The following is a 143,312-nucleotide window of genomic DNA, read 5'->3' on the forward strand; positions in this document are numbered from 1 at the left end:
CGAAGACAAAGAGCGGGGAGAATTTTAGATCAGACAGAGAGAAAGGACGGATTAGCAACTGGTGGGTGGAGGGGGGGAACGATAAGATCCTGTCCGCTGACCTCCCGGCAAGAAAAGTGGAAAATGTCTTAAAATACTGAGAGAAAGCAATGATGCCTTGTAATTACCGCACAGCTAAAACTCCCATTTCAAAACCAGGATGAAATAAAGACATTTGCAGAAAAGCTAAAATTGAGACATTTACTACCACTGGGCCCACTCAAGGAAGTTCCCAAAGGTTTGTTTCGAGGAGAATGAGCCCAGGGTGGGGTCCTAAGATGAAACAGGGCCGAGGACCCCAGAAGCTGCAGATGCAGGGAAATCCAGGCAAATGGGAACTCACTGAAAATAGCAACAGTGACTTTGGGGGTAAAAACGAGAAAGACGGCTTCCCTGGCGGCGCAGTGGTTGGGAGTCCGCCTGCCGATGCAGGGGACGCGGGTTCGTGCCCCGGTCCGGGAGGATCCCACATGCTGCGGAGCGGCTGGTCCCGTGAGCCATGGCCGCTGAGCCTGCGCGTCCGGAGCGTGTGCTCCGCAACGGGAGAGGCCACAACAGTGAGAGGCTGCGTACCGCAAAAAAAAAAAAAAAAAAAAAAAAAAAAAAAATATATATATATACATATATATAAATAAAGACACAGATCAGTTAAAAGGAAGGAAAAATTATACACTAGGCAAGAAAAGTAATATGTAGCTGTATTAACATTAGATTCGATTTAGAGCAAAAAGCAGCTCACCCAGAAAACAACTGTAAATTCCTAGGCCCCAAGCAATAGAAAACAAAAATGGACAGAACTTCAAGGAGAAACGGACAATGCCAACTTTGTGCGGAATTTTAATATCCTTCTCCTCCTGATAGATTATCAGGTAGAAATGAGCAAGGATATAGAAAATTGCAAAAATGAAAGTAGCGCGCTTGATTTAAGGGACACACGTAAGACTCTACAGCCCAGAGCGGGTGGCCGGTACTTCCGAACAAGAGGTGTGCACCATCTGTACGGAAAAATCATAAAACTTTATTGTAAGACGTGAAAGAGGATTATATGAGAGGAGGAACAGAATGTTCACACACGGGAAGAATTGATGCTGGAAACGGCCGTCCTCCCGAGTTCATCGAGCCTCGTGCCAGTGAAAGTTCCAACAGGTTTCGTGGGTTTTTAAATAGTACTGAGGAGCTGATTCTAAAATCTGCGTGGAAGAATAAAGGTTGTTGAATAACCAAGAAAAATTTGAAGAATACAAAACAAGGGCTTGCCTTACCAGATGCCTGGACCACTTGTGACGCCACAGCCTTCAGAAACGCGGGGCCGGTGGGCCAACCGCACGAGATAAGGGCCCAGAAGCAGACCCCGCACGTCACGTCAGGAGGCCTGCGGTGACCCTGGGGGCCCTGCGGACCAGTGGGGAAGGGCAGGATCTTCAAATGGTCCTGGGGTGACCTGTTCCCCAGGCAGAAAACGTAAAATAAAATAGGATACTTCCTTCTTTCTTTTTTTTTTTTTTTTTTTGCAGTACTCTCAACCACTGCGCCACCAGGGAAGCCCTAGGGTACTTACTTCTATTTGCCATCCCCCAGATTCAGTTCCAGGTGGATTTCGGTTCAAAGCTAAACATTACAATTTTCAAAATAGAGTGTGAGAGAATCAGTTATGACTTCAGGAAGGGAACGGATTTCTTAGCAAGGCACACAGTGTCCCAAACCACAAAGGAAATGATGAATACATTCAGTTCCATTCAATGACAAAAATTCTGTGCATCAAAAGACACAAAAATAAAGGGAAAAAACGAACAGAAATGAGAAGACTTTGGTAATGAATAACACCACCAAAAAAATGAGTGCCGCCGACTTATATAAAGAAAGTCCAGGAATCAATAAACAGAAGGCCAGCAACAAATTCGAAAAGGGAGGGAAGTTACAACACTTCTGCAGAGGAAGCTCCCGCGGCTAACACGCATGTGCTGGGGCTGGACCCCCCCCCCCCCAGTGGTCAGGGAGGCGTAGGCTGAACCACACGGGACCCCTCGCACCCCTGAAGGGCAGCACTTACACTCGCCGTGGACCTGTGACCGCACACCCATGGGTGGGGGTTGGGAACAAAGGGAAGATCTGGGAAAGCAGGGCCTCCTTCCTCCTCGATGTAGCCGTTCCAGCCCCAAACATACGCCCGAGGGTCTCGCACCAGAACCAGAGCGCAGAGAAACGTGGACGGAAGATTCACTGCAGCCAGAAATGGTGCACCTGTGAGTCCAACAGGAAAATGGACTCTGACGTGTTCGCACAAAGAAGCATATGATACGGCAGCAACGCTGGACCATGGCTCCTGCGCGAGTCCCCCCAGCAACGCTGGACGAGGACAGCAAAATGCAGGGTGACCCCTCAGTGCGACCCCCTTCCGCTCACCTGGGTGACGTCCTGAGAGCCATCCCGTGGAAGGCAGGGGCTGCAGGCCCGGGATACCACAGCCCGGCCCCTCTAGCTCTGCCACCTACTGCGGCAGTGTTTCCTCCTGGTTTGATGTGACATTTGAGTTGCCACATGTGAAGCGCCCAGAACACGGCCTGGCCCACGGATATCACCACGATGGGCCCCCGGCGAGGATGCGCAGGACGCCCGAGGCTGCACGGTTTAGGGACGGGCACGTGGGCCTTCTTTTCACTCTTCTGTCCATCTTTCTGTCTGTTTCAAGCGGTTGATTGCATGGTTGCTTTGCTGGGGGCGCCTCGTTTTCACTTCAGCTCTTTTTCCTTCCCAAAGTTCATCTTGGGGCTTCCTTTCCAAACCACGCCCCCACCCCGAGCTCCAGGCCTTTAGGGCGACTCAGCACGGCCCTGGGAGAGTGAGCGCACGGGCCACGCGTGCTGCGGGGGACCTCCCCTGTAGTGCAGCGATGCCCCTTGGAAATTCCCCGCCTTCCCACTCTGCTGTGACCTTCCCAAGTTCCCTCTGGCAGCTTCTGTGCAGGTTGGCTTCCCTTTGCTCTCTAGCTCCGGTGACCCCGCATCAGGGGCTCCGTGCCCCTATGGGCCACGCCAGGGGACAGCTAGCAGGACGGCCCTTGTCCCCCAGCTCCTTCCGCAGGGTGGTGAGAACTGCAGACTCTGGGACCAAGGGCTCTGTCCAAACCCCACAGTGAGCCTGACCCTGCTCTGCTGGCCCCTGCCTGTTCCAGCCCCGCCTGGCGATAGGCGGGGGCCCCCCAGAGCCCCTCTCAGGGCGGTTTCTCTAGCCGGCTTGTGATTACAAATCCTCCGCCCTTCACCTTCAGACGTAAACCTCCCTGCCCTGCGCCGTTGCCCTGAGGACCAGGGAGCAAACGCTCAGGGCGCCCCACGCTCTCCCCTTCCCGTCCCGTCCCGTCCTGTCCCGGGGGAGGTCAGGGCCTACCCTCCGGGCCCCTCGCTCCAGGCGCAACAAGGCCTCCTGTCCGCAGGGTGCCTCGGACACGTCCAGTTAGCTCGCCCAGGTGGCCTGGCCTCACGGCCCCAGCCCTGCCCTGCGCCCTTCCTTTGGGGCGCCCAGCCTTCCGGAGCCTCCTGCCTTGGCGTGGGGGGCAGGGCTCGGGTCTCCCTGGCTCTCCCCCTCCCGCAGCAGCTGTCGCGGAAGAAGACCTGCCTTGGCCGCCTTTGAGTGATGACCGGCTACCACCGTGTCCGGGAGCGGCCCCCCTATTAACCCCTCCTGACTGGGCGGGCGGGTCTCTGTCTGTCTCCTGCTGGGACGGAGCCGACAGCACAGGCCTCTCCAGGCACGCCCGGCACGAGGCCAGCTCTCCTGCTTCTCTGGGTGCTGCAGGCCTGAGGCACCCGGGAGCCATTTGTTGGCTGAGACCCAAGGTCCGTCTCCCAGCCCCCTGCTTCCCCCAACCCTGGAGACCCGGATGTCCTGGCCGAGAGGCATCCGCTCTGCTGGCTGCTGCCGTGTCCTGGGGGAGGGCGGCCTTCGACCTCCAGACTATAGTCCAGCGCCCGCCTGGGGTGGGGTAGCAGCCCTTTCTGGGACGAGCAGGAAGAACGCCCAACGATGCCGCGCCGGTCACTTACATCCTACAAGTGCGAGGAGCCTTCTGGAGGTCTCCCCGGGAGATTCCACGCGCTGATCTGTTAACACGTGGTGGTGACAGAGGGCGGAATTCACTCGCGCTAAGGACACTGGAAAAGGAACTGCAAAAGGTCTAAGTGGGGGGGCTTCCCTGGCGGTCCAGTGGTTAGGACTCTGCGCTCTCGCTGCCGAGGGCGTGGGTTCAGTCCCTGGTCGGGGAACTAAGATCCCACGCGGTGCAGCCAAAAAACAAATCTAAGTGGGAACAGCGTTCAGGACAGTAGAATGAGGTTCCCTCCTTGGGGACAGGGCGTGGGAACAACTGAAGGGTCAGCCCCACTCCGGATGGCCCTGCGCAGGGCTGGACTCTGCGGCGCGCCTGCCGTGCGGGCTGGCAGGCACGGCACGTCTGTGCTTTCCCCTCCACCCCCAGCAGCTCTGCGGGTCATCGGGTCCCGGAGAGTGTGCAGCAAACTGAGCCGCCACGAAGAAACGCTTCTCCTTACGCTTGTCCTGACTCAGCGCCGTTGGGGCGCCAAGGACACTGGCGATGTGCGGGGTGTCCCAGGGGAACAGCGGGGCTGAGGAGGGGCGTCTGGACTACGTGTCTCCCACGCCCAAGGGCGGGCGCCTCTCCAAACTCGGAGTCCTGCGTGACCCCAGGGGCAGCCCCATGCCGGACGCACCCCCCCAAACCCTGAGCCTCCCCGGGGCCCGTAGCGCCCACCTCCTTCTGCACCAAACCTTTCCCTGGAGAAGGAGCCGATGCAGGCTGGCCCCAAACCCCATTTTCTGTTTGGAGCCGCAGAAAACGGGGTTGAGGGGGAGGGGTGGCCGACAGCGCCTACCTGCCCGGCTGACTCCGGGCACTGAAGGTCCGTCCTGAGCCCAGGAGCACAGCTCCGTGTTGTGTCCGGATGGCACAGTCCCAGGGGCGCAGCCACCGCCCTGCCTTCCAAGGCCTTGGGCTGGCCCAGTGGGTCAGCCTTCTTACAAAGTCCTGGGCAGGTGGGACCGACCGTTTCGTCAGACATCAGCGGAATCCTCCACCAGTAAGTGGAGATGTTTTAGCACCGTCTGCGGGGCAACTATGTCCCAGAGGTCTTCTGGTCCTGAGCCATGACTGAGGAGCTTGGGGTGGGGGGAGCGGAGGACCCCTGGGGCAGGCGAGCAGCGCCTTCTCAGACAGCGCACCCCTGCCCCGCAGCCCCCGGCCTCACAGTACTTGGAGTCCCTCGGCGTCTCTGACCCCTGGCAGGATGTCGGGGCTCCTGTAGGTGGACTATCCCCACCACCTGGTGGATCTGGAGCCCAGAGCACGCAACATCGCCCCCTTCCTCTGAGCTGTCACAGGACAATTCCATCTCCCCACTGTGGGTTCAGCCTTTGGGGAGCACTTTCAGACCCGCTGCTGGGCGGCCACTTGGACCAGGCTGTGCTCTCAGGCTCCACGCTGGGAGAAGACACGGGAGGCGAGCCCCCAGCGCAGGCCTGGGGTGTCATCCCATTTCCTAGTGGGGCTGTTCCTGTATGACCACCCCAAGCTCTCCCCTTGCTGTCTGGGGTGTGTATGTGTGCGTGCGTGTGTGCCAATACACGTGTGTATGGGGGGGGGCGCCTGTAGGCATGTGCTGGTACTCGCATGCTCTGAATTCAGGATATATTTTTAAAGCTACATCGTGGGTAGACGTGTGTGCGCCAGGAGCGCCGGTCCCAGCCCGGCTTTCCCAGGTCTCAGGGCGGACGTGGGCCCATCCCCACTGCCGGCACCGGCCCCAGAGCAGAAAAGCACATACTCAGGGGCCGTTCCCAGAGTAGAAGTGACACCATGGTTCTTTCAGCTCGATTTATTTTCACAAGACAGACAAATCAGACCCTGGAATAGCTCTTGGTTCTGACAAGAGTTCTTTTCTTTATAAAGAAAAAGCGTTCCTGGGTTTTCTCCACAGAATGCATTTGTTTTTACAAAAAAATAGTTTTTGATATATACATGCCTACTTTGGAAACCTTGAGTCCTGGATGGCTTTTAAGACCCGTTTTTAGGCAGAGGGTCGCTTAGCATGCTTTACGCACCAACAGACTTTTCTCCCTTGTTTCCGCCTGACGGTTGCTCTCCTTCTCGATTTCCCTTCCGAAAGCAACTGACATGAAATGGAAAGGCTCAGAAAGTGTCCTCACGACAGCCTCGGGAGGGTCTGTTCAGGCGAGGATCCCGCGGGCCAGGATGTGCCTGGAGGGCCTTTCCTTCCCTGGGAAAACCCTCCGCAGACCAGAAGCAAAGGGACAGAAGGAGGCAGTCAGTCACTTTTTCTTGTAGCGGGGTTATTTTATCCCCCTCTTTCACAGCAGCAATTTTAATCAACGAGTATGATGCCCACAGCATTTTATCTAGAAAATACTGCCACTCAGGCAGGCTCAAGCACGCCTGCGTACAAAGTGACCTTCGCAAGCGCACGGCAAATGCAGCCAGTTTTACGGGATACAGGCTTTTAGAGTCGAAGTTATAGCTCCCCCCACTCCCTCCCCCACAAGCTCCCACAGACCAAAAATACCGCTCTCCTCAACTACACAAAGCTGTAGCAAATTTGTAAAAATGAAGTGTACAAAAGGAAGCGTCCGTATAATACATTTGCACCCTGCATACAATGTCTCACCCTTCGAAGCTGGCCAACGGTCAGGTACGGCAGAGGGTCGACAATAGAAAAAGAACCCCGACATCTGTCCCACACATTTGAGTCGATGGTTGGTGTGATTTTCCAAAGAGAGATATTTTCATTTACAGCTACAGTACTTGCTGACGACCCTTATGATTAAGAAGCCAGGTGAATTTCCCGGCGTTTAGGCAAGTATTATTTGATTGTCACCACGTACAATTCTGAGACAATAAATACAAGTAGATCAGATGCATTTCTTCATGGTATCAAGTAACTCCAGTTTAATACAATTTAGTGCATTTCAGCATCTCGTTCACAGTTCAACTTCTGTCCAAAATACTTTTGCAACAAAAAGTTAAGAAACGGAAAAGTTTATGGGAAAAGAAAACTCCAAGTGAACTTGTCATCGCAAAGCTTAAAACTTTAAAGTGATTCAATTGTCTTTGAAAAGAACACGCGGCTGCTGCCAGGTGTCAGCCACCCTGTGATTTCCTGGGCTCCCCGAAGCGCTCTTATGTCCAGAGCGTTTTGTGGGAAACGCCACCATTGCCAACGAGTTAGCTAGTGGCTGAGGCCTGCGGTGAACTTAATTCACGTGTGTCCACCCCTTCCGTCAAGCAGAGTGCAGTGTGACATCTCCTACCCAAAACACGCCCTGCATTTTCGTGTCCTGGCCCTGATACGCAAGGATGCAGAACCCGCAGGAACATCTGCACACACCCGGCAGCACCTCGTGGGACCAAGGCAGGGCCGTGGCCGGGGTGTGGCCGGCGCCATGGGCCACGCCCAGGTGCTGGGGAGAGGCTTGCCTTTGCTTTGGGAGCTAACTTGCTAGAGAGAGGGGCAGACACGTGGGCCGGGGACATGCTGCCTCCAGACGGAAGGCAGGTAGGCACGTCAGGCCCATGGTTTAACCCTAAGCCCGGTTACACTGCAGAGGGTTGAAAGCCACGCGGCACCACTGCCCGCTGTGTCGCATGCCGGGGCTGCATGCAGCTGTGGGTGAGAAATTTGCAGCACGAATTCACACACAGGGTCGGACAATTCAGCTGAGAATCAGTTGGGCTGAGAAGATTCTATCTGGCTTGTCTACAGGTGTCTTGGGCAGAGACAAAGCAACATGCAGAGAGATACTTATTCTTCACCCCAAATCTGACACAAATGGGGGTCCCATGGGCACGGACAGCTTGGAGACGGCTCTTGGCCTACACGTGACTGCACGCACCGCTTTCTCCCCAGATCGATTTCGGTGCTCAGTAACTAGTATGACAAAGAGCGTGTACCACGGTGCACACGGGGGGGACGGGGCAAACGGGGTGGAGATTCCAAACTGACTGGCGATCATGCCTGCACTGCCTTTGCAAGAAAGTTCTGTTCACGCCGCTCATTTGTGTCATTGCTGAGTGGTTTGTGTAGAGACCACTCTTCAGCCTGACTCTGTGCTTCTCAGGCAGGGGCTGTGGACAGACAGGGCCATGCATCCCGTACGCCGTCACCAAAGACCGGATGACCGGCATCACTTCTTTCTTTGGGGTTAAAACTCTTGTCAGTGGTCTCCCCGACCAGGTAAGCCTTTCCCCAGCGTCTGCTCACCTGCAGGAGTGAAGCCATCTCTGCTCAGTGCTGTCACAAAGACCCCGAGAGGGGCCAGAAAGTCCCCAGGTGCTGGTAGCTGTCAGAAGGTTACCATGAAATGCCACAGGCACCCTAGAAGCCCCCTGGAACTTCCCAGAGGGGACTGCTGGACACACGGGGAGGGCCCAGAAGCCAAACTCTACTCGCCAGGCTGCACCAGGATACGTGTGCAGGTGACAAAAGACATGGCACCGGGACCTGAGCTGAGAAACACGCCGGCCAGCAGCACCCCGGCTCAGAATCAGCCTGTCGGGCACTTGTGGGAGGGGCCCAAGGCCTGGGGCCCCGCCCTTTGTATATCTCCAGTGGGAGGGGGGCTGGCCCTGGAGGCTGCCCCTGCAGAGAGGTCAGCAAACACCACAGAAATTCCTTGCCCCGCCCAACCCAGGGCCTAGCATGTAGGCTGCCAACGACTTCAATCTAGAGCACACCCTCCCGGACTATGACAAGCACGACTGTCCCAACATCCAGCCTGAATTTGGACAATGGTAACATCAGAAACAAAAGGGGGTAAAGGAAAAGAAATAAGAAAAACACTGTTCTGAGATTTATTAATTTAAAAAATGAAAGGAGCCTCCCCTTCCCTTCCGAAGTGCAGGAAAAGCAAAATCCACCCTCCAAAAGAAAAAAAAAAAAAAAAAACCCAAACATTCATGGTGTAGTTTTTATTGCTCTCAGAGGGCTTGGTATTCAAATGCACAAGCTAATCTTTGTTAAATCAGAAGGAAGTCACTGAGATTTAAAACCTACACGTGGTCTCAATCTCCATTCATCTAGGAGTCTTCACAGCTCCTCACTGACTCAATATAGAATTTACACATTGTGTACTAATTTCAAGGGGAGGGAACGTAGCTGGGAAGCAAGAACTATTAATTCAATGGTAAAAGACCTAAATTTGCATTTTCCAGGTAATATGCCTTCACGGTAGTACCCTTCAACTTTTTCCTTTAAGATTTTTAGGGATTAGTGAATTAGCAAATGACATAAACACACAGAGACAGATGAGCAGCATACTGTGTGAGGAAAAGTAAGATCGAAGGCAGCCGCTCACCGCAGCCCCCCTGCTCGGTTGGGCTCCAAGGGAAGGGGGAGACGTGCTTTGTGGCAGAGGGACGCTCTCTTCTGAGAAAGCACTTCGAAGCCGTCTTTCAACCTCACGAGGACTGGTGTGCACCCACTACCACTCACGAGCGAGCCCAGAACTGTGATTCGCTTCCCTGTGACCTTGGTCCCTTCACCAAGGTCACCATGCACAATTCAGTAGTGTCATTATGAAGGGTATATGCTGTTTCCATAAGTCTCCCAGAATGCATACTTAGGGCCAATGCATTGTTCCAGTTTAGTTTATACTGTTTTCCATGCCTCTTGCTTCCATCTTTTCCCCTAGAAAATTCAACCTGCCTCTATCCTGAACGCTGGTTACAGTATTATCAGAGATAACACCCATTATTTCTCTTTCCCTTGCTAAAAAAGATGAGGGGAATGTGACTTAAAAAAACCAAGTTGAACGTTTAAGACGAAAGTCCGATGCAGGCAGGGTGACGGTGGAATGGCCTGGCGGAGTGCGGGGCTCCAGCGGGAGCGGGGAGGGCGTCCCAGTCCCCCCACTCTGCCCAGCAGCCCGGCCAGGCCATTGGCCAAACGCGCACGAAATACCTCCCTCTGAGGAAGAAACGGCTCCCACCAGGGCAGCAGGCTGAAGGGGACGAGGTCAGGGCACTCCGGTCACCCTCCCCCAGGACAAGTGCATCTGCTCGGAAGCGGGGTGGCAGCGGAGGGGAAGGCTCACCACCTCTAGCTTCCATCAGGAAGTTGAGCGCCATCAACAGATCAACTGTGAAAATAAAATCTCTAAAAGCTCCGTGTTAACAGTCTCCTTTAGAAGACAGGGTGATGGTGACACTGCCTTTTCAAAAATCCAACAGTCCTGCGGGCTGCGGGCGGACGTCTCCCCGGCTCCGGCCGGCTGGGGAGGGGGCCGCCCTGCACCCGGCGGGGTGACCGGGTGGGACAGAGGAGCTGAGCTCCAGGCACGGGAAGGACTCGACGTCTCACCGCGTTCTCGGGCTCCACTCGCTTTAAAACCGATTTAAGGTGTGTCAGGCAGGCTTAGGTGGGAAGCGCGAGGACGCTCCGGAAACGACCAGAGGGCGTGTCCCGCCGCCAGCCCCGCCCAGTGTGCTCATCGCCGAGGGGACGTCCCCAGGCCCCGCCCCCATCGCCTGGAATCGAGGTGCCAGCAGGTCGGGACCGGCGGGTGCTCTGGGGACGCCGGAACCCGCGCACACCGTCCCGGGGGCGACGGGGGAAGAGAGTTTGCAGGGAGAACAGGGGAGGAGGCGAGGGGCAGGGGGAAACTCCCGAGATAACGGATAAAAACCAAAAACTGGATCTAAGTGTGAGAAGAGAAAGCATCCAAAAGTTCCCTGTCAGGCAGAGCTCTAGAGAGACGGCAGCGGCGACACCCGTTGTCCCGGGAGCAGCGGCGACACCCGTTGTCCCGGGAGCGGGTCCCCCGGGCCGCTCTGCCGGCAGCGGACGCGCAGGTGCGAGGCTGGCGTCTGTCTCCGTCTGCAGGCCTTCCGACTGCTTTGCTCTTGGCTCAAGTTTTATTGGTCAGTATTAGTCACCAGTTAATAAGAAAAATAGTTTCTAAGTGTCTTTTTTTCCCACCCCCCGCTCTGTGTGTGTTGTTGTTTTTAATTGAGTTAATTGGATACCACGGTCAGGTGTGTGTGTGTTCAGTCACAGCCGTTCATTATTCCTTTTTCTTAAATTCTTGGTTTCCATAGCTGGAGCCTTTCTCTATCTCAGTCACTCCTATCAGTCGGCGGACTCCAAAGGAAGCTTTAAAATAGGAAACAGGTGAGGTTAGACCGATTGCTGGCAAGCTGGAAACATCGTCATGGGGGCGGGCGGACCTTCGCCTCAGACTTCCCTGGGGGGGGGGCAGGCCGGCCTTCTCCCCTCCTCCACCCCCCCTGCCCTGCCCACTCAGCCTGTCCCGGGAGGCGGCCAGCTCTGCTCCCCCACCAGCCCGGGGGAGTGTGCGCCCGCTGCGGGGTGCAGTTCTCAGCCAGGGCTGAGGGCCGTAGTGCCCAGCCAGGTGCCCGACAGACCGGGTGCCCAGCAGTGCACTCAGGGCTGCAGGGCCTCGAAAGCGTCCCGGGAACCTCAGCCCATCACACCAGCCCACGCCCCTAACTGCCCGAGCTCAAACCGGTGGCCCAGGCCCTCCCCACACAGCTCTTAGAAGGAGATGCCAGGCGGGCGGATGGCCGGCCAGCTTTCTGGACAGATGGCCCTGGAATCTGGCTGTGGCCTTCACGGCCCTGTGGCTCAGTGGCCAGAGCAGCTCTCTGAGGCCGGCAAGGCTCAGGTTGCATCCCGGCTCCCAGGTGACCATCTCCAGGCCTGGGCGCCGCAGCCGGCACATGGAAGGCTCCCAACCTCAAGCCGCGCCGTCACGCCCGTTCATTACCTGCCCCGACAAACCCCAGGAACGTCAGGATCAGAAGAGGAGACCCACTGGCAAAGACGCCTAAGACAAAACTGAAGAGAGGAGACAGGAGAAGTGTGGCCCAGAAGAGGAAGTTCAGGAGTGTCCACGGCCGCCGGGCGGGTTTGAACTGCTCCCCCGGAAACACGCCCTTCTGGTTATACATCTCCTGCAGCGCATCCTGAAACAGTCGACCGGCGAGCTGCTGTTACAACCCCACAGTGGAAAGGGACTCGGCCTGTCAATAAAGTGGGCGGGCCATGCAGGCTGCGGGTGGGGGATGCAGTTCGCGTGACCTTCGTGGAGAACCTCGGTGGCCTCTACCGAAAGCTTGAAACATACAAACCCTTCGACAGGGCAGCTTTCCTAGGAACATTATCAGCCGGTGCCTGGTGCGCGACACGCACCTTCAACACCCAGGACTGCGGTGTCGGCCGGCCCCTCACTGTCTCCTGTGACATCTCCAGGGCGAGGGTGGCGGCCACCACCTGCTGGGAGTCCAGCGGCCTGGCGTCACCCCCGGCTGGTTTTGTCACCCACAGAGAGCTATTTAACCTCTCCTCCCTCCGTGTCCTGGTGGCTAATGATGGGAGGACAGAGGACTGGGTGAGGACATGAGAGCACCCTCAACAGGGAAACGGGACACACGCTCAACACCGAGCACCAGCTGCCTGAGAAACTGCGACGCTGACATAGATTTCTCTGTGGCCACGACACGTCACATGCTAACAAGGAGATACACTCACGATAGTTTGTTTTCTGGAAGAAGTTAAGTGCCACGTGATTCCGCTCAAGTGGAAATATGTACGCCTACGTATTTGTCTAGGACGGAGTCTGGAAAGATGCACACCCACACGATCTGAGTTACCCGGGGAGTAAATCTCCCCTGTCCTCATTTTTTTTCTATTTTATTTTCTGCATTTAGCTTTCTACAGCTGTTGTGTATTACATAAAAACAGGGCAGGGGGATTAACAAACACCCAGCCCGCAGCCTCTTCCAGCTTGTGGTCAGGCACCAACTGTCCCTGCTGGTCGGCGGGGCACGGGGCAGGCGCCACAGGTGCTGTGCGGTCAGGAGCCACTGCGACCCTTATGCCCGTGTGTACCCTCCGGGCGACCACATGAGCCCCCACCAGAAGGCCCTCCCCCGTGCAGCCCCAGAACATCTTCAAGCCCGCTCGCTCGGCCAGCTCCGCTCTGGCCACCTGCCCCACACAGACGGGCCACGCCCTCCTTCTGCTCCCGGAGCACCTGTCAGTGGGCGGAGGGGGGGGCGGGGGAAGCAGGGGCGCCCTGGGGCTCTCGGCGAGCTCACGGGTCAGGTGAACAGGGCCCGGAGGCCACCCAGAGACAAGAAGGCAGGACCTAGCCCCGCAGGAGAGTCCACTGTGCTTACAGATTTGCACCAAGTTTGTGACAGACCTTTTGATCACCTGAATAAAACACACACACACACACACTCACTCTCCTGGGGAGGGACCTGCCACACACACTGCTGCTTGTGTCACTCAGACATCACGTCCTTTCTCCTAACCCTGACGCCTTGCTTCACCAATCTCCTCTTTCCTCTTTCTAACCTCTGTTGAACGTGCTTATTGTGGAACTTTAGAGAAACTGACCCCACCTAAACCATCAACACCTCCAGCCTCCCTTACCGTTTTCCAGTCCCTCCCTCGCCCCAGCCCTCGGGGGCTCCAGGCCCTCTGTCATTACAGGCCCCTTTCCTTCACCGACCCCGCCTGGTGAGCACAGCAAGCATGGGGGAGCATAGCGGGGGGGCAGAGGCCGGGAGACCTGGGGACAGTTCCACCCAGAGGATAGTCACCTCCTTCTCAGGACCTTAGTTCCCACATCTGCAAAATGGGGAAACTGTCTGGAATGACCTTCAAGGCCCTTTGGTGACACCGAGGTCTGTTTCCACGTTACGACCGGAGCTCACTGGTAAGTGACCAGAGGCGTCAGTGTCTCCGGAAACACGTGTGTTACAGCAGGACCAAAGCACCCAGTTTGGCTGCTTCAGGATCTGCGTATTCCCTGGCAGGGGGCAATGGGGCCGAAGGCGGTGCAGACCCCCTACTCACAAGACGGGGAGAAAGGGCTTCTCGCGCTCGGCTGGGGACATAACGGGCAGGCTCTTTGAAGCACAACTTAGAGACATTTCACAAGGGACCAGAGCCTCCTACCACCAGTCACAGCGTTAACATCTGGCAGAAACGCTCCCACACGTGCCCTGCCGCGTGGGGAACAGCAGAAAGTTCATAAATAGTTCATAAATGTTCACAGGTAGGAAGACGACTAGCCAAAACGGGGCGTCATCACATGGGAAACACACGCAGTGGAGCACAGCATCTAAAGGGGTGAATTAAAGCTACGTCAACGCTGAAAGATGTAACAGACAATGGTCACTAAAAACAGAACGGGAGAACGTGACACACAGTGCGGTCCCTGATGCAAATTACAATATAAGTGACATGAAAAGCGATAAAAAATGTATATGTTTCAATATTATGGAAAAACATAGCAAATAATAAAAAATACCCAAATAAATCAGTTATGTCAAAACCTGTCACTTGCTGTATTTGCATCAGGTTGTTTTAGAAAGTAACCCTTAGAGATGAAGACAAGGCCTGTGGTCCATCCCCGCCAGGAGTCATCACACTCAGCTGGTGGTCTCCATCCCCAGGAAGGGCTTACACCTGCAGCCCTGTGCGCAGGTACCTCTACGCTAATGCACGGTACTGCGCCTGCGCTGGGTGATTTTCTGAGAATAGCATCACATTATACGCCTGTTGCAATCTGCTTTCCTTTACACCTACTTTCTCAAGATTCATTTAGATTGATAATGTGCAGTTCATTCATTTTAACTGACTCACAGGTAAATGAATACACATGCATAATGTGTCTATTTCCTAATAATGCACTTCTGGGTTCTCATTTCCTGCTAAACAAATACTGTTGATTGCAAATGTCACTCTTTGTAAGAGTTTCAAACTTTTTTAAAAAAGTATTTATTTATCTGGCTGCGTTGGGTCTTAGCTGTGACACGTGGGATCTCTCGTAGCAGCGCACAGGCTTCTCTCTAGTTGTGGCGCATGTGCTCCAGAGCGCCGTGGGCTCAGTAGTTGCAGCACACGGGCTTAGTTGCCCCGCAGTATGTGGGATCTTAGTTCCCCGACCAGGGATCGAACCCACGTCCCCTGCATTGGAAGGTGGATTCTTAACCACTGGACCACCAGGGAGGTCCCTTCAAACTTTTAAAACTTGACCCTGATCCAGAGATGCGTTCTCTTCTGCAGCCTCGTGCACACAACGTCTTTCTGCGCATCCACCATGTGAAGCACACACACTCTATTCCTTTTTATTTAGGTTTCCTTTTCTTCTGGAGAGTTCTATTGTTCTTGGAAATCACACATCTCATCCAAGTTTTCAAATGTAGGAGCATAAAGTTGTCATACTGCTCATACCACTTTCACTCCTTGCTCTTTGGTTGTGTCACCGTTTTTGTTCCCATTAATGCCGGCACTCTTGTTTAATTGGTCAGTCTTGCCCAAGGCTTTCTATTTTATTAATATTTTTAAAGAAAAGCTTTTGGTGCAGTAGATTCACTCTTCTGTAGCTTTGCTTTGTGCTTCAGTAACTTACGCTATTTTTACTTCTTTGTTCTCTCTCTGGGTTTACTCTGTCTTGTGTATGTTTGTATAATGTATATGTGTACACACATATATGTGCACTGTATACATTCTTTGTATCTATCCTATTCCAGACTTGGGTTTCTTGAAGCTGACGATACCCATGTTCATCAATTCTAGAAGTTTCTTTTTTTTTTTGCGGTACGCGGGCCTCCCACTGTTGTGGCCTCTCCCGTTGCGGAGCACAGGCTCCGGACGCGCAGGCTCAGCGGCCACGGGTCACGGGCCCAGCCGCTCCGCGGCACGTGGGATCTTCCCGGACCGGGGCAGGAACCCGCGTCCCCTGCATCGGCAGGCGGACTCTCAACCACTGCGCCCCAGGGGAGCCCCAATTCTAGAAGTTTTATGGTCATCTCTGACAACTGCTCTTCACCATTCTTCCCACCTTCTCCTCTGGACTCCCTAGTTGTTACATTCTGGACCTCTGTTTATCCTCTAGATCTTTTAAACTTCCTTTTTACATTTTCGCCTCCTCTGCGCTGCATTCTGAGTGATGTCCTCAAAACCTGCCAGCTCGCTAATTCTCTCTTCAGCCGCATCTCATTTGCCGTCAGTTAGTAGATTTCTCATGCCTACACATTTCACCTGGTTTTTCTCAAAGCTGTCTCATGTTTTAATCGGTCTTGTTCTTCTGTTTTCAATCCCTTCTTTTTTGCTTAATCACTTCAAACATACTGATTTGAGTCTGCCTGGTAGTTCCATTAGCGGCAGTTTCGGGCGGGTCTAATCCTTCTGTTTGTCTGCTGTACTTGCCCATCGTGGGTTCTGGTTATGCGTGCATCTCCAGCAGAATTGTTCTGAAGAAATCTCGGGCAGCTTAGGTTTGGAGTCGTGTTCTTCTAGTCTTCCATGTGCTTTTCTCAGGGGCTCTAGAGAGATTCACCTAAAACCACTTTTTATGCGGATACTTTGAGCTATGCTGTTAGCATAACGTCAATCCCCACAGCTGTTTGAGGACAGTGTTGTGATTACGAATTACCAGGGAGACGCTTAGAGACCGGGGTGGCGGGGGGCGGGGGGGGAAGGCAACTTCAAAGTCACTTCCTGTGCTGGCAGTTACATTTTCCAGTTGAACCACCTGAGGGCAAAACTCCCAGAAGGTCCCAGCTTCATAAGGGTCTTCAGTTCCAACTTCCAGCCCCAAGTGAGGTCAAATCTTTGTTCTCTGCTTCCATGTAGGCATTAAAACTCAAGCCTTCAGGTTGGGTGGACCAGCAAACTCCTGGAGCTTCAGCTCACAGCCTTCCCACCTGGATTTCAGTCCCACCTCCTCTTTTGCTCCCTAGAGATTTCCCTTACTTTCTTCAGCACTTGTCAATGTGTCTAAAAGGATATGTGTTTTATACTAGTAGGACTTTCTGATTATCCAAGCCTCCCCTATTGCTGAAGATGATAACCTAGTGTCCTGTTCGTTTGTGTGTATAAAATAAACTTTATACACACAGTATAAAGGCGGGGGTGAGGCATGTTGGGGGGGATGGAGGAGGGACCGGGTGGGGTCATCATAAGAAGCCTGTCCCATCATCTATATTGTGCCTTACCTATTAAATCATATACATACACATACACACGTACATAATGTGTGTTATACGTCTAATTTCTTTACATGAAAAAATGAAACAAATGTGATAAAATGTTATTGCCAATGGTTATACAAGCATTATGATATCCATTACACTTTTCTCTAGTTTGTTAATTCCTCAAAAGTTAGGCAAAATGAAAGACGAAGAAGAGGATTGGAAAGAAGAAGTTGAGAGTGGCACGGCACTCCTGTCTCCAGAGGAAGCCAATGTGCTACCTGCCTGCCCTGTTAGCTGCCCCTCTGAAACCTCTTCGTGAGACCCCGAGAAGAGGGTGGGTGTGGGGAGAGCTGAGCGCCTTTACCTTCTCCTGGTAGAGTTTATGAAGCCACTGAGCCGCTTCCTTTTCATCCAGCGGGATCTCTTCCAGAGGAAATCTCCTGTTTTATTAAGAAGATGGAAAGCAAAGTGAATTACCAGATGACATCAAACTGAAAAGAGGAAAAATAAATCATTATACATCAGGGTTACTTGTCAGCCCTGCCTTTTCTATTCAGATCTGACTCTCAATTTCTAAAGACACACACACATCAAAGTAACTTCTCGGGCATTCCCCCGTGCCTGGTGGGACTGCAGGGAACCACGGAGGGGCCGGGAGGTGCTTCGTGTGCCCGGGAGCGCGGAAGCCTCGCCCGGGGACACCCAGAAGCACTGAGCTGAGCAGATTGCGCCCCCAGCTCCGTTGGGAACACTGACCGTTCATTAAGCAGTTTGGGTCTTTCTTAATCGTTTGCTCTTTGGGAGCGACCACAGCTGAGCGTCTGTCATGAGGCAAAGAAGAGTTTGTGTTTCACAAATGAAATCCATCTGCTTCAAGTATGAAAAGCAGTAGAGATTTCGAAACTTTAATCTCAATTAACAAACGGCTGGCGTCAATGATGACACTGACCTCTGTACAAGCCCTATCGCCAGCTGAATTACCAGCCCCACCAGGGGGGGCGTCTACCCGGTAACACAAGGAGGGCAAGGACCGCTTTCTACGGCAACTGTAGTACCTCGGGATCGCCAGAAGGGGCCGCTGAGCGCACGTGTGAGCAACAGTAATTTAACCAGGGACCGCGGTCATCCTGGGGGCTGGCTGCCCACCTCAGAGGGCCCAGGGTGAGAGCAGAGCCACGAGAAAAGTCCACGGCCAGAGGCAAATCTCCATGTTTTCAGGGATCTCAACGTTTTTGGTTTTTAAAATAAATTTATTTTTATTTATTTATGTTTGGCTGCGTTGGGTCTTCGTTGCTGCGCACGGGCTTTCTCTAGTTGCGGTGAGCGGGGGCTACTCTTCTGTGTGGTGCTTTTCATTCCGGTGGCTTCTCTTGTTGCGGAGCACGGGCTCTAGGCGCGCAGGCTTCAGTAGTTGTGGCCTGAGGGCTCTAGAGTGCAGGCTCAGTAGTTGTGGCACACGGGCTCAGTAGTTGTGGCTCGCGGGCTCTAGAGCACAGGCTCAGTAGTTGTGCAGCACAGGCTTAGTTGCTCTGCTGCATGTGGGATCTTCCCGGACCAGGGCTCGAATCCATGTCCCCTGCATTGGCAGGCGGATTCTTAACCACTGCGCCACAAGAAAGCCCAAAGACCTACCTTCTTGTCTCTAAAGGTTGAGAACTTTGGATTTTGTGGGTTATACCGATCCATCTTTACCATCCATCTTGTAAAACTTCCCAGTTTTACAAGCACACACACAACCAGACATCCGAGCGATGCTGGGCCACATGTCACGCAGCCTCTGGGAGACTCCGCTGTACGCTCAGAGGAGACAAGAAGACCTAGAACCTCCTAGTAAACAAAACGGTTTAACTCTGTGGACCCGAAAGGTGCTGGGGACCTCCAGGAGTACACGGTGAGAAGTAGCGCTTGAAGGGTTTGCCACAGGTGCCGTCTCAGGAAGGAAAGGAAGTTGGAAGGGGTCTGTCCACAGAGGGATGACGGCCCAAAGTGTCAAACTCACGTGACTGTTCTCCCCTGATTTCACATTACCACATACAGGTTCTGTTGTATGTCTGTTATATGCAGGACAAAATATATAAAATAAGAGTTTTAAATGATGAGATAAAACATGAATACAACTCTGGTTGACTCCGCTTTGAGGACGCTGGCCCCAGCTGCCAGCACGGACACAGGAGAGCCTCAAGCCACCATCCCCAAGGCCCCGGCCATGCCCAGTCTCAGGCCCCCGGGGAAATGAGGCGCAACTCCACCAGGTCACGGGAACCTTGTCTTCTTTGATCACAGGTATGTTTTGGACTCACTGGGATATTGCTTTCACTCAAGACACCCGTTTGGTAATACAAAACAATAAGTTGAAACTTTTAGAAATTCTAAGAATATATTTATTAAGATACGACTGGGTGAAATATAGCCTCACATTTTCTGCAACAAAGGGGAAAACGAGCAGATTAAAGCACCACTCCTCTCCAGCTGGAGCTGGGTGCCCACGGGGAGGGGCGCTATAGCCTGGAGGGTGGTGTGAGCATTGGCCTGCAGCTGGACCAGGCGGGCTCCCCCAGCTCTGCCACCTACCAGCTCTGATCGCGGACGGCCTTTAAGGCTGCCAGAGCCCTCCTAGCCAGGGACAAGAGCAGGGTCTGCCTCTGAGGGCTCCCGTGAGGATGACCGGGACCATCCAGGGCCCCAGAAAAATCACCCGTTCCCTGTTGGCCACCAGTGGTCAGCCCCCGGCCAGGGGTTCTAGAGAGCTAAGGGCAAGGGTCCTGGGCTCTCCCTTGATCCCGGGATGGAATAAGAGACCCTACAGCGACTTTGAGCTAGTCCTCTGTGAACGTCAGAGGGAAAAAGCCACCCAGCTTCCTGTTTATCTTCACAAAATTATTCCTGGAAACTTCCTACACTGGGGCAGCAGAACTGAGTGGTATTTTTTTTTTAAACTTGTCCTGGCTCAAGCTCTCAAGAAAGAGGGCCGGTCAGAGCCTCCTTGGGTCAGAGTAACCAGGATGGACACCAAGTCGGTGGCAGTCAGTGGCCGACACGGGGCCGACACAGGGACGGGGCTATGTGGTTTATACACACAGGAATGTCCTGCCTTTCTGGGCACATGTGAGTGAAACAGGAGACTGGCGAGTTCAAACAGGATGACCCAGACAACACGTGGACCCGGAAGGCCTGCCTGGAATTAGGCCTGGAGCTGGAATCAGGTCAGAGCACCACTTAACGAACAGAGCAGCCCCCGGGCTGTGCTTTACGGTAAAAAGACTTCTGGGTGGATCATCTTCTCTTCACCAGGCAGAAAAACATGGAGCATCGGAGCGGGGCGTGGCGGAGAGACACAGCGACCTCCGGCCACAGCCCTAGTCCCTGCCCTTGACCTTGTGTTACAGACATGGAGCCCGCTCTCCCCGTGGAGCCTCAGGCTCTGCCGGTGGCCCTGGACGTCTGGACGTTTCACAAAGACCACGAGTCACTCGGGATGGAACCCCAAAGGGATTCTGTTCGCCTCTGACCCTGAGATCCCTGCCCCTCTGGGCCAAAGCCACCAGTGCCAGCAAAAGTCACTCCATAAGCAGTGCAGCGTCAGGCCGTAATGTTCCTGGGGAGGGAGACCCTGCACTGATCAGCTCAGAGAGATGCGGGTTTCTATCAGGGGTGAAAGGTCAGCACCGTGGGGGGACGGGGAGGGGGCGGAGTCAGCCACAAGGGCTTCCCCGGAGGTGGGAGGACAGGGTGCAGGTGGCCTCTCCCATTGTGGCCCAACAAACTGGAGAGAAAGACGGTCACTTTGCCATTTCCCTTCCTCTGCTCCCGGAGTGGCGCCTGGAGCCCCGCCCGCCGAGCAGGTTTCTGCCTCCGCAGCAGTGAATCCTTTCAGCAGCTCCCTTCTCTCTGATCCCTCTACCCCCTTACTGTGCATACACGCGATAAATGCTCACCGCACAGACCAACGGGAACAGCTTCCGATAACCTGGGGACATTTTAAGGGCCATATGGGGCCCCTCCTCGGGCTGAGTTTCTCTTCCGGGGCATCCTCGGGTGTCCCACGGGGGCCATCCAGAGCTGCCCTGCGTTCACCAGATCAGTGCGGGCGGGGCTGCCTCTGAGCCAATGGGGTGGAGGCTGGCTGGGTGGAACCTCCCAGCTCAGACCAGGCAGCCAGGAGCCGGAAGCCCAGCATGTGGCCCTGACCCCACCTTCTCTCCCAGGTGGTCTGCGTGGCTGTACACCATGAAAAGGGGGACACGTGTGCCTCCCATTCAGACGGGGACAGCTTGTCCTTCTCCTATTAAAGTCCTACTTGCTGTCCAAGTTTTAGCTCAGAAGCCTCCTCCAAAAGGCCTCTGCTCCCTCCACCGGGAGGGGTCACGCCTCCCTCGGAGCTTCTGGAACATTCCTCGTGTAAGTCGCACCCGCTCCTTTGCTCTGTACTGTCCCCACCGTGTGCCCGCCCTGGAGGGTGGAATGCCGGCCACCTCTACATGGAGGCCGCCGGGAGGCAGCCAGGAGGTGGGAGGAGCTGGCCCCAGTCCCACCCACCTGCCGGCCCCGCCCCTGTGGGCACCTGTCTGCTCACCTCACACACATGTCCGCCTCGTACTTCTTCCCGTAGAGGATCCCCAGCAAAGACGGGTTCTTGTTTCCTCGGAAGTTCAGTGTGACGTCGTAGACAGCTGCGACTGCAGGGAGAGGGGCAGAGGGTGACAGGTGCCAGCTGACATCCTGCAGCAGGGCCACTGCGGCTCCTGACCTGGATTGCTCCATTTGCCACTTCTCCTCTCTTATTGGGGCATCTAGTTGAGTCATATCTACCGTACTTACGGGCACGTTCGTGTTTAAAGCGACCGTTTCCTATCCATCCTGTCCTTTGTCCCTTTCATCTTGCCTTCCTTTTGGATTAACTGGATATATATTTTTTCCTTGATAAGGTTTTCAGTTATATACCTTTTTAATTATCATTTTAGTTGTTTTCCACTAACTAGTACTTTATCACCTCAAAAAATGATACGAGAATCTTACAACATGTAAATCTGAGTACTCAGTTCTCCCTTTAACGCCACTGGCATCCTGTATTTTACACGGAACTCACTGATCTGGTTTTTGGCAAATCACTGACTTCACGTCTTGCTTCGCTTGGAGCCCGGGCTGGAGACAGTCCCAGCGGGTGGCTCTTACCTGTCCCACGGAGGCACTGGACCGCGGTGGTGAAGCCCTTGGTCCGAGGCAGCAGGTGGTACTTGAGGACGGGCAGCCCCTTGGAGGCGGCCACCTCCATGCTGACCCGATGCTTCTTCTCCGTGAAGCGCGTGCCCTCACAGTACAGGAGAAACTAAGACACAGACAGGGGACGGAGGTCAGTGCGGTGCTGGCGACCGGGACTGGAGCCCGAGAGGCTCCTTATCGCCCGTGTACGTGCCCCCGCCTGGCGGCAAAGTCTTGTGGAAATGTCGCCCCCCAGCGACCAGAGCGGGGCATGACCAGAGATGCCGCAATCACACGGTGCACACGACTCCTTCACAGACAGCAACAGCCCTGCACCTGTTCTCAGGGAATGAAAAGACACTTCCCGGAGAGAGTGAGACAAGGTAACCCTAGGCAGCAGCCTTCCGATGGCGAGTGGAAAACAAAGTCTTCTATCCCTTTGCCTTGGTGAGTTACAGACACCAAATAAGGAACTGCCGTCAGAGACCGGAACTGATATGCAAACCGATCGATACCGATCATTTCAGATGGCTGTCCATCAAACTCCATCCAGGGGCTCAGAAAGGACCACCAGAGCCCCGCCCCCCAGGGCCCTGCCCTGCCCTTGAAGGGTGGCTGATTTAAGTGCAGCGCAAACCTTCTAGCAACTGAAGTCCACGTCGACCCACAGAACCATAGCCCACGAGGGCTTGTCTGAGCCCCGACTCGGCGGCCCGCTAACGTCTCCAGGGAGCCCCGGCTCAGCCGCGCAGGCTCTGCTCTGAGTGGGGCTGGGTGTGAGGGGTGGCGGTGCCCCTGGCGTGGCGGGTCCCACCTGGGGCAGGTGGAAGCAGGTGGTCCAAGAGGGGTTCCCAAGCCTGCGGGCTCAGAGGGGCGGGGCCCCGCGCTCCTCAGACAGCTTCCTTGGTGCTCAGAGGCTCTTGCTGGCTCACCACTAAGAACTCAGGCTGCGCCCGAGACTCAAGACAACACGGTCCGTATGGCTTCACCCCTCACTCACCCACACGTATTCGGGGTAGTCAGCCAGGCGCCTCAGCCCTTTGATGACGGCATCCCGGTCCTCCTCCCATTTCCGTTTGCAGAACACGATCTCCAGGAAGTACCACGTCCAGCCGATGAGGGGCACGTACAGCAGCTCCCTTTTAGCCAGGACTTTGGAACTCTGGGGGGAGGGCAGAGCAGCTGGCGCATCAGGACCACAAGGTCCCCGAGGGCACGCCCCCGCAGGCCGCCCCCAGGACTGGCTGTCCTCGAGAGACCCTGCCTCTGAGTGTGACGCTCTAGGTAAGCATGGACCCAGAGTGCAGGCGCCACCAGATGGGGAAACCGCGGGCAGGTGGGCAGCACGGGAGCCAGGGACCTAGAGGTTGCCCTGGCCGCCAGGCCCGGGGCTCCCCAAGGAAGATGCCAGGGCCGCCACGCACTGCGCTTCCACCACAGGGGACCCCTCATCCTGTCTCATCTGAGGCAGCTGAGCCAACCGGGGGAGGAAGGAGTTGAGAGGAAACGCAGTAACACCTGGTCTCGTGAGCAAGCCCTGGGGCAGCTGGGGCAGCCTGTAGTCCCAGGTGCCCTGCGGTCAGCCATGCTGGGACTCCTAGCTTGCAGGGACCAGGGGCTAAACCAGAGGGAAGGCCAGACCCCAGGGAGCCATGCCAGCACCTCCCTGGGACCCCACGTCACTTACCCCACCCTCCTGCGACCCCCGCGTCTCGCAGCCCACTCCCTCCCGGGAACCCCACATCGCTCACCCCCAGCACGCCAAAGCGCTCACACATGGTCCACCCACAGAGGAAGTCGATTTCGAAGTTGTGGTTCAGGATGATGACCACATGCTCCTTCCCGAAGTGGCCCACCGTGGCCTGGTCGGTGAACAGGGTGCACTCCGTGCATGACCACCACTCCAGAAGCATGACCAGCTCTGAGGACACACAGGGAGGGACGTCGGCGAGGTGCAGACCACCGCACTCCGGGCCGGCCCCCCCCCCCCCCCGCTCCCTGACGTGGGCAGGGCTTGTACGGTATCAGCCCGACTGGCATTTTCGGCTAGAAATGAGTTTTGATGGTTTATGTTTATGTTTAAAATTAAGTTTTCTGAAATTCTAATTACGCCTCTCTAAGCAAAAGTCAGGGGAGAAGTCAAATGAACGCAGAAGAGATGGAGGAGGGAGCCCGTTTTAGGTGGAAGTTTTTCTGACCAACATATCTGAAGGACTTAATTTAAAACATTTTTTCTTAAAAATCAGATCTTCGCTTTTGTTAAAAATCAAATGTCCCATAGGATGGCACGGTGAGCAAAGCATGCGCTTATTAAGAGAATACACCATCAGCATTATATTACTATTATTATCAACAACTACAAGTCATTGAATACCAACAGGATACCACGTGCTCTGCTATGTAAATTACATACGTTATGTCATCTACTTCTCAGGCGACTTGAGTTAGTGCTATTATCATTCCCAAAGCACAGATAAAAAGTGGTGGAGTTCCAATCTCAGCCCAACACACTGAGCCCGGGGCTCTGTGGAAAGTTTCAGAGGAAGCTTAAAAACACAGAAATAGACAAATAAACTAGGGTCCTCGTCGGGCTACAAAGGGGTCCTCAGTTTATGTACGTTAAGCACTGTAACTCTTACCCACGTTACTCGTTACAAGAGTTTAGGTGGATACCTTTCTCGTCATGTCCGACTGCAGTTCTCACAGGTGCTGTGCACTGACGGGATAGCACACGTTCAGTCCCCAGCAGAGCAGGGAGGGGAGGCTGCAGGCGCACAGCCAGCCAGCATCACACCCACCACGGCCAGGCGCCCGAGGAGGGTGGCCTCAGACCAGGAAGTATGGCTCCCAGGCTCAGGACGCCCACCAGACAGCCTGTCCTTTGTTTGCTGGACACCAAGCCATCGGTTTTCCGGAGACTGGCCCTCAGGGAGGGAGGCCAGGGAAGGCTGATGGGGCAGGACAGCCCAGCGCTTAGACAGTGGGCTCTGAGCCTGACTGCCTGGGCCTCGGTTTCCCTGTTGACAGGAGACAATAGTGGCTTCCTCACAGGGCTGTGGGGGACTGGATGGGACTCGGCACGGGGCCTGGTTTCTCCTTCCACTTAGTGTCCCCACCAGCCCAGGTGGAAGTGGGGGGACACACAGCTCCACCCCACGTGCTGGCGTCTGAACTTCCTTTTCTACACAAGGCGGGGACTGGACGGAAGGCCGACTCTCAGGTAATACCTGAACACTCTCGAACCACAAACCGCGGTCCCTCCTACCCTCGGGGCAGTCAGAGGAGGGGTCATAAAGAGGTCAGCTCCAGGACATGCTCACCATAAGCTTCATCAAGGGACCAGAGAGGGCTCTGAGGGGACGCAGGCCAGGTCAACAGAGGCAAACTGCCCCCCGGGATGCACCTGTTAGCCTGGCGACTTCCAGCCAGCACTCAAGGCATGAAAAAAGACCCGAGGAATGGAAAGACAAGAGGCCCTGGACAGACGGTCTCCAAAGAGGAGTGACAGACGGCCGGCAAGCCCACGAGTAGATGCTCGGCACCACCAGTCGTCGGGAGAGTGCAGGCCAGAGCCACAGCGAGGCAACCACGTCACGCGCACCGGGACGCTGTCGTCTAACGGACAGACAGTAAATAGCAGGTGCTGGTGAGGAAAGGGTGCCTAGGACCCCTGACGCTGCTGGTGGGGACGCGAAAGGTGCAGCCACGCTGGAAAACTATGTTCCAGACGAGTGACCAGAGGCCCCAGCAGCTGCACCACTAGGTAGACGCCCAGGAGAAGTGAGGGCAGGTGTCTGTGCAAACACTTCACGGCAGCGTTATCCACAAAGCCGCAAAGGGGAAACGACCCAGATGTGCACCAACTGATGCGTGAACAGGCAGCGCATATCCACACAGGGTGACGTCTCTCAGGGACGCGGGAACGCGGGCCTCACACGCGCTACGGTGTGGACGAACCTTGGAAACGCTGAGCTCCGAGTGAAAGGAGTCAGACACGACCACACACCGCATGGTTCCATTTGCATGAAATGTGCAGAAGAGGCAAAGCCACCGAGACAGGAGGCAGAATAGTGACTGCCAGGGGCTGGGGAGGGGGCAGAATGGGGGGGGTGACCGCTTCTTTATGGGGTGAAAATGTTCTACGATTAGACTGTGCTGATGGGCCCATGACTCTATGAATACACTCAAACCGCCGGACTGCATGCTTTAAATGGGTGAATTTCACCCCGATAGCTGTTTAAGAATTCCAAAGCAGACGGAAACAGGGACTTTCCGGGTGCTCCGGCAGTTAAGGCTCCGCACTCCCCACGCAGGGGGCCCGGCTTCGATCCCTGGTCAGGGAACTAGATCCCACATGCTGCAACTGAGACCCAGCACAGCCTGATAAAGAAACATTAAAAGAAAAAGAAAAAAGAAATAAAGAGGCCCAAGGTTAGGCTGACCCGTCCATCTGGAAGCACAGGCAGCTGCTGGGGGCTTGGTGAACATGCCACCCAGGCGGCGGGGACCAGGGCTGAGACAGACCCGCGTGCAGCTTGGCGATGGCCTGTTCCTGTCCCTTTCTCGATGACGGAGGCCTGGGCAGACCTCCATGTGTCAGCTGGTCAGGTAAGAGCCTGTGGCTGAGACCACTGCTTCTGAAGCAATTTGCTTGGGAACAAGGAAGGGTTTATTCATTATCGTAGTCAGGACATTTATTTTATTGATTTATTTTTGGCTGCATTGGGTCTTCGTTGCTGCACGTGGGCTTTCTCTAGTTGAGGCGAGCTGTGGCTTCTCTTGTTGCGGAGCACGGGCTCTAGGCGCACGGGCTTCAGTAGTTGTGGCTCACAGGCTCAGTAGTTGTGGCTCGCGGGCTCTAGAGTGCAGGCCCAGTAGTTGTGACGCACGGGCTTAGTTGCTCCGAGGCATGTGGGATCTTCCCGGACCAGGGCTCGAACCTGTGTCCCCTGCGTTGGCAGGCGGATTCCTAACCACTGCGCCACCAGGGAAGCCTGTAGTGAGGACATTTAACTTGAGGCCTACCCTCCTCACAGATTCCGAGTGGACAGTACAGTACTGGTAACTGCGGTCCTCTAGAACTTACTCCCTGTGTGTAACTGACGCTGCACACCCCTCTGACAGCGCTCGCCCCTTCCCCTCCCCCAGCCCCGGCAGCCCCCATTCTCTCCTCTGCTTCCTTGAGTTCGATTACGTTAGGCCCCTCATGTAAGAAGGACAAGTGCAGTCTGTCCTTCTGTGACTGGCTCCTCCACATCTTGACTTCCAAGTTCACCCATGTTGTCACATACGGCAGGATTTCCTTTCTAAAGGCTGAATAATATTCTCTTGTACGTATAGACCACATTTTGCCCATCTGTTCATCCGTTGATGGACACTGACGTTGTTTCCACATCTTGGCTATTGTGAACGATGCTGCAGTGAACGCTGAGGTGTGGCCGTCTCTTTGATGGGGAAATCCTGCGATGCTTTCTCACCACAAGTCTGAGAGGAATCGATACAGCCTCAACCCACTGACGTAAAAATCACCCGGCAGGGAGGGTGGCGGCCTGGATGAGCTGCTCCGACCTGCGGGCCCCTCGTCCAAGGAGCAGGGACCTCAGCCGTCCTCTGGGGAGGATGCACAGCCCGCAGGGGGTGCTCAGGACCCCAGTGAACCCGGCTCTCCCGGCCGTCCCTGTGTGTGATGGAGGAAGCCCTGGACGAAGCGAGTAGGGGTGCGAGTCTACAACCACCCCAGACACAGAATTTTCTAAAAAAGCCACCTTTCAAAGTCATTTCTTCACTCAGGCCTGACAACACGTGCCTCACTCACGTGGGCACTGACGCCGCATCTAAAGGCTCCTTGTTTCCACGACCGCCTCCCAGGATGACCTGCAAATCACGCTGCTGGACACCACAGCGCCGGCTCAGAGCTGCCACCTGTGGGGGACGGACCACGTCCGCTGGCCACTCACAGGTGGAAAGGACGCCGGAGCTGCAACCCCGTGGCACCGTCCAGGCACACGAGGACCACTGCATGGGACTGTGCGCTCATCCCTGGGCAGCCTGCACGGGCACATGGCCTCCTCGCTACACGGCAGGCTTCTATGGGCGGGAGCTCTGGCCAGCAGCTAGGATGCAGGGGAGAAAGTGCTCATGGGGTGCGGGCGGGGTGCCTTCCCCTGGCCGCACACCCTCCCCTGGCAGCACTTGGGACCTGGGCATTTCTGGTCCAGCGCGAGAGGTCTGGCCCAGGTGGGGCTGGTGAGCAGGACTGAACTGAAGACAACACCGGCAGCCCCTGCAGGCATTTTACCCCCCCCCCCCCCATCCCCACCCCGGCCCTGCCCGGAGAGTGAGCCCAGCAGAGGGTTGCCTGCAGGCAAGCGGCGTGTCGAGGCAGCTCTGTTCCACCAGCTGCCAGCATGGCCCGGTGGGCTGCTCAGCGCATTTCCAGTCACATCCGTCTCTGGTAGATCGTAGATCGTAGATCGCTACACACGCGGCCAGGGCTGACGCCGCGAAGGTGCTCGCGGTCAATTTGGAGAATATTTTGAATGAGGACTTTTTTTGTGATTTCCTTCATTCAAACATATGCTTTTGCCCCAACACACGTGAGCAAGCCATGCTCTGCACATTCCAACGAATGAGTTTTTGAAAAATTCAACCTTGCCTACTAAGAGTAATCGTTGATTTAACAGCGCTGTACGCACATTCTACGCGCTAATTTAATCTTGATGGTCCAGCTGAGAGGCGCCGTCTCTGTTTCACAGACGAGAAGGGTGAGAGCCTTGGCTGAGGTCCGCAGGGAGCCAGGGCCCCAGCCAGGCTCTCTGGGTCCACATCTGTGCCCCTAACACAGCACGAAGACTCCTCGGGCCCGAGGACGACGAGTCACCCTGGGCTCGGGGGGCAGCAAAAGACACCTGGCATCACAGAAGGAACACAGGGATGCTCGCAGAGTTGAAAATAAAGCAGTGGTTCAGGGTCGCCTACACCAGGGGTTCCCAACCCCCGGGCCGCAAACCGGTACCGGTCCCCGGCCTGTTAGGAACCAGGCCACACAGCAGGAGGTGAGCGGCTGGCCCGCTAGCGAACCCCATCGCTTGCATCACCGCCCTCCGTCCGCGGAAAAACTGTCGTCCATGAAACCGGCCTCTGGTGCCAAAAAGGTTGGGGGGCCGCTGGTCCGCACATTGGTGTGACCCTCGCTCACCCCACATGCCCACGGGGTCGGGGAAAGCTTTCACCAGCGCAAATCCGGGAAGGACCCCTGCTCGTGTATTTAAGAAATGGACAAGTGGAGAAGCCCCCCCGACTCACCAGGTCCTGGGGGAAACTCTCACAGCATGTGGGTTCAGTGGGCACCTGTGTTCCTTCCAAATACTGGAGGATTTTACATAAATCTTAACTTCTACCTCAAGTTTTCTTATTTTTATGCTTTTTCATACTTTCTTGCCTTAAAAAATGAATTTGTCTTTGCTTTTTTAATCCATCTTTTTCAAATAGTTTAGAAGTTATGTTTGATTTCTGTTTTCTACCCTATACTTAGTGAACAAAGTCTTAAGGAAAGATCTCTGCTGTCTTCCTGACAAATACAAGACTGATGGAGTCCGAACTTTTGTCCCCACTCCTGACTGACAGACTGCCTGCCGCTGGTCCTGTCTGCTCTCAGCCACGTGGGTTGGGGCATCGCTATTATTTTATATGACTGTTCAGATTTACCTACTTACCAATTTCTCAGTCCACCAGTCTTCCTGGTAACTCAGACCCTACTTTCTCTGATGGCTTTTGTTCTCACTGAAGAATATTCTTTAAAAAAATTTCAGGTGACGATATACTCACTTTTTGGTCCCCGCAGGCTGTTTGATCTCATTCTCAGTCCTGAAAGGTCACTTTCCTGGATGTAGAGCTCTAGGCCGAGGCTGGAGACAGCCCACTGCCTCTGGCTCTGATGACACACGTTCTGCCGAGTCAGCTGGGAGTCTGTCAATCTGTGTAGGTGGTCTAGCTTTCTTTTCTGGGCGTTTTTAAGATCTTCTTTTTGTCTCTGGTGGTTTGTGGTTTCTCTGTGACGGGTCTAAGTGTGAACTTCTGTTTATATACCCTGCTTCCTATACATTTGCTTCCTAGAGTTACAGAATCTTGTTTTTCATCCGTTCGGGAAAATTCTCAGCCATCATTTCCTCCAATGGAGCTTCCGCTTATTCTTTCCTTGGGTACGGGAGTCCAAGACCTGTTTCATAGACTGTCACTCTCCCCTTACATCTTTTAACTCCTGTTTTGTATTTTTCATCTTGTCTTTCTACTGCAATCAGGATGATTTCTTCATAGTAATGTCCAGTTCGCTCACTCTCTCATTAGCTGTATCTAATCTGTACCTAATCTAAGCTGTAACATTCATTCACTAAGCTTTTACTTTTAAAAAATATTATAATTACAATTTTTATTCGCCAGAGTTTGGCTGTTTTGTAGCGTTTTAACTTCAGAATACTGCCGGAGGTGGAGTCTATGATTTTCATCTAGTTGGCATTTGCCCTTTAGGTATGTACTCATCTCCCACTGTATGTCCTATATGATAGGATTTCTAATTCTCCTTCTCACACACACACAAAGGTGGCCTTTTATTTAGGAAAAAACCGCCTGGGAACTGAAACTATCTCAGTTTATGCTATTTATTTATTGCAGTTTAGACTATTTACGGCTGGAAGCACAGGCGGGGCTGCCGCACCCTGCGGGGGCGGGGGGGGGGGTGCACACACCTGGGCGTGGACACTCCTATGGCCGCTTAGCTGCCATCTTCCTGCTCCTGCACTGGGAGGGGTCACAGGGACAGGCACACAGACTCACCTCTTCCCATAGGAAGTAACGTGTGTATTATTTTCTCTTCATTGTAAAAGAAACGCGTTCTTATGCTAAGAAGTGTAAACAGCACACAGTATGAAATAAACACGAGTCCCCGCCTTCCTCCACTCCCGGGGTGGTTACGTTTTCTGTTCACCCTTCAGCTTTCTCTAAGCAGGGGTGGCCACACACAACTGCAGACACATCACACACGTGTCTTAAAAGTAAATAAATGCAGAGCACCCTCTGTGCTTTGCTTTATCGCTTCCGTTTTCACTTAAAAATGTATCTTGAACTTGGCTCTCTATCAGGACAGAGAGATTCTCCCTGTTGTTCTTGGTGGCCGTGTGGGATTCCATCCGGTGGACACACCACAGTTAGCTTCCATTAATGGGCATTTGGGCTGCTCCGTTTTATATTAGTCTTGTGTTACTATAAAAGTGGTAACATGAGAATATCTGCACACGCATGTACCGCTGCAGGTATCTTTCTAGGTTACATTCTTATTTGGTGGAATATTTAGGTCAAAAAATAGAACCGTGTAAGTTGTCCATCGCTACCGGCAAACTGCCGTCCAAAGATGTGCCCCGTGACCCCAACCTGCAGGGCGAGCGGCCCCCACGCCCCCCGTCAGCAGCTTCTAAGTCTCTGTCCAGCTGATGGGTGAAGACCGATTCTGTTTGTACAAATGCACACACATCACAAGGGCGTATCGGTAACACCTGTACACGCCTAAACACATACATTTAATTAAGAGACGGGTGGGAGTCCTTGCCTCTTGCAGAGAGGTACCGCAACATTTACACGTGATGGCAGGCCGCCCCGAGGGCAGCTTCACTGTACTCTGGTGAGGGGGTGACTGGGGGTCTGGTGACCCAAGGCTGGCCATGTATCGGCGGCAGCTGTTAGGGCTTGGTCATGGTGAACTGACTTTATCATTGCTCGTTTCCAACTCCCCAGAGTACCGCGCGAGACCGCGTGGAACTGCCACCTCTGTGGGTCCAGAGGCTCAGGGATCGGGCCGTCACGTGGTTCAGCCCAGTGAAGAGCTCGGGCCAAACCCCGCCCCCGCTACAGCTACTGGCCAGGAGCACCCCCGGTTCCCGCCGGGGAGCGGGAGCCAGCCCACTGTGTCTCGTCTCACCACCACAGGCGTTCACCCCAGGGGCCCTGCACTGGTTTGTCCGGGACCATCCAGCAGAAAGGGCGTCGTCCTGACCGTCCGCGGCCCCCCGATCCCCGCCGTGCACACGCGGGGGGTACTCACGGCTCCAGAGCGAGTATGCAAGGCGGCAGTTGAGCCGGCGGTACAGCTGCTTGTTCACGGGCCAGAGGACGAGTGTGCAGAGCTGGATGGAGTTGATGATCAGCCCGCTCACCACGAAGACGAAGCCGATGAGGAGGTGCACGACGAACTGGGTCTTCAGGAAGGCAAGCAGGCCCATGGCCACAGCTCAGTAGCGAGTGCAGGGCCCTTCACTGAGAACAGCCGTCCTGCAAAGACGGGGCCGGCGGTCAGGCAGGGCGCCAGGGACCCCAGGGGTGAGGGGCTGCGGGCGGAGGAGGGGTCCGCGGTGCTCACGCCAGAGCCCAGATCTGCAGCCACCCCCCACGGGGTCCTCATGCCCTTCCCTCCCGAGAGCGACGTACGTACGGGGCGGACGGGGGAGCTGACACACCGTGCACGCAGGCATCACCCGCAACATACACACACATGCACACACACACACCTTACATGCACACCACACAACGTATACACACATGCATAAAAGAAGGAAGAAAGAAAAGACTAGAAGAAATGCACACAAATATTAATAGTGAGTATCTCTAGGTAAAGGCATGATGGGTAATTTTTCTTTTCTTTTTTTAGCATCTTACTTAAAAGATCAAAACTGCACACTCAATCTCTATAAAAACATTTCAACGACTGTCTTTTAACTCCCAAGCTGCTGTACCCTTTTTTAGCTGAAAGGCTTCTGTTTTGGTCTCTAACGCAGAAGCGGTGACCCCTCAGGACTCAGCCAGCTTCTCCCGCTTCCCTTCAACACTGGTTTCTTGGTTTCAAAGATGAAGCCAGAGGCTCGCATTTCATGGCTGTACTTGTTCCGCGAGCTGCCCTGGAATCTCGCGTGGACAGAGACAAGCAGACGGCTGGGACGGAGCCCTGGCACTCTCAGAGCCGGCCGCGCCGCAGCCTGGTGGCTGCTTGCCTCGACCGCGGCTGGGTCCTCCAGAGACGGGCCCCACGCTCTCCGGGATGCGAGTGGAGTGGGCTCCAGAGGCCTCCAGGGTGGCCACGCTGGGCACACCGGGGCACAAGGGCCTGGCTGCTGTGCCAGGCATGAGGCCACGTGACTCCTGAGGATGCCCTCCGTCCACCCTTGGCCCCCGAGTGGCTGCGTGAGGGGCGGGGGTGGCGGATAAGCCAGCAGCCACGTGGGGAGGATGCCCGGAAGGACAGGGAAGGAGCCGAGGCCTGGCGCCAGGTGTGGGAGTCCCCAGGGGAGCCGGCGCCCCAGGCCCGGGCAGGCCTTCTGATGCCCGCAGCCCCCGAGAGGCCCCAGCCCCCCGCCTTCATGTCCAAAGCTCTGACCCCGAGAGGCCCCGAGAGGACACACGTGCGGCGCTGCACACGCTTCCTGCCACCGCCTCCTAAACTCGCACGAACCCGGGGGACGCCGTCACTGCCCCGGGGGACGCAGTCACTGCCCCTATGTGACGGGCGAGCAAAGGAAGCGCAGAGGCTTTTTGACTTGTTCAGGGCCACGCAGCGCAAAGCAGGAAGGCCGGACTCCAGTCCCAGCAGGGAGCCCCGCGCCTGTGCCCCCGTGGGCGGGGACCCCTCTGTAACGCACAGACTCACACATCAGCCAGGCCAGGCCTGGGGCCAGCTGCCTTCTGGGACCAGAGAGAACGGCTCTGACCGGACCTGACGCTGCCGCCCGGCATCTGGACCCGCACCTGCCACCCGGCGGGCTCCCTGCACCCCCGGCCCCAGGAGACCAGGCTGTTCCCCACCCCGCCATCCTGGGCCAGGCACAATAACCGTGTGGGCCACCATAACCAAGGTCCCCAAAAGCCAGCTCGAAGATCGGCCCATCAGCTGTGATGCTGTTGAAAGCAGGTTCCCCAGGTCCGTGCCAGACCTGCTGGAGAATCAGCTGCACAGAGGTGTCGCTCACACACGCGCAGTGTGAGGGCGCCTGTCGGACCGCTGCCCCATCACGACCAAGCAGCTCCACGCCCCCAGCCCCTGGCAGCCCCTCTGGGCTTCCTGACACGGGATCAAGCTTCCTTTGCTAGAGGTTCACATAAAGAGGCCTGCATGGGACCTGCAGTCCAGCCTCACATGGCAGGGCGGTCTCCAGTCTGTCCGCTCACCTGTTCACCTGCCGACGGCAGCAGGTGTGCAGCCTCTGGCCCCGCACTTTCCCCAGCGAGCCTCTGTGCGGACACAGGCCTTCCCTCGGGAATCTGTTTAACAAGTCCCAGTCCCCGGTCCATCTCCTGAATCTCTGGTCGAGGAAGTCCGTCCCCAGAGGCCCCAGAGAGCCGCACCCCCATCTGGAACGGCCCCTCAGTCCCGCTTGGAGGTGAGCCTGGCCGGGGCTCCTGGCTGCAGTTGGCTGTCCTCCCTGGTTGTCAGTCTGTCCCCAATGCCCAGATGTGGGTCTGGTGTCCTTGCTCCCTGTGGGCCAGACCCCGTCCTAAGGCACGTCAGCAGCTGCAGTCCAGGCCCCTCCCACCTGCCCCCGCCACGAGAGCACCCAGTGCCCACCATCTGCTTGGACATCGCCGCCTCTCGGCCTACCACCTCTGACCCAGATGGGCCTGACAGTCTTGATAACACGTCAGTCACACGTGCTAACTTGGAGGACCTTCAATGACGGTGGGGGAGGGCTGACCAGCCCCCCCACCCCTGCAGAACCCACCCTGCTCCCCAATCAGCCCACACCTTCCCCAGCTCTCCCCCAAGGCCTGCAGACTGGTAAGCAGGAAAGCATCAACTCGGCAGCCCCCAGGAGCACTGGCTCGTGTGCAGCCCCTGAAAACATTAAAAAAAAAAATAATAAATATATATATATCATCAGAGAATTCTAAGTTGATTTCTACATTTTGAAACCCAAGTTTAAATATGCAAGGGGCATAAATTCTGTCATACTGTGAACTTTTAAACATACAGATCTTCCTTAACTTACAGCGGGATTACATCCCAATGAACCCATCGTAAGTTGAAAATATCTTGTTAAGTTGAAATATATTTAATACACCTAACTTCCCAAACATCAAAGCTGAGCCTTGCCCCCCTTAAACGTGCTCGGTGTAAACTCACATTATCCTGCAGTTGGGCAAAATCACCTGACACAAAGCCTATTTTATAGTAAAGTGAGTGTCTCCTGTAACTGATGGAATACTGTACTGAAAGCAGAAAACAGTGGCTCTCGGGGCCCAGCATGGTTGTCAGTGCACTGGTTGTTCACCCTCGTGATGGCGGGGCTGGCGGGGCTGCAGCCACCACTGCCCAGCATCAGAGGCAGCGTCCGACCGCATGCTGCCAGCCTGGGAGAAGGTTAAAGTTCACAATTTGAGGGCTTCCCTGGTGGTGCAGTGGTTGGGAGTCCGCCTGCCGATGCAGGGGACACGGGTCCGTGCCCCGGTCCGGGAAGATCCCACATGCCGCGGAGAGGCTGGGCCCGTGAGCCGTGGCCACTGAGCCTGCGCGTCCGGAGCCTGTGCTCTGCCACGGGAGAGGCCACAGCAGTGAGAGGCCCGCGTACCGCAAAAAAAAAAAAAAAAAAAAAAATTTGTATTTCCATGTACGTCCTCTACAGGATCTCACTGTAATACAATTTATTATGATTGAGTCTTTTACCAATCATCTTAACCTAACATTATGTAACAAAAATATGTATGAATATTTAAATTTAATTTTTACATTTCTTGTGCATAGGCTAAATTTAAGTTTAAAAACTTCTTCTGGAATATTTGATGAAAATCCACTCCTAAGCCGTTCAGCCTGTGTCACCTTAGAACCTGGGCATTTGGTTGACCACAACGCCATGATCACATCTGAGAAATTTAACACCGACGTGAGCATATCACCAAATATCCCATCTGTGTTCCCCCAAATGGCCCGTGTCACTTCTTTTCGTCCAGGCCCCGGTCGAGGGCCAGTGCGGCGTTTGATCGCACGCCCCTGTTCTCCTCTGACCTATACCACACTCCCGCTCCCGCTCCCACTGGAAGAGCCCGGGACAGCTGTCCCGTACCCGCTCCCGCTCCCGCCGGAAGAGCCCGGGACAGCTGCCCCGTAGATACCCCGCAGTCTGGCTGTGCTTCCTTGCGACTAATCCACGCTCAGGATGACGCTGGGGGCTCCTGGCTGCACCCACCAGGGGCACTGTCCCTTGTCCCCTTCCTGCCACAGCTTGGTGAAGGCAGTGCCCCTAGGGGTCGGAAGGCAAAAGTGCAGCCTGCTGGGCTCACCCCCCAATCTGATGGGAGACGTTTGAGTTGACATCCACCCCCAACCGCCTCTGACCCCAGTTTCCGTCAAGGCCCCCTCCCGCCTAACTCTCACATCCTGAGCGCCAAGTGGGCAGAGCTTGTTCTGACCCGTAACCACCGCCCTGTAATGGGTGCTGTAGGGCCCCATTACCCCTGCCTGTGTGATGCACTTAACCTCACGACACAAATGAGATGCTTCAAAACTGCAGCAACACGCAGCTCTTCCACTGACGTTGCTGTAAGCTTCTAGAAGACACGTGATACGGCCTAGAATAGAAGAACGCATCTAAGGTAGAAATTATGAGGCATAATTGGTATCCATCCATCCCCCGACACCCCCAAGGTAACCGCCATTGTTCCATAAAGTTTTATTTTAAAGTAAAAGACATTGGCCCCTTTTCATTAATACTCAGATGCTGTTGCTGGCCAGGAAACCTGAGCCCAAGTCCCGTCCTCAGGTAAGAGTTTAGGTCGTTCCAGAAGCCTGGCACCTGCACAGCCCGGTCCTAAGGGTACTGTGGCCCCGTACAAGCTGCCGGGACCCCCCCTTCTCGGGGCAGGGGACGAGGTGCACTCACCCTCCCCAAAGGGGCGACAGAGGGTGGCGCTGCCACCTGGGGACAAGGGGCACAGAACAGAGGCCGGCCGGGGGAGGGGGAGGGGCCGGGCACTCGGCAGAGCCGCGCTGCCCACGGCTCCAGGGCAGGTGAGTGAGGCTCCCGGAGCTGCAACACGACACGCGTCCTCTGAGAGACGGTGACCGGGGCCTCTCGGGAGCTGCCAGAGCTCCGGTGGGGCAGGAAGGGCCGGGAGCCAGACCAGACCCTCCTCCCAGCTCCAGCACTGCCCCCTCCCCCTGCCCCAGAAGCAGGACCCTCGTGGACCTGACCCTGTCCCTCCAGGGCTGTTGCTGCTAGTTCTGAGCCAGTTCCCGTGGCCGCGCTGCTCGGGGCTCAGGGTGGTGAAGGGGAGACCTGGGAGCCAGGGGCGCCTGGACCACCTCCCCACTATCCCGCCAAGGGCCTGGCCCGCTGCTGGGCTCTGCCGCCGCCACTGCCAGCCCCGACCTTGGCACCTCTTGTTACGAGTGAATTGTGTCCCCTCACAAGGATATGTTGGGGTCCTACTGCCAGCACCCCAGCGTGTGGCTGTGTTTGGAAATATGGTCTCAACAAAGGAAATCAAGTTAAACGGGGGCACTAGGGTGTGCCCTAATCCAATTGGACCGGCAGCCTTATAAGAAGAGATTAGGACACAGACGTGCACAGGGATGGCCGTGTGAGGACATGGGTGGAGGCGGTCTCTACACGCAGCTTGTTCCTTCACAGCCTCCGACACCCTGGCCTCGGCCTTCCAGCCTCCAGGACAGGGAGAATCGATGTCTGTTGTTTAAGCCCGCAGCCTGCGGTGTGTGTCAGGGCCCCGGAGCAGAGGAACACAGCTCTTAGAAGTATGCAGGCCTTGTTCCCAGATCCCGTAATTCTGGGCGTGCACAGGCCCCTTCCCACGTCCTGCTGCCCAGGAGGCCCAGGGTCTGCCGCGGACCCTGGCCCAGCCTCACCCTGCTCACGTCCCCTGCACCTGCCTCAGGGCCCGCCCCAAATGCCCACAGGACCGGCACTGGTCCCTCTGTCCCCCTTCCTCAGGAACTAGCCCGGCAGATGGTGTGGTCTTCAGATCTCCTTACCAGGCACACCCCCATCTTTGCCCAAACCCCCATCTTTCCAACAAAGCCTTTCCACAGAAACAGAAGTTGTAGTCGAGGGCCCATCAGAGTGCTTCCTTGCTCCATGCAGGGAAGGTGAATGGCTCTCTCTGCACGTGGAAGACCGCTCTCCCATTTACACACAGGGCCCACGTCAGTCCCTCCAGCCTCTGCCAACGCGGTCTAATCTTACAGCTGGGGGAGCAGCGCCCAATCGGAAACTGCACCCCCAGCCTGAAACTGCACCCCAGCCTGAAACATCCAGTGCTGTGGCTCTCCACTGGGCAGAAGCTGGCCAGCTCTGGGGGACGCCACTTCAGCTGCCCTGCTGCCCTGCTCCTGAGATCCAGGGAGAAGGCATCGCCGCTGATAACCACTCTGGGCCAACTACCTCTCGGAGCTGAGGTCAGAGCCTGGCAGCCTCACCCGGCCCTGTCGGGGCAGTCTCTCCTGAGCAGGTCTGACCTTGAGCACAGTGGCTGGTGAAGGGAGAAGACATTAAACATGCCAAAAGTGCCTCGTTTTTGATGTTCTAGATAGGAAGTCTGGATTATAGGATTAAAAGAACGGTTTAGTTATATGTGATCTAAATTCAAAGTCCATAATGAAGGGGAACCAAGGCTGTTACCTTCCCTTCTTCCTTCCTTTGTTCCATCCACCCATCCACCCATCCATCCACCCACCCACCTACCCATCCATCCACCTATCTATCCACCCACCCGTCCACCCATCCCATCCATCCATCCACCCATCCATCCTTCCACCCACCCATCCACCCACCTGTCCACCCATCCCATCCATCCTTCCACCCACCCACCCATCCATCCACTCACCCATCCACCCACCCACCCATCCATCCAACCATCCACCTATCTATCCACCCACCCATCCACCCATCCCATCCATCCATCCACCCATCCATCCTTCCACCCACCCATCCATCCACCCATCTACTCATCCATCCATCCACCCACCCACCCACCCATCCATCTACCCACCCACCCATCCATCCACCCATCTACCCACCCATCCATCTATCCATCCACCCACCCATCCATCTATCCATCCACCCACCCATCCACCTATCCATCCACCCACCCATCCACCTATCCATCCACCCACCCATCCATCTATCCACCCACCCATCCACCCACCCACCCATCCATCCAACCACCCACCCACCCATCCATCCACCCATCTACCCATCCATCCACCTATCCATCCACCCACCCACCCACCCATCCATCCACCCACCCATCCATCCACCCACCCATCCATCCACCCACCCATCTACCCATCCATCCACCCACCCACCCACCCATCCATCCACCCACCCACCCACCCATCCATCCACCCATCTACCCATCCATCCACCTATCCATCCACCCACCCACCCACCCATCCATCCACCCACCCACCCACCCATCCATCCATCCATCCACCCATCCATCCTTCCACCCACCCATCCATCCACCCATCTACTCATCCATCCATCCACCCACCCACCCACCCATCCATCTACCCACCCACCCACCCATCCATCCACCCACCCATCCATCCACCCACCCATCTACCCATCCATCCACCCACCCACCCACCCATCCATCCACCCATCTACCCGTCCATCCACCCATCCATCCACCTATCCATCCATCCACCCACCCATCCATCTGTCCCATATTTGAGTGCCTATGTGTGCAGTAAGCAGAGCAGACGTGTTCTGCTATGAGGCAGCAGAACAGAAAGGCCGCGCTGGCTGGCTGCACGGGGGGCAAACTGGGGGCAAGCCCTAGGTTTTTGTTTTCCGTGTGAATAGTTCTGTTGTTTCCGAGTCAGGAAACACCAGAGAAAAAGTCTATGAACAAGACTGACTATTGGAAACAAGGGACAGTAGAGAGATAACATCATCTCTAATATTTTTAAAGTATCTTAAGATAATTTAGGTGGCAACGTCTACTGTTCAGAACATAGCCAAGAATGGGAATAAACCCCCACCGCCTTCTGGGCAGTCTGGGTATCAGGGACGCAGACACGTCACCCACAGGGACTCCTTAGCTCCTAGATGGGCTCCTCCTCACTCTTGCTGTCAACGCAGCTGGGACATGTGGGACTGGGTGGTCTCCTGGCCCACGGCCAAGCCGAAGCGCCAGACGAGAAAAGAGGGGGCGGCAGGCGCTGGAGGCAGGCGTCCCGCTGGCGGCAGCACGAGGGAGGCAAGCCCGCGACTGGAGACAGCGCCACCTGGAGGGCATCCGGGGCCGGGGCAGCTCGCAGACCCAGCGGCCCCACGATGGCATCACGAATGAGAACGTAATGCAGCAATTGTCGTCCACCCTGACCGTGCCCCTGCGCAAGGGGGGCTGCGCCACTCACCGGAGTACTGATGGTGGCCGAGGGGCAGAGAAGGATTTTCATGAGTCTCACAAAAATTTTAGATTAGACCAACACAATCCTGTTTTTGAGGTTTAAAGGGGCTGGCTTCAGTTCTTGGATAAATTCACTTACAGGGACCACCTTGTCTTTCAATAAGGCTGCAAAATATGACATTTCTTTGCTAATAATCATGTGTTGCTGGTCCAACCTCATGAGCCTAAAAATTGAAAAGGAGGAGTGAAATCCTCCCTGCTTGCAGCTGGTGGGTTTGTACCGTATAGACCCAAAAGAGTCCCCGTAACCAAAGTGCCACTACGAACAGTAAAGGCTGACAGTGATGCTGAAAGGGACGAAATTAATACAACGTCAGAAGGCAACATTCTAATAATGTTCAACAACTAGTTCTACCTGAAGTAATCAGGAGGCACTAAGACAACAGAGAAGTTCATTTCTTTCTGACTTAACAGATCCAGGTCGCGGGCCCCAGATGGTTATTTGGGACAATGGAGCAACCTAGGCAGCCATGCACTGAAGATGCAGCCTGGCAGCTCTGCCCACCGTGGTCGTCTGGGGCCCAGGCTGCCAGGAGCCCTGCCATCTTCGGTGCGTGGCGTCCTGCGTTGCTCCATTGCTCCTCTCTAGCAGGTAGAAAGGGGAAAATTGGAAGCCCAGGACTAGGGATTTCCGCTAAAGCAAGAGGGGTGCAAACTCGCAGTCCAAGCCCTTGGTGAGCAGAACGATGAGGACACAGAGCCCTGCGGTATGTCCAGGCCACCAGAGAGTGTGGCCCAGTGGGCACACCTCCACGTGAACACACAAAAACAGAAGACACAGTGGAGAAGACCCTGTGTACATTTGCAATAAAAAAGACAAAATACCTAATCACGAGCTTCAGGAGAAATAAACAGGTTTATATGGGTAAACCTTGGAATATCCAGAAAGAGACAAAAGCAGAACTAAACAAATGGGAAAACACTGTGCGGCAGGGGCGACACTGCCCCCTGCGGTCACGCCCTGGTAAAGCAGCACTGTTTTCCCCATGGAGATGTGGGGTCGGCTTCCCGGCCCCGGAACGCAGGCTGGCGACAGGGCTCAGCACTAAATAGACTGCGGCGGGCCTTGCATCACACGACTGACTCCCGAGCCTGGGCCTTCAGAGCCCTTGCAGCTTCCAGCGCACCCTCCAGGCGCCAGAGGAGGAAACTCGGGCCAGCCAGCTGGAAGGTGGGTCCACATGGAGCAGAAATGGACCCACGGCCCCAGGCACGCTGCCGGCTGACTGCAGCCTTGCAAATGACCCCAGGTGAGATGAGCAGAAAGCCGCCCTGCTGAGCCCAGCCCAAAGTGCTGACCCACAGCTGTGAGCTAAGAAAACAGTGGTTGTTTTCAATCACAACCTTTTGAGGTGGTTTTTCAGATAGCTATACATAAATAACACACAAGCCATTCTTTCTAAGTTCATTTATAAATATAACTGAACCCTAATTAAAATACCAACAGGTCCCCCATCCCTCAGCCCTGGAGCTAGAAATGCTGATTCTGCAGTCCACATGGAGAAACAAACAGGAAAGAAAACCAAGACAACCATGAAAAAGAACCAGGGAACAGCCTGCAGGATACGATCACGTACAACGAAGCCTCTGCTATTAAGAGTGTGGACCTGGCCTCCTGGAGTCCCTGGGCACCTAGAGCAGTAAGCCTGCAGCCGCTGGTGGGAGACGTGGAAGCCGTGTGGCCTGAGCATTGCTGCAGGCTGAGCAGACGGCACAGGACACGTCCCACGTGCCTGGCTTTCCTTCGCACTTGCCTTTAGGCAGACTTGCATTTCTACCGTATGCACAATAAATAGTATACAGCTGGGACTTCCCTGGCAGCCCAGCGGTTAAGACTGCACCTTCCAACGCAGCCGGTGCGGGTTTGGTCGAGCTAAGATCCCACATGCCGCGCGGCCAAAAAACAGCAAAACGAAACAAAACATAAAGCAGAAGCAATATTGTAACAAATTCAGTAAAGATGTTAAAAATGGTCCACATCAAAAAAAAATCTTAAAAAAAAATAGGATACAATTAACTTAAAACCATCACTGGGTTCATGAAACTCTTTTGGCATTCCGTATCTCTCAACCAAGGGGTAAGGAAGGTATCATGAAAGGATGTACCAAACGGCCCCTCCAGGCCTCCGTGACAACCGCCCCTCGTGAGAGAGCTCGGCCATGGCGGCAGTGCTCACCCTTGGGCCCTGGGAGGGGACCCCCAGCCCCAGATCTAAGCCATAAAGGTAACCCTGTCCCCAGTTGGAGCGGCTGCCCCAGAGATGGCCCAGTTCCAGGCAGTGGGGCCTTCAGGGGCTGCTTTCCTGGACCAGAGACAGGCCCCGCCCCCTGTGCTGCCCCTCTGCTCCTGGCCCTCCTTGAGTGAGTAAGCGGCATCCATGGTAGCAACGTCAGGAGCACGAAGGGACAAGCAAGGGGAGAAAGGACCCACGCTGCGGGCGGCGGCCTCGGCGAGCAGCCAGCGGCTGCCACAGCAAGAGGCAGAGGGGACACGAGTCTCGGGTATTCCAACCACCACTTCTGTCACCTGCGGCCCAGACCCCTGCCCGCGCACCCTCCCCGTTGCTGGCACTGTCACGCACGCAGGTCTCGCACATACACGATGCTCGGCAAAGCTGGCTAAAGGGATGCCGCGTGTTTACCGCGTTCACGTGCGACACCAGCAGCGTGACTCCTGAAGCTCGTGCCTTTCACGTGTCATTATGAGCTGCCTCAACGACAAGTTTCCTGAAAGACCAACGTTACAGGAGAGCCAATGTAGCACGTTACCTGACAGTCTCATCTAAGACTCTGAAAACCCTGTCAAACTCCGGACGGGCCAGTGCCGTTGGCTGCAGAGGGGCTGTGCAGGCTGGCGGGGGAGGGCTCCTGACTCAGGACAAAGGAAACCGCCCATATTTCCGGGTCCCATCGGAGACACCTGGGGCATTGCTGCAGCTAGCGAAGGCTGGACAGATAACTGGCTGCCCAGGCTGAAGGGCAGGGGCCACGCGCACCAGCACTGTCCTGACCGCGGGCTACTGGAGGAGCCTGATGGATCAAAGGGTCCCCAGGCCCCCAGGCCCCCTCCAAAGGAGGCCGAAGCTCCCCGCCAGGCTAGGAGAAGGGCCTGGGAACTACAGACTGAGGACAAGGGTGGGGAAGGGCTGTCATGTCCCCAGGGGGCTTTCCACTGTGGAAGCGGTGCCCCAGGCAAGAAGAGAGGGGCGGCTAGGTGAGGAGGGGGGCTGGGGCAGAAGCCCAGGGACAGACAGCCACGGGCCACGGTGAGAAGGCATGAGAGGGACCTCCGGGCCCCACCTGCCCCACCTACCAGAGCTCCAGAATGCTCCCTCTTTCTGAGGCTGTTCTGATGGTTTTACTGGCCCGAGCAGTGGTGAGGTTTGCGGTGCAGGGTGGGAGGGACGCGAAGAGCTCCCAGGCCTTACGACTGCACAGTAGGCCTGTGACAAGCCTCTAGGCCTGAGGACACAGCGGGCGCCCCTCACACCAAGGTGGCTGCCTGGCCTGTACGCACACACGCACACATGTGCACACGCGCACTCACACGTGTGCACGTGCACACAGGAAACAGGCACAGCTAACCTGCCTTGGATGTAACTTTGTGACAATGATCTGCCCTTTATAATAAAGACGTTTTACTCGTAGAGAAACAGATGGGAGTTTGCTTTATAATTATTCAGTAAATTGGTTGTTAATGCACTTTTCTACATGTACAATATATTTCACAATTTAAAAAGTTACATCGAGGGCTTCCCTGGTGGCGCAGTGGTTGAGAGTCCGCCTGCCGACGCAGGGGACACGGGTTCGTGCCCCGGTCTGGGAGGATCCCACATGCCGCAGAGCGGCTGGGCCCGTGAGCCATGGCCGCTGAGCCTGCGCGTCCGGAGCCTGTGCTCCGCAACGGGAGAGGCCACAACAGTGAGAGGGCCGCGTACCGCACAAAAAAAAAAAAAAAAAAAGTTACATCGAGTCCTGGGGTTCCCTTAGGAATGCAGAGGGCTTGTCACTCCCAGCCTGCAACAAGATAAAGCCAGACAAACTGCAAGTTCATGACTTTTCTTGACCCCATCAGAGATGTGAGGTCACAGGACAAGCAATTAACAAAAAATGTGGGGTGAGGTGGGCGCCTGAAGGGGGCGGGACTGAGCCCCGGGGTTCCCGGGGACAGACCCAGGAGGAGCTGGTCACAGGAGGCCACGCAGCTGGGGAGGGCGTGAGGGGTCCCAGAGCTGCCAGTGCGGAGGGAGTCTCCCCTCCCGCAGGCCTTTTCTCCATGACTCCCAACCAGCATGCCGGAGAGAGTCTGGGAAAAGCTTCTACACAAACTCTAGAGTCTATAGGTAATTGACAGTGCTTTTTAAGTATGCAGAACACAAACCTCAAAGGATGAACAAGGCCACTTGCAAAGATAAAAAATGTTGTCACATTTGCCATTAAAGAGGCATCATGTTTCACACACTTAAAAAGATAAGAGTTTTAGAAAGGTAGGATTGGGACATTGGGATTGACATATATACACTAATATGTATAAAACAGGTAACTAATAAGAACCTGCTGTATAAAAAATAAGCAAAATAAAATTAAAAAAAAAAAAAAGAAACGTAGGATTCAAAATGGAGTAAACACGACATGTTTCAAATGTCCACCTCGGCCTCTGTCCAGAGGGGAGGAAGAGCCCGCTTCGCGGGTCCCAGAGCAGCCCCGACCCAGAGGCGTTCGGAAGAGGTCAGACTCACCCCAAGTCGGAGAACGAGGGTCGCCTGTCACTCAGCAGCCTGCCTGTCATTTGAGCTTCTGGCCAGAGCACAAACTCAGAGCATCTCAGACATGCACGTTGTGAAGTAGAGGATGGTTTCCGAGAACATTAACCAGATGTTAGGTAGAAACATCAGGTAGAAAGTGAAACGAAGACTGTCACGAACGCCGTGCACCCACTTGCTGCACACGGCCTGACGCAGAGCAGAGGCGTCGCCCCGGGACCCCGGGACCATGGGACCCCGGGACCCTGGGACCCTGGGAGACAAGCCCTGAGTTCCTCCTCCCTTTCCTACCAGTAGCCGGACTGGAAAGTGGAAAACCTCTGTGGTGGGGCTGGACAAGCAGCCTTCAAGGCCACAGGGCAGCAGCGCACTCCTGCCCCCAGAGCGGCTCCATCCCCACTTCGCCCCACCTGGACGCTCAGGTTACAAGTCCCGGGCGGGGCAGGGGGCGCTGGCCGCTGGGGAGACCTCTCCTGTGCCTGGGGGGCAGGTGCCAGGAACCCATGGCTGCCCCCTCCTTGCTGCATCCCCACAACGGAGCTTCTCACCCCGAAACCAGTTTTTCCAGTACAAATGGGAAACGCTAGTGGAGTCTGATGGGATTTTACGGGCAGTCCCACTGGCTCCCTCACACCCTTTTGTGAAGGTCAGAGGTGATCTATAGACAGACAGGAAAATCCTAAATTCTTCCTCACTTCACTTCCTTGAACATGAATTCATCCCCTTCTCAGGCTTTGTCTTTCTTCTGCTTTTCCCCCAGTCCCCAAAAGTTTACACCAAAGCCCTTTGTTCTCAAGTTTACCCTAAGGATGCCTTTCCGTAGCAGGCAAGACCGACAGCAGCATCTGAGGACGGCTGGGTCGCGGGCAACGTGGGCACATCCGGGGGTGGGGTGGGGGAGGAGACCTGAGACCACTGGACGGGACCACTGGACGCGACGCCATCAGAGGCCTGCAGGGCACCCTAGAAAGAGTACGGCTGTATCTGAGGAACAGGCCTTGCTTTTTGCTCTTTTGGGGGGAACCAACCTCTTGCTGTGATCACTTTCAGATGACCCTGCTCGGGGAGGACAGGTCAGCAGCTGAGGGAGGACGGCTGCCTCTAGGGCAGACCTAGTCCCACAGTGTCCTTCCCTAAAAGTCGGGGCAACCCTGCAGCAAGCAGGCTGGCTGCCGTGCTGCCCCGATCTCACCCAGCACCCAGCACTCCATAGGAACAGCACAGGAACTGATGACGAATCCTGCAGGTGAACGTACCAGCCACGCATCTCCCACTGATAGCCCCATTATGTAAGGTAACATATCTACTTCCAAAGATATGAGTTATAACAAAATTTGTTAATATTTAAAAGGCACAATAGATAAAACATTTTCTGAGTTTAATGTTAATATAGCCATGGAAAGAGTTACCAGGGAATCTGGTGACCTTTACAGATGTTCCAGCTGTGACAGAGAGTTAATACTGAAGCCTGAGTAAGAAGACAGGTGACGACCTTTCTAGCTCTTTCTAGCGCTGGGCTTTTCTCCTTTATCAATAAATACTTACGAAGAACCTGCTGTGGGCAGTCACTGCTTTTGCATCCTAGAGATAATGGCACAGACCACCACCTAAGTGCAGGATGCGATGCTGTACTTGACAGAAAGACCAAGTATCAAGACAGAATAATGCACTGAGCGGAAGAAAAGAAAATTAAATTCATGAAATGGCAAAGATTCACTAGGATTAATTTCATCTACTAAATGATACCCCGTTATGGTGGCAATGATTTTGCAACATTTAAAATGTTAAATTGCTTAAGAAGTTTTATTCCCTTCCAGTCAGCATAGAAACTCCAAGTCCTCTACATTTGGCGCGCTGACGGAAGGTCCCGACACGGCTGGAGCGCGCCCCGCCCCGCCCCCTGCCCCTGCATGAACGGCCACGCACTCTGTTCAGTTCCCTTTGGAAGAAGCACCGGGAACGATCGCCCTCTCTGAGAGGCTCTTTCTTCTCTCCTGCGCAGCGCACTCCCTCCCATTCTATGGATTTTTCTAAATTGTAACATACAGAGCAGTGACGGGTCTATTGACTGAACCAAGAAATAATAATACATTCATACTACAAATGCTTTACTGTCATATTAAATGTATTGCAATGGTTATCTCACTACCAGCAGCATCCGCTTCCTAAGTGCTTTCAGGTTGAAACCTCTATTTAGGTCAACAGCAGTGGACACAGCAGGTTTTCCCTTGAGGATTTGATGCGTGAACAAGCCACAATGTGGTCACTTTACAAATTTCACAGAATTTGGACCCTGGGACCAAGAACAGTAACATTTAATTCCATGATTCTCCTCCTACTTTCCCCTGGACGCTCCTTCCCCACCAAAAGTGTGCTGAAATAAGTCACGCTATCTGCAAGAACTGGTTAACTCAGTTCTTTTTTACCTTCTTCCTGCTTTCTTAATCTCTGCGTACACCTTTGTAAACAGACCCTTTACTAATCCTCCCCTCACACATCTGTTTTCTATCAGGACGCTGACCCACACAAAGAAGACGACAAAAATTACGGCAACCTCATGATAGGCGAGGTTTCAGAAAATTTGACTTCCACTCATCCTTTGTGAAAAGATGATTTGAGGATGTAGCCCAGCAAAACAAGAAGGAATCTAATGAAGAGGAAGACATGGAATTTAAGAAGAAGAAATAGGCAGTTCTGCAATGAAAAGAAATGCCAGGATAACAACTTTATAGATGGCCTGGAAAGAGACTGGCCCAAACTAAAACAGGAAATCTTTCAAGAAGAAAATAGAATTTGTTCAACAAAGAATATAACTAGGGAGCTGGAAGTTTTTGGTATTGAAGAAGGAATATGTTTCTTTTCTCAAAAATAAAAAACATGGGCTTCCCTGGTGGCGCAGTGGTTGAGAGTCCGCCTGCCGATGCAGGGGACACGGGTCCGTGCCCCGGTCCGGGAGGATCCCACATGCCGCGGAGCAGCTGGGCTTGTGAGCCATGGTCGCTGAGCCTGCGCGTCCGGAGCCTGTGCTCCTCAACGGGAGAGGCCGCAGCAGTGAGAGGCCCGCGTACCGCAAAAAAAAAAAAAAAAAAAAAGTGGAAATTTGAGTACATTACAGTTTTAAGGGAACAGTAAAATAACTAAAAACAATAGTATAAGTAACAAAACTTAGTGGCAGCATTGGAGAGAAGGTGGGAGGCAGGTAAGCTGACTAAATTCCTCATCGCTCAGCGTGAGGAGTGGACAGGTACCGCTGATGAGGATGGGGGTCTGGTCCATCTTACACACTGATAACCAAAAATCTAGAACAGTGCCTGGGACACGGTGGCTACTTAGTAAAAGTCTGTCCGGGAACTGGGTAAAGTTTAAGTCAAGAGAGAGAGGCACGTGCAAACTCTGTGGGACGAGCCCGAGGACGCATTCTCAGTGGAGACTCCGAAGATGAATTCCGTCAACGCGTCAGCGTCCACCCTCCGTGCCCAGGGTCCCGCCCGCTCGCCATGGTTTTCTCCACCAAAAAGGAGGAGTGTGTTGACACTGGGGCTTAGGAGTGCCTTCTTGTCCCGTGTCTGTGGCCTCGGCGGGTGACATGATCCTTTTGAGTTTCTGTATCTGTTTGAAGATGGCGATGAGGCAGCCTTTACGCGCAGCGGCACAGGCGGGCTCTAAGGGTTCATAAGCCTCCCTCCCTCCTTCCTTTATAAACAGCTGAGGTCTGAAACAGCCTCTGTAAGCCAAGTTTTAAAGGGCATTCAAGTTCCCAGGTCAGCAAACAAAGGTGCTATTCTCCCTACAAATTACAGAATCTGAATCATTTTGAGCGTCTGTAAAACTGCATAATTCAGCTGCTAACCCCAGGAAGCGGCTTGCACAAGAGGGTCCTGTTGCCACATGAGTTTGGGGAATCCTGGGTGCCCCACTCCATGCTGAAGATAACAGATACACACTCTGAGACGGTCGGCAGCGAAGAGATGGGCTGACCAGTTAACTTCCCAAACTGTGAGCTCAGTGAAGCTCTTAGTGTCTCGTTTGCCAGTTTCACTAATTCAGACTCACTTGCCCTCCTCGCTCCACGTTAATGAGGTTTTAATTATTCTCCACACATTTCATTTCGAAGGGCGTGGTTGAAATCTGATTATTGCACGTGGTTATAAATAACTAACATGAAAAACAGCTACCCTTATAATTTCAAACAAGGTTTTCAGCGCTAGGTTTTTTTTTTCTCCCCCCCACAAACACCCCAAAACCCCAGAGCGATAAACACACGTCAACAGGGAGGGAAACTTATCAAACTCAGCCAGGCTTCCTGAGAAAAGCAGGGCTCCATCCTGGCCCCGGAGCCCAGACGAGGCGACTCTCCCCCACCTCACTCCCTGTCAGAGGGTCCGCGTGGCACCTTCCGTGACCCCGCAGGGCTGCCAGACCAGACTCCCCCACGTAAAGCCTCAAAAGGGGCCCCCTTCACGGGGCAGGGCGACTTCTCCCCCAGACCGTGCTGGCCACGTCCAGCGCCCCTGTGAGTGACGGGTTCACACCCAGCAGCAGACGGAGCCCGCTCTGGCCAGAGTCCCTGCCCACGGAGAGAACCAGAGGAGGTGAGACCTCTGTCCTGGGTGCTGGGACGTCCCGGGCAGCTGTGACTATAGTCACCCGGTGCCCGCCAGGGGAAGGTCCCTCCCGCTGGACTTCCCGTGCTGCTCCCAGTAGGGGGAGCCGAGATTTACATGATCTGCAGCACGGAGGCCACCACCCTGTCCTTGAAGTGTGCGCACGTCCACAAAGGTGCGTCCACGAAGGTGCACCGGCCTCTCGCGGAGCAGGACGCTCCTCCCCGCACCCTCCGACCAGGAGCTGGGCTGCATCTGTGCAGTGAGCTGTGAGCCCCCAGTCGCCCCTCTGCAGGGGGCCTTCCACCAGCGCTGAGCCAGTGCCCGCCCGGAGCAGGGTGCAGGGTCACTGGGGACAACGGCCACGGAAAAGGCGGCGCAGGAGTCCATCACTGGCTGGGGAGGACAGTTCTGTAGACCCAGAGAATGACAACCTTGACACCCCCTCTCAGTTCTCAGCCTCGGGGACCCGACAGGGGCTGCCAGACTCTCTGGTCGGATCGTGGCTGCTTCAAGAATGTTCCTTGAACTGGGTCTCTACCCGTTTGTGGATCAAGCGACCACTGAGTGGCTGGGACGAGTGTTGGTGGAGGGAACGTGGGAGGACGGACCAGACTAGAAACCAGCCGCCCCTCCCCTGCCCCACGCCCAGCAGGAGTGCACAGACTGCCCCCTCCCTGCCTTGACTCACCATGACATGACGACGGGGCAACAGACACACCCGCCATCCACCCCAGGGGCCCGGAGCCGGCCCCCCGCGGAGGCTACCTGTGGGCAGTGGTACCGCACACCTGTGCCGTGGTCCTTCACCCTCAGGAGTGTCTCAGAGTCTGTGGTAACGTTACTGGTCACTCCTCCTGTGGGGGTCACTCCTCCTATGGGGCCCCTCCTGGCCAACAACGGCTGCTACTCACCCTCAAGAGAGGCCAGAAACCCATTTAACAAGGGACACAAGTCTAATTAGGAATTAGGGCTAACTCCTCCCCACACTCATGTGTTTATCTTTTGGTTCTGTGTAATCCTCACTTGTAAATTGTATTAACCCTGGGGGGGTGCTGCAGAGCCCGGGGCCAAGGACAAGCCTGCCCGGATGGGCGCCCCCACCCCCTGCCTGCCGGCCTGGCCCCTCCTCGTCATCAGAAACAGAACCAGCATTAATCGGATCTATGGGACAGAAAGCTTCCAGATCAGAGAACTGAATTCCCAACCAGCCAAGTACAGAAAGGGAGGAAACAAAAATAATCCCGGGACAGAACCTTCAGAAGAGCAGAGTCTCCTCACAGGAAGCTACCCCGTGCTCCAGCTCTAGCAGATAAAGTCAGCCCCGGACCTGGGGTCTGGGTTTCCGCACGGCGCCCTGCCAGCTGCCACTATCAGGTGGGCGCCGCCCTGTGGGGGTCGCTCCCTGAACTCCGTGGCATCACCATCGGCCCCCTGCTCGAGGTTGTCACCTGCAGACAGGACATCGGTGTCTCGCCCTCCAGACGGAAACTGGGGTCCTGGAGCTCACAGGCCCCGTCTACGATCCCAGCCTCGTGAGGGGCCAGGCTGGAAAGGGGCGTCGGGAGCCCAGGCGGGTGTGGTCTCCGGCTTGGCACCTCCCCGCGTTCACCGCGAGAACTGGTGGGCACTCCCATCGCGACTGCGCACAGGGTCCGAGTGACTCGCCGTAAGTCAGCTCGTCATTTACGGCTACAACGAGCGGCATCCCTTTAATGGAAACCACCCGTTTTCCACTTAATTTACAGACCACCGTGTACACTAGCAGCCGCGGCAGCCTCGCCTCGCGGAGACGCAGCCGGCTCTGGCGACCTGCTTCCCTTGTTTGCTGCCAGGCCCCCACCGACGGGAGGGACTGTTTGTCAGTGTGGAGAACAGAGGGGGCAGAGCCGCAGCAAAAGCAGAAGCATGTTCTCCCCTGCCCGCCCCCTGCCCCCGGGACAGCCCGGCCCAGGCGCCGGCCATGCTCACCAGTAGAAATAATAGGCCAGAGCCACGGCCAGCAGGGCGGCGCAGACCCCCCAGAACAGGCAGGCCGAGTAGCTGGCCAGCATCTTCGGATCCTTCTGAAAGTCGGTGAGAGGAGACTGGCAGCGGGGGCGGGTCAGCCTCCAGCCGAGGATGAGAAGTGGGATTACGGCCAGGCCCACACTGCCTGGGCCTCAGCCAGCCAGACCATCTGCCCCGCAAGGAGGGGACACCACTTCTGGATGCCGCCTTCCCAGCAGCGGCCTGCGGGTCTCGCGGCCAGCGCAGATGCAGACGGAACTCTGGAGCCCCACAGAAAATGCGGGCCTCTCCTCGGCCCCGGCGGGGGCTCTGCGGGCGCACACTAATCCAGTAATCGGCTTGCAGCCTGGAGCCATCGTAAGCAGGTGGCGTCACGGGGTTTGGCCCGGAGACAGGTCAGCGGGCCCCCCCAGCCCCCAACCTGACTGCAGATGGAGGGAACACGCAGGAACCCCGACAGCACAACGCCCCCAGCCCCGCCCAGCCTGGGGCAGGTCACGTGGCGAGCTAGACAGGTGGGCCTGGCTCGGCCCCCGGGCTGGAAAGGTGACAGGCATAGGTCCTCTATGCGGGGCTGGGTCCGGGCTCACGGGCTCCCCAACCCCCTACCTGGACGCCAGGCCACACGTGCCACCCAGTTCCAAGTCCGGGCGCTGGGTACACAGCCGCTCCGGCACCATCTCTGCAAAGAACTGTGGGGAGGAGTTGCCCCTCTTACTCTTGGGAAGGGTGTGGAATGAACTGGATGAGGGAACAAGCAAACTGGGGGCTGCTGTCCTCTGATGCGTCCCCAGCCTGCGATGTCTGAACCTGCAACGAGGGGCCGAGGTGACATGAGGTGACCCGGGGCAGAGGTGGCCCACGGGAAACCCGTTCTCAGGGCACAGACGCGCGAGGAGTGGCGGAAGGCTTTCTGAGGGCTCTTCACGCTGTACTGGGATGGAACGGCAGTCGTTATGCCGTCCACCTTTGTGGCACTCGGCACAAAACACCGTCTTCCAAACTGGCAGCTGCCCCGCTCTTGCCTGCCTGGCCCCCTCGCAGCCCTGTGCCCTGCACGGTGGGGGCACCCACAGCTGGACAAGCCTGCTCGGGCCCCGAGCTCCACAGTGAGTCTGCGGGGTGTGAACATCCCCGAGTGACCTGAGGCAGCTGACCTGGGGCCTCTGGACAGGCTCTGTAAGGCTCCTTCTAGACGCGTAGTCCTGCCATTCCAGCCTCTGGCTCCCGGCCCAAGAAGCTACCAGGGGAGGGGGCAGTCATCACTCGTCCACTGAGCCCACGGGCGGGGCTCCAAGCACTGCCCAGCACAGTCCCACTGGCTAAGGCTTTCCAGCCCTTAATCCCTACAGCAGTGGAGGAGCTGCTGAGCTGGGAGGCCAGCTCCCGGAAGACGCGCAGAGCCCCAGGAGAGGACGCATCTCTGCCTTCCCAATGAGTCATGACACAGTCCTCCTCCCCCAGAGCTGCCCAGTGACCTACGTCCGCAGAACAAGCCCCCAAAGTCGGGCAGACGCAGCCTTGAGACCCTGGGGTCCTGGGTGCGTCTGCTCGTGGGACGGCAAGGATGCTGCCCGTGAGGTTGTGACCTGTCACTGAGCGGAGGGCTCTCCCGGGTCTCCAGGGAAGGCGGCAGGCACCCTTGACCTGATCCTTGACCGGCAGCACCTGGACTCAACCTTTCCTCTGAGGCCAGTTACCATCTGAAAAGCTATTTGGGGGGCTTCCCTGGTGGTGCAGTGGTTAAGAATCCGCCTGCCAATGCAGGGGTCACGGGTTCGAGCCCTGGTCCGGGAAGATCCCACATGCCCCGGAGCAACTAAGCCCATGCGCCACAACTACTGAGCCTGTGCTCTAGAGCCCGTGAGCCACAACTACTGAGCCTGTGTGCCACAACTACTGAGCCTGTGCTCTAGAGTCCATGAGCCACAACTACTGAGCCTGGGTGCCACAACTACTGAGCCTGTGCTCTAGAGTCCATGAGCCACAACTACTGAGCCCGGGTGCCACGAATACTGACCCTGTGCTCTAGAGCCCGTGAGCCACAACTACTGAGCCTGTACGCCACAACTACTGAGGCTGTGCTCTGGGGCCTGTGAGCCACAGCTACTGAAGCCTGTGCACCTACAGCCCGTGCTCTGCAACAAGAGAAGCCACCGCAGTGAGAGGCCCATGCACCGCAATGAAGAGTGGCCCCTGCTCACAGCAACTAGAGAAAGCCCGCGCGCAGCAACGAAGACCCAACACAGCCAAAAATAAATAAATAAATTTTAAAAAAGAAAAGGCTATTTGTGAGGACTTCCTGAGCCCCACTTGGCTCTGCCCTGCTTCTGAAAGGCTCTCCAGGCCTTCTCCACGCGCAGCCAGAACTAACTGCTCGTCTAAAGCGAAATCAGGCCACGGCCCGCCCTGCTGCCACTGCCAGCATCCCAACGGTCACCTTCGATTCCAGGCCTTGGGGACGCTCCCAAGTCCTGTCCTGTCCCCAGCCTCCTGCTGCATTCTCAGGGCTGGAGCCAAGCTCGGGGGGCAGGCGGGTGGGTGACCGGCGTGGGGTGGGGTCCCTGCACACCCCACGCAGACTCCTCTGAGCCCGTGTCCTCAGACCGCATCCCCAGGGACTCCTCCAGGGGCTGTGCCGTGTCTGCTTCTCCTCTGTTCTGCGCTGGACTCTGGACCCTGGGGAGCAGTGACGGGCCTGCCCTCGGCCCCGGGCCTTAGATGGTCCCTCGGGCCCAGACTCTCCGGCCACGTGTCGGGGACAGAACGGAACAGTCAGGCTGAGCCCACTGGTCCCTTGCCTGCCAAGTCCCGGCTTGGGGAAGGCGGCTCACTGGCAGATGCAGGCCTGGCCCTTGCCCTCCTTTGGGCTACGGACCTTTGGGGTCTTCAGCGCGTCCTAGAGAGAGCCCCCAGGGAGAGGTGCACAGCACACACGTGCTGTCACGGGGCTCCGATCCCTGCACCCCGCCCCCGCTTCCCGGCTGAGCCTCAGTTTCCCCCACTGTAACGTGGGAGTGATCACTCTACTACGTCAAGGTCCCCCCGGAGAAATGCCTGACGCAGCAAATGCCAAAGGCGGTTCGCGCTTATGATGACATCGTCATCGTGCCCAAATCGCTTCCTTTGGAGGCAACAGATCAGCAGAGATTAAAGCAATACCCGAGGGGTCTCTCCAGGCTAGAAGCAGGAGGGAAGCAAGACCTCAACCCTGGTTTTGGCTGCGCTGACCACGTGGGACATGGGGACTGCAGCGGGTTCTATGACACCCTTTACGTGGTTTGCGTAAAACACACCGAACCTAGAACGTTCAGTAACTTGGTTTTATTTATTTATTTTTATTTATTTATTTATTTTTTTTGCGGTACGCGGGCTTCTCACTGCTGTGGCCTCTCCCGTGGCAGAGCACAGGCTCCGGACGCGCAGGCTCAGCGGCCATGGCTCACGGGCCCAGCCGCTCCGCGGCATGTGGGATCTTCCCGGACCGGGGCACGAACCCGCGTCCCCTGCATCGGCAGGTGGACTCTCAACCACTGCGCCACCAGGGAAGCCCGGTTTTATTTATTTTGAATTAAAGGTTGGCATAGGAATTTTGGCAAAACCCTCCTCCTATAAGCAGCGTTTCTGCTGAATGGAGACTCGCCGTGGGGGGCCTGTCTGCGCTTGCATGGCTGTGCGTGGGTGGGACCCATGGAGGGAAGCGTCCTCTCCGTCCTCTGCTGAGAGCGGCCCACAGGCCAGCATCACTCGCTATAACTACTTGGGTTTCGTTCTCCACGTCTTTAAAGTTAAGGAGAACAAATACTACACAAGAAAATGGCACAGGAATATAATGGCTCTATTTCCCTGACCTGAAAATTATTGATTTATACAGAGTATTAAAAGACCAGGGAGAATGTTGCTAGAATTTCCTGGCGGTTTCTGTACGGCAGCAACATAAAAGGAATGCTTTAAAACTTGGTGAAGGGCTTCCCTGGTGGCGCAGTGGTTGAGAGTCCGCCTGCCAATGCAGGGGACACGGGTTCGTGCCCCGGTCTGGGAGGATCCCACATGCCGCAGAGCGGCTGGGCCCGTGAGCCATGGCTGCTGGGCCTGCGCGTCTGGAGCCTGTGCTCCACAACAGGAGAGGCCACAACAGTGAGAGGCCCGCGTACCACAAAAAAAAAAAAAAAAAAAAAAAACTTGGTGAAACCTTTCTTCTGACTAGATGACTCTTCTCATGACATTTCCACATTCCCTTTCTTACGCGGCTCAGCAGAACTCAAGGTGTAACTAACTATTCCTGCTTAACTGTTAGTAATCATTACGCCCATCACACACGGGCACATGTGAAGAATATGCAGTTATTATTGTGTAGCTTCAAAGAGCAGCCCTCTTTGTCATCCCCGCTGACCCCCCTCATCCAGCAGGGTACCCCACACTGCCTGCCGACGGTGGCGGACACCGAGGACCACAGGCCGGCTGGCAGGGCCCGCGAGGCAGCAGGCGAGGTAGAGCCCTAACGAGAGGCAAACCCCTTCCCTGGTATCCGCAGGCCCACGAGCTCCTGACCCAGAAACAAGGAGCCAAGAGTTAAGTGGAGGGTAGACCATGCCGAGACACGTGGGTGGGCGGCCACGGGGGCCACGCCAAGGTCACGCTAACTGACGGGTCCCGTACAAGGATTACTCGCTGAACGATCACCGTACTGCTGCCCACTCCAGAGAATTCTGCCCAAGGTCACCAGGATTTGAAACCTGTTTGGTCAAGGTGGGCTCTGAGCACATCGCTGCCCCCTGCCGGCCGGTCCAACCCAAGACGCCCCAGGAACGAGCGAGCTGGGCTTATCCTGTCTCCTGCAGTCCCCAGGGGCCGGGGTGTCCTGGAGTTGGTCCCCACGTCTCCACGCCTCAGACGCTTATTAAATGGCAGTCAGTCACCCTCTGGCCCAGTTTCCCCGAAGACACTGTGTCAATCCCAGCACCCTGGCTCAGGACGATGGGACGCGCGCACACGCAGAAGGGCAGCGACGAGGCCCGGGTTTGGGGAGGAGAGGGCTCGGATTCTCCTCTGCTCTGTCCCAGGTGGCGGGCCTCGCGCTCCTGGAGTCTGCTGCCGAGATGCCGCCAGCCCGCTGCTGCGAGGGCCGGCTCAGCGCTTGTTTACCCAGTTAGCTGGGCACCAGAGCTGGGGGAGACGCGTTGCCAAAAGCACTCACTCGTGGCTTCCGGGCCCCTGAAGGCCTTGCTGGGCTCCCTCCCACCAAGGACACCACCCTCCCCCCTCCCCGCCCCCCGCACCTCGTTCCCATGCCCAGGGCATCCCTCCCGCTGACGCCTGGACACTGAGCTTCTGGTGTCTGCAGGCAGCTCGAAACTGGAAAGGGCGTGAGTTTCTCGGTTTTTCTCCACCGGTCCCGGAGGAAGCAGGCAGCTGCGGCGTCTGCAACCCAAGCACTTCCCAGAGAAGATGCTCCGACCCACGCCCATCCACGCGTCCTGGAGGAGGGCCCGTCCACGCGTTCCGCCGGGAACCGGCCTGGGACACACACACCTGGCACCTGGGGGAGGCGACCTCCTGCCTTCTCACCTGGAGGTTTTATATTTCACTCAACCCGATGTGCCCTCCCACAGCTTTAAATACACGAATAAATACGTAAATAACAAAGATAAACCCCACGCGTGAAAAGCTCTGGGGTGAACAAGCCGGTGGTGGCAGAGGTCCCAGGAAGGAGGCCGCCGGGGCTCTCAGGGACCCACTGATACAACACCCTTCCAAACCAAACTGGGACCTTGGAGAACACAGGTTACTATGCAAACCAAACACGGGTAAACAGCCTGAGGTGCGAGCCCAGGAAAGCCAGGCCAGGTGTCCAGTGCTGCGGAGCAGCTCAGAACTCCCCCAGCGCCGTCCGCGCAGCGGCAGTGACTGCAGCATCTGTGCGGGCTGGTCGGGTGAACTAGGGCAGAGGCGGCAACCACAGTAGGTGTCCTGGGAAAACTCTGATCCGCGGGGAGGGGGTCTAGATGAGCAACTCCCTCTGAGTCAGGGGGTCCGCCTGCAAAGCCTTCTAAGGACCAGGCTCTCTGGCCCTCGGCCACCTCGGGCGTTCAGATAATGGGGACACACTTATTTTTGTCGGGACTGGCTGGTAGGCCTTCCAAAGGCACTTACAGTTCAGTGGTAGGTGACGGTGAGGAAGACGTGCACAGAGCATGGACGCACCTGCAAGAACTACCTGGTGGCCCTTCGAGAAGCAAAATGACGGCACAGTAAGCAAGAGAACTGGCGTGTGGACGATTTCAGTTCATTATGAGATAACACTGCACAGCCCAGCATTCTGCGTGGAGTTTACACACACGTGTACACCCTTCTTAGTGAATCTCACAGCTTCCAGGAACTAGTACCACCCGTTTGAAACTCATCCCAGAAAGAAAACTCCTACAGGGAAAGCAATTTTTAAACAAAATGTCCTTTCAGTCATGAAACCTCTTTGAACAATTATCGTGATTCTTAAAATTCATACTAATCAGCTTGCTTTGTTCCTAACCATTTCAACTAAAAATCACTATTAAAATTTCTGTCTAACCTGCAGCTAAGTGACCGGCATACGGACACCGCAGCCTGTGGGTCCCCGTTCCCAGGCAGGGCTGTACGTAACCCTCAGGTCTTCACAACCTCCTGGTGAAAGTTATCCCAGGGCAAGAAAACAAGCACGAGAAGCTGTAAATGTCATAACGCCCCAAGCATCAAGGCTCTTCCCGCAATGCTTACAGATGTCGGAGCACAGGAACGAGCCAGGTGTCTACAACAAGGATGTGCCCAAGTGCCTTAATGCTTTGCATCCATTCAAATGACGCGTAGACAGAAACCCTGAAGCAGCCTGGGAAGGGTTTATCCAACCCTGGATGTAGTCAGTGAGAATAAGAGCGAGCACACAGCAGCGCCGCACACAGTGTACCGCTCTTGGTGGCAGAATGCCTGCCCTGGGTGGGGGGCTGGGCAGCCTCTCACAGGAAGAGGAGGAGGGAGCTGGGCTGGACCCCAACAACAGTGGGGAGGGACTCCCCTCCCCTGTGCCCGTCCCCGTCCCCGCATTGCTCCCAGAAATGGGACGCACAGCCACCAACGTGCTCTGAGCTCCAGGAAGCGGCAAAGAGAAGGCCCTCCGAGGCTGCTGAGTGGAAGGGATGGAACCACGACGCACGCCCTCACCTGCAGACAGGCCTCATTCCTCCCTCGGGGGCGGCTGCCCCCACCGGCCGGGTGGCTATCACACGAGCCTGCTGCGTCCACAGGTGGCTCGGCGGCCCGGCCAGTGGACGGCAGCTGGACGCGCCGGCAGACCCGCCCGCCCCTGCCGCAAGCAGCAGGCCAGCGTGGGCCCCCCCACCCTCCCGGCTCACTGGAGGGGGAACCTGAGTTGTAGAATTTCAGGCCACACCCCTAACACCAGCTGGAGTTCACGGTCCTGCCTGGTGACCGTGACCGCTGTTGTAGCTAGCGCCCTGCACGCAGGTCACCGTCCCTGGGCGTCCTGGCGGCTCTGCGAGTCTGCCCCCTCACTCTTCACAGCTCTCTCGGGACGCGGGCACTCCTAGGAGCTTCATTTACAGTTGAGGGAACTGAGGTTCAGAGAGGTTAGGCAACTTGCCCAGCGTCACACAGTGAACACGCGGCAGAGTCAGGCCAGCTAACTGCAAAACCAGAAGTCGGAATCGCGTCTTAAACAGCAAGGAGCAAAAACCAACCAAAACGTTCGGGAAATGCCTATTTTTCCCACATCCACTGAAAGGCAGATTTCCCCTGGATCTGAGAACATGTGAGCCTCACAGCTGCAAAGACCTGCTAGTCTCTGCGGGGAGCAGAGAAGATGGGGGGGTAGAAGAAGATTAGAGAAGCAGCTTTGTTTCACCGACTCCTAAAACCAGGCCTGAGGGGCGGAGGGGAACTCCTTGGACCCTCCACTCAGCGGGACACGCAAGGCTGCACCTCTCAGCCTGGGGGGAGAACGGCCCGCCCAGTTCTCCAGCTCCAGCGAAATGTTTCCAGTAGACAACACCCCAACTTCTGAACTCTGTTTTTTAAAAGATTTTGCAAATTAACAAGATTCTGTAAATGAGTAGGGAGTAATAAATTTTTGGCTGTAAAAATGTGAAACCATGCAGAAGTGCACAGTAAGAAGGGAAGTGTCTGCCGCGGCCCCGTCCCACCCCCAGCCCGACGGCTGTGGAGTCTGGTGTCTCTTCTTCTGACGCTTGTAGTTTTCAAATGTGGTGATTTCAAACAGTCACACTCTGTGATACTGTGGCCTCTGTAACTTGTCTTTCTCCCTCCATGCTCTGTGCTATGGACTGAATGGTTTCGTCTCCCCCCGGATTCATCGTTGAAATCCCAGTCATTTCCAGTGGGGTGCCATTTGAGGTGGGGTCTTTGGGAGGTGATTAGGTCACGAGGGTGGAGTCCCTTATAAAAGTGACCCCAGAGAGCTCCCTGCCCCTTCTACCGTGTGAGGACCCAGTGCCAAGTTGGCCGGCTGTGAACTAGGAAGTGGGTTCTCACCAGACACCGAATCTGCCAGCACCCTGATCTTTCTATTTTTTTTAAATTATGCCTTTATATTTATTTATTTATTTAAATTTTTATTTATTTATTTATGGCTGCATTGGGTCTTCGTTGTTGCGCGTGGGCTTTCTCTAGTTGCGGCGAGCGGAGGCTACTGTTTGTTGCGGTGCGTGGGCTTCTCGTTGCGGTGGTTTCTCTTGTTGCGAAGCACGGGCTGTAGGCGCGCGGGCTTCAGTAGTTGTGGCTTGTGAGCTCAGTAGTTGTGGCTCGCGGGCTCTAGAGCGCAGGCTCAGTAGCTGTGGCATGTGGGATCTTCCCGGACCAGGGATCAAACCCGTGCCCCCTGCACTAGCAGGCGGATTCTTAACCACTGCGCCGCCAGGGAAGTCCCAGTACCTTGATCTTGAACTTCCAGGCTCTAGAACTGTGAGAATAAAGGTCTGTTCTCATCAGCCCCCAGTCTATGGGAGTCTGTCATAGCAGCCTGAATGGACTAAGCACTATAGCAGAAGAGTCTTTCGGGTCAGTACAAACCTCTCCTCTTCTGCAAAAGTAGTGGAGACCACAGAGAGCACTACCGGGGTTCGAACCCTGGCCTCGCCACCAACGAGTTGTGTGACCCTGAGAAAGTTAGGCACCTCTCTGAGCCTCCATTTCCTCATCTGTACAGTGGGGAAGACAAGATGAAATGAGCGAACTGTGCAAAGTACTTGGATGAGGGACAGGTCCAGGGCCCAGTAGCGTTAGCATCAGCATCACCGATTTCATTCTTGTAAAGTCAGCTGCAGAGTATTTCATCGTAGGGACGCATTAATGGCCGGAGAAACGGCCATTCAGCCGGCGGAAGCAGGAGTGACAGCCGATCGGCCCCCCCTTCTCTCTCAGCAGACTCAGAGTCCGGCGCAGGCAAAGCGGGCTGGCCCAGGGAGACACCGTGAGCCCCACGTGTAATTTATATGTTCTACTTCCACGTTTAAAAAGTGAAAGGTGAAATTCACTTTAATGATGTCTTTTATTTAACCCAATATAGCCAAGATATCATCGTTTTAACATGCAGTCAATATTAAAAAGGCAATAATGAGATGTTGTGTATCACCCCTTTGTCTGGGTCTCTGAAGTCCGCGTATGTTTTTAATTCTCGCGGCCCCTCGGCTCTCAAGGGCTCAGCATCCGCGTGTGGGCCGCGGGATGCCACGTTGGACCGTCGGGCTCTGTCGTTCCTGTTACTCACATGACACTTGTGGCAGAAGAAAGCTCTCGACCACCCTGACCAGGGAGGCACTACAGACCCAGAAATTAATCTGCTACAGCCTGACGGATTCCAGCATCGAGTGCGAGGCACTGCAGTCGGGCACACAGGACGTATCAAAACAAGAACTCTAATGTCCCCGGCCCTTGCCCGTCTCCTGAAGCTCAGGCTTAGGACAGACAAACTGCGGGACCTTCCATATGTTAAAAAAGAGCACATTTTCAAATTTCGAGGCCAGCCAAGGTGGGGAGGGGTCCCTGGATAAACAACTAACCCCACCCCACTCTTCTGCAGCCGGAGCCTAGGAAGAGGGGAGCCCTCAGAGGGTGCAGACTTGGAGACCGCGGGCCTGAGATGCGCGGCCCTGAACTGCCATCCTCTCTCCCCACAAGCCGGAAGGAGGAAGGCTCTGCTGGGGAGCGGCTCACCAGCCCCGCCCTCACCTGTGGGCTCCGGGCAACGGCATGCAGGACCGTGCCTCAGAGCAGGGTATGCACCGGAGTCCCAGGAGGTGGCTTTTATCCTGCCCTCAGCCCCGCCCAGTTGGCCAGGAAGGAGCTGCAAGGAGGCCGGGAGGGAGGATCCTGCTTCCTGCCTGGGTCCAGGGAGGGGCGCTTTTCACCAGTGACCCAAACTCTGTGCCCTACGAGCCAGGAGAGCAGGAGCGGCCAGGAACGCGGCCTGGGGCAGCCGCTGCAGGGCCCAGGGCAGAGGGAGCTGCTGCCCACGGCCGCTGGACCCGCCCCCGAGGAGGCGGGGGGCCATCCGGGAAGAGACCGTGGCTGGCGTCTCCTCCTTCTTCCTTTTGGAGACTGAAAGCTGGGGCCTGACCAGCCCCCCACACTGAAAGAAGAAGTACAGGTCAGCAGTGTAGCGCCGCCAAGGCATGGAGAGCAGTGAGGGGGGGGACAGAGAAACGGGGAAAGGCCGCCCGCTTTCCACCTAATTCAGCCCAAAGGTCAAGGGTACGCGCAGCTCCTGGAAAATGGCTACCCTGCGAAGTGGCGGAAGACACCGTCCTGCCAGGCGGGCCCGGCGCGGAGCACCGGCAGAAGCAGCATCTCCCGGCGGCACGTGGCTCCGTCCCGGTGTGGCCACGCCGCACGGTGTGGGGGGGGGGGCGACACTCCACACACCTGCCCCCCGCCCCGCCCTCGGCCAAGGCGCCCCTCCCGCCCACACGTCCACCATGCACGCACCCCACCCCGCAAGCCGGGCTGCTCTCTGCCCGTCTCCCGACCTTCACGCGCGACCCCCCGCCGTCCGGTAAGACCATGACGGTGCCGGGCCTCTGCCGGGGGCCCCACTGAACCGAGAGCAACCCCCCGGCCTGGCTGCTGGGCCCGCTGTCCGTACTCCCCTGCCCCCCTCACCAGCTGTGCTGTGTCCGTCCTGCCGTCCCTCAGCCCGTCTGTCCCCGCTCCAGCGCGCTCCTGCTAGGGCCCTTTACCTCCTGCCCCCCCACCCCCCCGGGAGGGGCTGTCTGTTCCCCCGCAGCGTCCACCCCACCGTCACTCTGCCACACCCCCAGCTAGGCTCCTTGTAGCACCTGTCACCCGGCATTTTGGTGTCTGCACCGTCACGTCGGCGCCACCGCCCAGTGGAACGTCGCCCTGGGAACCGAGAAGGGCCCTACAAATCGACAAGGAACAGATGGCCCGCAGGTGGGGCTTCGCGCGCATCTCACGTCGATCCGTGCTGCCTCCCCGGGGCCCGGGGCCTCCACAAGCAGCGAGGCCTGCAGGCGTTCGCCCGCCCCGACCCCAAGCGGCACGCGGCATGTGGCCTCCACTACAGTTAGCGATTGCTGGACGTGATCTGTGATGGACGCGCCGCGCCGCAGGTTTCGCGCTGCGCCTCCCTCCCCCACCTGGGCACCTGACCTCCTGCAGGGGCCGCCCGCCTAGGGGCCTGGGCAGGTGTGTGGTCATGGTGACCGGGTCCTCTCCTCACTGCCAAACCACAGTGGACACCAAGGCTCCAAACCCAAAGAGCAACAGACCCTCCCCGCGGCCCCGGAAACCCCAGATCAGAGTCTGTCTTTACTGCAAAGCATTAAACCGCAGGTCCTTTATGAGCAACACGGCTTCTGAGAAAGACAACACGCGTTGCTTGCCGGTTGAGGTATTTTTCTAGCACGTCCAACACGAGGTACCTAGAGCAGGGAAAAAACACCCAAATGGATGTCCCATGTCCCCCACGTCCTGCTGGTACCTGCCACCAGAACTCCCTCCTTCCTCAAGTTTTCGCTCCCCACACCCAGATCCCGGGTGTGAGGATTTTCTTTTACTAAAGGGGAAATCGTTTTCACTAGACAGCATTTACCCCAAATAAAGAAGCCTGCATCCTCACAACAATCTATCAAGTGTTTGTTAAACCTTCACAAAAACAGCATCAAGATACAGAGAAATCATAAAGGACTCTCCTGACATTTGCACCTACCGCTGGTCTCCTGCGACGTCCCCCTGCGCTCCTGGAATGTTCTCCACCACACCCGTCCTGCGGAGTGGCTGTGGACACGCCTACCTCCCCAGACACCCACCGGCCCATCCCCAGACTCCAGAGGTCAGGGGTCACAAGCATGACCCCTGGAGACTCTCCTCAGAGAACCAACAGCCGGGAGCTGGTTACTGATTAACAGAAGCACAACCGTCAACTGAAAACAAGCTGTGGGCTGGGGGCCAAACAGCAGAGCTGCTCCGAGGTCCCTGATAAAGCCCTGATAAAGCCAAGTTCCTGGCATCACAGAGCCAGGATGGGACGGGCAGCCCTGAGCCCCACCCTCCCACAGGGGGACACATACACGCCCACAGAAGAATGAGCCGGTGGGGGAAGCTGCCCTGGGAAGGGCCCCCACGCTCGGGGGTGCGGGCGAGGGTGAATGTGGTGGTCACGGTTGGTCGTGGACTTCAGCACCCGCTGGGCTGCTGCAATCAGAACTGTATGGGCATGTGGGATAGAGAACGAACAGGATATAAAGGCAGGCCCGGGGCTTCCCTGGTGGCGCAGTGGTTGAGAGTCCGCCTGCCGATGCAGGGGATGCGGGTTTGTGCCCCGGTCCGGGAAGATCCCACATGCCGCGGAGCGGCTGGGCCCGTGAGCCATGGCCGCTGAGCCTGCGCTCTGCAACGGGAGAGGCCACAACAGTGAGAGGCCCGCATACTGCAACCAAAAAAAAAAAAAAAAAAAGGCAGGGCGAGCATCTGGGGAGGGCAGGGGTGGAAAGGAGAAGTGGGCAGGGAGGGACACAGTCGGGGCCCATGTGTCCTGCCGTCTGCTCCAGCATCACTTCCCCGAGCTCCCGGTCCCTCGGTCCCTTGTCTGCAGACGACGCCCAGAGCCTGTCCGGCCACGGCAGGGACTCTGAGGGAGCAGAGGTGCAAGCGCCCGGCACGGTGCTGTACGTGCCCAGAAATGAGGCTGTGAAAACATCGTGAGCCCAGATCCTGGTTCTCAGGTCTTCACGCTATTTGGGAAGAAAGTAGAGACACGGATGCCCTTTATCTCGGTCTCCAGGCATCCTAGCGTCAGAAGGGTACCACTCCACGGAGAGGAGCAAATGAACAGATTTAACAGGCTAAATTCAAGAACAGGCAGGAAAGCAAAGGGAAAGGATGGTGAATAATGATGACGTGATGACAGTGACGTAGAAAGCCCTTCATTACCAGTGATGAACAAGTATATCACTTGATCACGACACGTGTAGAGAGCAGTCTGAAACTCCAGCTGTCTGCTAGACTTACAGGAGACACACAAGGCTAAGACGCGGTGTCACAGAAAGACAGAAACCGAAGGCAAAGGAAAGACGCGCAGACAAACACCCACGGGAAGAACGCTGGTGTGGCACAGCAAGAGGGAGAAGCAGACTCGAAGCGGAGAGGCCCTAAGCCATGAAGGGGGCTGGCACATGGGGACAAGCGGTTCTGAACCGGTGCCCACCACGCGGCCGGAGGACACACCCTGGCCACCGGAAGGAGCTCTGGCGTGTTCCAGGGGAGAGAGAAGACCAGGTGGAGACGGCAGACCCGACAGGATGGCAACCAAGCAGGGCAGGCCGGGGAGGGAGGGGGGCGGGCAGAAGCAGGTACACCGACGGGGAGCCCGCGTGCAGGGGCGTCGGGAGCAGGTGCCAGGCAGGGGAACGCCGCGGGGAGGGGAGGTGTCAGGGCATCTTACTGTCACTCCTAGTAGAGAAACAACAGACATTATCCAGAAGGAGGGGACCCAGGATCTGACATAAAGCTCCTCGTATTAGGTGGCCACTACGGCCAAACGTACTTTCCCCTCTATCGGGTCAGCACTGCCAAACACAAAACAGCACACCAGAAAGGCTGAGAACAGACCCCACATACGGGACCAGCGAGTGCGTTCATGTGCGGGCACCGCGCTGCCTGTGTTTACCCTTGAAATGCACAAAATAGGGACAGCACTAACCCGAACACATGGATCATATCAGTCAATACGAATGGGCTGAGTTCAGCTACCAAAAGGGAACTAGTTTCAAACTGGCTTGTGAAAAAAAATTCAGCTCTGCCAGGTGCAAGAGAAAACCTCAACCCAAACAATTCATCAGGGTCGAAAAGAATGAATAAATACATACTGGGAAATGCCCAAAAAACAGGGTCCAAGATCTTGATATCAGAGAATAGAGTATCAGGCACGGGAAATTAATGAGACAAAGCAGGACTACGGATCATTCTAGAAACTAAAATTCTCAAGGAAGATGTAAGTTTAATATCTATGTACCAAATAAGGCAGCTTTAATTTTCATAAAGCAGAAATTACAGGGATGCCATAGAAACAAATCAAAGCATGCAAATAATAGGTGTTAGTACATCTCTTTTAATCCAAGACAGAACAGTGGCCAGGAACTAAGAGAGACCACAGACGACGCAGCAGCAAGACGTATGAGGGGATCTTTGGGACAGGTGGCCAATCCTGCACTTGATAAGGGAAGACACACTTTCTCCCAATTGCTCAGAGAAACATTCATGAACAGTGCCCATAAATTAAGCAACAAAGAAGTTTTCAACAAATCCCAAACAGTAATTAAAACACAGACAATATTGCCTAGAAATCAGGAGACAGAAAAGGCCTTTCCCACCCCACCGTCTGCCCCAAACATGAATATTTTCCTCTTAGACGCTCCTCTCCAGGGGAAGTAGAAACCCAAACTGCAGAATTTCTAGAAAACGTAACGAAAACTAAAGCAGTGCTTGGAGGAAAATTTATCACATTAAATACTTTACATCTTTAGAAATGAGAGCATGAAAATAAGAGAGTTAAGCCTCCAATTGAGAAACTCAGAATTACAAAAGTAACTGAAGGAATTAATAAGGTAAAAGCAACAATGCGTTAGAAAAAAAAGCATATAATAGTTAAATCTTTAAAAACTCGTGTTCAAAAAAATTAATAAAACATACACCCCCTAGGGCAATAAAAATACATAAAATAAGAAAAGAGAAAAACATCAAAAAATAAAGTTTTTTAAAAATCACGGAAATAACTGTACATCTCTATGCAAATAAAGCTGAAAACTTGGTTGACATGGATAATTTTCTAAGAGAAAAAAATTTACGGAAACAGTGACCCCAGAAAAGATAGAAAGTCTGAACAGACCTAGTTTTATAGAATTAGAAGAGTTGTCTGTCAGAGTTACCTCTAAGAAAAGATACCAAACCCAGATGACTCAGTCCTATAAGAACAGATTATCTTGACACAACCTAACATTCTCCAGAACACAGAGAAGGAAGGAAATTTCCAAATGCCTTTTTATGAAGGAAGCGGGATGCTGAATCCACAATGCGAGAGTGAAAGCAGAAAGAGGGGGACTTGTCCAAATCAACAGTTCTCAAGTGTGATATGAGGACCCCGGGGCGGGGTGGGGGGAGTCTGAGAGTCATCTGTTTTCCCAGCACATACTTGGTGAAGCAGAATTTTCATCCATAGCTCCACCAAACAACACAGTAAAACAGTCTGAATGCAGAAGCAGGTATTTCAGGGGTCTCCTATTAGGTCAGATGCCTGAGAGATTAATTACATTGTAGAAATATAAAATAATGGCCCTCTCCTCATTACATTTTTTTTCAGTTTTGGAAAATATAGTTCTTCTTCATTAAAAATTGCTATTTATGTTAACATGTAATGGGTTTATTGCTGCTCTTTTTTTTTTTTTTTTTTTTTTTTTTGAGGTACGCGGGCCTCTCACTGCTGTGGCCTCTCCCGTTGCGGAGCACAGGCTCCGGACGCGCAGGCTCAGCGGCCATGGCTCATGGGCCCAGCCGCTCCGCGGCATGTGGGATCTTCCCGGACCGGGGCACGAACCCGTGTCCCCTGCATCAGCAGGCGGACTCTCAACCGCTACACCACCAGCCCTATTGCTGCTCTTTTAAATGAATTATTAAATAAAAATTTTTAGTGTTCTGTGTTGATTTCTAAATGATTACCTATCAAGAGCAGGGTTTCTCAGCTGTGGCACTATTGACATTTGGGACCAGATGCTCTTCTGTCAGGGGACAGTCCTGTGCACTGTAGGATATTCGGCACTATCCCTGACTTCTACCCACTGGATGCCAGTAGAGACACCCCAGCACACCAGTTGTGTCAACCAAAAGCATCTCCTGGTGTTGCCAAATGTCCCCTTGGGTGGGGGAAGGATCACCCCAGCTGAGAACCACAGTAGATATAACACAAAAACAAAAGCTTCTTAGGGTCCTCAATAATTTTTTAAGAGTGTAAAGAGACCAAAAGTTTCAGACCCACTGCTCTTTACTTATGGATATAAATACAAAAATTCCTTTAAAATTAGCACACAGACTCTAACAGCACATTAAAAAGCTAATGCACCATGACCAAGTGGGGTCTGCTCCATGAATGCAAGGATGGTTCGACAGGAGGAAATCTATTAATAAAATCCATTATATTTCTTTAAAAAGAATTCTGGGCAGATAATTTAACAAAATCTAACCTCACTCCCTGATGAGAACACTCACTAAAGTAGGAGCAATTTAAAATTATTACATACACTCATTCTATGCTTCCCCCTAAGACGAGACGCTCACCATATACTTCTCCGTGAGGTGGTAACATCTAAGACTCCAAATCAGCGTTTACTTAATGGAGAAACACGAGAGGCATCCAGCAAACATCAGGAAAAAGACAAGACGCCCGTTGCTTAACAGGCCAATCAGATGCGTGAACACAGACCGGACATTCTCAATAAGTGTACCTTAGCAAACCGATTCCGGTCACATAGTTAAAAACAAAACATCGTGACCAAATCTGGTTTATGCCAGGACGCAGGAATGGTCTACCATAGAAAATCAATTCGTCTAGTGATTGTCAACAGACAAAAGAAGAAAAACAACACGATTATTTCATGAGCTTCAGGAAAAGCAGCTTAAGTTGCTCAGCACCTCCCACAACTGTTTAAGGACGTCCGGCCTCAAGGCCCCTACTCCCCAGAAAGCTCACTGCAGCCATGGTGATAAGACAAGGAAAGAAATAAGAGAGGGCCTCCCTGGTGGCGCAGTGGTTGAGAGTCCACCTGCCGATGCAGGGGACACGGGTTCATGACCCGGTCCGGGAGGATCCCACATGTGCGGAGCGGCTGGGCCCGTGAGCCATGGCCGCTGAGCCTGCGCGTCCGGAGCCTGTGCTCCGCAACGGGAGAGGCCACAGCAGTGAGAGGCCCGCGTGCCGCCAAAAAAAAAAAAAAAAAAAAGAAAGAAGAGAAATCAGGGTTAAAAAGAAGGAAACCAGCTTTCGTCACTTGTGGGTGATATGACTGTCTACACAGAAAATCCAGGAAGTTCTTGAGGCAGGTTATTGGCGATAGCAAGGGGGCAGCGAGGGTTCCGGCAGCTGGGCAGCCGGGCAGGGCCTCCCTCCTCCCGGGTCTGCTCCCAGCCAGCAGCTCCCCCGAGAGAAGCTCACGTCGCTGGGGGAACCAGGAAGACAGCACAGCAGCCCTAGACCCGAGAAGGGGCCACACGTGTGCGACCCGACGGGCGCTCATGGGCCAGCCCTCCCTCCAGCATCTGCGCTGGGCTGTGCAAGCTGGACTGTCCCTCGCCTGCCTCGGTCCTGGGGTTCCCATGTTTCCATGGACACGCTTCCTAAATTCAATTCACACACAAGCCCGTGTGAAACAACCTCAGTCAAGGCCAGAGCCAAGTGCGCGAGGCGGCAGCAGGAACTCGCAGTTCCAGAAGGCGCTTCCCCGGACGCCCATCCCCGCGCGTCTCGCTCCGGCCCCGTGGAGCAGAGCCGGCCAGCCCGCGGCAAGCGTCCTGGCGCTCAGGCACGGCGCCTGGCTCAGGCGTATTCTCCCACTGTCGGTTCTATTCACCGAGAGAGAAGGAACAGCCAGGCGGACGGCGTCTGTGGGACACGGTGGCCTCGTGGCCAAGCAGAGCCAGACGGAGGCCCCGGCCCGTTTCTGCTTCTGCTGTGCTTGCACTTCAGATACTCGAAGGACCCGGCTTTGCTACCGAACGCTGGTGACCAGGCGATAAAGCGCATGTAACCACGTGTGCACACAACCCTTTACACGTCTACCAACGACAGGAACGCGGCCTGGAATGTTCCAGAAAACAGACACTCCTCGGTGGAAACGGAATCCGGCCCAGGCCACTGTCCCTGCAGAGCCTACCCACGCCCACCCCTCCAGCTTACAAACAGCACCAGCCAGAGACTCCACACGGGCAGGGGGCAAAGTCCACCTTCCAGCAGGTCAGGCAGCTGGGCTGGGCAGGGCCGCTCAGATACTGCAGAGCCTGGAGGCCCCTTGTCACCCTCCCAGAGGACCGTCCCCACTGCACTCACCCAACCCCTCCCCCCAGCCCCTCAACACAAGAATGAGTGTGCTACTTATGACGCTTTCTGAGACGCACAAACACATCTCAAGTCTAAGAAACTGATAAGCAGGTAAATGTGCTCTGACGCTACCACCCAGACTTCTTGTAAAGCGTGTGCGTGTGCGTGTGCGTGTGCGTGTGTGTATACGTGTACGTACATACGGCCGTGCTCCTTAGAACATGCATCAAAGAGGAAGCGTGTGCGTGTGCGTGTGCGTGTGCGTATATACGGCCGTGCTCCTTAGAACATGCATCAAAGAGGAAGCTGAGTCTTTTTAAATGAGGGAGATCTATGTGTAGTAAAAGACCCTCAAGCAAGTTAAAACTAAGTCGCGCAGATGGATATCATGACACATAGACACATTTTTAGAAACTCTGTGCCCGTGTGTTCTTAAGTGTGTTTTGACAAGCTCCGAAAGGATAAACCACAAGCCATTTTTCGTGCTTCCCTCCAGGAAAAAGGGTGGGATTTGGGGTGGAGTAAAGAGTGGAATTTTGATTACTTATTAGATTTGGTTCTGTGTTTAATTTTTATAAGCACGTATCACTTCTTAAATTAAAATTTAAATATTAACAAAAAATTACCTGCTGGTTTGTAAAGCTCCAACCTTCTGTCTCTCCAGTGGTGACGAAGTCTAAACAACTATGTTGAACACTGTTAAGACTGTTTCTCAAGGGAAAAAGCTTACCCTGCAGGACACCGGGCCCCTCCAGACACAACTTGGCCCGTCAGAGTCTGAGCCCTTTGCTCAGCCCCTCGTGTCACCTTTAGAGCAAAGAGAACCCGTCCTCAAACGCGGCCATGCAGGGGGCTGCACACGGGGGCCTCCCACCTCGACCGCCCTCGCAGCCCCTCCCCCTGCCCCCCTTCCCCCACCCCCTGGACTGAGTTCTGAGTCTGCAGTCCACGTGGGCCACAGCGGGGGAGGGAAAGGCACTGTTTCAGCATCAGTACCTAAGAAAGACTAAGGAAAACCTTCCAGTCATCTTAAACTTGTAAGAAAAGTTAATGGAAAACTCGTGGGAGCTAAAATTGCAATAAGCTGTAGGAGAGATGTTTTGCTTGTTCTACCGTTCATCAGTGAGGGGGCCACAGAGCCAGCCACTAAGCAGGCTGCCTTGAGGCCACGCTGGAGGCGGGCGTTCTCAGGTCCCAGAGCCCAAGGGTCCGCGCAGCCGAAGTCCTAGCACTCTCCCAGCTTCTCCCCCAGCCTCTCCCTCCCGGGCAGCAGCCGCACATCCTGCAGGGCTGGCACAGGACCTGACGACCAGCACAAGCGTCCACCAGGGTGTCAGGCGCCGGCAGGGACAGGACCACACACACCTGCCCTCAGGGCACAGCAGAGCGCTGAACCCCAGGGGACCACTCGTGAGCACAGGCAAAGGACTCATCCTGAGCCTGCGTCCTCCTCAGAAAAACACAAGTAACATTTGTTCCGCACTATAGGAAGAGAACTGAACAGGGAGGGATTTTTAAGTGCTCAGCTCAGAGCCGACGTGCATAATAGCAATGACAAGAGTGATGGATGAGGGGCTTCCCTGGTGGCGCAGTGGTTAAGAATCCACCTGCCAGTGCAGGAGACACGGGTTAGAGCCCCGGTCCAGGAAGATCCCACATGCTGCGGAACAACTAAGCCCGCAAGCCATAACTACTGAGCCTGCACTCTAGAGCCCATGAGCCACAACTACGGAGCCCGTGCGCCACAACTACTGAAGCCCGTGCGCCTAGAGCCTGCGCTCCCAACAAGAGAAGCCACCACAATGAGAAGCCCGCGCACCGCAACGAAGAGTAGCCCCCGCTCACCGCAACCAGAGAAAGCCCGCGCGCAGCAATGAAGACCCAAAGCAGCCAAAAGTAAAATAAATAAATTTTAAAAAATAAAATAAACGTTAAAAAAAAAAAAGAGTGATGGATGAGCCCCGCTGCCCCCACCCTGGTCCACTCAGCTCATCCTTCCACTCATCAAACCACATTGTGGCTTGTAACTTCCATTTCTCTGACGACTAATTAAGTTGCACATCTTTTCAGATGTTTATTAGACATTTGGACATCTTTTGAGAGGTGCCAGTTCAAGTCACAAACGAGTGATTTGCTTTAAATTTCAATACTGATGATTACTAGCTTGGGCGGCGGGGTTATATCTTTCCTGCCTCTAAAATATGGTCAGTCGTACACGCGTAACTGAAAAGTCATTTATTTTTGTAAATGTTGAGTTAATCTTGCTGGATGCTTGCTTATAAATCTGACTGTCCCGGGGCTGAAAAGCACGTCTCCAACTTGCCACTCTTCTCCCCATCCCTTTTCCCAGCCCTCAACTGCTAAAGAACTTGGAGGTCCCGTCCCCACAAAAGAGGGAGAGCAAACTGATTTCCATCTCCAACCTCCCCCAATCCCGTCTTTCTGGGAGAGGTCTGGTTGATGACCAGGGCCCCCGGTCACTCTCCTCCAGAAACAAACCAGTGTTGACGACACATTCCTGCCGCGTACGACGCGACATGCTTCACACATCAGAAGGCTCTTGGTGCCACCCACAGTCCCCGCGGCCCTCGCAGGCCACATCCTGGGCAGCGGCAATTATGAGGGAGAGAATCCTTTTAGCCCCAAGTATAGTTCACCCACGGCCACATGATAAAAGGAAAGGAATACATGGAGAGCTCAACTTTAGGATACGATGTAGTTTGATATTCTTTTGCACAGAACAGAAGCTTGCAACAATTTAACAGCTAAAACCACAAGCTGTGTACTCAATCAATAATGAGCAAAAAAGAAAAGCAAATAAACCTTTGTTGATTCAGAATGTCGGGAGATGAGGTGCTCAGAGAACGCGGTAGCTGACAGCTGCCATGTAGTCATATTTATATTTCCAGTTATCCAATAAGCGCTCATAATAAAATAATTATAAAGAGACACTAAACAAAGTAGTTTTAACTGCAGTGCTCCAGTCATATATTTAAGCAACATTATTTTCAGTAAGTCATGACTATAAATAAAAAGTATGCGACTGACACTGGCTTGCGTTCATCCTATTCACATCCCCAGAGCTTGTTCTTAACCCGCTAGGCCAGTTGCTATCAGAACACCGTGTAACTATTACACATGAGGGGAAACTGCCTGTGCCCACCCAGAGTTGGGATCCCGCAGTGAAACTTGTAAACTTCCAAACCTAATGGCTGGATTCGCTCTCTGCAGAAAGCACTTGAAGTGACAGATGTCTCCTGGGTCCAAAGAAGAAATGGCAGGGGGAGGCCTTCTGGTCAAGGCTGGATTAATACAAAAGGAACCCGTCACTCAGTCACCTAACGCGGCAGATCTCCGAGAACGTGTCTGCGCGCAGAAGGTGAGGTCAGCTTGGAGCCTGAAAGGCAGGTCCTGGATGGCCCGAAGCCAGGACACAGGAGCACGGGAGAGGGCCGGGTCACTGGCGGTCACTCTGCGGCCAGGTTCTGTCCTCAGCCTCGGAGGAACCAAGGCCAACTGACCAGGGATCTCTGCCACAGCTGCCGATTACCACTGGGCTTCCCAGAGGAGCTACCTACAGGAGCAGAACATCCTGATGGCAAACATGCTCCCTGACCTCCGGGTCACAGTCCAGCCCTGGACGACTAGGCTGGACAGCTATGTCCATCTCCAAAAGACTCACGGACTTCCAGGTCTGCTAACAAAAGCTGGGTCCAGCTCTGCTAGGGGGACGCCCATTCTTCACTTCCCGAGATGCCCTCCACCCAGCAGCAGTTTTAGCTTGGCCCCTTCACTCATCCCTCCAGGAAGAAACAGAAGGGGAACCGCGTTACCGGGACTTTTTCATTTGTATTCTGATTATAATAAATATCCTTTGTCTGTAAGAAAACTTTAAAGTGTATACCCCTTTAAGAAAATCCAACAATGTGTTAAGGTCCGGCTGTGCCCTGCTCGGTCCCTTCAATGTCACTGAAGCTGGATCAGCGAGTCCGGCTCTCAAGGCGATAGGCTTCTGTGTCTGCCGACAGAGCCAGGTCCAGACCACTGGGGCAGGACCCACTCCAGGGCTGCTCCAGGGAGCACGCACGCACATACACACACACGCACGCACACACGCACGCGGCTCAAGCGTCGGGTGCCCCCCTCTCCTGACTCACCGTGGCCCAGGGTCAGCGGGGTCAGTGGGGTGAGCAATCGTCCTCAGAGGCTTCCAACTTGAAGGCCTGAGAGTTAAAGACAAACAGAAATGTAGTTAGGCAGGACTGGAAAAATACTCCGTGAATAAACTACGCGCAGTTACTTTAAAATTAAAAAGACTGCACATCAGGGAAGCAGACAGTTATGAATGAACTTGATTCAGGTCCCGATGACCTGAATGGTCTACTAACTTAAGCAAACACCAGGGACACAGCCTATCAGGCCTTTCCAAGTGCTGTTACTTCCCCCCGCCTGATAAGGAGGCCCAACAGATGGCCCATAAATGAACAAACCGCAGAGATGCAGAGACCACACCCCAGGACGGACCGCGAAGCAATTTCAACCTCGCCTGCAGGCTCGCACGAACAGCGGAAGGTAGGCCACCTCCTGGATGGATGGACAAGACGCAGAACAGCCTCCAGGCCTCCCGGCCCCTCTGGGCGCTGAGGCTCCCGTTCCCAGGACAGCCACTGTGCCGACCTCGCCTGCACTCTCCTCCCTCCCAAACCCACTAAGCCTGCAGGAGGGGCTCCCGCCAGGCCAGCCCAGTCTGCCATTGATAAAGCCAAACCCAGGCCGACCGGCTAATTTTAGTCCTTGTTTTTGTTTGTTTTGAACTGTGGTAAAATACACACACAAATCCCCATTTAAACCATTTTACAGTGGTCACAGTTCAGTGGGGCTAAGTCCATTCACACTGTTGGGGAGCCATCACCACTGTCCATCCACAGAACTTTCCATCTTCCCAAACTGAAACTCCGTCCCCATGAAACGCTCCCTCCCGTCCCCTCCCCGGGCCCCGGCCCCCACTGTTGTCCTGCTGTCTGTCCCTACGAATCTGACTCCTCCAGGGACCTCGTGTAAGTGGATCACACAGTAGTTGTCCTTTTATGTCTGGCTTATTTCACTGAACATAATGTCCTCAAGGTTCATTCATGTCGTAGCCTGTGTCATAACTTTGCTTTTAAGGCTGAATGATATTACACTGCATGCAAATACAACATTTTTTTCTTCTATAAACCTTATAGCTTTAGCTTTCGTATTTAGGTCTGGGCGACCAGACCATTCTGAGTTAATTTTTTAATATGGGATGAAGTTGGGCGAAGGTTCACTGTTTTTGCACATAGCTGTCCAATAGTCCTGGCACCAGCTGTTGAAAATACTATCACTTCCCCATTGAATTATGTTGAAACTTTTGTTGGAAATCAATTTACTATAAATGTGTGGGTCAGTTTCTGGAATCTACTCCGTTCCAATGATCTGCATGTATATCTTTTTGCCGTTCCACAACGTCTAGATTACCACAGAAGCAGAGGAAGTCTTAAAGCCAGGCACTCTTTTCTTTGCCTCTTCAAAAATTATTGGAGCTCTCCTAGGTCCTTAGATTTCCAATGTAAATTTTAGAATAAGCTTGTAAGTTTCTACAAAAAGCCTTGCCAGGATTTTGATTGTGATTGCACTGAATCTATTTAACAGTTTTGGTAGAATTGACATTTTAGTAACATTGGGTCCTGTGGTCCATTAATATGGTATAGCTCCCCATTCATTTAGGTCTGCTTTAATTTCTCTCGGCACTATTTTGTTATATTTATCCCTAAGAATTTCATATTTTTGATGCTACTGTAAATGGTGTTTTGTTACAGCTTTTAACTATTCGGTGCTAGTATGTAGAAATAAAATTAATTTTGTTATAATGGCCTTGAGTCCTGTAAATTCACCGAACTCACCTACTGGTTCTAGTAACTTTGTGCATCTCTTAGGATTTTCCACATAGGCCATCATGCCATCTGTGAGTAAAGACATTTTTACTTCTTTCTTCCCCTTCTGCATGTCTTTTCTTTCTTTTTCTTGCCTTATTCTTCTAGTATAATGTTGAATAAGAGTGGTGAATAAGAGCAGATGTCCTTGCCTCGCTCCCAATATAGAAGGAAAGCTTCAGTCTTTCACCATTATGTAGGATGTTAGCTGTAGGTTTTTCATAGATGCCCTTTATTAGACTGAGGCCATCGACTTCTAGTTTGCTGAGAGATTTTTTTTTTTTTAACCACAAATGAGTAGTAAATGCCTTTTTTTTTTTTTTTTGCACCACTGAGATAGTCATATGGTTTTCTTTTTTGTCTGTTAATAAAGTGAATTATAATGACTGATTTTGAATGTCAAACCAACTTTGCATTCCTGGGATAAATCTCACTTGGTTATGGTGCACTAGACTTTTTACATATTGCTGGGTTTGATTTGCTAAACATTTCTATTTCAGGCAGGATTTGTTCATGATGGTATCGGTCCATACCTGTGTGGTTTGGGTACCAGGGCGATGCTGGCCTCATAAAATGAGCTAAGTGTTCCCTCCTCCTCTAATTACTGGAGGACTTTGTGTAGAACTGGTACTATTTCTTCCTTAAATGTTTGAAAGAATTCATCAACGATGTCATCTGGGCCAAGAGTTTTCTTTGTTAGAAGGTTTTTATATACAAATTGCATTTTTTGATAGATTCAGGGTTATTTGGGTTATCTATTTTGACTTGAATACGTTTTAGTGATTTCTTTTGCTCCAGGAATATGTCCCTCTCACCTGTGTTGTCACATCTCCTGGCATGGAGCGTTGCAGAATATTCCCTTAGGATCTCTAGTGACTCTTCCCCTCTCAGTTCTGATTTTGGGAGTTTTTCTTCTCTCTTTTTTTTTCTGATCAGTCTAACTAGAGGTTTACCAATTTTAATGATTCTTTCAAAGAACCAACTTTCGGTTTCATTGATATTTTTCTACTGTTTGTTTTCTATCTCATTGATTTTTGCTCTTTGTTATTTCTTTCCTTTGTTTACTTTTTCTTAAGGTTGAAGCTTAAATCATTGATTTGAGGACTGCTTTATGTTCTAATATGATCATTTAATGCTATAGATGCCTAAGCACTATTTTCCCTGCATTCCACACATTCTGGTACCTTATGTTTTAACTTCCACTCAGTTCATAATGTTATCAAACTTCCCTCGTGACTTTTCCTTTGACCATGGACTATTTAAAAGTGTCTTTATTGAGTTTTCAAATATTTGAGGATTTTTCCAGATATCTTTCAATTACTGACTTCTAGTTTAATTCTCTGTTGATCACAGAAAATACTTTGTATGGTTTCAATTACTGAGGTTATTTTCATGGGCCAGAATTTGGTCTACCTTGGTGAAAGCTCCGTGTGTACTTGCAAAGAAGATGTGCCCTGCTGTTGCTGGATGGGTGTTCTATCAACACCGGTCAAGTCAAGCTGATTGATGGTGTTGTTCAAGTCTTCTCTATCTGTACTGATTTTCTATTTGTTCTGTCAGTTATTGAAAGAGGAGTGTTGAAATCTCCCACTGTGATTGTGGGTTTGTCTAATTCTCCTTTCAGTTCTATCAGTTTTTGCAGTATGTATTTTGAAGCTCTTGTTAAGTGCACATATATGCAATATATTACGTTCTCTTGATGACCCGACCCCTTTTATCACTATGAGGAGACATTCTCTTCCCTGGCAATATTTCTTGTCCTGAAATATAACGTGTCTGATTTTAATATATCCCCTTGGGCTATCCTGTGATTCATGTTGGCATGGTATCTATCTCTCCAACCCTTTACTTTTAACCTGTCTCTGTCTTTGTATTTAATGTGGAAAGCACGTTTACCTAATCTTTTCTATCTGCTCTGACACTCTGACAAGCTGCCTTTTAATTGGAGTTCTCAGGCCGTCCGTATTTGATGTGATTATTGATATGGTTGGGATTAAATCTATTATCGTTCTATCTGTCCTATCTGGATTTGTTTGTTTCATTTTCTCTTTTTTCTGTCTTCTTCTGGATTAGGGATTTTTTTAAGATTCCATTTTATTTCCATTATTAGTTTGTTAGCTATACCACTTTGTTGTTTTTTTAATGGTTGCCCTAGAATTTACAAGGTATATCTTTAGTATATCACTGTCTACTTTCCAATGAATATTATAATACTTCACATGTATTTTAAGAGTTTTACTAGTTTCCACTTCCCCACTTCCAGATTTTTGGCTATATTACTACCATACCTCTTACTTCTACTTATAAACTCTACACAACATTGTTAGTACTTTTATTTTAAACAGTAAATTATCTTTTAAAGGACTTTTTTTTTTTTTTTTTTTGCGGTACGCGGGCCCCTCACTGTCGTGGCCTCTCCCATTGCGGAGCACAGGCTCCGGACACGCAGGCTCAGCGGCCATGGCTCACGGGCCCAGCCGCTCCGCGGCATGTGGGATCTTCCCGGACCGGGGCACGAACCCGCGTCCCCTGCATCCGCAGGCGGACTCCCAACCACTGCGCCACCAGGGAAGCCCTAAAGGACTTTTTAAAATGAGAGGACAAAAGTCTTTTACATTTTCCTGCATTTCTGCTGCTTTTTATTCCTTCAGATCCAAATTCCTGTCTGGTGTCACTTTCCTTGTCCCCAGAGGACTTCCTCTATATTTTCTGGAGTTCAAGTCAGCTGGTGATAATTTTTTTCAGCTTTTAAATGTCTAAAAAAGTCTTTATTTGGTTTTCGCTTTGGAAAGAGACTCTGTTAGCTAAGGAATTGTAGGCTGAAGCTTTTTTTCCTTCTGTATCTTGAAGATGCCCTTCCATAATCTTCTGAATTGCACCACTTCTGACAGGAAGTCCACTGTGACTTCACCTCTGTTTCCTCTGTACAGTGTAGGCTTTTGCCTCTGGCTGCTTTTAAGATCTTCTGCCTTTAAGATATCCAGAAATTTGATTCTGATGTACATGGGTGTAGTTCTCTTCATGATTCTTCTGCCTGGGATTTACTGATCTTCTTGAAAGTCAGTTTTCATCAAATTTGCAAAATTGTAGCCATTATTTTTTTTCAAATATTTTCCATCACACACATCTCTTTTCTGGAATTCAATTTCATGTTTGTTATCCCTCTTTATATGGTTCCACTGATGCTGTTTTTTTTCCTCCCTGTCCTTTTCCTGTGTTTCATTTTAGAACGTTTCTAGTGATATGTCTTCAAGAATACTGAGGATACATGTTGGGTCTGAGTGTCTGAGCCCCCGTGAACCCCGCCCAGCGCATTCTCCTCTCTAGGAGCTTTGGGTCTTTTTTACATCTTCTGTTTTCTCCTCGTCCTGTGCATATTTTCTTTGTGCCGTGGGACACGTGGAACACATTTGGAACGGGCGTTTTCAGCATCCTTCTGTGCGTATCCTGCCATGTGGATAGCTGTGGGTCCACCTGGACCTGTTTCTAGTTGATTTTTCTCGACTTCCGGGTTATGTTTCCCCACCTGTTTGCATGACAAGGAATTTCTGCTCGGCTCCTGGACACTGTGGACATGGCGCGTCGGGGGATGAGCTTGTGGTCCCTCAAGTATTGTCAGGCTTTGTCTGGGAGTGTCATTAACTTTCTCAGAGTTGTTTGCCCTTCCCAAGCTTTGTTTCTGTGGGTCCTGAGCAGGCTCGCATCTGCGGGGGAGGCGATGGCCTCTGAGGCGCCTCCCCGACATCCTCTGAGCTGTGAGGTCTCTCCACCTGGCTGGTGAGAACACAACTTCATGCACAGCCCGTGTGAACTGAGGGAACGGTTCTAGCTACCCCTTTCCAGGCTCCCCCGACCTTGGTGGCGTCCCACACACGTGCGCAGATCACCACAGTCTAAGAACGAGTCGGGGGGTACCGTTCTCAGCTCTCTAGAACTCCTGAGTCACGCAGTCCTATCCTCTCCAGGATTCCCACAAGTTCCAGCCTTCACGGAGTCCCTGAACGCCAGCCTCTGTCTCCACCTGCCCTCCCTGTGCTCGGCTGGCCGCTGCAGGTGATAAGCTGGGAGAGGGGTGCCCCACTCACACCCTCTCGTGGGGTCGCCGTCCGGTGCCCCTGCTGTGCAGGTGTGAGGTCGGTAGCCTCACACACTTCTGTGTGTTTTCCTTTGTTTAAGGTGGGATGTGCGGTCTGGTCCCTTTCATCCCATCGTGGCTAGATGTGGACGTTGGGATCTTGCATTTTCACTCCGTTTCTCACTCGTCCACAGTGGGCACCGCTAGCGGACGTGACCGCTGCACCTCAGCTGAGAAGCGCTGATCAGCACGTCAGAGGCAGAGGCTGCAGCTGCACAGAATGGAGATGCCTGCAACATCTGGAAAGAGGACCAGCGACTCTCCTGCACGCGGGTGGATGGAGGGGGGTCCAGGCGGGGGCGACAGCACGAGGCAGGAGGGCGCAGCTCAGAACCAGCGGCAGGTGGCAGGGCCTCCCCCATTGTTGCCCCTTCCTGAGACGTTCCATACTGGCACTCAGGCACTGACCGCTCAGCCCTGTCAGAACTCTTTCTACATTCTGGTACCAGCCCCTTGTCAGATGTGTGATTTGCAAATAGTTTCTCCCATCCTGTGGGTTGTCTTTTCACTTTCTTGAAGCACAAAGGCTTTTAATTTGGATCTCAGAAGCCAGAGAAAAAAGGTGGATTACCTGCAAAGGAGAGACAGCCTGACAATGATTTGCTCGTGTATGAAGGATGTCGATGGCCAGCACAGGCTGTCATCAATGTGATAAAAGGACCCGACTGGCAACCCAGATTCTACAACCAGCAAATGCGTCTCTGAAGGAGCAGGGAAAACTAAACAAAAGTGGGGAAGGCTTGCCACCATCAGAATCTAACTAAAGGAATTTCTAATGCACGTACACTTCAAGCAGGAAGAAGTGATCTCAGATGGAAAGTCAAAGATGAGAAAAGAATAAAGAGCAAAGAAAGTGGCAGATATATCTACAAGTCAAAAACAGAAGTAATACTAAGGATATAGCAACAAAGGTTTGTGAGGTTAAAAACATTAAATACACAATAACACATGAGGCGGAAGGGAAAGTTAGGGGTGATCTCAGTCCTTGGATCCCCCCTGAAAGGTAAAGTACTAGTTAATTTTAGACGTTTGATAGTAAGAATGTTGTAATTTCTGGGAAAACCATCAAAGGAACAGAAAGAGTCTATAACTTCCTAGTGGTAGTGGTCAAAAAAAAAAAAAAGGAAGAAACAAAGAAAAAAGAAAGGATCCATCATCAATTCAATAAAAAGCAAGAAAGGAGAAGGAAAGAAAAAATAAACATAGCACAGATAAAACAGTCAGTAAAATATAAGATGGTAGATTTAAACTCAAATCTATGTCATTACATTTAAAGTAAACCAAATGAAGACTCCAGTTTAAAAAAATTTTAATTGTCAGAATATTTTAAAGAGATGATCAAACTTCAGTTAAAAAAACACTTCAATTATATGCTGTTTATGACGTACATCTAAGACATAAAAATACGAAAGGGTTAAAAATAAAAGAATAGAAAGAGTATACAAGGCAAGGACTACCCAAAGGTTCAGCTACATGAATTTCAGACAAAGCGGACGTACAGGCAAAAAACACTAGAAGAGATGGCCAATCACTTCACATGACAGACACTTCATTCATAAAAAAGATGCCGCAATTTTAAAACTGGTGTCATTAGTATAACACAGTCCCAAACATATAAAGCAAAAATTAATAGAGATGATGGACTTCCCTGGTGGTGCAGTGGTTAAGAATCCGCCTGCCAACGCAGGGGACATGGGTTCGATCCCTGGTCTGGGATTCCACATGCCACGGAGCAACTAAGCGCGTGCGCCACAACTACTGAGCCTGCGCTCTAGAGCCCACGAGCCACAGCTACTGAGCCCGTGTGCCTGGAGCCCGTGCTCCGCAACAAAGAGAAGCCACCGCAATGAGAAGCCCGCGCACTGCAATGAAGCCCCAACACAGCCGAAAATTAATTAATTAATTAATTTTTTAAAATTCAAAGATTGATAGAAATGCAAGAATTAATAGGCAAATACACAGTGATAACTAGGGAGTCTAATGGACCTCTCTCTGTATTTGATAAAACAGATAGATACAAGAAGTCAACGAGGATACAAGAGCTGGCGAACATTTTCTGGAAGGGGCCAAATAGTAAATATTTTAGATTTTTCCGGCCAAACGGTCTCTACTGAAACTACTCAACCAAGTCACAGTGCAAAACAGTCATAGACAATACATAAGCCAATGCGTGTGGACGTGATCTCATAAGAATTTATTTCTAGGAGCAAGTGGCGAGCCAGATTTGGCCCATGCGCTACAGTTTGCCAAGGCCTAACATAGACAGCTTAAACAGCATGATAACGAACCTACCAAAACTAATCTCACCAACTGCAGAATACAGTCTGTTCAAAGACGCACAGAGCATTTCCAAAATTTGACCGTATGCTGGGCCATAAAACAAGTCTTAACACATTTCAGAAGACAGGCATCAGCATCAGAGTATATGCTTTGACCAAAATGTACTGATGCAAAAAAAACAAGAAAAAGGCAACAAAAAGATATTTGGAAAAATTCCATTATGCTTAGAAATTCAAAACAGTTATCAACAATCAAAAAATAAATCAATTAGATACTGGAAAATCTATTGAATGGAAGAGTGACAAAAATGTGTCATATCACAACTTATAGGCTGCAGCTAAAAGTCCTTAAAGGGATCAAAGGTCATACTTAAGTGTGTGGTAGAAAATGTCAGAAGGCTGAAAACAAATGACCTAAAACGTAAGTTAGAAAAACAGAAAGTAAATCAAAAGGAAGGAAGGAAATAACTTAGAAAGTAGAAATTCATGGAATAAAAAGCATACAGAAAACCACAAAGGTGGTGTTTTGAACGGATCAGCACAAGTGGCAGAGTTCTGGCAAGAGAATCAAGACAGAGAGAGAGATGGCATGGACCGCATCAGGAGCAGGAGGAGGAGGTATAGGCAAGCACTGCAGACATTTTTAAGAGGGAATATGAGCAGCTTTGGAGCAATCAACTTGAAAACAGAGCTAACAGGACAAATTCCTAGGAAGAGCAACTGACCAAAAAGCTACAGAAAACTCAAAGCACAGGCCAACTTTAAAAACCTGAAGCAGAAGTGACAAGCCGCCCCCAGGACCCTGGAAACCGAGGCCCTTGCCTGCGCCCCTCACCTGGGGACCACCACCCTCGCAGACGCCTGGCACCCCTGGGCCTGCCCGGCTGGAGCCTTGGCCCTCAGACCCACAGGACAGGATGACAACGTCTCCTTCAAATCGGCTTGTGTCAGAAACCTGCCATCACGAGTGGAGAAGACATTTAACTGAAAGTTGGTGACTCAAGAAGCAAGTGTGAGCTTGGAGACCTAATCTCGCCGCGGTGGAGACTGAGAGCAAGCTGTGCGTGAACAGGGTGTCCGGACACCCGGGGCTCCCCTTCGGGCCCGAGTCCCACGCCACCTGCGGGGCCAGGGGACACTGTCCAGACCCCAGTCCCACTGCCACGCCCGCTCCCTGGCTGGAGCAAACCCCTGCTCTTCAGTAAGACGAGTGCCTCCATTCCAACAAGGTCTCTGGGGGTGAAGGTCATGCTTCTGAAGAAAACACAGAGCATCACCGTTCGCTGATTATTAAGGGTGACGGGGGAGAAGGGAGGGCAGAGACAGAGAGGCAAAGTGTACAACGAGCGGCCGATGCCGACCCCGGCCAGGCCCGCGCTCCGGGTCAACCCTCAGCTGCCCCAGAGCGCAGCCCCGGCCATGCCCGCCCGCGCGCCCCGTCCAGGCCCAAGGTGCCCGCACGGCACACGCAGGCCAGCGAGGGGCGGGACGGGCTGCGGGTCGCTCAGCTGCGGAGACCATCGCGCTCCGCTGAGAAGCCGCAGAACATACGGAAGCAGGAGTAGCAAGTACACAAAGACAAGGTTCACGTTCGACATGTTTCCAGCGATGAGCCGGCCACGAAAGCGTATGTGCTGAGAAGGGTACGACCCCCATCGCCGGCTCCCAGCCAAAGGCTTCATGACGCAGACGGGCGGAGAGGGGAGGGGAAGAGTGGGTGGGAGAAGAGGGAAGGGGAGGGGCCCCCAGCCCGGGGACTATTCTGGGCTGTCAGGGACAGCGTGGCACATGCCTGGTGACAGCGGAGCCCAGCTGGGTCAAGGGTGTCTCAGGAGACAGACACCGTGCCCACGGCAGAGAGGAGAAGAAGGTCCCCAGGGCCCCGGGTCCCTCAGAGGCTGCGCGCAGGACCACGGCAGACCCTCAAGGGCCGGCGGCTGGGCGGCAGGGGCAGCGGCTCCGGGGCTGACGGCCTTGGCCTTCCCAGCGGGGCTACAGCGGCCCGAGGAGCCCAGAGCCACGGCCACCGCGCTCCGGGCGCGTCCCTCCCGGAGACCCTGGGGGCCCTGAGCGCCGGCGCCGTCCAGAATCCCCGCCAGGAGCGGACGAGGAGCCCCGTGCGTCCCAGCCTCTCCTCCGGAGCGTCCCCGCACAATCTCCCGCGACAGAAGCAGGCGCTGCCCCTCCGGCTCTACAGCCTCCGCGGGGCCCTCGTGGGCCGCACAGCAAGGACAGAGCGAGGCCGGGCTCCAGCCCCAGGGCCCCGAGGACAGACAAGGGTGGGGCTGGGCCGCGCCGAGGGGCTCTCAGGCCGGCGGGTCCCCCGGACCTTCCCGCTCGCTGTGCAGCGATTGTATTACCGGGGTCGGTGCCTGTTGCTGGTTTTGGGGGGCGGGTCTCCCCGAACTCCTGCCCTCAGAGTCACGGCCTGACCCCACTTGGAGCAAACACCACGAGATGGTTGTTGCATGTGCTGACCAGTCCAGGAAAGCAGCCACCTCCCGGGGAGACATGCCTGGGGGTGTCCTCTGCCTGTCCCCCTACCACGCGACAGCCGCCAGGGCCAGGGTTCTGACCCGCCCAGGCATTTCCGGATTGGAACACCTATCCTTCTGAAATTCTGGGTGTGGACAATCTATGAAATCCATGTCTATACAGCAAAGAAGATCTTACCAAATATTCTATTAATAATAATATGAGACACACTTGGTGGTTAGGATTTGCCAGACTCTGTTCTGAGCATTTCACGTGTATTAAGTGCACTTGGCCAGAGGCACGGGGTCCCGCAGGGTAGAGACTTACACACTAGACAAACCTCCCGTGACTCCTGGGGTGCGGGGCCCAAAGACGAAGGACCCGCCCAGGTCATACAGCTCCACCCTCATGAGGCCACTCAGAACCACAACTAGCACGTCCAGGGGAAACATGACAGGGGCCAAAATGCAATTTTAAATCTCCTAGGGGCCGCATTAAAAAGGAAAAAGAAACAGGCAAAGGAGGCATGGAAACAACCCAAGTGTCCTTCAGACGATTGGTTTAAGAATATATGTATAGTATTGATATATATATGTATATATTGAAATATACATGCATACACACACACACACACACAGAGAATGGAATAGTACTCAGCCATAAAAAATAATGCCATTTGCAGCAACATGGATGGACCTAGAGATTATCATACTAAGTGAAGTCAGACAGAGAAAGACAAATATCATATGACATCACTTATATGTGGACTCTAAAATGTGATACAAATGAACTCATATACAAAACAGAAATAGACCCACAGGGGCTTCCCTGGTGGCGCAGTGGTTGAGAGTCCGCCTGCCGATGCGAGGGACGCGGGTTCGTGCCCCGGTCCGGGAAGATCCCACATGCCGCAGAGCGGCTGGGCCCGTGAGCCATGGCCGCTGAGCCTGCGCGTCCAGAGCCTGTGCTCCGCAACGGGAGAGGCCACAACAGTGAGAGGCCCGTGTACTGCTAAAAAAAAAAAAAGAAAGAAATAGACCCACAGACATAGAAAACAAACTTATAGTTACCAAGGGGAAAGAGGGGGAGAGATAAATTAGGAGTTTGGGATTAACAGATACACACTACTCTATATAAAATAGATAAGCAACAAGGACCTACTGTACAGCACAGGGGACTATACTCAATATCTTGTAATTACCTATAATGGAAAAGAATCTGAGAAAAAGTATGTGTGTGTGTGTTTGTGTGTGTGTGTATGTGTGTGTATACATACACATAAAACATGGAATCACTTTGCTGTACACCTGAAACGAACACAATATTGTAACTCAACTAGACTTCAATAAAAAAGAGAAACAGGCAAAAATAATTTAATAATACATTTATTTAACCCAATATATCCAAAATATTATCATTTTGGCGTCTATTCAATCTAAAAGAATCAGTGAGATGTTCTACGTTTTTTTCACACTAAGTCTGTGAACCTAGGGTGCATTCGTCCCTAACAGCACATCTCAATCCAGACCAGCCACATCTCTGGCTGTGTGGCTCTGTGGCTCATGGCCTCACGGCCTCACAGGTTCAGACACAACATACTTGCTGTTATTTGCCTCTCGTTCCCTTTTCTGCTTACATGTTAAGAATTTTAGAAATTTTTAGTTCCACCAACTCTTTGGCTTCCCATGTATCCGCAGTGGTTAATTCCTCCACTGGACGGTAGGTACAGGGGCTTCAGTATTCTCTGTTTCATACACTAAAGCATTTCTTAATTTGAAAAAGAGAAGCTAACCCACTCCTGGAAGTACAATATAATCAACAAGTTACAAATAACCATTATGACAAAATATTTCCAATTTTCTTTTCCTTCTATAAAATTTGGAAGGAGAAGAAACCGACCCCTCTCTGGAAATAGATACACTGTACCTGACAAAGCACGAACACCTAGCAACTCACTTCCTCTTCGTTTTCCTTTTCTTCCTAAAAAAGTCTTACTTACAAGAAGCCTCTCTCTTATTCATGTTCTCTCTCCCTCTCCCCTTCCCTGTCTCTCTTTGCCTCTGTCCTGTCTCTGTGTCTCTCTCCCCGGCCCCCCATCACCCAGTTTGGAAGGGTCAACCCTGTAAACACACCCCAAGCCTGGAGCAAATCTCTCTCGTTGAGCACAGCTAACGTACTGCTACTTGTCACACGTGTCAAGTTAGACACGACGCCTGATACGGCTCCCCTGAAAGGTCCAGGCCACCACCGCCTGCTCCCTGCATGTCAGCGCACCGGGGTCGGGTTCCGCCCTCTACCTACGTGCTTATTCCGGGTTTTGGTGGATGTATGTGAGTGTGAATGAAAAGAATAACTGGCAAAAGTCATTGCTTTAAATACAACTGTGCTACCACACATGTGATTGCACATTTTGACATTTATTTTCAAAGGGCCACAGGTGCGTATGTGACACACACACACACACACACACACACAAATGGCAAGAACACTGCTGAGAAAGGGAGCGTATCCACTCTGAGCCCATCAGAGTCCCTGATGACACAGCGGGGCAGGCTCATCTAGGCCCGCTCCACCAGAAGCCTGAAACTGGACTCGCAGCATTCATCAGTCAAGACTCCATGCAAAGTCCCGGCTTGATTTTCTCCCAGTGATTCACAAACACAGCCTCGCACCCCCGAGGAGCAACCTCAGAGCCACACAGGGACAGACGGGCGAGGTGCCCTGCCTGCTCCCGCCACACAGAGGGCAGGTGGCCCCTGAGGCTTGGCGGCCAGCATCCCTGCTACCCTCAGGGATGCTTTAGAGGGAAAAGAAGCTCCGCTCAGATGTGCTGAGCCATGAAATGATTCAGCACCGCGGGACATGTCAAGTTGGCACAGAAAGCCAGCACTTCTGTGATGTTAGACAAGCCCTCGGTCTGGGCGTGGGCTGGTGGACAGCGGCCTCTCCCGTGTTCCAGAAACACGCCAGACACAGCAGGACGCAGCCTAAGGCCTCTGCCACATGCTTCTGCAAAAACGGAGAGCAACGCGGACGGACAAAACCCACCATTCTCCTGCTCTGCACCTGAGGGGCACCAGACGAGAGGCAGCCGGGACCCTTGTCAGCTGCCTAAGGACACGGTGGCCGTTTTGGGAACGAGCCTGTGCAGAGCTCAGCCATGTCCATCTCTGCCCTCCCTGAGGCGCTCATGGCCTCGGGTCGCTCGTCCACGTGCTGTCGTCCGCGGGCAGCCCTGCTGGGACTCGCCACTCACCCCCCCGCGCGGCATCGCTGCTCCGACACGCGTGCGGCGCCTCGTGTGTGACACCGCTCTATAAAGTACCTTCACCCGTGATGTTTTCTAATCCTCACCAGCCCCTGGGGGAGCCATGAGGAGCAGAGGGCCACCACCGAGAGGCATGAAGTCACCTCCCGGGAGCCACTCGAGCCCGGGGCCCGTCCCACAGCTCCCACGGGGGCAGGCCAGTCACCTGCCATGTATTTGCACTGCGGGCCTTAACAAACAGGGGACAGCGTCAGTTATGCTGCTGCCTACTGCCGCAGTGCACAGTGAAATGCAGGGACAGCCTTAGCAGGTTGGATTTCAAAACTGGAAAAAAAAAACAACTGGAAAATAAAGTGGAAATGAGAAAACGATTAGGCACCTAGAATGGTGTTATTCTTTCAAGGATTACTGGTGTGAGTGGAAACAGAAACAGGCGTGGTCTCTTTGGGGGTAAGTCGGCCACAGGGGTCGGAAGTCTCTGGCCGTGAGGACCCCGGCTCAGCGATCCCCGGGAGGACCTGCCCTCAGGAAGCCGACCAGGGAAGAGCCGTGCAGGGCGCCCGCCGGACTTCCGACAGGGAAACAGAAACAGCTTTGGTGCCGCCAGCCGCAGGCGTCGCTGACCACACAACGGAGTCGAGCACGGCCCTCGCGGTCTTTACCCAGGGACAGGGGCAGATGGCAAAGGTCAGCAGTGTGACGTGAACCAAGGAAAGTGGGCCGCAAAGACAGCTGTACGGCGTGGCCCACGTGTGGGCATATGTGAGCATATGTGTGTGCACGTGTGGGGAAGGCCTCCTGGTGAAGCGAGGGGTCCCAGGTGCAGCGCGCCTCGGGGAGAAGCCGGGACCAGGTTGGGGTAACATCGAGGACCAGGAAGAGGAGGAAGCGTCGGTGGGGCGTCACCACGGGCTGGAGCCCGGGAGTGACAGGGACAGTACCGGGGCTACCGAAACAACCTCGATGCGCCCTAGGGAAGGAATCTGGTGGGAGCGGAACTGGAGGCCTGGGGACCTTTGGGGGCACTGGAGCAGCCCGTGTGTGGCCTGTCTCGGGGGGAATCAGTGAGGTTCCACGAGGGACAGTGGGGGTTTGGGGAGAGACACGGAGGAAGGGGTCAAGGCGGGGCAGGGGCCTGGCTTGGACGCCAGCGCGGTGACCTCACCGCAGGAGACGGGGAGAGGGTAGGGGTGTTTCACGGCTGTGGGTGGACAGGGGAGGCCTGCTGAGATCGAGCGCCTGGGCTGAGGACACACAGCCTGCGGGGGGGAAACCTGTGGGCCTGGGGTTTAGGGCTCAGAGCTGAGAGGACAGCAAGCTGGGGTCACGGCCTCGCAGGTAATTAAAATAACAAGGAGCGACGGGAGGTCCCTGGCAGACAGGACCTCAGGCAGAGCCCCCCAGATAACACCATTCCAGATGCTTCATTAAGCATCTTTCCTTTCACATTTAGTTTCCTTTTTTAAAATATTTATTTACTTATTTATTTAATTTATTTTGGCTGCACTGGGTCTTAGTTGTGGCACACAGGATCTTCACTGCGGCACATGGGATCTTTAGTTGCTGCGTGCAGACTCCTTGGTTGTGGCCTCCATGTGGGGATCAGTTCCCCAAGCAGGGATCGAACCCAGGCCCCCTGCACTGGGAGCGCGGAGTTTTACCCCCTGGACCACCAGGGAAGTCCCGACATTTATTTTCCGGTTTTGAAACTGCACGTGCAAAAGTGTATGAACCGTCTCAAAAACACGCCCTTCCACTTCTACTGGCAGGTACTGCGCCCCGCACATGTATGGTAGCTTTCCAGCTGCCAAAAATGCCATTTGAAGAAAACTGTTTGGATGGTGGCTTAGTCTCCAGTTCTAAAAAAGCAGACACCACCTCAGTTGTACGGACGACAGAGAAGTTGACGGGAAGTTGAGTTCATTGAAGACAAAACCTGAGACAGGTTTTGCAGTTGTGTCCCAAACTGGTTAAAGCGCTTGATAGAGATGTGCACTGGGAGGGAGGGGCCCCCGGCTTTAAGCTCCCCGGACACCACAGTTGTCTTCCAGCAGGCAGCTGTAGGCCAGGATAAAATTTACCCCAAGTTAGCTTAGTCACTTAGGTATACTCGAACCTACGGCATTCCTTAACTTTCATTATTGTTTATTCATCAGCATCTGTGTCGATTCACCTTAGCAACCTCTTCAAGCTCAGAGTTTTGTTTGGGGATCATTTTCCTTCTTTGTCAACGATGTCTTCAGACGTTCCCTTTTATGAGTCCAGAAAATTAACCTATCATGGTTCCGGATCAGTCCCACTCCTGGGCTCCTGGCAGAAGCAGGCAGCACTTCTGAAGGCACAACCTGTCCAGGGAGACGTGCTCCAGGGAACCTGCAGACAAAGTCCTCCTGAATACAAGAGCACAGTCCAAGCTACAAGGCACACGAGAAACTAGCTTCAGGGAGTGAGAGGCAGCACAACAAACGGCGGGATTCAACCCCCAAGACATTTAGACTTCGGTATTATTTGGGGCGCTGTTATTACTTTGGCATTATTCTTTGCAGCATATAGAGTAATATGCTTAGAGATAAAAAAGGAAATTGAAATATGTGCAAAGAAAAGAACACCATGCGAGAGAAGAGGCACGGTTTGGAAAGAACCACAGAGAACGTTCGAGGATGAAAACTATAATCACCGAAATGAGCAGGTTAAGGAGCAGGTTAAGCAGCAGATTAGACAGAGATGAAGATGGAGCTGGAAAACTGGAAAGGAAAGCTGAGGAAATCACACAGAATGTGGCCAAAAAAGACTGAAAGACAGACATGAACAAGAGTTGAAGAGGCTTGGAAGATGGTGTGAGAAAGTCAAGCATAAGGTAGAAACAAAATTCAACAAAAGAATGGCTGAAATTTTTCCAGAATTACTGAGAGACACAAAACTTTATCCTCAGGAAGCACATTGACTCCAAAGCAGGAAAATAAGAAGAAATCCACTCCAGAGATGCCACCATGAAATTGAAGAATACTGGGGCTTCCCTGGTGGCGCAGTGGTTGAGAGTCCGCCTGCCGATGCAGGGGACACGGGTTCGTGCCCCGGTCCGGGAAGATCCCACATGCCGCAGAGCAGCTGGGCCCGTGAGCCATGGCCGCTGAGCCTGCGCGTCCGGAGGCTGTGCTCCGCAACGGGAGAGGCCACAACAGTGAGAGGCCCGTGTACCGCCAAAAAATAAAAAAAAATAAAAATTGAAGAATACTGGATGTAAAAGGGACCACAAACACAGCAGAGAGGAAACATTACTGATGCAGGAAGGACAGCGGAACTGACAGCGGGTCCCTGAGCCAGGAGGAGGTGACAGGGCGTAATCCACGTCTCAGAGAATGCCAGTCAGTGCCACACGGGCCATGTCCTCTGCCCACGAGGCTTCTGAGGTGAAGCCAACAGTAAATATATAACCTAAAATGCCAGTGCATTTAGAAAATAAAAGTACCTCTGTATCACTCACGGGGCATAGAAGAATAACAAAGGATTTTTAAATGCTCAAAAACTCAAATACTGAGCAATGATATTACTGCACACCAAAATATACAGGACACAGGACAGCAGAACCAGGAAGGAAGGTTATAGCCTTAAATGCTTATGATAGAAATAAAGTCTGAAAATTAAGAAACTATGCTTAGAAAAAATAAAAAAAAGAAGTTAAGCTTTCAACTCAATAACCTGTAAAGGGAACACCAGGAAAGAAAAAAAACAACCCAGGGAGTGTAGAAAGATACGATTACAACGAAAGGATAAATTAATGACACGGGAACCAAAGATGTGCTGGACAAGATCTATAAAACTGAAAGTCGGCTCTTTGCGAATGGCAAAGAAACAGAGAAGCCTCTGCTAAGATGAATCAAGAACAAAGAAAAGCAAAAACATTTCAGGAATGAAAGGGGGAGCTTAATGTCAGATACAGTAGAGATTTAAAAATCAAGAAAGTATTATGACTTCTGTAGCAAGAAACAGACGATGTAACTGACACGGATACTGGGGTAGACAGGTCTAAGATGACCCCCATGGTTCACACCCTTGTGTAACCCGCACCCTTGAGGGCGGGCTGGACCTACTGACTGGCTTCCAACAAAAAGTGGACGAGAAAAGTAGTGGAAGGTGGCATCCGAGATGTGGTTTACGACACTGAGACTGCGTCTAGCTGGTGTCTCCCCCTCCCTCTCCCCCTCACTCTCACTCTGACGGACAAGTTGCCAGGTTGGGGAGCCCTCAGCACAACTGGCAAGGACCTGAATCCTGACAGAAACATGGATGAACTTGAAGAGGGATCCTTGCCCCGTGGCACCTTCAGATAAGACTGCAGCCCCAGGCGGCACCTTGGTCACCGCCTGTGAGGGACCCCGGGCCTGAGGACCCAGCTAAGCTGAGCCTGGATTCCTGGACCACAGAAACGGTGAGATGGTAAGTGCTGTTGACAGCCAGTACGTGTTGGGGTCATTTGTTACATAGCAACAGATAACTAATGCAGATCACTCCCTAGAAAATAATACCCAACCTTATTTTTAAAAGGCTGGAAAAGCTGAACAGATCTGTACTATTAAAGTAATCGACCAGGATGTAAAACTCTGTCTGCACGAGAGCCAGGCCCAGACCAAGACATTATGTAAGAAACGCATAACCTCAGTCTCACAGAAGCTCTTTTATACCACAGAAAAGGAGGCAATACTGTCCACTCATATGATGAAACCAGTACAAGCCAGCACCTAACCCAGACAAGACGGGGACAGTGTAATAAAGGACAATTCCAAGCCATGCGCACTTCTAAACAAAGGTGCAACAAATTCTAAACAAAATATTAACAAACCGAACGTGGTAACGCAATACAGAATAATATCATGGCCGAGACGGGACATTCCAGAAAACCTACTCATGTACTTCACCAAATCAACCTATCAAAGGAGAAAATCTTATACAATCAGCTTCATACGTGCAGAAAAAGTCTTTGATAAAGCATTTTCAGTCAAATATTTGTATAAACAAGACAACTTTCTAACCGGAAAGCGGGCATCTAAAGAAAACTAAGCATTCTCTCTCTCTCTCTTTTTTTTTTATAATTTCATTATTGTAAACAGGTAAACATAATCCAAGGAGATAAGTAACACACCGTGGCCCCTCCCCGCTGCACCTTCCCACCCCTTATATGAAGTCTTGAGTCTCCTCCCAGTACGTCGTCACTTCAGTACAAGAAATTTGAAAAGGCGTTCTTACCGCCCCCCATGCCTTGCGCTTAGCCCTAACCCCTGCCTCTCCCCCAGCAGTGTCCCCGGGCCGTTAGTAAGCAGTGCCGCTGGGGACACCTTGCCCATACTGGGGGCGCCCAGACGTGCCGGGGACCACGTGCCAGGTACGCCTAGACGTGAAAGCCCCCTGTGCAGACACGGCCCACCAGTCCACACCCGCACCTGCGCTCCGCTGACTCACGTCTGTGACCACACCGGCCCAGGCACTCTCTCTACATCCTGGCTCCCCGGGTGCGGCAGGCCGGCATCTCACTGTGCTTTTATTTTTGCGTCTCCCTGATGACCCGTGAAGGTAAGTCTTGAATCTCTTCTCCTCTCATTTCCTTCCGTCTGTTTGCTCCTTTGTTCCCAGGAGGAGCCATAGGAAGATTCTGAACTAAGCAGTCTCCGTGTTTGTACCAACACCAAACGGGAAAACTGAGCAGCATTTCCTGAAAATCAGGAAATAGGACAGAAACGCCCCCTCGCACCTCCGTTCGATACGGTCCTGACGGCGCTGGCCCAGGCAGTGAAACAGGATGGAAAAGTATTAAGGCATAAGGAAGAAACGAGGCCATCACCGTTCCCTGTCTACGCAGAAAATCCCCGAAATCTACAGGTAAATTATAAGAAATAGAGATTGGCAAGGTGACTGGATATAAAACCAATATCCAAGATCAACTGCATTTCTGTTCAACACCAACAAGAGTGAGACATTTTTTTTAATAAAAAAATAAAATTTAAAAATACCACTTATGAAAGTAACAAAAAGTAAGAAGGACACCTGGGAATAAATTTAACCACAGAGTCTAAGACAGTTACTTATAGTATATACAGGGCCTTATCAAAAGCCGTTTAAGAAGATCTACATTAGCTGAGACACACCACGTTTACAGCAGGTAATCTTAATACCATAAAACAGAAATTCCCCTCAACTGATCTATGGAATTGGTGCAATTTCTGTCTAAATCCTGACCAAGTTTTTCATGAAAATTGACAAGCTGATTTTAACACAGAGAAACAAAGAGCACGAATAACCAGGCGCTCTGGAGAACGCAGGGGTCAGGAGGCGTAGAGGGGAGGATGTCCAGACAGCAACGGGGGCAGGTGCCACTCACGCAGACACACGGACCGGCAGGACAGAGAAGCCAACCGAGGGGACTGCACACACGGCCGCAGTGGCGCAACAGGTCAGCAGGGAAAGACGACCAACCGGCCGAGGCTGGTGTCAGGACAACTGTTCTCCACATGGGGACAGAGCTCCCTACTCGTCACCACAGAGTCCACTCCCGAGGGACTAAGGGCTTCAGCGTGGAAAGCAAACGTTACAACTTCTACGAGAAAACACAGGAGAACACACGAGTGACCCCAGGGCTGGGAAAGACTTCTCAGCGACACTCGAAAGGCCACAAAAGAAAAGATGGATAAACTCCACATTGAATTAAGAATTTCTATTCATCAAAATAAAGTAAAAAGACAAGACACGGCTAGGAAAGGTACCTAATGAACACGTGACAACGAAGGATCACTATCGTGAATACATAAGGAAACACATCATATAGAATTATACGTAAGGAATACGCACGAGAAAGTTATCACCTAACAGGAAAATGGGGGAAGGAATTCACAGGGGAGGAAACACGTCTACCAGTAAATATAGGGAGAGTATCAACTCCATCTACCAGGAAACACACATCAGGCCACAATCAGACAGGAGTGTTTTGCATCCAATCTATTTGCAAAACTTAACAATACCACGTGCTATGGAGTATGTGGGTCCACTCACACCCTTAGTCTCTTTCCCATCGCACTGGGAAACAGCCCAGTGTAAATATCACTGTGTAAATTTTAACCTGCCTGGACTTCCCCGCCCAGTGGTCCCATTCTACACGTGTACCAGGAGGCGTGGACACAGGACATGCCATCAAAACAGGGCAGGATGAGGAGCGCCTTCTGGTAAAAGTCCCGATGCATTTTGTAGACATTACTTCATCTTCACACGGACCTCAGGAGGGCCTCCTGCACGCACTCGGAGACACACGGAGTTCCTCTGTTCCCAGACTGACACCTCTCTGGGTACCACCTTCTCTCTTCCTCTACCCAGCATCACGTAACCCCATCCTGTTTCCAGCAGCCACAGTTGAGATAAGAAAGACAATTCTTTTGGTTTTCATCTGTACATAAAGTCTTGGGTTTCCGTTATTCTTGTTTTGCTTCTCTTGCATGCATTTTGAAAGTGCCCATTTAGTCCTCATTTAATTGGCTCACTTACTTTATTGTGAAAATTAAACAAACAGTGTAGACCAGAGGTGGTAAAAATAGTGGCCCAGAGGCTAAATTCAGGCAGGAACATTGTTTCGTTTGCCTGCAGCTTGTTAAAAATAAATAATTGCATAGAAAGATCTAGATTTGTGTCTTGTCTCAGCAGATCAAAGAGCTAGTGACTTTGGTCCCGTACCTGCCTGGCATGTCTGCTAGGGGTCCGAGGCTGGGGGTCAGAGGGGTCAGAGGCCGGGGGTCAGGCAAGGCACATCCGAGAGAAGAGACGTACAGCCATCACTCATCGGCACGGCCACCCCCACCTGGCACTTGTTAGATCTGTGTGCAGCTCTCACATATAGCTTTGTTTACCAAAGTAGGAGAAACATTTATACCCAATAACTCATTAAAATTTAAAGAATGCCAGGTACAAAGCAGTTGGGACCCCAGGAAAACACCCTGCTGGCTTGGAGCTAGAACTGGACCGCAGGCCACCAAAGCATTTTCTAACAAATGTTCTAGAACTGAAGTTACGGTAGTTAGCGCCTCGATTTAGGAAGCTGAAAATAGCTGTCGTGCGCTAACAGGCGTGTGCTCTGACCTCTGTCCCCCGTCTGGAAGCACTCTGCTTCCTTTCATCGCTGGACACTCACTTTTGTGTACCAGCTCACCACTAGTTACAGCAAAGGAGCCCAAATAACGGCTCAAGGGGACCTGCCAGACTGCAGGGCTTTTCCTAAAACTAAACCAAAACACTGCCGGGGGCCCAGGGACTATTCACGGTTTGGGATTCCTTTTACTGTTGCGATTATTTATTTCTACTTTTGTGGACTCCAAGTCACTAAACGTGGAGGCTGTCAGGGTGCTTTGACACTCAGACTCCCCTCAGGAGAGAACCTGCCGCCGGGGGTTGGGGGGTGCCTGCCGGACCTGACTGCCCGAAGGGCGGGGCCCGAGGACCCCAGGCTGGCTTTCTCAGAGCCACATCCTCCCAGGCCTCCCCGCTCCCTGTCCCCTCACTCAGGGGTCGGATCACCCCCTCCAGCCCCCACAGTGTGCCCCCCCCCCCGAACCTCCTGCACGTCCCATCTTGGCGTCCTCCTCACGCGGAACCCAAACAGGTGACGGCTTCATCTAACAATCTGACTTGTCTTATTTTGGCAAAAGTCACTCCTAGCAAGCCATATTTTGGAAGGTATACCAATTGATTCATTTCTCTCTGAACATAAGGATGACGTGTATCCTCATTCATTCATCCAATCAGTCACTCCAATTAGCCTGGGGCGATGGTCTAATTAGAAATCAATGTATGAGAAGCGTAACCCGATCACCAGCACATTCTTTATGGTAAGAGTCAAGAGGCGGCTCTTCACTTTACCGCTACTGAGCGGAAAATGAAAAGCTGAGCACACATGAATCTGCATAAATGGAATTTCTTTCTTCCCCAGGCAACATCATTTCTAGCGTGTACCTGTTTCTATCATCTTCAATGGGGGTTTCCGGGCCCCAGTCCACCAAGTCTCGCCTCCTACAAGCGAAGAGGTTTTTTTACATGAATACTTCTGTGAAGCCAGTCACTGAGTTTCTGCTTCAAAAATGCAGATTTTCATAGACTGAGTTTTCTGAGCACCGCGTTGGTTTGGATTCAATGAGACCTTGTTGGAAATCTAGATGTGTCGCTTGCCAGCCGAGGGACTGTGGCCAAGCTCTCCCACCCAGTTCCTCCAGCTGTGTAATGGGGCAATACCCTGTCCTCACAGAAACAACATAATGAGCCCATAAGATGCCTCATGGAGATGCAATAATTGGAGCTGTTGTCATCAGACCAGACGCAAAGCAGGGACACACTGAACGTCAGCATATACTTATAAAGTTTTCAGGTCAGCAAACTGAGTGATGAAGAGAAAAAGAACCCCCGTTGCTGGAGCTCTGGAATTCAGCCCCCCACCCCACGCCCGCCCCTGGGGATGCAGCCAGCGGGGCTCACAGGACCCGTGAGAGCAGATCGGGTAAAGGTGTTCCTCACTGCAGCTTCTCAACGCTGCTCAGGGTAGAACTCACTACCACCCTTCTTATCGCTGCTTTCGTTCCCCACCCACTTTCGGAGGGAACTGAGAAGAGCCACATCAATGATGCATGGCCTCCCGGGGCCACCTGAGGACAGGCCTCTCGGCTGCTGGCAGGCAGCTCCCACCAGAAGCGCCCAGCTTCAGCTTCGGTTTTTAGTCCTGCGTGATGCGAAGCACTTCTGCCTGGAAGAAGACATCTGCCTGTCACATACTGAAGGATACGGTTTCTTTCAACACTAATATTTAAAATGTATCCTATCTGTGACCTTCTGGCTGCACTTGCGGAAAGACATGGCGAATTAAAGCACAGCGTCCAGGGCCAAAGGCTCCAGCCCTGCGGCGGGAACTTGGGCCAACTTTCCCCGGGCATCTGCTCCTCTGCCTCCAAAGAGAAACACAGATGCCGCCCCCAGATGATCCGTGTTTCGGTTTCTAGCACTTTGCTCCACAAAGATAAACAGGACATGGAGAATTCTTCTCAATAATTAAACGAGAGACTGTCCCAGGCTGGACCACTCATGTGTTTACCTAAAATCCAGCATTTTGAAATCAGTAGTTTAGGATCAGTTTAAGATTATTACGAAGTGGTTTTAGAAACAACGGATTAAGTCAGAGTCATTTCGCTTTACAATGTGAATCAACTCATTTAAAACCTCAAGCATTCCTTGGTTAACCAAAAGTAAAATCCATGAAATTTCCAAGCAATTGTTTTACAAAATTCAGTCCAATCTGACTGTAACATACGTTTCTCAATGAGAAGACTGAGTAACTAAAGATCTTATGTCATACAGTCAAATCATTAAGAAACAGGCAAATGTAGCCAGTTGTATCCAATGTTTTGCCACAACTTGTAACAGTAAAATATTAGAGTTTCTGATGAGGCCCAAGAGAGGGAAGAAAAAGATGGAAGCAGAAGCCACTGCTTCTGCCCCAGGTGGACTTTGATGGGGGGCTAACTGCTAACAGCGAGGGGCCGCCACTGATCTCCACTGAAGCCCCCTGTCCTGTCTCCCACGCTAGGTCAGGCTGAAAGCCAGGGGAAGATGTGTGTTTTGGGGGTCCAATGCGATTGGGAGCGTTGACCACACCCTCCCTTCCACCCCGCCCCGGAAAACCCAGTAAATTGGCTCTTCTCAAACACAATTTCTGTTTCTCATTTTCCTTGTTTATACTGATTTCAACATTTCCCTCCTACCTCTGATTTGACCAGAGATAAAAGTGTTTCCAGACTCTTAGCAGACAGATGGGGCTGAGAAGGTGGGAGTCCATGGATCTTAGTTTAAGTTCTGGCCACGCCGATTCGCGACCCAACCTTCGGGGGGTAACCCAACCTCCGGGTTTTCTCAGACCACTCTTTTCCAAGGTGGAAGTGCTAGCAGAGTTGTCACATGTAAAGGGCTAACCCTGTGTATCAGGACCCACGCGGTTAACGTGGGATGCTGGAGTAAACTCGGACAGCCCAGATCACTTCGGTGGATGCACTCTTTCTAACTTCCAAAATAAACAACTGCTTTCAGTGTGCTTCCCTGGCCCTGGCACCTAGACGTGGGACAGGCACATGGAACATCAGCCTGCCGGCCCTGCCTCCCAGGAGGCGGCTTCTGGAGTCCACACCCTGGCAATGCAAGTGTCCTTCCTGCACCTCCCTTCACCTCCTACGACAGGGACTTTAACCCTCTGCTCCCGCACCTTCTCCAGGCTACTGCTCGGCCTAGGCCTCTTGGCAGACATGCCCCCGCAGGCCCCACGCAGGTGAGGTGAACAGCATGCTCCGACCAACACAGCCAGTCTGCGTGCCCGTGAAGTGTGGTTCAGAACATCAAGGCCTGCGCCTTCCAAGGCCCAGAGGAGGCCCTGTGTATGCTGACCCTCAGCCACGTGTGTGGGCGTTCTGAATGTCAGCCACGTGTGTGTGAACGCCCATCACACGTAGCACCTTTTTTTAAACAATGTAATCAGGAAGATTCCCTCAGAGTGGCTGAGAAAGGGATACAGAAGTGAGTTGTAACAGGCCAACTCTGCAACTTTGAAGGAGAGGAGGGTGGAGTTAGGATGCAAAGAAGGGGGAGGGAAAGCAGTAAGGAAATGATCAAATTAGAGAATGTGCAGAATCTCACTGAGATCCCTTATGAAGCTTTTAAACGGAGAAAACGTTCATTAGCAGTCCCTAAATGAGTACAGTCAGCCGGCAGAGCTGTAATTTAGAACACGTAGGGGATCCCCCCCCCCGGCTTAGTCCAGCATCACTGGGCCCCTCAAAACACAGCCATCGCCAGGCCACCACACACCGCTCGGGGTTTGGGATCTCTGGGTGGTTTCCACCCTTAATATGGGTGGCAGTTCTCATTCCAGTCTATCTCACGGCCAACGGCCCACCTCATTTTTCCTTCTCGTGAGATCATATTTCCTATGAAAAGGAACCTAACTGCTCTAGTATTCTCTTAGAGGAGGCTGTATATAGTGTGCTTTAAAAAAAAGTCTGGGGTGTGGGGTTTCCCTGGTGGCACAGTGGTTAAGAATCCCCCTGCCAATGCAGGGGACATGGGTTCGAGCCCTGGTCCGGGAAGATCCCACATGCCACAGAGCAACCAAGCCCGAGCGCCACAACTACTGAGCCTGCACTCTAGAGCCCGTGAGCCACAACTACTGAGCCCGCATGCCACAACTACTGAAGCCCGCACCTAGAGCCAGTGCTCTGCAACAAGGGAAGCCACCGCAGTGAGAAGGCCGTGCACCGCAACGAAGACCCAACACAGCCAAAAAAAAAAAAAAAAAAAAAAAAAGTTGGAAGAAAGATAGAGAGGAACCAGCACAATACTTTCAAGGTAGCTTCAACTGCTAGTCACAGCCTGCCTTCCTGAGACCCTCGGGCAGGATCAACCGACCTGGGTGCTCTGGGCGGCCCTGGGGTGGCGGTGGTTTTCCTCCCAAATGGCTCTTGGATTACTGACCGACCCCATCACCTGACTGGAACCGTGGAAATTCACAGACGGCCTTTGGTCCAAGCGCCAAAGTCAAATCTGAACACTCAGCACCCACCACTGCTGCGCATTCCCACCTGCAGCCCTCCCTCCTGGCCGAGCAAAAAGTGAAACTAACCCCCGGCCGTAGATAGAGCGCAGGGTCGGGGGAGCGCTCGGGGCCGGGTCCCCAGCGCCCAGAAACCGAGGGGGGGGGGAGGGGGGCACGTCGCGTCCGCGGGGAGCAGAGGGGCCCGAGAAACCCCGCGGGGAGAGGGGCGGGGGTGTCGTGCCCTCGCCCAGCCGGGTCGCCCGCCCCTCCTGGGGTGCCCCGGCCCTGGCCGCGCGCCAGCCCGGACCGGCGCGCCCGGCTGCAGCGCCGCAGGCGGGCCTGCGGGGACGGGGAGGGGACGGGGCCTGGGCCTGGCCGGACGAGGCCCCGGGGAGGCCGGGAGGGGACCCGGGGCCCGCGGGCCCCAGTCCCGGTCCTCCCGCAGGCCCCGCGCCGGGCGGAGCGCAGCCAGCCCACTGCGGCGCGGGGCCCGGGTCGGGGGCGACCTGGGACGGCGGTGGAGGCAGCCCCGACCTCGGGCGGCGGGCCGGGCGGGGGCCCGACCTGGGGGCAGCGCCGCTCACCTGCAGCCGCCGCCACCTGCTCGTCGCGCGCTCGGCCCCGGCGTCGCCTCCGGGCCGTTCCGGCCGCTGCGCTCCGGCCCTGGGCGCGCCCGGCCCTGCGTCGGGCCTCAGCGAGTGCGGCGCCCGCCGCCCCCGGCCCCCATCCCGCCCCGCCCGGCCCGCCGCCCTCCGCCCTCGGCCGCGCCGCCCCGCCACTTCCTGTGCGCGGCGATCCCACAGTTCCGCCGGCGCGCGGGGCGGCGGGGACACGCGGGGAGGGGACACGGGACGTGCGGGGGGGACACAGCGGGGAGACATGCCGGGGACGCGGGAGTACAGGGGAACAGTGGGGAGGGAATACGGGTCGGGAGGGACACAAGGGGGGGACACAAGGGGGGATAAGCCAAGGGGACAGGGAGGTACAGGGGGACAGCGGGGAAAACATGAGACACGTGGGGAGACAGGGGGACACCGGGGTGGGCGGCCTGGCGGGGCGCCGGCTGCGAAGGGACGGGCCCGTGTCCAGTAACGCACGCGGCTGGAGCACCCGGAGGGCTTGGGGCCGGCGGGACACTTTGGGGGCGGGACAGCGAGGTCGGTGGAGGGCTGGATTGGGGGTGGAGGGAGGGGATCCGTCGGGGGCACAGACCGCCTGGAGGCTGGACCCAGGGCTGGGGGAACTGCATGGTGGGCCGGCATACGTGGCGGTGGAGGCGGGGGGGGGGGGGGGGGGGGGGGGCGGGGGGGCGGCAGGCAGCACCACGGACAGTGCGGACCTCCTGGACTGCCCCCATCTCCCCAGGGGCCCCCGCTGCGCGCACTAGGGGTGTTTCCAGGCATGAGACTCCCCCCAGGCCACGGTTACCGCCGTGGGGCGGGGAGGGGGGTCGCGGGGGTCGCCGTGGGGGATGTCCTGGGAGCCGCTGGTCCGCGCGAGGTCGTGTTTCAGACCCAAGTAAAGCGCCCTTTGACTTCTTTACAGTTGGCCCTCGGCTGGCAACGTTGTATCCGTATTTGACCCTGGAGGAAGCCTCCCCGAATTGGGGTGGGGGGAGGCGGTCGCCCTGAACCGGCCTCGCTAGCCCCACCCGTCGCCCGTGGTCCCTGACAATGTCCCCTCCTGGAAGAAGGGCTGCCTGCGTCCCCTGCCAGGCCCTGGGCCCGAGGGAGCGTCCAGGCGGGGCTGTCTGGCGCTGGGCTGTACACAAGGGTGGAGGGTCACCTCCAGTCTGTACTCCGTACGTCCGTGTGGCCTGCCCCCTGCTCGGGTCCTCAGGTCCCAGGTGGCCCTCCTGAGCTGGGAGGAGCTTCCTTCGAAAACTGTTTACAATCCCAGGTGCTGGTGCTGTCTGCTGGGCCTTACTTTAAGCCACCTCGAATTATTTCAGAAAACACCCTGACTAAAATAAACATACCTGCACCTGTTCTACTCACAATCCCCTTATCCTTGAAAAAGGAAGTATAGTTGGCAATGTTCATGTAAATTTAATATTGTGAAGCCTTGGGCCTGGCACTGCTTCTTCAGTCGTGGATCCTATAGATGAATCCCCACAGGCATCTGCAGGTGTATGTACAGGAGGTCCTGACACAGCATATATTACGGGAAAGAACAAAAACAAACCCTGAAACAACCAGCAAGACACCTTGTTAAATAAACTCTGGAATATTCATTTAATATTTATTTATTTATTTATTTATTTTTGGCTGTGTTGGGTCTTCGTTTCTGTGCGAGGGCTTTCTCCAGTTGCGGCGAGCGAGAGCCACTCTTCATCGCGGTGCGCGGGCCTCTCACTGTTGCGGCCTCTCCCGTTGCGAAGCACAGGCTCCAGACACGCAGGCTCAGTAGTTGTGGCTCACGGGCCCAGCCGCTCCGCGGCACGTGGGATCTCCCCAGACCGGGACACGAACCCGCGTCCCCTGCATTGGCAGGCGGATTCTTAACCACTGCGCCACCAGGGAAGCCCCTAATAATTTTTTATTTTAAAACAAAGATTGTAGTAATTCTATACATGCTGATAGTACATAATCTCTAAGATTAAGTTAAAATAAAAAATAAAGAGAAGATACAGAGCATCTTCTATCCAATGATCCCTTTTCTGTATCAAAAAGCAATATACGCATATACACGTCCAGAAAACATCTGGAAGGATAAACATGAGACTGTCATTGGCTGGGCTGGGGTGAGGAAACTTTATTGTATGCTAAGTGGTAAAGTTTAAATGCATCATACCCACACATTTTATAATTACTTTTTAAAAAAAACTAATTAAAGTGCGTCTCATCATTTAGGCATTCGATGGCCCCTTAATAGTTACTTTGAGCTTTGAGATCAGCTCAGTAAGACCGTGTTTGTCTCAACAGCATAAATTGTGAGCAATCTAACCTATAGTCATTGTGAATCTATGATCACTCAGACCTCAGCTGAGCAGGAATTTGCCTCTGGAAAATCTCCCCTGAACATATGAACAGAGTAAACATATGACGGGAACTTGGAAGTCAGCCGACCAGCCCTTAGCTCCTGACCAGGCCCTGTGCAGTGCACGTGTTCATGTTGACAGGAGATGTGGCCATCGCTAAGATTTACTGAAAGCTATTATTTCACCTACTTATCAAAGCAAGGCCGTGAGGTAGAGACTGTTAGCATCCCATTTTACAGTTGTGGAAACTGAGGCCCAGCAAAGCTCCACCGGTATACGGCTGGTGGCAGAGCCAGCAGCCTGGCTCCAGGCCCTGACTCGGCCACAAGGATGGAGCTTCTCATGACCCCAGTAAGGATGCTGTCTTGCTAAGAGAGAAACTCTGGCCCCTAGCCTGCTGAATTAAAATGAGGAAAGGAAAAGTCTCACCTAGAATATTATTTGGCACAGGTATGTAGACAGAGGGCATTTCTGCCATGAATGAGCCAAGGAAAAGTAGGATCTGAGTACCAAAAAGAGGTGTGAGCTAAGCCCTGGGAGAGGGACTTCTCTGTTCATTATCTGTTCTAATTCTCAGAACGAACTTGCTGGCATCCCATTTCACAGATAAGTAAACCAGAGACTGAGAGGTGATCCCAAATCAAATGGCAGACTGCTGCCCACCCCAAGCCCAGAAGGAGTCTTTCCAGCTCTGAAACACTCTCATTGGGAACCTTCCTGTCAAGACCAGCTCAGGTGCCTGGAGCAAAGGTGAGGGGTCCAGGCGGGTCTGGGGAGGGGCCAGCCTGGCTGGCGGAGGGCTCCTGGAGCAGCTGGACACCCTACCGGGGAACTGAGAGCTGGGGCTTGGAGCCAGCCTTGGACTGTGACTTTGGACAAGGACATTGCCCTTTGGAGTCTTAGTTTCCTTTTCTGTAGAGCGAGGAGATTCCCACCAGGACTTCCGTGATTCCAAGGGTGTGCCAGGAGAGCCACAGGCCCTGGGGCTAATTCAGGCATTTTTAAAAGTCTAAGACAAAACTTCATATTTACTCAAGATGCAAAAATTAACCAACACCAAAGATAATAACTTTGCTGGAAATGTATTAACTCTAGCATGTTAACACTAATCTGAAATGGGTAGACGGTACAGGTTTTTAATTCATGATAGGAAAACATTGATAAATGCAAAGTTTTCAGGAGACAAATTATTTTACATAAATAAATTGTGCGTGTGTATATATATATATAATTTTTTATTTTTATTTATTTATTTTTGGCTGCGTTGGGTCTTTGTTGCTGAGCGCGGGCTTTCTCTAGTCGCGGGGAGAGGGGGCTGCTCTTCCTTGCGGCTCGGGGGCTTCTCATTGCGGTGGCTTCTCTTGTTGCGGAGCACGGGCTCTAGGCGCACGGGCTTCAGTAGTTGTGGCATGTGGACTCAGTAGTTGTGGCTTGCCGCCTCAGTTGCTCCGCGGCATGTGGAATCTTCCCAGCCCGGGGATTGAACCTGTGTCCCTTGCATTGGCAGGCGGATTCTTAACCACTGCGCCACCAGGGAAGTCCCTAAAATTTTAAACATAGGCTTCTTCAAGGGCAAAAATTACACGAGGGTTTTTCTCAGCAGAGAGACTAGAAGCCCCAGGACACACCAAGCCCCACCCTCCAGGTGACTGTGGAGAAACTGAGTTGGGCCTAGAGGTGCGGAGTCAGACAAGAATGTCGACACCCATCAGACATCCGAGTGTCAGTGGAGAATATAATGCAGAGGGGGCTCTGGGGAGATGCCTGGCCTCACCAGCCTGCGGTCAAAGTCAAGGTCACAAGAGCGGTGAAGCCAGTGCCCGGTCCAGGAGAGATCTCCGGCAAACCTCCAGCACACAGGGAAGCTGTGCGTGCAGGGGTGAAGCCCTGGGTTCAAATCTGGTTGCACATTGTACTAGTGGGGATGACAGTGGCTTCTGTGTGTGGTCATCCTGTCCTGGGGACTGAGGCCCTGTAACCTGAGCACAGGGCCTGCTGAGCTGTTAGCTGTGGATGGCCATCAATACCCTTGTAGAGTCCCATGGGAGAATCAAGGCGCCAGAGGAAGGACAGCTGGGCCAGAGGGCAGGCCAAGGGGCAGAGCGGGGCTCCCCAGGCCCCAACCAGTCAGTGTCTGGGGCACTGGGGCATGTCTGCCTGTGGCCCGATGCCCCTACCAGGCAATCTTTGCTCTGAACCTCAGTCAGCTGCATGGAGGTCTGAGGCTTCCCCCGCCCAGTCCTGCCCCCCTTTATCTTTCACAGGTGTTACAGTGGCCCCACCCAAGCCCCTTGCACCCTAAGCCTGCTCTGCGTTCTGCCTGGAGACCCCACTTGACACAGAGACCTTGCCCCCCGCACCTTGCTGAGAAGTGCTACTTGACCAGGGCACTCCGGATATGCACTGAACTCTGCAGACTGACTGGGGTATGGGGAAGCCATCCTGGCTTATACAGGACTTGGCCTGTACTTTATGTGAACTAGAGCCCCTGTCTTATGGCCTGGCAAACATGCATTACCTCTGCTCTAACCATTAAAGAAAACAATGCGTTATCCAGAAATAAGAATGTCCACTTTGAAGACAGGGATGAATGCTGGTCCTCTTTCAACGATGAGTTTCCCTCCCAGATGCCAAGGCCATACTGACTTGCTGTGCATGTGCTGATCTGTCTCTTCTGAAACCTTGAAGGAATACACCCCTGTCGTGTTTGATGTTTGTTCTCCATTCTAGCAAAAACAACATAAAACTGCTGAAGACCATGCCTTCCTCCTCGGTGGAGACTACACTCCAGGCTAGAGCCCTTGGCTTGAATAAAACTCTCTTCCATTCTTCTTTGTTGTTGTTGTTAAGAATTTTTTAATATATATATATATTTTTTGATGTGGACGATTTTTAAAGTCTTTATTGAATTTGTTACAATATTGCTTCTGTTTTATGTTTTGGGTTTTTTTTTTTTTTGGCCGCAAGGCCTGTAGGATCTTAGCTCCCCGACCAGGGATCAAACCCGCTCCCCCTGCATTGGAAGGTGAAGTCTTAACCACTGGACCGCCAGGGAAGTCCCCTCTCTTCCATTCTTATTATAGATTGCTTATTTTTTATTAGCTGTCATTTATTTTTATTATTTTTTAAAATTTTATTGTAGTAGAGTTGATCTACAATATTATGTTAGTTTCAGGTGTACCACAAAGTGATTTGGACGTACATATATATATAAAATAAGAATATATATATTCTTTTCCAGACTCTTTCCCATTGTAGGTTATTACAACATATTGAATATAGTTCCCAGTGCTGTACAGTCAATCCTTGTTGTTTATCTATTTTATATACAGTAGTGTGCATCTGTTAATCCCACACTCCTAATTTATCCCTACCCACCCCCTTTCCCCTTTGGTAATCATAAGTTTGTTTTTTATGTCTGTGAGTCTGTTTCTGCTTTGTATATAGATTCATTTGTATTATAGTTTAGATTCCATGTATGAGTGATATCATATAATATTTGTCTTTGTCTGACTTTGTTTAGTATTATAATGTCTAGGTCCATCCATGTTGCTGCAAATGACATTATTTCATTCTTTTTTATGGCTGAGTAATATTCCATTTTATACATATATATCTCACATCTTCTTTATCCACTCATCTGTCGATGGACACTTAGGTTGCTTCCATGCCTTGGCTATTGTAAATAGTGCTGCAATGAACATCGGGGTGCATGTATCTTTTCTAATTATGGTTTTCTCCAGATATATGACCAAGAGTGGGATTGCAGGATCGTATGGTAACTCTATTTTAAGTTTTTTGAGGAACCTCCATACTGTTCTCCATAGTGGCTGTATCAATTTACATTCCCACCAACAGTGCAGGAGGGTTCTCTTTTCTCCACACCCTCTCCAGCATTTATTATTTGATGATGGCCATTCTGACTGGTGTGAGGTGATACCTCACCGTGGTTTTGATTTGCATTTCTCTAATAATTAGTGATGTGAAGCATTTTTTCACACGCCTGTTGGCCATATAGATTGTGTTTGTTTTGTTTTGACCGTGCCGCGTGGCATGTGGGATCTTAGTTCCCTGACCCGGGATCGAGTCCATGCCCCCTGCATTGGAAGTGTGAAGTCTTAACCACTGGACCGCCAGGGAAGTCCCTAGATTGTTTTTTGATTGTGTTCGAGACCAAGACAAAGGTGGCGTCATGTGTACACTCACGTTCTTCTGACCTGAGGCCGTGGGTCTCCAAATCTGTACAGTCGGGGGGGCTTCTTGGGAAGGTGGGAGCTGCCGCCCTGGGCAGGCTAGTCCACAGGATGGGCGGGCAGGGCCTCTCAAAGGAAGGTCTCACTCCCCGCAACGCTCCCCCCTTCCTGGACACACACACTCAAGCAAAAACTTTCATTTTTGCCTTTGCACCAAATTGTTTTTCGAATTGTTCTCTGGGGTTAAGAAAAAAAAGTGCACGCTGTTTATAAAAATTCACCTGTTCGGATTTGGTGTTTCTAACACATGTAGGAAAACTAACTCATCTCACAGGCCCAACATGCCGCCTAATTCCTGAGAAGTAGAAGGGACCACTCGAGTGCTGTTTTTAGTGGGTTCAAGGAAATCGTTCCAGAAAAAGTCATCCACTGTGTTGGTATAAGAGGAGGTGAACCTCGATGGGTGTGGGGAGGTGGAGCGAGGCTATGGAATGCCTTAAGCTTAGAGATTTAGGCATAGATACAAGATCATGACATGATTTTACTGGGAACACGATATTCTAAAAACCCAAATATTCAGAATAACAGAAGAAGAGTTGATTCTGGAAATAAAAGAGAGAGGTGTGGATAAGCGCCCGCAGCCACCGGGAAGGAGCTGGTCTACGCAGCACCCTGGGCATTGAAGACAAGGTCTGGGTCACTTCCTGCATCTGCCCTTTTGTGTCAGGTCTCTCTGGCTAAGTTGCTAACGTCATCGGTTACGACATCACATCAGAAAATAAGCCCAACCTTCAGCGTCAGGATGGGCTGTAGCCTGGGAACTGGGTAGAGGCAAACTGAGTCAGTTTCTGTTCTTTTTCTCCAGGGCCGGTAGGCTTCGAGGGGGCAGTACGGCTGAGTCCTCTGGTGCCTCCTGCCCCTAAAGTGGAATGACTTCTGTCAGAGCTGGTGGAGAGGGGCGTGGTGGTCCTGTGTCACAGGGACGGTTCAGCTGGGGGACGGGGCGGCTCCTGCCAGCGTCTGCGCCCTGTCTGTGTGAGCAGATGCGAACCTGCTTGCAGGCTTGGGGAGGGTCTGCCGCGAGGCCTTCCCCAGAGACCTCTGGAGGGTCCGCAGGGATGAGCACTCTCTTCGCTTCACATCTCCTCTGAGTCTGTTAGGGCTGCAGTGACAAAGTACCACAGCCTCGGTGGCTCAAATGACACATATTCGTTGTCTCACGATCCCGTAAACTGGAGGCCCAAGATCGAGGTGTCAGCAGGCCTGTTCCTCCCGAGGCCTCTCTCCTGGGGATGTAGATGGCCGTCTTCTCCCTGTGTCCCCACATGGCCATCCCTCTGTGTGTGTCTGTGTCCTCATCTTCTCTTCGCATAAGGACACCTGTCACGTTGGATTAGGGCCACCCCTGTGACCTCATTTTACCTTAATCACTTCTTAAAAGGCTTCACACAGTCGCATTCAACACATGTTGACTACACAACTTCAGTGTATGAATCTGGGGGACATAGCCCCCCAGACACTCAGCCCAAAATATGAGTGCTCTCTCTCTTTATTTTTATTTTTTGCAATACACATGTATTACTTATGTAACACTGAAACGTATTTTGAAGTAACCTACGTCTTATAAATACAAAGATGCCAGGGGACGACGAGCTGTACCCGGAGCTGCCGTTGTGAAAGCAGAAGTGGGCTCACGTGGAGAAACGGAGATGCTAACTGGCCGGGTCAGTTCGCGCCTCTGTTCCATCCCTGCCTTCCCTGCCGTCCACCTCAGCCAGGCTCAGCTGGGACCGCCACCCTTCGGGGAACAGAATCCAAAGGGAATTTGGGATCTGGTAGGAAAGAGAAGATGGGAACACAAGTAATGACGATTTGAGTCCCAGGGCATTCCTCTGACACTGTCCTGGGATCACCTTCGACAGGAAGCGTCCCAGCCCCTGCCGACCCGGCGAGTCGGAGTCAGGGCCAGGAGTAATCAGAGCCGCGTGGTGATAGTAACAACGATGCTGACGCTGGCGGCAGCCCCTCCACGGGCAGCACCATTCTACGTGTTTTCACTTCGTCCCCCAACATCACTGTGAGGCAGGGACTGTTGTTGTTCCCTGTTTTCACGTGAGGAAACTGAGGCACAGAGAGGCTAAGTAATCTGTGTGAGGTCACACAGCCAGAAGTGTGGAAGCCAAGTCCCTTGGCTGGAGATCTTGTTTGTTCGACCCCTTGTGAATAATTTCAATAAAAGTAAAAGGGACAGAACCTCCCCCCTTTGATGAAAAATCTTCCCCCAGTTAGAGCTGGCCACGGAGACTTTCAGCGGAGTAACGAAGGGGTCAGGAATGGAAGCCCCCCAGCGGGTGGGGGGTCGGCCTGGATGTCTCCACGCCCCCCTCAGCCCTCCAGGGAGAGCTGGTCCGCAAGCAGGATGCCTGCTCGGATGGGGTGCCGTCTCTCTGGGGACAGGCCTCTCCCCTTCCGCAGCCCCTCCCCCAGTGCCAGACCCCTGCCAGGACCCCCAGTTTCACAGCTTATGACCTGGGCATATTTGACCTCTGGAGGAACACGGAAATCAGAATTCCTGGAGCAGAGTCGTCCTGAGGGCGAAAAGAGCGCAAAGCAGCCACTGCTGTCACTGCCCAGAGACCTGAGCCAACAGCAGCCCCCAGCCCCCCGCCTGGGCCTCGCAGAAGTGAAAGTGGGCTGTATGTCTGCAGAGGAAGGTCTCCCCAGGGGGTCCATCAGGCCCCCAGGTGTGGACGACTGTCGCTGTGAGCACCAAACCCGCTGGGGCCACACCAGCACCTGCTGAGAGCCCAGCCATCTTAGAGCATCTTATAGTCCTTTGTTTTATAGCCTGTGTAAGAGGGAGGCCGTGGTTTCAGTGACGTCTCTGCCTTTCGAAGATTAGGTTTGGATGTAAGATCCCCCTGTGGTCCAGCTGCCCGTACATACCAGATGCCTGTGCGTCTGCCAGCTCCCTTGGACCAGGGAATGTGGAGCCTGCCCACAAGGTAGGACTCCTGCCCCACGGGGGTACCTTCATCCGCCACTCTGAGCCCTGCCTGGGTGCCATGGTGGGGGTCTGCACAGTGACTGCCTCTGCCCCTCTCCTTCCATCCACCCCAGCACACGCTGGGCTTTGCCCTGGGCTGTGGCTGGTGTCCACCAAGTGCCTATGAAGCGTCTACCCCAGGCAGGCTGGAGTGCCCTGCCAGTGCCAGGCCAGCCAGTGGCACCCTGACCACCTGCCTTGCTGGGCCTGTTCCCTAGGACACTGCACCAAGGTCCATGCTTCCAGCCACTGGCTGAAACCCCTATATCCAAGCACCTGCCATCTACCTGCCACTCCCCACGGTCCCTGTTGCCCTGTCCCTATCAGAAACAAGGGCCACCCTGTGCCACGTTTCCTCAAAGGTGGCCTTCAGGTATCTGGCCCCCCCACCCCCTTGGGAGCTAGCTGCACAGCCCCACTTAGCACTGCCATGGCCCAGCTGTGGCCCTTGGCACGAACAGCAGCACTCACGCTCAGCTCCTCCATGACCTTGAACCTGGGCTGCTCCTCAATGACCTCCAACCTGGGCTGCTCCTCCATGACCTTGAACCTGGGCTGCTCCTCCATGACCTTGAACCTGGGCTGCTCCTCAATGATCTTGAACCTGGGCTGCTCCTCAATGACCTTGAACCTGGGCTGCTCCTCAATGACCTCCAACCTGGGCTGCTCTTGAGAGTTGCTTTGGCTGTGGGACTCCAGCAAAGGCAGTGCAAGATGTCCCTAAATGATGACACTGAACTAAATTTTAAAAGGGCTAAAATGATAACATTTGTGTTATGATACTATACCACAATTAAAAATAAATGGGGACTTCTCTGGTGGCACAGTGGTTAAGACTTCGAGCTCCCAATGCAGAAGGCCCGGGTTCAATCCCTGGTCAGGGAACTAGATTCCCACATGCATGCCACAACTAAGAGTTCACGTGTCACAGCTAAGGAGCAGGTGAGCCACAACTAAGGAGGCCGCCTGCCGTAGCTAAGACCTGGTGCAGCCAAATAAATAAATAAAATATTAAAAATAAATAAATAATAAAATAAAATAAAAGATTTTTTTTCTGAAGAAGTGGCTTTAAAAGGACCTGCATGTGGGGCTCCTTGTCCTGCTGCTTTTGGCACCCCTGTGATCCTACCGTGTATGAATGGCTGGTCTCTGGGTACTGAGGCACACAGCCCAGTCACCACCGTGCCCCCAGGGGACTGCCAGCCAACCACCGGTCACAAGGCCACTGACTGCCAGTTGACTTCAGATGTTGGTGAACTCAGCCAAAACCAGCAGAAGAATCGCCCAGCTGAGCCCAGCCTAACTGCCAACCCACAGAATCATGGGCTGAATAGATGGTTATTTTAAGCCCCTAAGTTTTGTGGTGGTTTGTTACAAGGCTGTAGCTAACCAATACACCAGCTCATCACCCTCCCTCTGCCAGCTCACACCAAGAGAGGTCTCAGCATACTCTCCTTTCAAAAATTGATGGAAAGATACAACTAATGCCTTCTGTTTCCTTGTTACTTTACAGCTGTGATCAGCTGATGTATTTCAAAGTGCTGTAAGCATTTGAGCTACCTTAATGCCGATCTAAAAAGAAATGAAAACCAGTGGTGTTCATTTATCCTAATTCCACCAGGAAGCTGCTTGAATCACTGCTCCAAGAATTTCAATTTTATAGAATACAATATAGGGAACATCCGACGGGGCTAGATTTTCAGAACTTGCTAAACTAAATTACCATAACTCCTTTCCAGTTATGCATCAGTGAGAATAAGATCAGGAATCGGGTGGGGTTTCTAGCTCTTGTACAGCACAGCTGGGCCCCAGACGCCCTTCCAGCCCACACGGCTCCTGCCCCGACCTGCTGCAGACAGAATCCTGCCTCCCCCCTCCCCCGAGCCCCCGCTCGGTGTGAGGGATGGAGCTCTCAGCGATCATGTGCTGGCTGCCCAGCACCAAGCCAGGAACTGGGTCAAGAGGCAGCCTCCACGTCAAGAGGCCCAGTCCGTCCGGGGCGCGTGCACCAGCCATCCATCCAAGAAGTGTGGGGAAGGGGCACAGAGGCAGTGACAGAGTAGGACACGGAGAGGTGGACACAGTGCACAGGGCAGAGGAGGTCTCCTCTTGCTGGAAATGTGGCCTGTACCAGGGCTGCGAAGGGTGGCTGGGAACGTGCAGAACGGCCAGTGGAAAGGACAGCAAACTCGAGGTCTGTGCCCACCTCTGCATCACCCCAGCCCCGGCCATCTGACCTCCCACATACAAAGCACGCACACACACTGCTCTTGCAGACGGTACCAGGAAGGTCCAAGGAGCCAGCCCCCAGGTGCCGTCCAAGTGGGATCCTCCTACCCCCACCGACAGTCACGACACCAGCAACAGCTGCTGTTCAGAGTCGCTGAGTCTGCTCCAGGTCCTGGGATCCAGGCCAGCAACCCTCCCCCCCGCTCCCCCGCCGGCCTGCTTCGCTTCCATCCTGTGAGGGCCGTAACACTAGCCCCATTTCACAGATGAGGCAAGTGAGGCCGGCAGAGGCTGACAAGCAGGCTCCTGTCCTCACAGCTAAGGACGGGGTTTGAAGAAGCTTCATGTGAGGTCAACACTGAGATAGAAAAGGACACAGAGGAAACAGTGTCCCTCTGAGTCCAACCTTGTTGACTGAGAGTTTGGGACTGAAACCTGTAGCCTCATTTTTTAAAAGTTATTGTTTATAATTTTATTAAGATGTACATGTATATATCATACAATTCCCCCGTGTCAAGTGTACAGCTCCGTGGTTTTTAAGAAACTTCCCGAGGCGGGAACCCTTCACAGGCGAGCTGTGAAACCTTCCCATCACTCCAATGGGACCCCTCTTGGCCATTATTATTGATCCTGTTGGGTCACCACCGCCCCGGGCGACCTCTCGTCTACTCTCCGTCTGCGGAGATGTGCCTACTCTGAAGGCTTCGTGTAAACTGCCGCCTACCTTTGGCATCTGCAACCTCAGGCTCAGCGGCAGGCAGGAGCCATTTCCCTTCCTCCCGTCTTCTCATTGCCCCTGGGGGAGCATCTGCGGGTAAAGGACGCGCCCCACCTGCCGGGCTAACCCCGGGGGAGGGGGAAGGAAGGGGAGCCAGGGCCCTTCCCGGTGCTGCGGCCCGCTTCCCCCTCGGCCCCCCGAGGTCCTCTCAGGCTCCCAGAGCTCAGCGTGAGTGCCACGGCCCTCGCGGCCTCAGCAGGCCTTCCCTGGCAGGCAGGGGTCCACGTCCGACTGCTCGGAGCTCGACCCTGGGAGCCTGGGGTGGAGGAGGCCAGGCGCTTCTCCTGAGCGCGACCCGAGGCTGAGCTTGGCTGCAGGGGCCGCCCACAGACCACAGGGCCACCCTGCCTCTTGGGGTGCCAAGGAGGCACCACAGCGATACCCAGGTTCAAACCTCAGGCTGCTGCCGAGAAGGAGGGGCGCTGTGAGCGGTTCGATCTCCTTGCGCTTTATCCGCAGATAAGCTCTCGCGGGACCCATCACTCGTCCCCAAGACACAGCAAACGTGTCGTCATTTTCTGCCCCCGAGGACGCAGGCAGATGAGGGTGTGGCCCACGAGGACGGCCCGGGCCCCCAGCTGCAAGTGGGTCCAAGTTAAATGCACCCATTAGTTCTGCTTCAGACGGTCCATCACGTGGTACCTCCCTCCAGAGCGCCGTCCACCCTTCTTCCCGTCCCTCCCACTGTCATCACTGCTGCCTGTTCCTGTAACTGCGGCCGTTTGGGCCTCCTGCCCCTTCCATTTCAGCCAGTCGTGTCCAGCCCACCCGCTGCTGCTGGACTCATCTTGATTCATCTTCCCAGGGTGACGGCTGTGTCCCTCCAAGCCCCAAAGCCTCAGGAGCCCCGGGCCTGCGGCGTTAGGCAAACACCTCGCTCTGGCGGTCCAGGCTCTCCAGGCTGGCTCTTTCTCGTCCTGTTGGATCACAGAGCTGAGACGGCTTGGGTGTGATGCTTTGTCCGGGAGCTTCCATCCCCAGGCAGCTGGACTGAGGGAAAAGGAAGTGAGGCCGGGGGGACAGGAGGAATGTGGGGTGCAGTCCACTGTGTCTCAGCTCCCAGGTCAGGTTGCCTCAGACGGGATAGATGGAGAGCTTGTGCCTGGAGGCCGTCCCCAGAGGCAGGCAGAAGAGGGAATTGACCCATGGGCCCCTTCCTGTCCCCCAAAGCAGACGCCCCGGCTGTCAGCTCCTGGGGTTTGACCTCAGCGGCTGAGGCCCTTGCTGAGGTCTTGCTGTTTCCCGGGACTGGGCGACGGGGTGAGTTCGGTCAGCCCAGCCCAGCTTGGGGAGAACAGGGAATCAGGACACAGACACTCACGGAGGGACGACCATGCGAGGACATAGGGAGAGGGTGGCCGTCCACACGCCCAGGAGAGAGGCCTCGGGAGGGACCAGCCCTGCGGCCCCTGGTTCTTGGACGTCCAGCCTCCAGACTGAGAGAATCCATGTGTGTTGTCTGAGCCCCCAGCCTGGGGTGCTTTGCCTGGCAGCCCCCCTGCCCTCCCTGCCCCGTTGGGTGGCTCTGCCCCCCAGCTTGGCAGGCAGCCTGCTACCCCTCACTGTGGCTAGGGGGCAACGCCCCCCAGGGTGTCCCCTCACTTCTCTGCTGAGCGCCCACTGGGGGCTGGACCCTGAGCTCGGGCCGTGAGGGGGAGCTGGGGCCCCACCGACGGATAGGCAGAGGGACAGGACCAGGCCCGCTCTCTGTGACTCCCGCTCTGTGACCTGAAGTTTATGGACGGACCCCAAATGCTCTCCCCAGCTGAACCCATCCCCTCACTGTTCAACGCTACAGCTCGGCACCACTAATGAGGGCTAGAGGCTGGAGGTCTTGTCATCATTCGCCGGGGTGCAGGGCTGATTACTTCCACCTTACACACCCTTTTCTGTACTTGTTGCAGCATACTGCAAATTAAGAGAGTAAATAAAATTGCTGAGGGAATGTTTAAAATATTCGAGGAGTATTTTCGAGCAATTTAGAAGCAATCTTCTCACAGAAATTGAAATGCTAATTATAAATAATTATGATCTATTTACTAAGATAATCAACACTATTATACTGGTCTGAGCTTCTGTTGGCATCTGGAATAAGAAAACTGCATTCCCCAGCCACCCAGCGGGGAGGGCGAGCCAGCCTCAAAGTCAGGCAGGCCTCCTCCCGGCTCCTCCCAGCAGCCTCCACCCTCTGTCCTCTCCTCCCTCCTGGCTCTGGCACCCCCTCTGAAATGTGCTCCCGAGAGCATTAACAACCTGCTTCCGCCCTGTCTGGACCAGTCTCCTGGGTCTGAGTTCTGACTTTGTAACTTACAGCTGTGTGACCTTAGGCAGGTTTCTTAACCTCTCTGTGCCTCAGTTTTCTCAATTCCAATGGGGATAATAAAAGTACCTGCCTCATAGGAGTGTTATGAAGATCAAAAAAGATGAGGTTGGGGCTTCCCTGGTGGTGCAGTGGTTGAGAGTCCGCCTGCTGACGTGGGGGACGCGGGTTCGTGCCCCGGTCCGGGAGGATCCCACATGCCACGGAGCGGCTGGGCCCGTGAGCCATGGCCGCTGAGCCTGCGCGTCCGGAGCCTGTGCTCTGCAGCGGGAGAGGCCACAGCAGTGAGAGGCCCGCGTACCGAAAAAAAAAAAAAAAAAAAAAAAAAAAGATGAGGTCGACAGGGCCTTACGCAGCACCTGGCATGGGGTAAGTGCTACACGAAATCAGCTGTGTTGATAACGCTGAGGATGGGGCGTGATGACCGTCTCTATCTGCCCTTCCTCCCTCCATTCATCGGGAGGGTCAGGGATTACCCTTATGATTTGAATTATGTATGCATTGATCGTTCTAAAATGGTGGACTCCAGACCAGCCTCGACAGCAACAGCTGGGCCCCAAGCAATTCTCTGACCTCATCCCAGACCCGCTGAAGCAGAGATTCGGGGATGGGGTCTGGCCACCTGCATTTCAACAAGCCTACCAGGGAATTCGATGCACGCTCAAGTTTTGAGAGCCGCTGCTCTAAAGGCTCTATCTTAAAAAGTACATAAAAATAAATTCAGTATCCTAGGTTGCAGAGTTGCACAAGAAAACAGAAAAACATGTCTGTTCTTTCTCTTCCCGCACGAAACATGATTTCTTTATTATCATGGAGGCCACACGCAGCCCCGCTCTGACCCTGAGCCCCCAACCAAGCCCAGGGTGTGTGTCCTGCGCCTGCCGCAGCCAAGTGCCATAGACTGGGGTGCAGAGACAGCAGAACTGATCCTCTCACAGGCTGGAGCCTAGCAGTCTGTGGTCAAGGTGTCAGCAGGGCTGGTTCCCTCAGGAGGTGCCAGGGAATGGGCTGCTCCAGGCCTCTCTCCTAGCTTCTGGGGGTCGCTGGTAATTCTTGCTGGGGGTTCCTTGGCCTGTAGAAGCAACACCCCAATCTCTGCCTCCATCTGTACATGGAGTTATCTGTGTGTGTACTCCTGTCTCTGTGTCCGAATTTCCCCTTTTTCTAAGGACACCAGGCATACTGGATTAGAGCCACCCTACCCCGGAATGACCTCATCTTTACTCATTACCTCTGCAAGGACCCTATTTCCAAATAAGGTCACACTGTGAGGTACTGGGGGTTAGGACTGCAGCATACGAGTTGTGAGAGGACGCAGTTCAACCCAAAACACCCAGTAAAACCCACCCTTCTGTCTGGTGTCTAGACAGAGATTGTATACAGGCCTCATTTATGGGTGAACTTTCCAGGATTTCTGATTTGTAGAAGGGATCAGAGGCCAGTCGCTTAGAATTTCTGACCCTGGAGCTGACTGTGAGGGACGTGCTGCCTGTTGAGAAGGGCTCCACTCCTGGGCCTGGGCGCGTGCTGGGCCTGACGTCCCTCCCACCCCTGGGCGGGCGCACGGCCTGGGAGCGACCTGACCACCATCCCCACCTGGCTCGCCGTGAGCAGGTAACAGCACACCCACCTACGCTGCGGGCTGTACCCTGACTCGGCGCTGATCTGCCCTGCCTTCTTGCCCCAGAGCCTCACACGAGCGTGTGCCCCTGTGGGAGGTGTTGCATGTCTCATTTTATCACAGAATCCAATGTGAAAATGGTGTTTGTTTTACAGAACTTAGAGCACAAAAAACTTACAGACAGGCTTTAGCTAAATAAAATGACAGATATCTGCTAAATATTTGCTCTCACAAACATCATTATTTTTTTAAAGTAATTAATGCCGCTTGTGAAATCAGAGAAGGACTCAGGTACAGCAGTAACTAGTACCGCGTGCCTTTCTCTACGGCCGTGCCACATGCAGGTCGAGTAAAGAGAAGAGGCCTTGCTCGCACCCCTGTGTGTGCATCATGGCGTCTATGGACATGAGACGCTGGAAGGACCGGTTTCTGGAGGTGACTGAGGGCTCACGTCCTAGGGCAGCTGGGCCTGACGGCTGTCAGGTCAGAGCGGCTCAGATGTCCTGCGACCATGTTGGGGTCACGGTCCTCTGGTCTCACCTAAGCTCTAGGGAGTTGAGTTGTGTGTTGCACGTGGGGTCTGTTTCAGGAAGGAGGAGGCCAGGCTTCCAGGTTCACAGGGGGAAACAAATAAGTAAAGCCCGTCCCCAGGGTGGCCCCTCAGCTAGGACGTGGCTTCTGGCAAAAGCCCCCGTGTCTCAGCTTCAAGTTCACTCTGTCTCCCCTCCGCCACTGGCAGGCCCCTCTCGCCCCCAGACCCCCTTCCAGGGCCACCCCGAGGGCCTGGAGCCCTGGCACCAACTGGGGAGGCCTCAGAGGACTCTGTCCCATCTCTGCAGCCCCCAGCCAACCTCGGGGTGAGGTAGCCCCAGCAGCACACTCTCCTGGAGGCCCGGGAGAGTTTCCTGACAAGACACATGTGACCCAGCAAGTGTAGACAAAGGGCTTGGTCTGTCCCCTCCGCTAGAGCTGAGCCATACGAACGCCAGGCTGCAGGCGGCTGCGGAAGCAGGCGGGAGCTGGGGCCGCCGGGCCTGGGCCCCCTGAGGCCAGAGAAGGACTGGGGAGCCTCTCGGAGTCCCACTGGCAAAGCAGGAGGAAGGCCTCCGCAGGGCGGGCTCTTCTGGGAGCGGGTCTGCGTCTACACCGCCGCTGCCTGTTTCCTCAGCTCTCTCCAGTTCAGTCCGTGTTAGACTCTGGGGGCCTTGAGGACAGGCTACAGGATAAGCCCATCTGGTGCTTCAGCATTCCCGGGAATGTCTGGGGGGTGGGAACGGGGTCAGGGTGTGGCAGAAAAGCCATTTCCACGAGACTAATTACCTGAGGTATGAGCCTCCTAGGGGGGCTGTAACAAAGCACCACCAACTGCGGCTCAGAACCCAGACCCACCCTCCCCAGGCCTGGGGCTACAGTCTGGGATCAAGGCGTCCCAGGGCCCAGACCCACCCTCCCCAGGCCTGGGGCTACAGTCTGGGATCAAGGCGTCCCAGGGCCCAGACCCACCCTCCCCAGGCCTGGGGCTACAGTCTGGGATCAAGGCGTCCCAGGGCCCAGACCCACCCTCCCCAGGCCTGGGGCTACAGTCTGGGATCAAGGCGTCCCAGGGCCCAGACCCACCCTCCCCAGGCCTGGGGCTACAGTCTGGGATCAAGGCGTCCCAGGGCCCAGACCCACCCTCCCCAGGCCTGGGGCTACAGTCTGGGATCAAGGCGTCCCAGGGCCCAGACCCACCCTCCCCAGGCCTGGGGCTACAGTCTGGGATCAAGGCGTCCCAGGGCCCAGACCCACCCTCCCCAGGCCTGGGGCTACAGTCTGGGATCAAGGCGTCCCAGGGCCCAGACCCACCCTCCCCAGGCCTGGGGCTACAGTCTGGGATCAAGGCGTCCCAGGGCCCAGACCCACCCTCCCCAGGCCTGGGGCTACAGTCTGGGATCAAGGCGTCCCAGGGCCCAGACCCACCCTCCCCAGGCCTGGGGCTACAGTCTGGGATCAAGGCGTCCCAGGGCCCAGACCCACCCTCCCCAGGCCTGGGGCTACAGTCTGGGATCAAGGCGTCCCAGGGCCCAGACCCATCCTCCCCAGGCCTGGGGCTACAGTCTGGGATCAAGGCGTCCCAGGGCCCAGACCCATCCTCCCCAGGCCTGGGGCTACAGTCTGGGATCAAAGTGTCCCAGGGCCGCACTCCGGTCAGACGCTCCAGGGGAGGGTCCTTCCTGCCTCTCCCAGCTCCGGGGGCTCCAGGCATCCCCTGGCTCGTGGCCACGTCACCCCAGGCTCTGCCCCCGTCATCACGTGGCTTCTCCCTACGTCTGCGTCTTCTCACGGCCTCCTTTAAGGAGGCCCGTCACGTGTCCTTGGATTAGGGCCCACCCTGCCCCAGTGTGACCTCATCTTAACTAATCGCATCTGCAACAACCCAGTTTCCAAATAAGGTCACAGTCACAGGTACGGAGGGCAGGACTTCAACACATGTTTTTGGGGACACCATTCATTCAACCACAGCACCTAACAGATCGCAGACGCAGGACACGTGAGCCTCACCCCGGCCTGGGCCTCGCTGTCCGGGGCCTGTCTCTGCTCGTAGGTGCTGAGAAGCACACGCACAGGACACAGAACCCCAGGGTGACAGGCCTGCAAGGTCGCTGCTCAGCAGTCCCTCTGTCCCAGATCTCCTGGCCAAGCAGCTGAAGCAGTCCTCAGCGGGGGCAGGGCTGGCTGGGGCCCAGCTCCTCAGACCCTCCCACACCTGTCCCAAAAGAGGGGCGCCAGGTGAAACCCACATAGGCCAGATGACCCCCAGAACTGGGCCTCTGTACTGGGAGTCCCCTGTGAGCGTGGTTCTCACACCTGCTCCCACGCTCCTTTTCTCCATCCCGCTGACCTCCCCCCAGCACCGTCCCCACGGAGGTGAGAGGTCTTCCCGCCCCCTCTCCTGGTCCAGCCCCTCACCTGTGGCCGACACTCAGAGGACTCCCCACCCCCGGGGTCTCTGGCCCCGACCCCCAGGTCCCGGCCCTGCTGAGTGTCAGTCCCCCAGGCATCGCCGGTTCGCTCACAGCCCCCCGAGTCCGGGCGTCCCAGGTCATCCTCAGACACAGGTGATGCGAGCAGAGATGGCCAGCAGGGGCTGGTCCTGCAGCGCCTGACCGGGGCCCTGCGAGGGACACCCACGCGGCTGCATGGGGACGCTTGTTCTTTCCTGGGGAACCCCAAGGCCCTTCCAGTTCAGCTGGGAATTTAAGAGAGCGTCGCCTTTCTCCTGCTGCTTGTTTCGATCCAATGTTTCTTTTAGGTCCAAGGAGAGCGACTGGACTTAGGGACAGTTCTGGTCCTCAGAGAGTATGATCGCACAGGAACGCACACAGGGCAACAGACAAAATAGAAACGCTGGCTGGATTACATCACCCTTGAGAGACCCAGCCGTGTACGCAGCAGGGATGGGAGCAGCAGTGGGGAAGCTGGGGACGGGGAGGCTTCGACTCTGGGTTGAACCTGTTGACGTCAGTTCAAACATCACTTGATAAAGTGATGTTTGATACTCATACCTCAAACGATCTCCAAGGCATGGAGTTAAATAGAATATCAGAATGATATGGGCTATACGATGCCATTTATGGAAAAAGAAAAAGAACTCAGCCTGCAGGATACTGTACATACTGTATGTATCCATCCTTACATCAACCCTTAGAAAAGGACCTGGAAAGATACACCCAAGCTCTCAAACGTTGGAGGGAAGAGACCGGGTTTGGGGGTGATAAAGGGACTGGAAACCTTCTGTGTAATTGCTGGGGTATTTTCACGTTTATCACTTTATCACAAAGGGTACAAATGAACAGCCAGACAAGAAGGCACACAGGACGAGGTCCTAGCGCCCTGAGTGTGGAGTTTCTGTCCCTGAGGAGTTGGGGTGCCAGCCCCTCTGGCATGTGAGTGACGTCACCAAGCTGGAAGCTCCCTGATCTGTCATTGTTCATTCTGAAACTTTACAAGGAGAATACATTTCTATACCACTTAGGTAACAAAAGATTAGTTTTTTAAAAAAGCCACAGCATTTTCAAGAGCGAAAACACTCAACAACTGTAAAAAGAAAAAGAAAAAGCGCTAGAAAAGCACAGAAAGTAAGTGTTTCTAGTAACGACAGCCTAGGGGATCTGAGATGAAATGCCAGGGCATTTACCTTGGCTGTGCCTTTCCCGGCAGCTAAGGTGGAAGAGAAACACCAACAGCTGCACGGGTTTTGCTTTCTAACTATTTAAAGGAAACACGTACATCTAACGAGAAAAAAATGTTCTCCTGGAATTGAATCGGCGGGATTCGCCTTGAGGGTCCTTGGAGGAAAGTCGGAAGTTCCACTGGGGGTCTCGGTCCCGTCTGTGAAATGAGGGGCTCCTGCAGACGCCGAGGATCCTCCCCACCAGTGACTGCGACCAGCTCCTCCCCAGGTCCCACCTGCGCTGTGTGACAGTGGGAGTTTGGGGAGGAGACGCAGAGGTGCTTCCCACACCCCAGGGCCTGCCCCACGTGAGGACAGGACCGTTGATCCAGACTCGCGGGCCGAGGGTGATGGACCTGAGCACACACCTCTCAGAAAAGCTCTGCGAGTAGATATTACTTATTACTATCATACTCCCATTTTATAGCCGAGAAAATGGAGGCCCAAAGCATGTACATATAACTTGCTTAAAATTTTGCAACCAGTGAGCACAAAACCGGGGATCATTTGAACCCAGTCCTTTGATGCCGGGACTCCATGCTTCTCCAAGGAATACATTTTCCACAAACACACACACACACACACACACACACACACACACACACGTCTCTTTCCGTCCACGCTTGGGGCACTTGTAACCACGCAGCCGTTGGGGGTTAGCCCCCTGGGAGGCCTCCCTCCCCAGGGTACATTGTAGCTGTGCGAGTTCTCATTTCCCCACGGCCCCCCTGTTGGACTGGAGATTCGGGAAGGCGGGTCTTCACGGCCGTGTCTAGACCAGGGCCAGCCCGCGAGAGGGTCTCAAGCAACATCCGTGGACTCAAATCCACACCAGTGACCACCATCATACGGGTGAAGGAAGACGAAGGTCTTCCACGCTCCAGGCAGCCCCAACTATAGCTGCGGGGAGAATCCACAAGGAGCAAACCCACACCCGCAGAGAGAGGCTGTCAGTTTGCTGGGGGCGAGCGAGGGCTGCCTGAGTCCCTTAGTGCCAGGGTCTGAGTGGACGGCTCCTGTTAAGAGTTCTCGCCGTTCTCGATCCCAATCCCAGGAAGGTAGAAGAGTGTGAAAGAACACGAGTCTTCCCAAACTCGGCCCCCAAACATGACCAATAGAAAATAGAATTTTGATATCAAGCGCTCAGACCTTTTAAATGTAATTTCGCATCTTTATCATCTATAGGACTGTACCATCCGTGTCCTGGAACCTCCGGGTTTTGTTTGTAGGGTTGACAACATGCTGTAGATTTTCCGTAGCAATGCCTGTGGCTGGTGAGGAATGTTCCTGCGTGAATAGCCCGCAACACGGACCAAGTCCTGTGAACGGAGGTTCCTTAGTTTGCTGTGGTTCTGTCGCTTTGGCCGCTGCATACACCATGACACTCTTGTTTGACAAAACTGAGCATTTTACAAAGAGGAGTCGGCCTTTCTCTGGGAGGTGGAGCCAGGTGTCCCCACCCCTCGCGGAGAAGGACTTCTCTGTCTGCAAGAGCCCCTGGAAAGGCCAGCGTAGGACACAGGCAAGCCTGGGCCCAGGGGCAGGCAGGGCCCATCTGGGGACCGTGCAGGGCAGGACCATTGCTCCCGGGCCAGAGAGGCTGCTGGCAGGACAGGGTCGTACAGAACGGTACTCTGTTCCCGTTCATTTCCCTCTGAGGTCAGGGCCACTGAGCTGGTCGGATGCAGGCGTGGTCCTGGCGAGGCTGCTGGCTGGGAAGACCCAGGGCAGGTGGTGCCTGGACTGTGGTCCGGATGTTTGCAGAGAGCTGGTTCTGACCCGAGGCTGGTGCCGAAACCAGAGCCGCCAAGGCACAGCTGTGGGGCAAACACCTGGCAGAGCACACGGGACCCGGTCTGACCACACGTGCTGTGATGGTCTCGTGTTGGGGACAGGACTGACCTCTGGGCTGATGAAGCCCCGGCGGGCTTGGGCGTGTCGAGTGCAGGCTTGGCGACCACATGAGGAGGTCCAGGCTTCCTTCCGATGAAGACAGGGTGGGCGTGCCCCCATTGGCCAGCTCAAATCCATGTCTTTGAATCTGGACCCCAAGATTCCCACCCTGGGCTGCACGCCCCTTCTCCCAGCTACTCCATCAAAGCCTCACCTGGGGGCTGCTAGGAGGGGTCTCTCCCGATGACACCAAGGTCCCAAACTATTGGCCTCAAGATGGGGACACGGGCCTGACCTGAGCACAGGGGACTTTAAATCTGGATCCAGAGGCCACAGCAGAGGGTCAGAGAGATGGAAGGGTAAGAGGGATTCGAGGAGGGACAGGTGCTCTGCGGCTGCCTTTGAAGAGGGAGGGGCCACGCGGCAGGGAACTCGGCCAACGGCCCACGAGGAGCTGGATTCTGCCAACAGCCGTGTGAGCTGGGAAGGAGACCGGGGTCCGGATGAGAAGGCAGCCAGCCCGCACCGAGACCTCAGCTCAGGAGACCCCGGGCCCCTGACCACAGACACTGTGCGGTGACCATGGTCATGTCATTTGTCACCCAGCCCAGCTAGCCAACACAGGCACAGGTGAGGAACGGGGAGGCTGACGGACTGGGCCAGGTGTAGCCAGGAGGGGACACGGGCGCTGCCAGGTCAGGTGGGCAGGACAGACACCTGGCTGTGTGTGGGGGGTGGGGGGGCAGGACAGACGCCTGGCTGTGTGTGGGGGGTGGGGGGGCGGGCAGGGGAGGCAGTCAGAGCAGGTGCCCGACGGGAGCTTGTGACCAACTGACTAGCGGTGGCCTCAGCGGCATCGAGCTGCTTCCTTCTCTGAGGTGGGGCCTGAGTTGGCAGCTCTGACTCAGACACCCTGGGGAATTAGAGGCGCTTCCCTCTCTGGTTGTCAGGACCTCCCAGACCCTCCTTCCCACCGCAGAAAACGAGTCACTCAGGGCGACACTGGTTGCATGAAAGGTGCTGAAGCTGCTCGACCCCGTCCTCTGGTCCTCCCGGTGGCCCCCCTACAGTGACCAGGTTTGCCCCGGCCAGACCCTTCTGATCCCCTGACCCAAGGCCACGGTGAAGCCTCTCTGCCGTCTGTGCGCACCTCAGCCGCCAACGTTCGCTGTGCCCATTTCCAGGCTGTGCCCCGTCTGAGACCGTGGCTTCTGGGGTGCTGGCCGCGCGGCTGCTTGAATCACTCTTTACCTGGAGGGGGGCCAGCAGTCCCCGGCGTGCACAGAGGAGATGCGTCTACGTGCTGTTTGTTTCCCCGTCACCATCACAGTTTCTGACAATGTGGCCTGTGTGAGTTTAGAACTTATTCCAGGCCAGGCCTCCCTCCCTCCTGCCCAGAACTTCAGGGCTGCGTGGCCCTCACGCCTAGGAAGGTCCTGGCACAGGGCGGAGTGACCTCAGGACCTGGGTCGGGGAAGGGGCATGAGGCCGGGCAGGAAAGCGCCCTGCGAGCCTTGAATTAAACGTCAGAATGGAGGCGCGGATGTCAGAAATCAGAAGCACTAATTTCTCTCCCACTGTTTAGGCCAGAGTTGGTCCTCGTGCCTCGGCGGTAACGCAGATGGCCTGAGCCTGGTGCCACGTACAGGCTCCCAGGGCTGATGCCCAGAAAGCTGGTTCCAGGAGGTCCAGGGTCGATTCCATCCAAGGTACCACGATCCTGCTGGCGGGGCCGGGGCGAGCGTCCGGACTTTGGCCTCTTCCTCAGACAGCCTTCGTCCGAAGCCTTCTGGTGTCCCCTCGGCTGGTGTGACCGTGGGCAGGAGTCAGGGCCCCCAGGCCTCCCTGTACATGGTGGTTGGGGACAGTAAGAAACCCTGCAGCCCTGGAAACGGGAAAACCCTCCCACACACCTGTTGATTGTTTTTTTAACATCTTTATTGGGGTATAATTGCTTTACAATGGTGTGTTAGTTTCTGCTGTATAACAAAGTGAATCAGTTATACATATACATATGTTCCCATATCTCCTCCCTCTTGCGTCTCCCTCCCTCCCACCCTCCCTATCCCACCCCTCTAGGTGGTCACAAAGCACCGAGCTGATCTCCCTGTGCTTTGCGGCTGCTTCCCACTAGCTATCTACCTTACGTTTGGTAGTGTATATATGTCCATGCCACTCTCTCACTTTGTCACAGCTCACCCTTCCCCCTCCCCATATCCTCAAGTCCGTTCTCCAGTAGGTCTGTGTCTTTATTCCTGTCTTACCCCTAGGTTCTTCATGACATTTTTTCCCTTTAATTCCATGTATATGTGTCAGCATACGGTATTACTGTGGTAAGAACAACCTAACACGACATTCACCTTTCTACCCACTTCAAGGTCTGTCCAGCTCCGTGGCATTCAGTCCATTCACAGTGCTGTGTAACGATCACCACTGTCCATCTCCAGAACTTTCCATCTTCCCAAACTGAAACTCCGCCCCCATGAAGCACTCCCTCCCGTCCCCTCCCCCAGCCCCCGGCCCCCACCGTCCTGCTGTCTGTCCCTACGAATCTGGCTCCTCCCGGGACCTCGTGTAAGTGGATCAGAGAGCGTTTGTCTTTCTGTGTCTGGCTTATGTCATTAGCATAATGTCCTCGAGCTTCACCCATGTCGTGGCAGGTATCAGAACGTCCTTCCTTTTTCAGGCTGAATACTATTCCACTGTGTGGATGGACCACTTTTTCTCTGTCCGTCTGTCCCCTGATGGACACTGGGTTGTTTCCGCCCCTTGGCTACGGTGAGTAGCGCTGCTGTGAGCATGTGGGCGTACAAATATCTGTTTGAGACTCCACTTTCTTTTGGCTTCATGCCCAGAAGTGGAATTGCTGGATCATATGGTATTTCTATGTTTAATTTTTTGAGGAACTGCCATACTGTTTTCCACAGGGGCTGTGATTCATTTCTGCTAACATTTTCCAAAAGATCTTTAAAAAGGAAACTAGGAGCAGACAGCAGGAAGTGAATCGTTTGGTCTGAAACCCAGAAGGGGAGCGGGTTCCTCGGATCCTGCGGGCCGAGGGGCTGTCCCCGGGCTCCAGCTGTGGCGGCCCCCGCGCCTGCCCACGGTCCCCACCCACTGCCCCTTGGGGCTCCTTCCCTGGGCACAGGAGGCTGAAAGAGTGCAAGCCCCTGCCCACAAGCGGGACCCTCCCCCAACCCCAGTCCCACGAGCAGTAAAAACCCAGCCGGCGCCCTCCCAGCTCTGAGCTGCGATCCGACCCGCTAAGGAGCCTGCCCTGCTCTCCTCTGAAAGCCTGGGCACGAATGACACTTCCCCCACCGCGGTGCACCTGTGGCGTCATTGGCCTCCGCCTCAGAACTGAATTTGGAATGGGGCTTCATCCGGCCTACGAGGGGTGACTGCCCCAGGGCTTTCGCAGCAGGCCTGCTGGCCCAGGGCTTTGGCACCTGAGCACGTGGGTCCCCGGGTCCACAGGAGGCTGTGAGCTCGGGCCGCACAGGGCCACGCGGGGTGGTCTGGACTGTAGGTCGCAAAACCTCCACCTGCTTCTTTTTCACCCGAGGTGGCTTCCCGCATCGTGTGTCCTAACTCCGGCCCATAAGGAGTGACAAGGAGGGGGACAGGTCAGAGTGGCCATTATGTCCCCATCCCAGCCCTGAGCCCACGGCACCTGGCAGCGCTCGGCACCAGTGGACGGGCAGGAGGTCAGCTGGGGGGTCTACCACGACCCCACCAGGGGCCGATCAGAAATCCATGCTCCTCAGACACACTGTGACATCGCATCTCTCCCTCAACTTCGGTCCTGACCGAGGGCCTAAGTCCCAGCCTGGCTCCCTTCCAGTGGGCCTGGGTCAGGGCTAACCATGAAGCACTGCTCTCTGCCCTGGGGGGTCCCACAGGGGAGCTTCACTCCTGCGGCGGCTGAGGGGTCTGTAGACTCCTCCTGAGGTTCAAGTCACATTGGAATGACTCTGCTGGATAGAAGAGATTTTGTGTGGGGCTTCCCTGGTGGTGCAGTGGTTAAGAATCCACCTGCCAATGCAGGGGACACGGGTTCGAGCCCTGGTCCAGGAAGATTCCACATGCCGCGGAGCAACTAAGCCCATGCACTGTAACTACTGAGCCTGCACTCTAGAGCCCGCGAGCCACAACTACTGAGCCCACGTGGCACAACTCCTGAAGCCCGCACACCTAGAGCCCGTGAGCCACAACAAGAGAAGCCACCGCAATGAGAAGCCCGCGCACTGCAACGAAGAGTAGCCCCCGCTCACCACAACTAGAGAAAGCCCACGCGCAGCAGCGAAGACCCAACGCAGCCAAAAATTAAATAAATAAATAATGACTAAAAAAAAAAACAGTTTCTGTTAAAAAAAAATGGACGTGATGCCATTATCATATCTAAAACAAAGAAGAGATTCTGTGTTTTCTTTTAAGCCGGATCTTCCCTTTTCATTCCCTCCCTTATAATAGGGCAGGCTCGGAAAATCAGACGTCAGGAACACAAGGGTGCCTCTGAGCTGTTCACCAAATTACTGTGCAGCTCAGAAAAGTTTAACTGGTTTAGTTAACTCCGTGTGACGCTCCGTCAAGGCAAGCTGGGAAGGGGCTACTTAAATCCAAGGTCTAATTTTTATCCTTCTCTGAAAAAAGCAGCTGTGAACAGTATCTGCTCCAGCGGGCTGCTGTTAAATTTGATTGTCTCTCAGCTTGTGAGTTTTCCCGTAGTGAGCGTTGGTGCCAGCACCTGTGATATAAGTAAACTTGTAAGCCCACCAGGACGTCAGCAGGAGAAAGAAGACCCCGATTAGCGACGCCTCCTCGGGGCTGGGACCTCAGATGTGACTCCTCTTCGCCCTGGCCTGGCCTGACCCCAGGGCATTTCTACTGCGGACTCCACTCCACGCTCCCCCTTGGTGGCGTGGGAGCCCTGGCTTCAGCACCACGGCCAGCTCCGGACTCTCCCCTTTGGGGAGAAGCTTCCTGCCCCGCTCAGCCCAGATCTTTTGTTCTGTTCCCACGTCTTCCCAACTCACATCCAACTCACATCGTTAGACAGGCGGTCAAATACCCTGCAATGTGAGGGGCTTTGGGGACCAGGTTCGTTTAGGTGGGGCCGTTACAGGGCTAGATCGGTCCCAGGGCCTCAGCCGTCCCTCCGCACCTGGTCCTCAAAGAGCTCGTGTAGCGTCAGCCTGGACGTCACTCTGACCCGCCCTCTCTCTCCAGATAACTCACCCCACGCTTGCTGTCCCTCCCCCGGATCCTGCGACATTTATTCACGCTGCGTGTTTGCTGAGCTAGCTCTGTGCTCACCGTGGCCAGGTATGGGCACCAGGGAATGAACAAGACAGTCCCAGTAGATGCTCTGGGGAAAGGAGTCTGGGGGTGAGGCTGGCACCAACGGGAGAGTCCTGGGCCTTGGGTCCCCACTGCTGTGACCAAATGCATGTCAGGGACAGAAAGGCAGCAGAACCTGCCCAGGATGGAGGTCATCATTCACGTACCACAGCCCCAAGGGAACTCAAGGTCAAACAGCCGGGATGCAGCAGGCAGGCTGGCAGCCGCAGGTCACAGAGCCCCCGCACCAGGCTCAGGGTCCAGGGTCAGCAGACAGGCTCGTGGATGGGACGTCAAGAGCAGGCCAGGGACTTCCCTGGTGGTCCAGTGGTAAAGAATCCACCTTCCAACGCAGGGGATGCAGGTTCGATCCCTGGGAGGGGAACTAAGATCCCACAGGCTGCGGGGCAGCTAAGCCCACGCGCCTCAACTAGAGAGAGAGAAGCCCGCCTGCCACAACAAGATCCCACATGCCGCAATGAAGACCCCACATGCTGTAACTAAGACCCGCAACTAAGACCCAACGGAGCCAAAAATAAAGAAAATAAATAGTTTCAAAAATAAAATAAAGGCTAAAAAAAAAAGAGCAGGCCGGGCAACGGAAGCAGGCCTGTCTGAGGCCAGGGCCCCAGGAGATACTGACTGCTAGATGCAGAGGGGCAGAGCCTGGAGCTACAGGTCAAGCTGCTGTGAGATGAGGTCCAGAGGCTGGGAACCAGGCAGGGCCTAAGAGAGGGTTCTGGACCCCAGACATAGGGACCCCGACCGGAGGAGGGGAAGAGAGGGAGAAGGGCCAACAGGGGTCAACAAGCGTGGCTCTCCTTCCCACAGTAATAGTCCCACACGTGGGCTAGGTCTTCAGCACCTAGAGATGAAAATCTCATTCTCATCCTCTTGGCAGCTACGCCAGGTGACGGCTGTCCTGTCCCCATCCCTTGGGGAAAAAGTCCCTGATTTGGGGGAGCCACCCTCCCCACTCCCAGGCCACGTGATGCATGTGGTGTCAACTCACTCCCACCGACGCTCAGACCAGGAAGGCAGCCAAGGGGCAGGGACTCAAGCCAGCCCTGTGGGACACAATTCCGGGACTTTCGTTGGGCGTCTCGGCAAGTCGGAACTCTCTTTTCGCTGGGTTCCCAGCTGCAAGGAGTGGAAGCTGGGTGTTCCTGGGGCTGTCACATGTTCACATGGCAGGACCGTGAAGCCCACACGGAGGAAAGCAAAACAGAAACAGAGAGAGCGAGGGGAGAGAAGAACGATGGAAAGACAGAGGCCAAGACGGGAAGAGAGAGCCTGCCAGCCCTGGGTCCACCCATCAGCAAGTCCCCTTGGCCGTCTGGAGTTGGGTTTCCCACACGTGCAGGCAGGCTCCCAACTGGTGCCTGGGACTATGCAGGCCCCACGGGGCTGGCCTGAGGCTGCTTTCTCCTTCTGGAAGGTTTCAGGACACACGGGAGAGATGGGAGGTGGACCCCTGGGGTCTGTCTGTTCCCAGAGCTCCCTGCACTGCCTGTGCCCGCAGCCAACCTTCAGAGAGACCTCCAGCATGGCTGGATTTTGCAGCATCCTGACTGCGTCACTTCTAGCGTAGGCTGAACTCGTCCCCAAGACTGGGGTGCAGGGCAGGCTCCAGAGAAAGTTTTCCCACACCTCTGCCTCACTGCTTGTTCTTTCTTTTGTGTTTTTGCTTCTCCTTCTAACATTGTCCGTCATGGGACTTCCCTGGTGGGCCAGTGGTTAAGACCCTGTGCTTCCACTGCAGGGGGTAGGGGTTTGATCCCTGGTCGGGGAACTAAGATCCCGCATGTCGTGTGGCGTGGCCAAAAATAAATAAATAAATAATAAAATAAAAAACAGGCAACATTTAACATTGTCCATTGTGTTTCTTCATCCTGAGACAAATTGTCCCATTTCTTCTGAATCAGGGAGAGTCATCTCCCCTTTCCTGTCAGCCATCCTCTTGGGGCACTGTAACCCAGCAGGACCCTATGGAGCAGACCCCTCTCCCCCATGTCCTCCGCCTGCCTCTTTTTTTGTAGAAAAACTTTAGCCAAAGAATAAATTAATCAGAGAAGTAAGGAAATGCAGAAACAAAGGAAACTAGTCAAGCAAGATGAAATAATATTAGTTTAGCCATTAAATAAAGTCAAGGACCTTTAGTCCCGCCTCAAGAGCTATAGATACTATTCTGAGTCATGTCATTTGAGCTGTTTTGCAGATACTGAAACCCCACCAGGTGGAAGAAGTTAACTGCATGCTGCCCACAAGCATGTAGACCCCAGACCGGTTGGAACCAGAAGGTTGATGATGTTGACTCCCAATTACCTCACCACCAGCCAATCAGAAGAAACTCCACAAGCTGATGATGCCCCCCACATCCCGCACCCCAGCACATAGCCCCTTCCTCTTTTCCCTATAGAATCTCAGAGCAAAACTCGGGGAGTGGGGGGTTGGTTCTTTAGGACATGAGTCCACCTTCTCCCCAGGACTGCCAGCTTCCTCAGTAAAGCTGTCTTGCCTTCTACCCAACACTTGTCTCTCAGTATTGGATTCTTGAGCAATAAGCAGCCAAAACTGAGTTTGGTAGCAGCCCCTGCACCCCTTTTACTTGGTACAAAGTATTTTCAAACGTTCCTAGATGTGGCATATTTTTTTGGAAAAATTGTTTGATGTGTGTCAAAAGCAATAAAATGCTCTATTTGAGCAAATCTCTGTGATTCTGCCTAAAGGCAATTATCTGCTTCCCCAAAAAAACTATACACAGAGATGTTTGTCACAGAATTTAAATTGAAAACAGTACGTCTCAAAAGGGAATGGTTTGATCAATTTGATAAAATATGTGCAGTCATTAGAATTATTAATATTACTGTGCTTACCAGAAAATCTCAAATGCTAAAGGAAGGCTAAGATCTGTAAACATAATTGCTTACAACAATACAAAAAATTCTATGATCTGGGGGAAAGATGGAAGGAGTATCAGCCAAAATAGTCACAATTATTGTCTTCATGTGGTCAGACGGACCTACTTTCTTTTTTTAGTTTCCTGAATTTCTCCAATTTTATTTAATTAAAATTTTATATTTTAATTTAGAAATATGCTTCCATGCCGGTTACCCCATTTCTGAGATGTGGCTCCTGACACATAATGAAATTAGCTCCCACCCACAATTCCAGTGATGTGCACAAACGGTTTGGGGTCAACAATGAAAGGATGATAATTATGTACCATGAAACAGGAAATGACAGTCATTAATTATAGCCTCAGCGATTAACCTTCCATCCACCTCGCAGTCATGTAGGTGAAAATCAACCAGAAGGTAGATGGGAAGGTATCCAGGAGGAGATTAAAGCCCGGTTCGAAGGCTGGGAGCTCACACGCTGGAGCAGAGCCTGGCGTACACGTCCTAAATCCTAAACAGGGTGAGGAGACTGCAGTTTATATTTAACTAGATCAGATTCTCCCCTAACCCTGGGGACTGCAGCTCTGCCATGGGCGAGAAGTGAAGGGCACAGAGCAAGTCTGTTCAAACGTCCCCTGGAGCTTGTGAACATCCCCCTTTAAAGACCCAAGGTGGGTCCTTCAGCATCCTTCGGTGAGGACAGAGTTCTGCAGGGGAAGAATCCCTGGTTGCAGGGAACTCTCCGGCCACCTCGGACCTGAAATCCCAGTGTCACCATCCTCTCGCTCATCAGCTGTGCCCATGGTATGTGAGCCCCGTGGCAGTGGGGACCACGTCCTTCCAGCTCACCCCACCTCCAGTGCCCAGCACAGCACATACCGGGTACCGTGCTTGGACATTTGTGGTCACTCGTCGCCTCTGTTTTAAGCACACTCAGGATTTGTTTTAATGAGGCATGTTAAGACACACAGACATGGACGTGATGTCTGCCTGCTTGTTCACACAGATCCCTAGAATCAGGAGACACGTCACACCATCCAGGGCCACACGAGGAAGCACCAGGGTCGGTCTGGAGGCAGAGGGAGTGAGAGGAAAACGTGGGCAAGTGTTAGATGGTGGTTTCCACAGGAAGGATGGGTGAGCAGGGTCAGCAGGCTTGGGATTGGCTGGTCTGAGTCATTCCAGCAGGTGCTGGGCACAGGGGCTGTCCCCAGGTATCTGGCACCTGCCCTGGGCGATTAGGGCAGGTGGACAGCGGCCCAGAGTGAGGGCTCCATAGAGGATGGGATTGGGATGTGGGCTCTGGATTGGTTGGTCTATATATGAAAGAATTTGAAGGTGAGTTGTTACTATCTCTAGGAATTAGCTAACCTGGGAGGGGCCATCCCTCCACTGTCAGCAAGGCCCCAGTATGTCAAAGCATCAGACACAGAAGCTAAAAAGATGTGGTGATACAGTCTCTATAGCCGTGTATTTTATTGTCAGGAAGTCTAAGCTGAGGTTTGCTGTTCCTTTGTGTCTCCTGGGCTTGGCGTTAGCCCTAATCCTTAGGACCTTCCCCGAATATTCCTTCTTTTCTGTGGGAGTCTTTGGTGCTACCTGCCAATCATCCCCCTTCTCCCTCCGGGAGGGAACACGAGGTAGGGCCGTTCTTCTGGCTTCCTGTAAACAGGAAGGGGGAAGGGACAGTCGTAGGGTTCTGACAATGTGTGTGAAGTAGAACCAAGTCATTTGAAGGGAGAATGTGTGAAGTAAAGACGTACGCGGTATACACATGGCAGCTTGGGAGGGCACAGGGGTGGGGGACCGGGGAGGGTGAAACAGGGGAGGGAGAGGGCACCCCACAGTGTGGCCTGACACGACACACCTCGGTGGGCTCCCCCCTCCCCCGGCTCCATCCCACAGGCCCTGACAGGGGCAGAGGTCTCCTAACAAGCAGCTTTGGTTCATAATCATTTCGGAAAAACACAAGTGAATTCTTGAGTGCAAGTGAATAAACTCGAATCTGTTGCCTGCTGGGGCCACAGCCTTGTTCAGAGCCCTCCCTTCACTCCTGCTGTGAGCTGCCCACTCTCAGGGGAAGGAGCTGGTGAGGGAAGCAGGCGTCAGAAGTGAGATCATTATTGGGCGGGGAGCACACTCGTGCCCCGGACCGGGAGGAGGGCTCTGGCCTTTCCCCTTACATGGTGGTGAAGGACCACAGGACACGCTCTTCCATAGGTGAGCCCATAGATGAAGTTGTTATTTAGAGGCTGACCATCAAAGATAGAAGTAACAGCTCTCTGACTCCTCCTGCAGCCCTCTGTTCCTATTAACCTAATCCTGTGGGGAAGGGGGTTAAATGAACCTTGCACTGGATTGAACTTTTGAAAAACGTGTTTGCCAAATAAACATCTGGCCGTAAGGGTATGTTTCATCTCCATGGGGTTCTATGGGACTTCCACACCGTCTCAGGAGCAGTGCTAGGGGAACTGGTCCGCAAAACACAGGAAGACCACACTCCACACCTGGACCGAGAGGTATGGCCTGTCACTAAGCATTTCCCCGTGGGTGACATTCAACATGATGGCAGAGAACTGCTCCACCAGCGGCACCGCAGAGGGTCCTGGGCCTGATTTCTAACTCCATGTGCTGGGTGGCACCTGTCCGCTGAGGGACACACTCAAGACGCTCCAAAGCGGCGTGACTTCCAGCCAGAGGAGGAAAGAAAGTGCTGTGTTTTGTATCTTCTCTGTCTCCCTGAAACACAGGAGGGGGCAGCAGGCTGGTTTCAGGTCAGACTCAAGCTTTGCATATGCGCGTAGAGAGGAAAAGACACCGCATGAGAAATTCATCTCGGGTTAATTGATCTGATGATAAAACGAATGGCAGGTCCTTTGGGACACATTCCACATAAGAAGAAAGTACTGAAAACACCACTGCTCTGCTCCAGCTCTCAGCCCATTCTGAATAAGACAGGGAATCTTCTGGCTTCCTTAATGAAATGATGGTCCCTCATTCCAAGGTTGGCGATGGGTTTCCTTCACTGTCATCAATAAATGATGACACTAGCAGATGCCTTTCCTTTGCTTGTTGTGGGCTAAATTCGAGACACCCTGCTCCCAAAAGGGCAAGGTGCATGAGCGATGGACCTCCTGGACATATGCTCCTTCCCAGGCCAGCCTTGAGCACCAGGGTTTGATTTCATTAAGGGAATCAGAAAGGGGCACCTTACAGACAGACACAAAATCGTCAGGACCATGGCCCAACCACACTCTCATGGGCCGCCATCCACCAGCCGAGAAGATGGCACGGTCTGGAGGTGCCAGAAAGACCTACAACCTCTAGACATACAGCCATGGGCCATTTCCTTCCCCGGGTCCCCTCCGCCAACTCCACAAGGCCAACCGCTATTGGTCATACAAATAGAGCTGAGCTAGCACTCCACCAGAGCTGGGCTATTGACAGGGAGAGCTGGCCTTGCATCAGAATTAGAGAAAGAGAAGATTTTAGCAGGAATAGCTGCTTTCAGAATGGCTGAGTAAGGACTTTCAAAACACTGTTCCTCCATAAAGGCAATGAGAACACTGGCCAAAAAAAATTATGAAAATGAACTTTTTCAGAACTGTGGAAATTAACCAAATGCTTGCAACAATCTGAGAAACATTTATTCAAGAAAACAGCTGAATCTCAGGGAGAACAACGAGCTTTGTACTATGTCAGCTTGCCCTAGTCCCATCCCCCCTTTCGTCTCTGCAGTAGCTTGAAAACCAACACCCTCAAAATCACAGTAGCCATGAAAGCCAGCAGCCTAGCGCCCAATGGAGGGGTCAGACTGGGTTTGGGGCTCACCGAAACCCCAACTCCTGACGTGTCATCATTTGACCTGTGTGGTAGCCCCCTGGAAACCCCCACTTGCAGGGCTTGTCTTTATGTGACCTGAATCAGACCTTACTTATTTTCAACCAGTTGGAAAGAATCAGTGGCAACTGTTTAACATCACAGCTGCCTGAGACAGTGTTTCCAGTTGAGACAAACAAGAAGTTGACAGAAACATAAAAGGAAAAGCTGGGGAATGAGATGCCCACAGGGGGCTTTGAAATGCCCTGGCAGAGTCCTGGGAATGTAGACATTGAACATCACTAATAGAAGGACATTTAGGAGAGTCACAAATAGGTGGAAATTAAATAACCCGCTCCTAAATCGCCAATGGGTCAAAGGAGAAATCACAAGATAAATTAGAAAATACCTTCAAATGAATGAAAATACAATTCTAAAATTTATGAGATGCAACGAAATAGTGCTAAGAGGAAGTTTATACCTGTAAATACCCACGTTAGAAAGAATATCTCAAGTCAATAACGTAACTTTCCACCTTAAGAAACGAGAAAGACAAAAGCAAGCCATAGCAAGAAGAAGGAAACAATCAAGATTAGAGAAGAAATAAATGAAAGCATAGAAAAATAATAGAGAAAATTAACAAAACCAAAAGTTGGCTCTTTGAAAAGATCAACCTTTGATAAGCTTTTAGCTAGAGTGAACAAAAAAAGAGAAAGAGAGAGAGACAGAGAAGATCCAAATTACTAGGATGAAAGTGGTGGGATGGGAGGAACTGGGAGACTGGGGTTGACACAGATACACTATTGATACTATGTATAAAATAGAGAACTGGGGGGAACACACTGTATAGCACAGGGAACTCTACCTAATGCACCGTGGTGTCCTAAATGGGAGGGAAATCCCAAAGTGAGGGGATCTATGTACATGTATGGCTGATTCATTTTGCTGTGCAGTAGAAGCTAACACAACATTATAAAGCAACTACACTCTAATGAAAATGTTAAAAAAATTACTAGAATAAGGAATGAAAGAGGAGATATTGTTACTGACCTTGTAGAAATAATTCAAAAAGAATTATGAAATACATGAACAATTGTATGCCAACAAATTAGATAAGTTCGATGAAACAGACAACTCCTAAAAAGACACAAACTACCAAAACTGACTCAAGAAGAAACAGAAAATGTCAATAGAACTATAACAAGTTAAAGATATTGAATTAGTAATTTTTTTAAACTAACCCCAAAGAAAAGACAAGCCAAGATGGTTACACTGGTAAATTCTACCAAACATTTAAGGAATAATGAACGCTAATCCTTCACAAACTCTTCCAAAAAAACAAAAGAGCAGTGAACACTTCCCAACTCATTTTACGAAGCCATTCCTACCCTGAAACCAAACCAGACAAAGATATCACAAGAAAACTATAGACTAATATCCCTTATGAATATACATACAAAATTCCTTGACAAAATACTATCATATCAATCCGGCAACACAGAAAAAGGATTCTACACCATGACCACATGGCGGCTGTCCCAGGAGTGCATGGTTAGCTCAAAGCACATGTCAATCGATGTAAGACACCATATTAATAGAATAAATGATAAAAACCATGTGATGATCTCAGTAGATTCAGAAAAACCGTTTGGCTAAATCTAACAACTTTCATGATTACAAACTCCAACAAGGTGGAGTCAAGAAGGCCGTGTGGGAAGGAGCAGAGCTGGCGCCTCCCCATGACTAGGGCGCCTGCAGCCGCTGGTGGGGAACTGTGACGCCCAGTGAGACGGCAGGAACCCCCAAGTGAACCAGTAGGATGTGGGGGGACAGAGGGGGGAGGAGAGGTGAAGGCCAGATGGGACCGGCACCCCTGAGGCCAGGGAGATCAGGAGAGGCAGGCGGGAGGGACTCTCTGGAAGAGCGAGAGAGGAGCGGGAATGGGCCATCACCTGGCCCACTGGGCCAGGGAGACTGCTGAGTTCCCAAGCCAGTCCCCTGCCTTCCAAAGCCCCCTCCAGGCCGCGTGGGTCCTGGCGGCATAGGAGGGAGGCCGGGGAGATCAGGAGAGGCAGGAGGGAGGGGCCCTCCCAGACCGGAGGAGCAGGAGAGGAGAGGAGGGCGTTTGCCCCGCCCACTCGAGCCCAGGAAGCCTGCTGGGCTCCCAGGTGAGGTCCCTGCCCTCTGAGACCAGGGGTGGGGGGCACACCTCGGCCCCATCTGTTCCTTGAGCCTAAGCCCCACCCCCGACAGCCCCCAGCGCCTTTTCCAGCCCTGTGGGTCCTGAGCATTGGCCCCGCCCACCACCCAAACCTCGCCCCCGCTTAGGCCACGCCCCCACAGCCAAGGCCTTCCCCCCTCTTTTTTTTTTCTTTTTCTTTTCCCTTCTCTTTTTTACTGTTGTGCTACTGATGTACCTTCCAGTTGTTGACTTGTCTATATTTTTATTTTCATATTCTTTCTAACATAGCTGTTAGTTTCCTAGTCTAATTTTACTTTTTACTTTGTTATTGTTCTTTTTTTGGGGGGGGCCACCCCACGTGGCTTGTGGGATCTTGGTTCATGAGCCCAGGGTCGGGCCAAAGCTCCTGTGGTGGGAGCTCTGAGTCTGAACCACTGGACTAACAGAGAACCTCAGACCCCAGGGAATATTCACCAGAGTAAGGTCTCCCTGAGATCCTCATCTTGGCACCAAGATCCAGCTCTACCCAACAGCCTACAAACTCCAGTGTTGGAAGCCTCAGGCCAAACAACCAGTAACACAGGAACACAATCCCACTCATTAAAAAAAAAAAAGAGAGAGACACAGCAAAAAAAATATGTCACAGATGAAGGAGCAAGGTAAAAACCTACAAGACCAAATAAATGAAGAGGAAATAGGCAATCTATGTGAAAAAGAATTCAGAGGAATGATAGTAAAGACGATCCAAAATCTCAGAAATAGAATGGAGGCATGGATTGAGAAAATACAAGGAATGTTTAACAATGATTTAGAAGAACTAAAGAACAAACAAACAGAGAGGAACAACACAATAACTGAAATGAAAAATACACTAGAAGGAATCAATAGCAGAATAACTGGGGCAGAAGAATGAATACATGAGCTGGAAGACAGAATGGTGGAAATAACTTCCGAGGATCAGAATAAAGAAAAAAAAATGAAAAGAATTGAAGACAGTCTCAGAGACCCCTGCAACAACACTAAACGCAACAACATTCGAATTATAGGGGTCCCAAAAGAAGAAGAGAAAAAGAAAGGGTCTGAGAAAATATCTGAAGAGATTATAGTGGAAAGCTTCCCTAACATGGGAAAGGAATAGTCACCCAAGTCCAGGAAGCACAGAGAGTCCCAAACAGGATAAACCGTAGGAAAAACACACCAAGACACATATTAATCAAACTAACAAAAATTAAATTCAAAGAAAAAATATTGAAAGCTGCAAGGAAAAAACAAAAAATAACATACAAAGGAATCCCCATAAGGTTATCAGCTGATTTTTCCGGGGAAACTCTGCAGGCCAGAAGGGAGTAGCAGGATATACTTAAAGTGATGAAAGAGAAAAACCTATGACAAAGATTACTCTACCCAGCAAGGATCTCATTCAGATTCGATGGAGAAGTCAAAAGCTTTTCAGACAAGCAAAAGCTAAGAGAATTCAGCACCACCAAACCAGCTTTACAACAAATGCTAAAGAAACTTCTCTAGGCGGGAAACACAAGAGAAGGAAAAGACCTACAATAACAAACCCAAAACAATTAAGAAAATGGTAACAGGGACATACATATGGATAATAACCTTGAATGTAAATGGATTAAATGCCCCAACCAAACGACACAGACTGGCTGAATGGAAACAAAAACAAGACCCGTATATATGCTGTCTACAAGAGGCCCACTTCAGACCTAGGGACACATATAGACTGAAAGTGAAGGGATGGAAAAAGATATTTCATTCAAATGGAAATCAAAAGAAAGCTGGAGTAGCAATACTCAGATAAAATAGACTTTAAAATAAAGACTGTTACAAGAGATAAGGAGGGACACTACATAATGAACAAAGGATGAATCCAAGAAGAAGATATAACAATTATAAATGTTTATGCACCCAACATAGGAGCACCTCAATACACAAGGCAAACGCTAACAACCATGAAAGGAGAAACTGACAGTAACACAATAACAGTAGGGACTTTAACACCCCACTTACACCAATGGACAGATCATCCAAACAGAAAATAAATAAGGAAACACAAGCTTTAAATGACACAATAGACCAAATAGATTTAATTGATATTTATAGAACATTCCACCCAAAAGTGGCAGGATACACTTTCTTCTCAAGCGCACAAGGAACATTCTGCAAGATAGATCACATCTTGGGTCAAAAATCAAGCCTTGGAAAATTTAAGAAAATTGAAATCATATCAAGCATCTTTTCTGACCACAACGTTATGAGATTGGAAATCAATTACAGGAAAAAAAACCTGTGAAAAACACAAATACATGGAGGCTAAACAATGCACTACTAAATAAGCAACAGATCACAGAAGAAATCAAAGAAGAAATTTAAAAAATACACAGAAACAAATGACAATGAAAACACGACGACCCCATACCTATGGGAGTCAGCAAAAGCAGTTCTAAGAAGAATGTTTATAGCATATCAATCTCACCTCAAGAAACAAGAAAAATCTCAAATAAACATTCTAACCCTACACTTAAAACAACTAAAGAAAGAAGAACAAAGAATACCCAAAGTCACTAGAAGGAAAGAAATCATAAAGACCAGAGCAGAAATAAATGAAATAGAAATGAAGAAAACAATAGCAAAGATCAATAAAACTAAAAGCTGGTTGTTTGAGAAGATAAACAAAATTGATAAACCCTTAGCCTGACTCATCAAGAAAAAAGGGAGATGACGCAAATCAATAAAATTAGAAATGAAAAAGGAGAAGTAACAACTGACACTGCAGAAATACAAAGGATTATAAGAGACTACTACAAACAACTATATGCCAATAAAATGGACAACCACGAAGTAATGGACAAATTCTTGAAAAGGTACAATTTTCGAAGAGTGAACCAGGAAGAATTACAAAATATAAACAGATCTATCGCAAGTAATGAAATTGAAACCATAATTAAAAATCTTCCAAGAAACAAAAGTCCAGGAACAGATGGCTTCACAGGCGAATCTATCAAACATTTAGAGAAGAGCTAACACCTATCCTTCTCAAACTCTTCCAAAATATAGCAGAGGGAGAAACACTCCCAAATTCATTCTATGAAGCCACCATCACCCTGATACCAAAACCAGAAAAAGATACCACAAAAAAAGAAAATTATAGACCAATATCACTGATGAACATAGATGCAAAAATCCTGAATAAAATACTAGCAAACAGAATCCAACAGCACATTAGAAGGATCATACACCATGATCAAGTGGGATTTATCCCAGGGATTCAAGGGTTCTTCAATATATGCAAATCAATCAATGTGATACACCACATTAACAAATTAAGGAATAAAAACCATATGATCATCTCAGTAGATGCAGAAAAAGCTTCTGACAAAATTCAACACCTATTTATGATAAAAAAAAACTCTCCAGAAAAGGGGTATAGAGGGAAACTACCTCAACATAATAAAGGTCATATATATGACAAACCCACAGCAAGCATCATACACAATGGTGAAAAACTGAAAGCATTTCCACTAAGATCAGGAACCAGACAAAGGATGTCCACTCTCGCCACTCTTATTAACATAGTTTTGGAAGTCCTAGCCACAGCATTCAGAGGAGAAAAAGAAATAAAAGGAAGACAAATAGGAAAAGAAAAAGTAAAACTGTCACTGTTTGCCAAACATGATAGTATACATAGAAAATCCTAAAGATGTCACCAGAAAACTACTAGAACTAATCAGTGAATCTGGTAAGGTTGCAGGATACAAAATTAATGCACAGAAATCTCTAGCATTCCTATACACCAACAATGAAAAATCAGAAAGAGAAATTAAGGAAACACTTCCATTTACCATTGCAACAAAAAGAATAAAACACCTAGGAATAAACCTGCCTAAGGAGGTGAAAGACTTGTACTCAGAAAACTATAAAACACAGATGAAAGAAATCAAAGATGACATAAACAGATGGAGAAATATACCATGTTCTTGGATTGGAAGAATCAATTTTGTGAAAATGACTATACTACCCAAAGCAATCCACAGATTCAATGCAATCCTTATCAAGCTACCAATGGTATTCTTCACAGAATTAGAACAAAAAATTTTACAATTCGTATGGAAACACAAAAGACCCCGAATAGCAAAAGCAATCTTGAGAAAGAAAAATGGAGCTGGAGGAATCAGGCTCCCCAACTTCAAATTATACCACAAAGATACAGTAATCAAGACAGTATGGTACTGGCACAAAAACAGAAATATAGATCAATGGTACAGGATAGAAAGCCCAGAGATAAACCCATGCACATATGGGCACCTAATTTACAACAAAGGAGGCAAGAACATACAATGGAGGAAAGAC

At 53.2% G+C, this 143,312-nt stretch overlaps 1 protein-coding gene across 2 annotated transcripts; it reads right to left on the minus strand.

Moving 5' to 3' along the window:
• Positions 1-1,043: 1,043 nt before the first annotated feature.
• AGPAT3 (1-acylglycerol-3-phosphate O-acyltransferase 3) lies at positions 1,044-102,161 on the minus strand. Of its 2 annotated transcripts, XM_060010246.1 has the most exons (10): positions 102,018-102,161; positions 74,885-74,950; positions 32,370-32,596; positions 24,028-24,197; positions 23,277-23,438; positions 22,250-22,403; positions 21,651-21,753; positions 17,442-17,517; positions 11,851-12,049; positions 9,020-11,216 (listed from the first exon to the last, which is right to left on the minus strand). In XM_060010246.1, exons 3-10 carry the CDS (start codon positions 32,545-32,547, stop codon positions 11,128-11,130), a joined length of 1,131 nt encoding a protein of 376 aa, XP_059866229.1. In that variant the 5' UTR covers positions 32,548-32,596; positions 74,885-74,950; positions 102,018-102,161; the 3' UTR covers positions 9,020-11,127. The 2 variants fall into 2 exon arrangements, with proteins under 2 accessions (XP_059866230.1, XP_059866229.1); XM_060010247.1 differs by lacking the exons at positions 9,020-11,216; positions 11,851-12,049 and adding an exon at positions 1,044-1,229.
• Positions 102,162-143,312: the final 41,151 nt, after the last annotated feature.

Source organism: Delphinus delphis, chromosome 4 (genome assembly GCF_949987515.2).
Source record: "Delphinus delphis chromosome 4, mDelDel1.2, whole genome shotgun sequence".
NCBI lineage: Eukaryota > Metazoa > Chordata > Mammalia > Artiodactyla > Delphinidae > Delphinus > Delphinus delphis.

What these genes read in the sequence shown, in the direction of transcription:
- AGPAT3 (XM_060010246.1), bottom strand. Translation starts at nt 32,547, where the DNA reads ATGGGCCTGCTTGCCTTCCTGAAGACCCAGTTCGTCGTGCACCTCCTC. An exon ending in CCAGTGCCTCCGTGGGACAG is followed by an intron (nt 21,754 to 22,249) that starts GTAAGAGCCACC and finishes CTCTCCCTGCAG; the next exon opens with TCGCAGCTGTCTACGACGTC. An exon ending in CCTGGGGTTTGTCGGGGCAG is followed by an intron (nt 11,217 to 11,850) that starts GTAATGAACGGG and finishes CCTATTTTAAAG; the next exon opens with CTTCCTTTGGAGTCCGCCGA.